The 144,179-nt window shown below is 44.9% G+C and overlaps 1 protein-coding gene across 1 annotated transcript; it reads left to right on the top strand.

Annotated features, from left to right (window-relative positions):
- Positions 1–28,744: 28,744 nt before the first annotated feature.
- Positions 28,745–133,871, top strand: LOC123744261 (extensin-like). The gene is made up of 2 exons (XM_045723114.1): positions 28,745–28,791; positions 132,977–133,871. Exons 1-2 carry the CDS (start codon positions 28,745–28,747, stop codon positions 133,869–133,871), a joined length of 942 nt encoding a protein of 313 aa, XP_045579070.1.
- The last annotated feature ends 10,308 nt before the right edge of the window (positions 133,872–144,179 follow it).

The raw sequence follows: 144,179 nt of genomic DNA, 5'->3' as shown, positions 1-144,179 counted from the left end.
AGAGAGAGCAGGTAAACATGTTGATAGTAATCAAGCATGTCACCTTCACTTTCCCCTTCTATCTCATCCCCCAATTCCTCTCTCTCTCTCTCTCTCTCTCTCTCCCTACCTCCATCCCTCTCTCTCTCTCTCTCTCTCTCTCTCGCCGTCTCTCTCCCTCCCTCTCTCACCCTCTCTCTCTCACTCTCTCGCTCTCTGTCTCTCTCTGTCTCTCTCTGTTTCTCTCTCTCTGTCTCTCCCTCTCTTTGTTTCTCTGTTTCTCTCTCCCTCTCTCACCGTTTCTGTCTTCATCTATCTATCTCTCCATTTGACCTTTTTTCCTCATCTACATAAAACAGAACATTCAGTCAGTCTAAGTGTCTAAGTAGTGACTGATGAGTGATGGAGGTAAAACACACCTGATTCCCCTCCACTCTAGGGCTGTGTATATGTGTGAGTGTGTGTGTGCATGCATGTATGTATGTGTGTATCTGCGTTCGTATGCATGAGGGTGTGTGTGTGTGTGCCAGTGTGTGCGTGGAATAAGTGATGTGTGCCGTGTTGTATTAGGAAGTGTGTGATCATTACAGTCTGACAGGTTGGAGCTCAGCCCGAGGCTAAAGCCTTGGGCCAGAACACACTTCCCCGTTTGGTCCCGTGTGGCTCAGACGGTAGAGCATGGCTGTTGCAACGCCAAGGTTGTGGGTTCGATTCCAGCTGGGGACCAATATGAATAAAGTATGACTGTAAGTCTCTCTGGATCAGTCTGCTAAATGATTTAAATGTAAAGGGTGTGATTCACACAGTTCTACCAACACGATTCTCTGTTTTTAACAACTAGATCTCACGGTTTTACTTCATTTGACTTCAGATCCTGACGTTTGTCCAAGTTTTTTTTCCAAAGATACTCTAAAAGTCAAATTTCTATGTTTTTTTTTGACACCCTGGTTGCTCCTCCTGCTCCGCATTGGTCCTTTTCTCAAAACATCACATTTTGAAGTTTCTCCAAAATGTCACAATTTGAAGTGAAGTGTTAACCTGTTATGGCTAGGGGGCAGTATTTTCACGGCTGGATAAAAAACGTACCCGATTTAATCTGGTTACTACTCCTGCCCAGTAACTAGAATATGCATATAATTATTGGCTTTGGATAGAAAACACCCTAAAGTTTCTAAAACTGTTTGAATGGTGTCTGTGAGTATAACAGAACTCATATGGCAGGCCAAAATCTGAGAAGGTTTCATTCAGGAAGTGGCCTGTCTGACAAGGTGTCGTTCTTCTTGTCTCTGTTTATTGAAGAGTGAGGATCTTAGCTGTCCCGTGACACTTCCTACGGCTGCCATAGGTTCTCAGAAGGCGGCAAAAAGCGGAATCGTGGCTTTGCAGGCTCTGGCTGAAACAAAGTAGCGCGTTTGGGTAGTGGCTGGTTACAGTACTGTGAGACTCAGGCTCGTGCCCGCGTCGACCGAAAGGTTTGTTTTCATTCCTCTGTTTAGCTAAATGGACATTCCCGGTCGGAATATTATCGCTTTTTACGAGAAAAATGGCATAAAAATGGATTTTAAACAGCGGTTGACATGCTTCAAAGTACGGTAATGGAATATTTAGATTTTTTTTGTCACGAATTGCGCCATGCGCACGACCCTTCTTTACCATTCGGATAGTGTCTGGGACGCACGAACAAAACGCCGCTATTCGGATATAACGATGGATTATTTTGGACCAAACCAACATTTGTTATTGAAGTAGCAGTCCTGGGAGTGCATTCTGACGAAGACAACAAAAGGTAACCAAACTTTTATAATAGTAAATCTGATATTGATGAGTGCTAAACTTGCCGGGTGTCTAAATAGCTAGCCCGTGATGCCTGGGCTATGTACTTAGAATATTGCAAAATGTGCTTTCACCAAAAAGCTATTTTAAAATCGGACATATCGAGTGAATAGAGGAGTTATGTATCTATAATTCTTAAAATAATTGTTATGCTTTTTGTGAACGTTTATCGTGAGTAATTTAGTAAATTGTTAGCAAATTCCCCGGAAGTTTCTCAAACATATGACTATTTTACACCATTTTAAAGACAAGACTCTCGTTAATCTAACCACATTGTCCGATTTCAAAAAGGCTTTACAGCGAAAGCAAAACATTAGATTATGTCAGGAGAGTACCCTGCCAAAAATAATCACACAGACATTTTCAAAGAAAGCATATATGTCACATAAAACCAAAACCACAGCTAAATGCAGCACTAACCTTTGATGATCTTCATCAGATGACACTCCTAGGACATTATGTTATACAATACATGCATGTTTTGTTCAATCAAGTTCATATTTATATCAAAAAACAGCTTTTTACATTAGCATGTGATGTTCAGAACTAGCATACCCACCGCAAACTTCCGGTGAATTTACTAAATTACTCACGATAAACGTTCACAAAATACATAACAATTATTTGAAGAATTATAGATACAGAACTCCTTTATGCAATCGCGGTGTCAGATTTTAAAATAGCTTTTCGGCGAAAGCACATTTTGTAATATTCTGAGTAGATAGCTCGGCCATCACAGGCTAGCTAATTTGACACCCACCAAGTTTGGTGCTCACTAAACTCAGAATTACTATTAGAAAAATTGTACCTTTGCTGTTCTTCATCAGAATGCACTCCCAGGACTTCTACTTCAACAACAAATGTTGTTTTGGTTCCAAATTATCCATAGTTATATTCAAATAGCTCCGTTTTGTTCGTGCGTTCAGGTCACTATTCGAAGGGTGACGCGCAAGATCGTTTTGTGTCAACAATTGTCAAAATATTCCATTACCGTACTTCGAAGCTTGTCAAACGCTATTTAAAATCAATTTTTATGCAATTTTTCTCGTAAAATAGCGATACTATTCCAACCGGGCGACGTTGTATTCATTCAAAGGCTGAAAGAAAAAAATTGAGATCTTCTCAGGTTTTGGCCTGCCATATGAGTTCTGTTATACTCACAGACACCATTCAAACAGTTTTAGAAACTTTAGAGTGTTTTCTATCCAAATCAACTAATTATATGCATATTCTCATTTCTGGGCAAGAGAAGTAACCAGTTTAAATCGGGTATGTTTTTTATCCGGCCGTGCAAATACTGCCCCCTAGCCCCAACAGGTTTAGGAGAGGGTTAAACAATCAAATAATAAACACATGCGTACCCACTGGGATTGAACCTGCGACCTTCGGGTTCGGAGTAATGGGATAAGGTCCATCCAAAACACAAGCCAACTTGATGGTAATAGTGCTCAATGCTGCCTCTTGTGCCAAGTTTGAAGCCATTTACCGACATCCTCAGGTAATGGACAGACGTCCAAATTTGAATTTAATCTTGAGCGATCTGGCAGTTTTTTACCCTTAATTGCTAGCGTGTGTGTGTGTGTGTGTGTGTGTTTTCGATTGACAAAGCTCTACCAACCAGTTTATTTCTCTCTCTCTCTCCCCCACTCTGTCTCACTCTGTCTCTCGCTTTCTCTCTCACTCTGTCTCTCTCTCTGTCTCACCCTGTCTCTCTCTCTCTCTATCTCACTCTCTCTGTCACTCTGTCTCTCTCCCGCTCTCTTTCTCTCTCTCCCGCTCTCTTTCTCTGTCTCATTCTCTCTATTTCTCTCTCTTTTTCTCTCTCTCTCTCTGTCTCTCTCTCTCTCTCTCTGTCTCTATCTCTGTTTCTGTCTTTCTCTTTCTTTCTATTCTGCTCTTTGTATATATTGAGTCATTTGTTGTTGCCTTACAAAACTAGTTGTACTCTCTGAGGTCAATTTCCAGGACTCTCCTAAACTTCCAAAAACAATATGTTTCCCAAATGGCACCCTATTCCCTATTTAGTGCGCTACTTTTGTCCAGGACCCATAGGTACTATTTACGATATAGGGTGACATTTGGCACACAGCCTTTGTTTGAAAAGAAAGAGTAGTATACTTTTTCTCTCTCTCTTTACAACAGGGCTATTCAGCTCAAGCACCGGACAGCCAAGACACTTCATCTTGGTGTTCATTTTCTCAGGCTCTTTCTCAATGTGTCTTTCCTCATGTCCTCTCATTGCATTCTTCTCAAAGTCTGCTGGACAGAATGATGTCCCTTCCCTCTGACTCTTTCCCCAAAATGTATTTTCAGGAAGAGACAAAGGGAAGAGATTAATTGTGAAAGAGTCTTTGGCCACGTCCCAGGCGGTGTATAGGTGGATTGGTGTTTAGGTAGATAGGTGGATAGGTGGACAGGTGTACAGGTGTTTAGGTAGATAGGTGGATAGGTGGACAGGTGGTTAGGTGGATTAGCTTTTAGGTGTAGGTGTACAGGTGTTTAGGTAGATAGGTGGATAGGTGGACAGGTGGTTAGGTGGATAGGTAGATAGCTGTTTAGGTGGATAGGTGGACAGGTGTTTAGGGAGATAGAGATAGGTGGACAGGTAGTTGGTGGATATAGCTGTTTAGGTGGATAGGTGGATAGGTGGACAGGTGTTTAGGTGGACAGGTGTTTTGGTGTTTAGGTAGATAGGTGGATAGGTGTTTAGATGGATAGGTGTTTAGGTGGATAGGTGGATAGGTGGATAGGTGTTTAGGTGGATTGGTGGACAGGTGGACAGGTGTTTAGGTAGATAGGAGGATAGGTGGACAGGTGGTTAGGTGGATAGGTGGATAGGTGGACAGGTGTTTAGGTGGACAGGTGTTTTGGTGTTTAGGTAGAAAGGTGGATAGGTAGATAGGTGTTTAGGTAGATAGGTGGATAGGTGTTTATGTAGATAGGTGGATAGGTGTTTAGGTGGATAGGTGGACAGGTGGATAGGTGGACAGGTGGATAGGTGGACAGGTGTTTAGGTAGATAGGTGGACAGGTAGAAAGGTAGATAGGTGGATAGGTGGACAGGAGTTTAGGTAGATAGGTGGATAGGTGTTTAGGTGGATACGTGGACAAGTGTTTAGGTAGATAGGTGGATAGGTGTTAAGGTGAACACGTCTTAAAGTAGATCTGGGGATAGGTGGACAGGTGGACAGGTGGATAGGTAGATAGGTGGATAGGTGTTTAGGTGGATAGGTGAATAGGTGTTTAGGTGTTTAGGTGGATAGGTGTTTAGGTGTTTAGGTGGATAGGTGTTTAGGTAGATATGGTAGATAGGTGGATAGGTGGATAGGTGTTTAGGTAGATAGGTGGATAGGTGTTAGATAGGTGGATAGGTGTTTAGGTAGATAGGTGGATAGGTGGACAGGTGGTTAGGTGTTAAGAGGATAGGTGGATAGGCTGCGTGTTTAGGTAGATAGGTGGATAGGTTTTTAGGTGGACAGGTGGATAGGTGGACAGGTGTTTAGGTAGACAGGTGGATAGGTGTTTAGGTAGATAGGGGGGTAGGTGTTTAGGTAGATAGGGGGATAGGTGTTTAGGTGGATAGGTGGATAGGTGTTTAGTTAGATAGTTAGATAGGTGGATAGGTGTTTAGATGGATAGGTGGAGAGGTAGTTGGGTAGATAGGTGGATAGGTGTTTAGGTAGATAGGTAGATAGGTGGATAGGTGGATAGGTGTTTAGATAGATAGGTGGACAGGTAGTTTAGTTGGATAGGTGTTTAGGTAGATAGGTGGATAGGTGGATAGGTGGATAGGTGGATAGGTGTTTAGGTGATATGGTTAGGTGGATAGGTGTTTAGGTGGATAGGTGGATAGGTGGATAGGTGTTTAGGTAGATAGTTGGATAGGTGTTTAGGTGGATAGGTGGATAGGTGTTTAGGTGGATAGGTGTTTAGGTGGATAGGTGGATAGGTGGATAGGTGGATAGGTGGATAGGTGTTTAGGTAGATAGGTGGATAGGTGTTTAGGTGGATAGGTGGATAGGTAGATAGGTGGATTGGTGGATAGGTGTTTAGGTGGATAGGTGTTTAGGTGGATAGGTGGATAGGTGTTTAGGTGGATAGGTGGATAGGTGTTTAGGTGTTTAGGTGGATAGGTGTTTAGGTGGATAGGTGGATAGGTGGATAGGTGTTTAGGTGGATAGGTGGATAGGTGTTTAGGTGGATAGGTGGATAGGTGGATAGGTGTTTAGGTGGATAGGTGGATAGGTGTTTAGGTGGATAGGTGGATAGGTGGATAGGTGTTTAGGTAGATAGGTGGATAGGTGTTTAGGTGGATAGGTGTTTAGGTAGATAGGTGGATAGGTGGATAGGTGTTTAGGTGGATAGGTGTTTAGGTGGATAGGTGGATAGGTGTTTAGGTAGATAGGTGGATAGGTGTTTAGGTAGATAGGTGGATAGGTGTTTAGGTGGATAGGAGGATAGGTGGATAGGTTGATAGGTGTTTAGGTAGATAGGTGGATTGGTGTTTAGGTGGATAGGTGGATAGTTGTTTAGGTAGATAGGTGGATAGGTGTTTAGGTAGATAGGTGTTTAGGTAGATAGGGGGATAGGTGTTTAGGTGGATAGGTGGATAGGTGTTTAGTTAGATAGTTAGATAGGTGGATAGGTGTTTAGATGGATAGGTGGAGAGGTAGTTGGGTAGATAGGTGGATAGGTGTTTAGGTAGATAGGTAGATAGGTGGATAGGTGTTTAGATGGATAGGTGGACAGGTAGTTAGGTGGATAGGTGTTTAGGTAGATAGTTGGATAGGAGTTCAGGTGGATAGGTGGATAGGTAGATAGGTGAATAGGTGATTAGGTGGATAAGTGTTTAGGTGGTTAGGTGGACAGGTGTTCAGGTAGATAGGTGGACAGGTATTTAGGTAGATAGTTGGATAGGTGTTTAGGTGGATAGGTGGATAGTTGTTTAGGTGGATAGGTGGATTGGTGTTTAGGTGGATAGGTAGATAGGTGGATAGATGTTTAGGTAGACAAGTGGATAGGTGGATTGGTGTTTAGGTGGATAGGTGGATAGGTAGATAGGTGGATAGATGTTTAGGTAGATAGGTGTATAGGTGTTTAGGTAGATAGGTGGATAGGTGTTTAGGTGGATAGGTGTTTAGGTGGATAGGTGTTTAGGTGGATAGGTGTTTAGGTGGATAGGTGGATAGGTGTTTAGTTGGATAGGTGTTTAGGTGGATAGGTGTTTAGGTGTTTAGTTGGATAGGTGTTTAGATGGATAGGTGGATAGGTGGATAGGTGGATAGGTGGATAGGTGTTTAGGTGGATAGGTGGATAGGTGTTTAGGTAGATAGGTGTTTAGGTGGATAGGTGGATAGGTGGATAGGTGTTTAGGTAGATAGGTGGATAGGTGTTTAGGTGGATAGGTGTTTAGGTGTTTAGGTGGATAGGTGGATAGGTGTTTAGGTAGATAGGTGGATAGGTGTTTAGGTGGATAGGTTTTTAGGTGGATAGGTGTTTAGGTAGATATGTGGATAGGTGGATAGGTGTTTAGGTAGATAGGTGGATAGGTTTTTAGGTGGATAGGTGTTTAGGTAGATATGTGGATAGGTGGATAGGTGTTTAGGTGGATAGGTGGATAGGTGTTTAGGTGGATAGGTGTATAGGTGGATAGGTGTTTAGGTGGATAGGTGTATAGGTGGATAGGTGTTTGGGTAGATAGGTGGATAGGTTGATTGGTGGATAGGTGTTTAGGTAGATAGGTGTTTAGGTAGATAGGTAGATAGGTGGATAGGTGAACAGGTGTTTAGGTGTTTAGGTGGATAGGTGTTTAGGTAGACAGATGGATAGGTTGATAGGTGGATTGGTGGATAAGTGTTTAGTTGGATAGGTAGATAAGTAGATGTTTAGGTGGATAGGTGGATAGGTGGATAGGTAGATAGGTAGTTAGGTAGGTGGATAGGTGGATAGGTAGATAGGTAGATAGGTTGATAGGTAGATAAGAAGATAGGTGGATATAGGTAGATAGGTTTGTAACACAGTAGATCAGTTGACCACATCATAAACTGATACCTGACTGCCTCACCATGGGCTAGCGCCTGACTGTCTCGCCACGTGGTAACGCCTGACTGTCTCGCCACGTGGTAACGCCTGACTGTCTCACCACGTGGTAACGCCTGACTGTCTCGCCACGTGGTAACGCCTGACTGCCTCGCCACGTGGTAACGCCTGACTGCCTCGCCACGTGGTAACGCCTGGCTGCCTCGCCACGTGGTAACACCTGACTGCCTCGCCACGTGGTAACGCCTGACTGCCTCGCCACGTGGTAGCCGCCACGTGGTAACACCTGACTGCCTCGCCACGTGGTAGCGCCTGACTGCCTCGCCACGTGGTAGCGCCTGGCTGCCTCGCCACGTGGTAGCGCCTGACTGCCTCGCCACGTGGTAACGCCTGACTGCCTCGCCACGTGGTAACGCCTGACTGCCTCGCCACGTGGTAACGCCTGACTGCCTCGCCACGTGGTAACGCTTGACTGCCTCGCCACGTGGTAACGCCTGACTGTCTCGCCACGTGGTAACGCCTGACTGTCTCGCCACGTGGTAACGCCTGACTGTCTCGCCACGTGGTAACGCCTGACTGCCTCGCCACGTGGTAACACCTGACTGTCTCGCCACGTGGTAACGCCTGACTGTCTCGCCACGTGGTAACGCCTGACTGTCTCGCCACGTGGTAACGCCTGACTGCCTCGCCACGTGGTAACACCTGACTGCCTAGCCACGTGGTAACACCTGACTGCCTCGCCACGTGGTAACGCCTGACTGTCTCGCCACGTGGTAACGCTAGACTGCCTCGCCACGTGGTAACGCCTGACTGCCTCGCCACGTGGTAACGCCTGACTGTCTCGCCACGTGGTAACGCCTGACTGTCTCGCCACGTGGTAACGCCTGACTGTCTCGCCACGTGGTAACGCCTGACTGCCTCGCCACGTGGTAACGCTAGACTGCCTCGCCACGTGGTAACACCTGACTGTCTCGCCACGTGGTAACGCCTGACTGCCCAGTTGACCACCTGTTGATGCAACGCAACAGGCTGAAATGTAGGAAGCATGGAACTTTATCTCTCTGTGGAATCAGAGATGACTCAGACCCAGGCTACTGGACTCTCAGGAATGAAAAGGAAACTGGGATATAAGCCAAATGGGCCCTTTTCCAAAATGTACCCTTGTCAAAAGTAGTGTACTATGTAGGGAATAGTGTTCCATTTGGGTTAAAGCCTAGCAGTACTCTGGTCCTCTGAGTAACCTTGCTTTATCAGCTCCAAAGGTATGGAACTCATTAGTTCACAATCTGTTTCTAATTATTATTCATTTTCATTCTTGGTGTTCTAGTTCTCCCTTTCCGTTTCCTTATCTCCCTCCCTCTGTTGATCAAGTTTTGGTTTAACTTGAAAAATAAAGTAAGGAAGTCTTCTTCCACCTCTCCTCCATCTCTGTTTTTCCTCTGCATCTCACCGTCTCCTCTGTTTCCTTCTTTCAAGTTTCAAGCCTCTCTCTTTTCTCTCACTCCCTCTCTTCCTTTCTACCCCTCCCCTCCCCTCCCCTCCCCTCCCTCTCTCTCTCTCTCTCTCTCTCTCTCTCTCTCTCTCTCCCTCCTACCTCTTTTCCTCCCTCTCTCTCTTTCTCCCTCCTCCCTCTCTTCCTTTCTCAACCTACAAATCAAATCAAAATCAAATCAAATGTATTTGTCACATACACATGGTTAGCAGGTGTTAATGCAAGTGTCGCGAAATGCTTGTGCTTCTAGTTCCGACAATGCAGTAATATCTAACAAGTAATCTATCAATTCCACAACAACTACCTTGTACACACAAGTGTAAAGGAATGAATACGAATATGTACATAAAAATATATAAATGAGTGATGGCCGAACGGCATAGGCAAGATGTAATAGATGGTATAGAGTACAGTATATACATATGAGATGAGTATTGTAGGGTATGAAAACATATAAAGCAGCATTGTTTAAGGTGGCTAGTGATACATTACATCAGGATGGCAAGATGCAGTAGATGGTATAGAGTACAGTCTATACATATGAGATGAGTAATGTAGGTTATGAAAACATTATATAAAGTGGCATTGTTTAAAGTGGCTAGTGATACATCTAATACATCAAGATGGCAAGATGCAGTAAATGGTATAGAGTACAGTATATACATATGAGATGAGTAATGTAGGTTATGAAAACATTATATAAAGTGGCATTGTTTAAAGTGGCTAGTGATAAGAATGATTTGTTGTTAGAATAAATTTGTACTTTAAACATCTAAATTAAATAATATAAAGTGGCAAGTGATAAACTGATTACATCAATTTTCCCATTATTAAAGTGGCTGAGGTTGACTCAGTATGTTGTCAGCAGCCCCTCAATGTTAGTGATGACTGTTTAACAGTCTGATGGCCTTGAGATAGAAGCTGTTTTTCAGTCTCTCGGTTGCAGCTTTGATGCACCTGTACTGACCTCGCCTTCTGGATGATAGCGGGGTGAACAGGCAGTGGCTCGAGTGGTTGCTGTCCTTGATGATCTTTTTGGCCTTCCTGTGACATCGGGTGGTGTAGGTGTCCTGGAGGGCAGGTGGTTTGCACCCGGTGATGCGTTGTGCAGACCTCACTACCCTCTGGAGAGCCTTCCGGTTATGGGCAGAGCAGCTGGCGTACCAGGCGGTGATACAGCCCGACAGGATGCTCTCGATTGTGCATCTGTAAAAGTTTGTGAGTGTTTTTGGTGACAAGCCAAATTTCTTCAGCCTCCTGAGGTTGAAGAGGCGCTGCTGCTCCTTCTTCACCACACTGTCTGTGTGGGTGGACCATTTCAGTTTGTCCGTGATGTGTACGCCGAGGAACTTAAAACTCTCCACCCTCTCCACTACTGTCCCGTCAATGTGGATGGGGGGATGTTTCCTGAAGTCCACGATCATCTCCTTTGTTTTGTTGACATTGAGTGTGAGGTTATTTTCCTGACACCACACTCCGAGGGCCCTCACCTCCTCCCTGTAGGCCATCTCATCGTTGTTGGTAATCAAGCCTACCACTGTTGTGTCGTCTGCAAACTTGATGATTGAGTTGGAGGCGTGCATGGCCACGCAGTCATGGGTGAACAGGGAGTACAGTAGAGGGCTGAGAACGCACCCTTGTAGGGACCCAGTGTTGAGGATCAGCGGGGTGGAGATGTTATTACCTACCCTCACCACCCTTCCCTCTCTCTCTCTCTCTCTCTCTCTCTCTCTCTCTCTCTCCCCTCCTACCTATCTACCCCTCTCTCTCCCTCCTTCCTCTCTACCCCTCCCTCTCTCTCTCTCTCCTACCTCTCTACCCTTCCCTCTCTCTCTCTCCCTCCCACCTCTTTTCATCCCGCTCTCTCCCTCCCTCCTCCCTCTATTCCTTTCTCAATCTACCCCTTCCTGTCTGTCTCTCTCTCTTCCTCCTACCTCTCTACCCTTCCCTCTCTCTCTCTCTCTCTCTCTCTCTCTCTCTCTCTCTCTCTCTCTCTCTCTCTCTCTCTCTCTCTCCCTCTCTCTCTCCCTCCTTTCTCTCTACCCATCCCTCTCTCTCTCCCTCCCTCCTACCTCTCTACCCTTCCCTCTCTCTCTCTCTCCCTCCTACCTCTCTACCCTTCCTGTCTCTCTCTCTCTCTCCCTCCTAGCTCTCTACCCTTCCCATCTCTCTCTCTCTCTCTCTCTCTTCCTCCTACCTCTTTTCATCCCTCTCTCTCTCTCCCTCCTCCCTCTCTTCCTTTCTCAACCTACCCCTTCCTGTCTGTCTCTCTCTCTCCCTCCTACCTCTCTACCCTTCCCATCTCTTTCTCTCTGTCTCCCTCCTACCTGTTTTCCTCCCTCTCTCTTTCAACCCCTACAAAGAGGCTATTGCTCCAAGCACCCATCTGTCATCTGTCAATCATACAAAAACAAGAATAAACAAACATGTAAAATGTATGAATAAAAATACAAATATTTGAATAAATATGTTCTCATTGACCTCTTTCTATCCCAAAAGTAAATTTAAAAACGAAGATTTTGTTCTTAATTGACTTCCTGTATAAATAGTTATAATAAAATCAGACACACATTCAGGATCTACGCAAAAATAAACTGTTCACAGTTAAAACTTCTCTCTCCCTCATTTATTTTCTTACGCTACAACAACAGCCTCCCTCTGTCAGGGTGACAAGTGAGGCAGCTGTAGCCAATTTGAATACAAATCCCTACAAATGAAATTCTGTTTAAAAAGAAGGGATATATTAGGGACGAAAATAGAAGAAGATGAGAGAGAGAGATAGAGAGAGAGAGAGAAGAGGGGGGAGGAAAGAGGGGGGGGTGGAGAGAGAGAGGGGTGGAGAAATAGAGAGGAGGGGGAGTGGAGAGAGAGAGAAAGAGAGAGAGAAGGGGTTGGAGAGAGAGAGAGAGAGAGAGAGAGAGGGGATGGAGCGAGAGAGAGCGAGAGGGGGGTGGAGAGAGCGAGAGAGAGGGGGATAAGAGAGAGAGGGTGAGAGAGAGAGAGTGAGAGAAAAGAGAGAGAGAAGAGAGAGAGAGAGGAGGAGGGAGTGTGTTTGTGATTCCTACAACGAGACACACACCTGTGACCTGCAGACCCTGACATGATTAAGATGCTAACTCTGCACAGGGATGTACACACACACACACACACACACACACACACACACACACACACACACACACACACACACACACACACACACACACACACACACACACACACACACACACACACACACACACACACACACACACACACACACACACAGCGCACACGCAGAGTCCCTCTACTGCTATTCTGCGAGTCCCTCTTAACACCTAACACTGAGTTTTACAGCATAACAGAGCGAGAGCGAGAGACAGAGAGAGAGAGAGACAGAGAGAGAGAGAGAGAGAGACAGAGAGGGATACAGAGAGGGAGAGAGAGAGATAGAGAGATAGTGAGAGAGAGAGATAGAGAGAGAGATAGAGAGAGAGAGAGAGTGAGCGAGCGACAGTGAAGATGTGAATTAATAGAATCAATGTTGTGCCAGGAGAGACGTCCTTCAACAGAATGTTGAGTGAGAAACTTTCCCCTCATCACTAACTAACTTCTGATAAAAACAACTGAAAATACATTTACACTGATTCACAGTCAGTTGATATTTATTGGGGTATTTCTCCATGTCTGCAGGACAGACAGTGTTCTTGTCTCACACTCCGCAGAGATCCTTACACCCCCTGACACACACTTCATTCCCAGAAGCATGTGTTGGTTCTCAATCAATCTGTCTCTGAGTCTGGGATCTCCCTGCCTTGCATGGAGGAACACACACGAACACATGGACACACACACACATATGCACACACGAACACATGCATAAAGGAACACATTCAGACATAAACACACACACACACACACACACACACACACACACAACATAGTCATCGTCCGTCACCTTGGTGCGAGGCAGCACACAGGGAACATCTCTGTATCGGTGTGGAGTACTCCCAGAAATTACATCAGTCTAAATTACACGCATTATCCACACCTTCTGTTACCCTCCTCTCCTCCTCTCCATCCCTCCCTCAATCCTCCTCTCCTCCCTCCATCCTCCTCTCCTCTCCTCTCCTCTCCTCTCCTCTCCTCTCCTCTCCTCTCCTCTCCTCTCCTCTCCTCTCCTCTCCTCTCCTCTCCTCTCCTCTCCTCTCCTCTCCTCTCCTCCCTCAATCCCCCTCTCTTCCCTCCTCCATCCCTCCCTCATCTCTCATTCATTATTCCCTTTTGTTCTTGTAGAAATAAGCATTTCGTCAATACACATTTACCAGGCCAGACCACACACAGCCTTCCCATTAGTTTTAACAGCAAACAGGCCCTCCGGGGGAAGAGAGAAATGAGGGGATGAGAAGGAGAAGAGAAGTGTTGCATCGATGAGTACGTTTAGGAGAGCAAATGACGCCACAGGCTACTAGGAAGGAAGGAGAGAGATGCAGCTTGAGCCCCACCCTCTTCAACATATATATCAACGAATTGGCGATGGCACTAGAACAGTCTGCAGCACCCGGCCTCTACTAGAATCTGACAACAAAAGTCTAGGCCATTCATGATGAAACGTAAAGCTGTCATTTTCTTTATCCCTTCAATTAATATATAAGATTATTATTCTAGGAGATTTCCACAAGTCCTTTTTTTGTCTCCTCCTGAATAGTCACCAGTTGAAGTATCATGTAGGGTAAGGAATGGTTTGGGATTTCAGGTACCTCAGTCGAGCCCCTGACGGTATGGTGGTGGGAGAAGTGAATCCATACCTGATCCTGTGGTGTTAACTGTGTGAACACACACACATTAAAAAGGAGAGTGGTCTGCCTACAGGGTAAGGGTGTTGTAGAGAGATTCCATTAGCTAGAGCTGCAGAGCATGACCTATGCTGCCTCATCACTATCTGTACCCCATCTACCACAAACAGACAAAGAGAGGGGGGAGGGGAGAGAGAGAGAGAGAGGGGGTGGGGGGAGAGGAGGGGGAGAGAGAGAAAGAGAGAGGGGGGGGAGAGAGTAGAAAGCCAGAGGGGGAGAAAGAAAGAAAGAGAGAGAAATGTGAATATCACTTCAGCACATTTGCCCAGCATTTCTCCATTAGTCAGCTAACATTGTCAGAGTTTGTGCAAGAGAGCGAGACCAGGATATCACTCTACCTCTGGAACGAGGGACTATATCATCAGTCACATTTTATTAACGACTTAAACAACCACTGTTTAGTAGCATATCACTGAATAGTTATCATGATTTATGTTTTAATCTTTAAATGTAAGCATCTAATTCCACAGTTATTGACCATTAAAGACTGGATGTCTCACTGTGAGTGGTGGTGGGGTCACTGCTTTTTAAATACTCCTACTTTACATACCCACTGACCATTCAGACAACATGTACAGTAACTGGATGCAAAGGGAAAGAGCCACACCGAGACACAGGTGCATACACACACACACACACACACACACACACACACACACACACACACACACACACACACACACACACACACACACACACACACACACACACACACACACACACACACACACACACACACACACACACACACACACACACACACACACACACACACACACACACACACACACACACACACACACACACACACACACACACACACACACACACACACACAAAGTCCTACTGTAAAATATTTGAGACTTAGACAGTTTGTGTCTAATCAGTGTCTGGCTGGTTTTAATTCAGCTATCCACTTTCCTCCGTTCTGTATGGAGTCCTCCAGGGAGCTTATTCCCCCTCTCTTCCCTAGTTCCTCCTCTCCTCTCTTCCCTAGTTCCTCTCCTCCTCTCTTCCCTCACTCCTCTCCTCTCTTCCCCAGTTCCTCTCCTCCTCTCTTCCCTCACTTCTCTCCTCTCTTCCCTAGTTCCTCTCCTCCTCTCTTCCCTCACTCCTCTCCTCTCTTCCCCAGTTCCTCTCCTCCTCTCTTCCCTCACTCCTCTCCTCTCTTCCCCAGTTCCTCTCCTCCTCTCTTCCCTCACTCCTCTCCTCTCTTCCCTCTCCACCTCTCCTTCTGTCAAGTTTCTGCTTCCCTCTCTTTTCCTCCTGGTTAATTGTCTGCCTCCAGAAGACAAAGGAAAGTGCTAATGTCCAATTAAACACCACTTTTCCCATGGCAAGGGAAGTCAGGAGAGGAGGGAGTGAGGGGAGGAGAGAGGGAAGGAGGGGGTTAGGGAGGGAGGGAGGGAAGGAAGGAGGGGGGTTAGGGAGGGAGGGAGGGAGGAGGAAGGGAAGGAGAGGGTTAGGGAGGGAGGGAAGAAGGGAGGGATGGAAGTAGGTACCAGAATATGTTCTGTCCAATCCCTGTCTCTGTCTCTGACCTGGACCTCAAAACAGGCAGGGAGGAAGGAAGGACAAGAAGGTTCAGGACAGATGAAGTATACCAGAATAGGTCCTGTTGAAAATAGGGACCCTTGAAGTAGCCAGGTTCACCACCCTCCACACAGTCAATACCAGATCTCCTGTGTCTGGTTCACCACCCTCCACACTGTCAATACCAGATCTCCTGGGTCTGGTTCACCACCCTCCACACTGTCGATACCAGATCTCCTGGGTCTGGTTCACCACCCTCCACACTGTCAATACCAGATCTCCTGGGTCTGGTTCACCACCCTCCACACTGTCAATACCAGATCTCCTGGGTCTGGTTCACCACCCTCCACACAGTCGATACCAGATCTCCTGGGTCTGGTTCACCACCCTCCACACAGTCAATACCAGATCTCCTGGGTCTGGTTCACCACCCTCCACACTGTCGATACCAGATCTCCTGGGTCTGGTTCACCACCCTCCACACTGTCAATACCAGATCTCCTGGGTCTGGTTCACCACCCTCCACACTGTCGATACCAGATCTCCTGGGTCTGGTTCACCACCCTCCACACTGTCGATACCAGATCTCCTGGGTCTGGTTCACCACCCTCCACACTGTCAATACCAGATCTCCTGGGTCTGGTTCACCACCCTCCACACTGTCAATACCAGATCTCCTGGGTCTGGTTCACCACCCTCCACACTGTCAATACCAGATCTCCTGGGTCTGGTTCACCACCCTCCACACTGTCAATACCAGATCTCCTGGGTCTGGTTCACCACCCTCCACACAGTCAATACCAGATCTCCTGGGTCTGGTTCACCACCCTCCACACTGTCGATACCAGATCTCCTGGGTCTGGTTCACCACCCTCCACACAGTCAATACCAGATCTCCTGGGTCTGGTTCACCACCCTCCACACTGTCAATACCAGATCTCCTGGGTCTGGTTCACCACCCTCCACACAGTCAATACCAGATCTCCTGGGTCTGGTTCACCACCCTCCACACTGTCGATACCAGATCTCCTGGGTCTGGTTCACCACCCTCCACACTGTCAATACCAGATCTCCTGGGTCTGGTTCACCACCCTCCACACTGTCAATACCAGATCTCCTGGGTCTGGTTCACCACCCTCCACACTGTCAATACCAGATCTCCTGGGTCTGGTTCACCACCCTCCACACTGTCAATACCAGATCTCCTGGGTCTGGTTCACCACCCTCCACACAGTCAATACCAGATCTCCTGGGTCTGGTTCACCACCCTCCACACTGTCGATACCAGATCTCCTGGGTCTGGTTCACCACCCTCCACACAGTCAATACCAGATCTCCTGGGTCTGGTTCACCACCCTCCACACTGTCAATACCAGATCTCCTGGGTCTGGTTCACCACCCTCCACACAGTCAATACCAGATCTCCTGGGTCTGGTTCACCACCCCTCCACACTGTCGATACCAGATCTCCTGGGTCTGGTTCACCACCCTCCACACTGTCAATACCAGATCTCCTGGGTCTGGTTCACCACCCTCCACACTGTCAATACCAGATCTCCTGGGTCTGGTTCACCACCCTCCACACTGTCAATACCAGATCTCCTGGGTCTGGTTCACCACCCTCCACACTGTCAATACCAGATCTCCTGGGTCTGGTTCACCACCCTCCACACAGTCAATACCAGATCTCCTGGGTCTGGTTCACCACCCTCCACACTGTCGATACCAGATCTCCTGGGTCTGGTTCACCACCCTCCACACTGTCAATACCAGATCTCCTGGGTCTGGTTCACCACCCTCCACACTGTCAATACCAGATCTCCTGGGTCTGGTTCACCACCCTCCACACTGTCAATACCAGATCTCCTGGGTCTGGTTCACCACCCTCCACACAGTCAATACCAGATCTCCTGGGTCTGGTTCACCACCCTCCACACTGTCGATACCAGATCTCCTGGGTCTGGTTCACCACCCTCCACACAGTCAATACCAGATCTCCTGGGTCTGGTTCACCACCCTCCACACTGTCGATACCAGATCTCCTGTGTCTGGTTCACCACCCTCCACACTGTCAATACCAGATCTCCTGGGTCTGGTTCACCACCCTCCACACTGTCAATACCAGATCTCCTGTGTCTGGTTCACCACCCTCCACACTGTCAATACCAGATCTCCTGGGTCTGGCTCACCACCCTCCACACTGTCGATACCAGATCTCCTGGGTCTGGTTCACCACCCTCCACACAGTCAATACCAGATCTCCTGGGTCTAGTTCACCACCCTCCACACTGTCAATACCAGATCTCCTGTGTCTGGTTCACCACCCTCCACACTGTCAATACCAGATCTCCTGGGTCTGGTTCACCACCCTCCACACTGTCGATACCAGATCTCCTGGGTCTGGTTCACCACCCTCCACACTGTCGATACCAGATCTCCTGGGTCTGGTTCACCACCCTCCACACTGTCAATACCAGATCTCCTGGGTCTGGTTCACCACCCTCCACACAGTCAATACCAGATCTCCTGGGTCTGGTTCACCACCCTCCACACTGTCGATACCAGATCTCCTGGGTTTGGTTCACCACCCTCCACACTGTCAATACCAGATCTCCTGGGTCTGGTTCACCACCCTCCACACTGTCGATACCAGATCTCCTGGGTCTGGTTCACCACCCTCCACACTGTCAATACCAGATCTCCTGGGTCTGGTTCACCACCCTCCACACTGTCGATACCAGATCTCCTGGGTCTGGTTCACCACCCTCCACACTGTCGATACCAGATCTCCTGGGTCTGGTTCACCACCCTCCACACAGTCAATACCAGATCTCCTGGGTCTGGTTCACCACCCTCCACACTGTCGATACCAGATCTCCTGGGTCTGGTTCACCACCCTCCACACTGTCAATACCAGATCTCCTGGGTCTGGTTCACCACCCTCCACACTGTCAATACCAGATCTCCTGGGTCTGGTTCACCACCCTCCACACTGTCAATACCAGATCTCCTGGGTCTGGTTCACCACCCTCCACACTGTCGATACCAGATCTCCTGGGTCTGGTTCACCACCCTCCACACTGTCGATACCAGATCTCCTGGGTCTGGTTCACCACCCTCCACACAGTCAATACCAGATCTCCTGGGTCTGGTTCACCACCCTCCACACTGTCGATACCAGATCTCCCTGGGTCTGGTTCACCACCCTCCACACTGTCAATACCAGATCTCCTGGGTCTGGTTCACCACCCTCCACACTGTCAATACCAGATCTCCTGGGTCTGGTTCACCACCCTCCACACTGTCAATACCAGATCTCCTGGGTCTGGTTCACCACCCTCCACACTGTCAATACCAGATCTCCTGGGTCTGGTTCACCACCCTCCACACTGTCAATACCAGATCTCCTGGGTCTGGTTCACCACCCTCCACACTGTCAATACCAGATCTCCTGGGTCTGGTTCACCACCCTCCACACTGTCAATACCAGATCTCCTGGGTCTGGTTCACCACCCTCCACACTGTCAATACCAGATCTCCTGGGTCTGGTTCACCACCCTCCACACTGTCAATACCAGATCTCCTGGGTCTGGTTCACCACCCTCCACACAGTCAATACCAGATCTCCTGGGTCTGGTTCACCACCCTCCACACTGTCAATACCAGATCTCCTGGGTCTGGTTCACCACCCTCCACACTGTCAATACCAGATCTCCTGTGTCTGGTTCACCACCCTCCACACTGTCAATACCAGATCTCCTGGGTCTGGTTCACCACCCTCCACACTGTCGATACCAGATCTCCTGGGTCTGGTTCACCACCCTCCACACTGTCAATACCAGATCTCCTGTGTCTGGTTCACCACCCTCCACACTGTCAATACCAGATCTCCTGGGTCTGGTTCACCACCCTCCACACTGTCAATACCAGATCTCCTGGGTCTGGTTCACCACCCTCCACACTGTCAATACCAGATCTCCTGGGTCTGGTTCACCACCCTCCACACTGTCAATACCAGATCTCCTGGGTCTGGTTCACCACCCTCCACACTGTCAATACCAGATCTCCTGGGTCTGGTTCACCACCCTCCACACTGTCGATACCAGATCTCCTGGGTCTGGTTCACCACCCTCCACACTGTCGATACCAGATCTCCTGGGTCTGGTTCACCACCCTCCACACTGTCAATACCAGATCTCCTGGGTCTGGTTCACCACCCTCCACACTGTCAATACCAGATCTCCTGTGTCTGGTTCACCACCCTCCACACTGTCAATACCAGATCTCCTGGGTCTGGTTCACCACCCTCCACACTGTCGATACCAGATCTCCTGGGTCTGGTTCACCACCCTCCACACTGTCAATACCAGATCTCCTGTGTCTGGTTCACCACCCTCCACACTGTCAATACCAGATCTCCTGGGTCTGGTTCACCACCCTCCACACTGTCAATACCAGATCTCCTGGGTCTGGTTCACCACCCTCCACACTGTCGATACCAGATCTCCTGGGTCTGGTTCACCACCCTCCACACTGTCAATACCAGATCTCCTGTGTCTGGTTCACCACCCTCCACACTGTCAATACCAGATCTCCTGGGTCTGGTTCACCACCCTCCACACAGTCAATACCAGATCTCCTGGGTCTGGTTCACCACCCTCCACACTGTCAATACCAGATCTCCTGGGTCTGGTTCACCACCCTCCACACTGTCAATACCAGATCTCCTGTGTCTGGTTCACCACCCTCCACACAGTCGATACCAGATCTCCTGGGTCTGGTTCACCACCCTCCACACTGTCGATACCAGATCTCCTGGGTCTGGACGGAAACTGCTTCTACGTTTCAGAGCCAGCACCAGCACACACAGCTAGATGACCATTCCATATCTCTAAAGGAAACAAAAGAGAGGGAAGGGATAAATAGCAATAAATAGCAATAAATAATAAATAAATAAAAACTATTCTAAGTTTCATTGCAGCTGTTCCTTATTAATTATCCCTCAGTTGTTTCAGAGTTTTGTTTTGTGTCAACGTGTTTTTTTATGTGCCTACTGTTTTGTCATCAGTCTTGGTGTGTAGGAGATGTATGGGCAAACAGATGGGGGTCTGTTTAAAGACTAAACACAACACTTCTAAACACACTCACCTGGGGGACTGTGGTGGCAGCCATCTTGTATAAGCTGTTGGTCGTGTTGCGGGATTCGCTGACAGAAGAAGAGTGGGCGGAGTTCAAAGAGGAGAACATCAACTCAAGTGTCTGTGTGTGTGTGTGTGTGTCAAGAACCGACAGATTTTCTCCCTGTCAGAAGGTATATTTTCTGCTGATACTGTGGCTATTAGTTGAAATGAAATATGTCATGTTAACTCCCTCAGGCCTCACTGCACTATTTCTGTGCCATAGTAGACTGTGTGCCAAATGGCACCCTATTCCCTATGTAGTGCACTACTTTTGAACCAGGGCCTAAAGGGAACTACACACAGTGCCTTGCAAAAGTATTCATCCCCCTTGGCCTTTTTCCTATTTTGTTGCATTACAACCTGTAATTTAAATTGATTTTTATTTGTATTGCATGTAATGGACATACACAAAATAGTCCAAATTGGTGAAGGAAAATGAAAAAAATACACTTGTTTCAAAATAAATATACACATTTAAAACAGAAAAGTGGTGCGTGTATATGTATTCACCCCTTTTGCTATGAAGCCCCTCAATAACACCTGGTGCAACCAATTACCTTCAGAAGTCACATAATTAGTTAAATAAAGTCCACCTGTGTGCAATCTAAGTGTCACATAAACTGTTACTTGATCTCAGTATATATACATCTGTTCTGATAGGCCCCAGAGTCTGCAACACCACTAAGCAAGGGGCACCACCAAGCAAGTGGCACCATGAAGACCAAGGAGCTCTCCAAACAGGTCAGGGACAAAGTTGTGGAGAAGTACAGATCAGGGTTGGGTTCTAAAAAAATATATGAAACTTTGAACATCCCACGGAGGTCCAATAAATCCATTATTAAAAAATGGAAAGAATATGTCACCACAACAAACCTGCCAAGAGAGGGCCACCCACCAAAACTCACGGACCAGGCAAGGATGGCATTAATCAGTGAGGCAACAAAGAGACCAAAGATAAACTTGAAGGAGCTGCAAAGCTCCATAGCGGAGATTGGAGTGTCTGTCCATTGGACCACTTTATGTCGTACACTCCAGAGCTTGGCTTTACGGAAGAGTGGCCAGAAAAAAGCCATTGCTTAAAGAAAAAAATAAGCGAACAGATTTGATGTTTGCCAAAAGGCATGTGGTAGAATCCACAAACATAGGGAAGAAGGTACTCTGGTCAGATGAGACTGAAATGTCGCTTTTTTGCCATCAAGGAAAATGCTATGTCTGGCGCAAACCCAACACCTCTCATCACCCCGAGAACAGCGTCCCCACAGTGAAGCATGGTGGTGGCAGCATCATGCTGTGTGGATGCTTTTCATTGGCAGGGACTGGGAAACTGGTCAGAGTTGAAGCAATGATGGATGGTGCTAAACACAGGGAAATTCTTGATGGAAACCTGTTTCAGTCTTCCAGAGATTTGAGACTGAGGTGTAGTTTCACCTTCCAGCAGGACAATGACCCTAAGCATACTGCTAAAGCAACACTTGAGTGGTTTAAGGGGAAACATTTAAATGTCTTGGAATGGCCTAGTCAAAGCCCAGACCTCAATCCAATTGAGAATCTGTGGTATGTCTTAAAGATTGCTGTAGACCAGCGGAACCCATCCAACTTGAAGGAGCTGGAGCAGTTTTGCCTTGAAGAATGGTAAAAAATCCCAGTGGCTAGATGTGCCAAGCTTATAGAGACATACCCCAAGAGACTTGAAGCTGTAATTGCTGCAAAAGGTTGCTCTACAAAGTGTTGCCTTTGGGGGGGTGAATAGTTATGCACGCTCAAGTTTTCTGTTTTTTGTCTTATTTCTTGTTTGTTTCACAATAAAAAATATTTTGCATCTTCAAAGTGGTAGGCATGTTGTGTAGATCAAATGATACAAACTCCCCAAAACAAAATTTTAATTCCAGGTTGTAAGGCAACAAAATAGGAAAAATGCCAAGCGGGGTGAATACTTTCGCAAGCCACTGTAGGGCCTGGTCAACAGTAGCACACTACAGAGGGAAAAGGGAGCCATTCTGGACTCACTTTAAGTCAATGGAGAATAAAATGATCTCCTCAAGCTATTTGATTTATCCATTGACTGACTGTTTATGTGTGTACATGGTAAAGGGGTTTTAATTTGATTTATCCATTGACTGACTGTTTATGTGTGTACATGGTGAAGGGGTTTAATTTGATTTATCCATTGACTGACTGTTTATGTGTGTACATGGTGAAGGGGTTTAATTTGATTTATCCATTGACTGACTGTTTATGTGTGTACAAGGTGAAGGGTTTTAATTTGATTTATCCATTGACTGACTGTTTATGTGTGTACATGGTGAAGGGGTTTAATTTGATTTATCCATTGACTGACTGTTTATGTGTGTACATGGTGAAGGGGTTTAATTTGATTTATCCATTGACTGACTGTTTATGTGTGTACATGGTGACGGGGTTTAATTTGATTTATCCATTGACTGACTGTTTATGTGTGTACATGGTGAAGGGTTTTAATTTGATTTATCCATTGACTGACTGTTTATGTGTGTACATGGTGAAGGGGTTAATTTGGTGCATAAACACTTTTGAGTGTCAGATGGGAGGTGTCTCTCTTTTTTCTGTGTCCCACACGCCACTACTACTTTTACCCTGGTCCATAGGGATCTGGTCGCAGGTAATGCACTAGGTAGGGAATAGGGTGCCATTTGGGACACAAGCTACTCTTTGGCTTGCTCTGAGGACGCTAAAAGGGAACGTTTAATCGTTTAATGAGGGTTTAAACGTGTCTCAAATCCCTTGTTTTTTAGATGTGTGCCGAGTGTTTACTGTCAAACCTGGTTTGTTTGGAGGAACCCTGAGACTAGTTGTGGTAGTTTTTCTCTGTCTGTCTCTTCTACAGAAGGGTTCCCCCAAAGTGGATGTTTATGTGTGTGTGTGTTTGTGTTCAGCTCTGTGAGTCAAAGGCAACATCAGCCATTGATTGTGTTCCATCAATATCTACCTGTGTTTACACGTGTGTGTCACACCCCCCTGCCCCACACACACCCACACAGACACAAACAAACACAGACACACAGACACACACCCACACATAAACACAAACACAGACACACGCAGAGGGTGAGATTGTACCTGAAGCCTGAGAACAGCAGAGTTTACAGATGTACTGAAGGCAGCTCAATAAGACACTGTGTTGATGTACTGAAGGTAGCTCAATAAGACACTGTGTTGATGTACTGAAGGCAGCTCAATAAGGCACTTTGTTGATGTACTGAAGGCAGCTCAATAAGGCACTGTGTTGATGTACTGAAGGTAGCTCAATAAGGCACTGTGTTGATGTACTGAAGGTAGCTCAATAAGGCACTGTGTTGATGTACTGAAGGTAGCTCAATAAGGCACTGTGTTGATGTACTGAAGGTAGCTCAATAAGGCACTGTGTTGGTGTACTGAAGGTAGCTCAATAAGACACTGTGTTGATGTACTGAAGGCAGCTCAATAAGGCACTGTGTTGATGTACTGAAGGCAGCTCAATAAGACACTGTGTTGATGTACTGAAGGCAGCTCAATAAGGCACTGTGTTGATGTACTGAAGGCAGCTCAATAAGACACTGTGTTGATGTACTGAAGGCAGCTCAATAAGGCACTGTGTTGATGTACTGAAGGTAGCTCAATAAGACACTGTGTTGATGTACTGAAGGCAGCTCAATAAGACACTGCAAATCAATCCCAGAACAACAGCAAAGGACCTTGTGAAGATGCTGGAAGAAACAAGTACAAAAGTATCTATATCCACTGTAAAACGAGTCCTATATCGACATAACCTGAAAGGCTGCTCAGCAAGGAAGGAGCCACTGCTCCAAAACCGGCATAGAATAGCCAGACTACGGTTTGCAACTGCACATGGGGACAAAGAACGTACTTTTTGGAGAAATGTCCTCTCGTCTAACGAAACAAAAAATAGGACTGTTTGGCCATAATGACCATTGTAATGTTTGGAGGAAAAAGGGGGAGGCTTGCAAGCCAAAGAACACCATCCCAACCTTGAAGCACGGGGGTGGCAGCATCATGTTGTGGGGGTGCTTTGCTGCAGGAGGGACTGGTGCACCTCACAAAATAGATGTGTCATGAGGTAGGAAAATTATGTGGATATATTGAAGCAACATCTCAAGACATCAGTCAGGAAGTTAAAGCTTGGTCGCAAATGGGTCTTCCAAATGGACAATGACCCCAAGCATACTTCAAAAGTTGTGGCAAAATGGCTTAAAGACAACAAAGTCAAGGTATTGGAGTGGCCATCACAAAGCCCTGACCTCATTCCTATAGAACATTTGTGGGCAGAACTGAAAAAGCATGTGCGAACAAGGAGGCCTACAAACCTGACTCAGTTACACCAGCTCTGTCAGGAGGAATGGGCCAAAATTCACCCAATTTATTGCGGGAAGCTTGTGGAAGGCTACGTTTCACCCAAGTTAAACAATGTAAAGGCAATGCTACCAAACACTAATTTGGTGTATGTAAACTTCTGACCCACTGGGAATGTGATGAAAGAAATTAAAGCTGAAATAAATCATTCTCTCTACTATTATTCTGACATTTCACATTCTTAAAATAAAGTGGTGATCCTAACTGACCTAAGACAGGGAATTTTCACTAGGATTAAATGTCAGGAATTGTGAAAAAGTTTAAATGTATTTGGCTATGTACACCTCCGACTTCAACTCTCCCCCCTCTCTCTCGCTCTCTGATTATCTGTCACCCCATGATAACCTTGACCACACACCATGACTGAAGAACATTATTTTGTGCCCCCCCTCTCTCTGTCTCCCCACCCTCTCTCATCACCTCTCTCTCTCTCTCTCTCTCTCTCTCTCTCTCTCTCTCTCTCTCTACTCTCTGTCTCCCCACCCTCACTCATCACCTCTCTCTCTCTCTCTCTCTCTCTCCATCCTCTCTCTCTCTCCATCCCCTCGCTCTCTCTTTCTCTCTGTTCCTTCCCTACGAGTTACCACACTAAACACAAAACATCCTCCACTTCTCCCTCTATCCTGCTTCCTCTTTCTGGTTATGTGCTTCTTCCAAGTGTGAAAGTAAAATATGGGGGGAGTTAAGAGGGAGAGAAAGAGAAAGAGAGAGAAGGGAGAGAGAGAAAGAGAGAGCGGTAGATCCTTGTCCTTGAACTTGAGTGTTTTTCGTTCTTGTGTTCCCTCATCTGACTGGCTAGTTCCATTAGGCGTTCCTTCTCTTTCTACCCCACCTGTCTGTCTCCTCACCTCCCCTCTTTCTCTCTCTCTCTCTGTGCAGAATGTCCTAACCTGTTGTCCTTGATGTTCAAAGTTCTCTGATTGTGATGAGTGTTTGATCAGTCTCAAGTGTTCCTTCCTCTTCTCCATTATCTCTCCCTCCCTTCTCTCTCCATCTCATCCCTCTCTCTCTCCCTCCCTTCTCTCTCCATCTCATCCCTTCCGCTCCTCTCTCATCCCTCTCTCTCCATCTCATCCCTCTCTCTCTCCCTCCCTTCTCTCTGCATCTCATCCCTTCAGCTCCTCTCTCATCCCTCTATCTCTCCCTCCCTTCTCTCTCCATCTTATCCCTTCCGCTCCTCTCTCATCCCTCTCTCTCTCCATCTCATCCCTCTATCTCTCCCTCCCTTCTCTCTCCATCTTATCCCTTCCGCTCCTCTCTCATCCCTCTCTCTCTCCATCTCATCCCTCTCTCTCTCCCTCCCTTCTCTCTCCATCTCATCCCTTCCGCTCCTCTCTCATCCCTCTCTCTCCTCTCCCTTCTCTCTCCATCTCATCCCTTCCGCTCCTCTCTCATCCCTCTCTCTCTCCATCTCATCCCTCTCTCTCTCCCTCCCTTCTCTCTCCATCTCATCCCTTCCGCTCTCTCTCCATCTCATCCCTCTCTCCTTCCCTCCCTTCTCTCTCCATCTCATCCCTTCCGCTCCTCTCTCATCCCTCTCTCTCTCCATCTCATCCCTCTCTCTCTCCCTCCCTTCTCTCTCCATCTCATCCCTTCCGCTCCTCTCTCATCCCTCTCTCTCCATCTCATCCCTCTCTCCTTCCCTCCCTTCTCTCTCCTCATCTCATCCCTTCCGCTCCTCTCTCATCCCTCTCTCTCTCCCTCCTCTGGTCTGTGAATGGTGTGTGTATCTCTACTGTGTGCCTAACCTTTCTCCACTGCACCCACCTCTCTCCCTCCCCAACTCTCTCCCTCCTCCCTTCAGCTCCTCCCGGTCTCCCTCCTCCCTCCCCACCTCTCTCCCTCCTCCCTCCAGCTCCTCTCTGTCTCCCAAAATCTCCTCTCTCCCTCCTCCCTCCCCACTTCTCTCCCTCCTGCCTCCAGCCCCTCTCTGTCTCCCTCCATCTCCTCTCTCCCTCCTCCCTCCCCACCTCTCTCCCTCCAGCTCCTCTCTCTCTCCCTCCATCTCCTCTCTCTCCTCCCTCCCCCACCTCTCTCCCTCCTCTCTCCAGCTCCTCTCTCTCTCCCTCCTCCCTCAATCTCCTATCTCCAACCCTCCATCTCCCACATCTCTCCCTCCTCCCTCCATCTCCTCTCTCTCCCTCCTCTCCCCCCATCTCTCTCCCGCCTCCCTCCAGCTCCTCTCTGTCTCCCTCCATCTCCTCTCTCCTTCCTCCCTCCCCACTTCTCTCCCTCCTCCCTCCTCCCTCCAGCTCCTCTTTCTCTCTCTCCCTCCATCTCCTCTCTCTCCTCCCTCCTCCCTCCCCCACCTCTCTCCCTCCTCCCTCCAGCTCCTCTTTCTCTCTCTCCCTCCATCTCCTCTCTCTCCTCCCTCCCCCACCTCTCTCCCTCCTCCCTCCAGCTCCTCTCTCGCTCCCTCCTCTCTCCCACACCTCTCTACCTCCTCCCTCCAGCTCCTCCCTCCCCTGCTCTCTCTCCCCCCACCCTTCTCTCTCTCTCTCCCCCTCTCTTTTTCCACTTCTCCAGCCAGCCCATCATTCTCCAGGCTGAGAGTGCATTATTCAGTCAACACAGACCTAGCCTGACATCACTCATCCACTCACTCAGAGGGAGAGAGAGAGAGATGGATGGAGGGAGGGATGGAGAGAGGTAGGGTGAGAGGGATGGAGGAAGGGAGTAATGGGGGGTGGAGGGAGGGATGGAGGCTGGGAGGAGATACCACATCAACACAGCGGTACAGGGAGAGAGGGAAGGAGAAAGAGGAAGAGAGGGAGAGGGGAGAGAGGGAGAGAGTGAGGGAGAGAGAGGGAGAGAGGGAGGGAGAAAGAGGGAGACAGAGGGAGAGAGAGAGAGAGAGTGAGAGAGAGAGGGAGGGAGGGAGGGAGAGAGAGAGGGAGAGAGTGAGGGAGAGAGAGAGGGAGAGAGAGAGGGAGAGAGTAAGGGAGAGAGGGAGAGAGTGAGGGAGGGAGGGAGAGAGAGAGAGAGGGAGAGAGGGAGGGAGAGAGAGAGGGAGAGAGAGGGAGAGAGTGAGGGAGAGAGTGGGAGAAAGAGAGAGGAGGAAGTGAGGATACTGTCAGAGAGGGAGGAAATAGATCAAGGTCTAAGAGCGCGAGAGCGAGAGAGAGAGAGAGTAAACTCATTACACTTTTGTAGGTTTACTGCTCTTTTTTATTGTTTATTTCACTTTTGTTTATTATCTGTTTCACTTGCTTTGGTAATGTAAACATACGTTTCCCATGCCAATAAAGCCCTTGAATGGAATGGGGAGAGAGAGAGAGAGAGAGAGAGAGAGAGAGAGAGAGAGAGAGAGAGAGAGTGAAAAAGAAGATGACACAGAGGGTGAGTCACCACATCCGTCTCTCCCTCTGCTCCTCTCTCTACCTCTCTCCTTCTCTCTCACTCTGTCTCTCCCTGGTGGTCCGCTCTCTTGGTAACAGGACAATGTTCTCTCTAACTGACCAGTGTAATATGACGGTTGCTAGGCAGTGGCTGAAGTGGTACTTCCCCTTCAGCCAGTAAGTAGTTCTCTCAGGAATAGCTATTTTTTGGCCCCTAGCACAATCACACTGAAACTCTCAGCCAATCACTGACAAGACTGAGATCCAACGAGAGACGGATGGTAAGAGGACTGGGGGTAAGGGGGGGGAACGAGAGAGAGAGAGAGAGAGAGAGAGAGAGAGAGAGAGAGAGAGAAAGAAAGAAGACTTGGGCACTGACAGTAAATCTCAGTTAGACAAAAATAATGGTGTTCCAAAAAAGGTCCAGTTGCCAGTACCACAAATACAAATTCCATCTAGACACCGTTGCCCTAGAGCACACACAAAACTATACATACCTTGGCCTAAATATCAGCACCACAGGTAACTTCCACAAAGCTGTGAACGATCTGAGAGACAAGGCAAGAGGGCCTTGAAGGAACATAAAATTCGACATAACTGTCACGTTCGTCGTAAAGATGGGACCAAGGCGCAGCGGGAATGTGTATGCTCATCTTCTTTATTGTGAAGAAACCAAAACAAACACTTAAACAAAAACAACGACGAGAAACAGTCATGTAAGGCACACAGCTACACATGGAACAACTACCCACAAAAACCCATGAAAAAACACCCCTACTAAATAGGACCTTCAATTAGAGGCAACGAGAAACAGCTGCCTCCAATTGAAGGTCAAACCAATAAACTAAGCATAGAAATAGATAAACTAGACACAGACATAGAAAAAGACTAACATAGAACATTGCCCAACAAACCCCGAAACACATTAAACAAACACCCCCTGCCACGTCCTGACCAAACTACAATAACAAATAACCTCTTTACTGGTCAGGATGTGACAGTACCCCCCCCCCCAAAGGTGCAGACCCCGGATGCACCACAAACAAAAAAACACAAAAATAAACACAAAAATAAACCCCAAAACAAAAATAATCCCAAACTAAAGGGAGGGAAGGGAGGGTGGCCACCGTCACCGACGGTTCTTGTGCTACACCCCCCCCTCCCCCATCCTCCTACTATGGAGGTGGCTCAGGCTCTGGCCTTAGTCCCCAACCTAACCTGTCCACCCCCGCTGAAGGCTCAGGGCTAAGGTGCGTCGCTGGAGACCTCGGGCTGATGTGCATCGCTGGAGACCTCGGGTTGATGTGTGTCGCTGGAGACCTCGGGCTGATGTGCGTCGCTGGAGACCTCGGGCTGATGCGCGTCGCTGGAGACCTCAGGCTGATGCACGTCGCTGGGAGCTCCGGACTGAAGGGCGACTCTGGGAGCTCCGGACTGAAGGGCGACTCTGGGAGCTCCGGACTGAAGGGCGTCTCTGCAGGCTCCGGACTGTGGGCCGTCTCTGCAGGCTCCGGACTGTGGGCCGTCTCTGCAGGCTCCGGACTGTGGGCCGTCTCTGCAGGCTCCGGACTGTGGGCCGTCTCTGCAGGCTCCGGACTGTGGGCCGTCTCTGCAGGCTCCGGACTGTGGGCCGTCTCTGGAGGCTCCGGACTGTGGGCCGTCTCTGCAGGCTCCGGACTGAGGGCCGTCTCTGCAGGCTCCGGACTGAGGGCCGTCTCTGGCGGTTCCGGACTGAGGGCCGTCTCTGTTGGTTCCGGACTGTGGGCCGTCTTTGCAGGCTCCGGACTGGGGAACTGTCGCCGGAAGCTCTAGAAGGGGAACTGTCGCCGGAAGCTCTGGACGGGGAACTGTCGCCGGAAGCTCTGGACGGGAAATGTCGCCGGAAGCTCTGGACGGGGAACTGTCGCCGGAAGCTCTAGACGGGGAACTGTTGCCGGAAGCTCTGGACGGTTTCCCCCAAAAAGAAACCAAAACAAACACATAAACAAAAACAACGACGAGAAATAGATAAACTAGACACAGACATAGAAATAGACTAACATAGAACATTGCCCAACAAACCCCGAAACACATTAAACAAACACCCCCTGCCACGTCTTGACCAAACTACAATAACAAATAACCTCTTTACTGGTCAGGACGTGACAATAACGATTAGGATCTGGCTAAAAGTACTTGAATCAGTTACAGAACCCATTGCCCTTTATGGTTGTGAGGTCTGTAGTCCGCTCACCAACCAATAATTCACAAAATGGGACAAACACCAAATTGAGACTCTGCATGCAGAATTCTGCAAAAATATCCCCTGTGTATAATGTAAACACCAAATAATGCATACAGAGCAGAATTAGGCCGATACCTGCTAATTATCAAAAACCAGAAAAGAGCCGTTAAATTCTACAACCACCTAAAAGGAAGCGATTCCCAAACCTTCCATAACAAAGCCATCACCTACAGAGAGATGAACCTGGAGAAGAGCCCCCTAAGCAAGCTGGTCCTGGGGCTCTGTTCACAAACACACCCCACAGGGCCCCAGGACAGCAACACAGTTAGACCCATCCAAATCATGAGAAAACAAAAAGATAATTACTTCACACATTAGAAAGAATTTACCAAAAAATCAGAGCGAACTAGAATGCTATTTGGCCCTAAACAGAGAGTACACAGTGGCAGAATACCTGACCACTGGTACTGACCCAAAATTAAGGACATCTTTGACTATGTACAGACTCAGTGAGCATAGCCTTGCTATTGAGAAAGTCAGCTGTAGGCAGACCTGACTCTCAAGACAAGGCAGGCTATGTGCACACTGCCCATAAAATGAGGTGGAAACTGAGCTGCACTTCCTAACCTCCTGCCCAATGTATGACAATATTAGAGAAAAATATTTCCCTCAGACTACACAGATCCACAAAGAATTTGAAAATAAATCCAATTTTGATAGACTCCCATATCTACTGGGTGAAATAGATATGGGGCACGTAGCCTATGTTTAGAGAGTTGGGCCGGTAACCAAAAGGTTGCTGGATCGAATCCCCGAGCTGACAAGGTAAAAATATGTCTCTCTGCCCCTGAACAAGGCAGTTAACCCACTGTTCCCTGGTTGGCCGTCATTGTAAAATAAAACATTTTTCTTAACTGACTTGCATAGTTAAATAAAAGTTACATTAAAAAAAATACCACAGTGTGACATCACAGCAGCAAGATGTGTGACCTGTTGCCACAAGAAAAGGTCAACCAGTGAAGAACAAACACCATTATAAATACATACCATGTTTATTTATTTGGTGTGATGTTTACAGTACATTTATTTATTGTTTATTATCTATTTCACTTGCTTTGGAAATGTAAACATAGGTTTACCATGCCAATAAAGCCTTTAAATTGAAATTTAATTTAATTGGGAGAGCAAGCCAGAGAGAGAGCCAGAGATAGAGAGAGACACAGATAGAGAGAGAGAGAGAGAGAGAGAGAGACAGAGCGAGCCAGAGAGAGAGAGAGTGAGCCAGAGAGAGAGAGAGAGAGACAGAGGAAGAGAGCCAGAGAAAGAGAGAGAGAGAGACAGAAAGAGAGAGGGAGAGAGAGACAGAGCGAGCCAGAGAGAGAGAAAGAGAGAGAGAGAGAGACAGAGAGAGAGGGAGAGAGAGACAGAGCGAGCCAGAGAGATTGAGAGAGAGATCCAGAGAGAGACAGAAAAAGGGACAGACAGAAAGAGAGACAGTGAGAGAGAAACAGAGAGAGAGACAGAAAGAGAGACAGGGAGAGAGAGACGCAGAAGAGTGTCTGGCCTAGTCCTGTCTGATTGGAGTTATACTGCTGGGACAACTTAGTGGAGGGACACAGACACTGACAATACACCAGCTGCTTTCTACCACCTCACATACACCTACTTCCCTCCCTCCCTCCCTCCCTCTTTAGTTTTTGCAATCTGAGGTTTCTGCCTGTCTTCTCTCCGTCTGTCTGGTGGTAATGATGCATTAATGATGCAGTAATGATGCGAGCCACAGTGAATCCTCCTCCTCCTCTTCCTCTGCCTGTTTTTGTTGTTGTTGTTCCTGTTTGTTTTGGGAGTGTCGTTGTTTTGCTAATTTCTCAGCTTGGGAAAGCACTGCCATTAAGATCTGATCTAGGATCAGGGCTGTATCCCAAACGGCACGCTATTCCCTATACACTCCACTACTTTGGTCCAACGTTGGGCACTACATATGGATTAGGGTGCACTATATAGGGAATAGGGTGCACTATATAGGGAATAGGGTGCACTATATAGCGAATAGGGTGCACTACATAGGGAATAGTGTGCACTACATAGGGAATAGGGTGCCATTAGGGATACAGATAGCTTTCCCTTCAGCAGGCCCTGACTGTCACACTGGTATGAAGGATCAGGTGACAGGTGCAGGAATGCGTAATAGGGTTTTTCATTTCACCCAAATTACTGCCTTTTAAAGGGGGCGGGGACGAAGACCAAACAAACAAGTACATAAAACACAGGATTGAAACCCAAACAAAAGAGCGAGTAGTACCTCAAATAAATACACGGGACGAGACCCGAAAACACACACGCACGATGATACAACACGGGACGAGACCCGTAATCATCTGCACAATCCACAAGGGCACAAAAGCCCAAAACACACAGCACAGGTACTCACACGTCCAACGGACATTGGAACAATAATCGACAGCCCAATGGTGAACCATAGGTCACATTTATACAATTACAATCAGTGAAATGGGGACCAGGTGTGCGTAATGACACAGTTCCCGGAAGGATCCGTGACACTGACTTTAGCCATTAGGGTCATGTGAAAAAGTGTGCCTGAGTTGGTAAAGCATGACGCTTGCAAAGCCAGGGTTGTGGGTTAGATTCCAACGGGGGACCAGTATGAAAATGTATGAACTCATTCCTGATTCCTGTAAATCTCTCTGGATTAGAGCATGTGCTAATCGACTCAAATGTAAATCTGAGTCTTAATCTTCTATCATTTTCCCTCCTAATATTCCTCTGTTTCCCTTCTATTCCTAAACCCCGATCTCTCCTCCTCCATCTTTCTCTCTCTCTCTCTCTCTCTCTCTCCATCTTGTTTTCCAGACACCACCAGACCAGGGAGACGTTACCTGTTTTAAGAGAGACGGAGAGAGGGAGAGAGAGAGAGAGAACAATAGGAGGGAGGAAGAGAGAGAGAGTGGGAGGAGGGGGAGAAAGAGAGAGTTTTAATTCAGCATACACCCCAGAATATCTGAGTGCTCCAGGAACAGCTTTTAATTGTTACCTTTCAATTTCTCACTGCACACATCCATAAAGACCTACCCACCGACCCACTGTGTGTGTGCCTGCAGAGTGAGGTGCAGTTTGTGTTGGCAGACACAGAGGGTGTAGTTATTCTCTCAACCACTTGGAGGCACTGTGGTACCAGCAGGCACTGCAGCAGAGGGTGATTCAGGGCTTTATCTAATGCAGTGATGCAGACAGAGAGAGAGAGAGAGAGAGAGAGAGAGAGAGAGAGAGACCGAAAGATTGAGCGAGAGAGGGAGGGAGAGAGAGAGAGAGAGAACGAGAGAGGGAGAAAGAGAGAGACCGAAAGATTGAGCGAGAGAGGGAGGGAGGGAGAAGGAGATGGACAGAAAGAGCGCTAGAGAGAGAAAGAGAGAGCAGATCCCTAAGAGGCTATAAGGTATGCAACTGCATCCCCAGCAAATCCAACTACATTGGCCACCTTAAAAAACTGCCGTGTGAGCGTGTGTGTGTGTGTGTGTGTGTGTGTGTGTGTGTGTGTGTGTGTGTGTGTGTGTGTGTGTGTGTGTGTGTGTGTGTGTGTGTGTGTGTGTGGATGTGTGTGTATATCTGCTTCAGCACCAGTTAAAGTTAGGAGCTGCAATGACACCATGGCGATATAATCTAACAGCACTGTATAACGGTTACATTAGAAAATGTCAGATATGGAACTGCCTTCAGCAAATCATGCCAGCTACAATACACTATATATATATACCCTATAGAACCAGTTACAATACACGATTGATATCCCCTATAGAACCAGTTACAATACACTATAGATATATCCCCTATAGAACCAGTTACAATACACTATAGATATATCCCCTATAGAACCAGCTACAATACACTATAGATATATCCCCTATAGAACCAGCTACAATACACTATAGATATATCCCCTATAGAACCAGTTACAATACACTATAGATATATCCCCTATAGAACCAGCTACAATACACTATAGATATATCCCCTATAGAACCAGCTACAATACACTATAGATATATCCCCTATAGAACCAGTTACAATACACTATAGATATATCCCCTATAGAACCAGTTACATTACACTATAGATATATCCCCTATAGAACCAGCTACAATACACTATAGATATATCCCCTATAGAACCAGCTACAATACACTATAGATATATCTCCTATAGAACCAGCTACAATACACTATAGATATATCCCCTATAGAACCAGCTACAGTACACTATAGATATATCCCCTATAGAACCAGCTACAATACACTAAGGATATATCCCCTATAGAACCAGCTACAATACACTATAGATATATCCCCTATAGAACCAGCTACAATACACTATAGATATATCCCCTATAGAACCAGTTACAATACACTATAGATATATCCCCTATAGAACCAGCTACATTACACTATAGATATATCCCCTATAGAACCAGCTACAATACACTATAGATATGTCCCCTATAGAACCAGCTACAATACACTATAGATATATCCCCTATAGAACCAGCTACAATACACTATAGATATATCTCCTATAGAACCAGCTACAATACACTATAGATATATCCCCTATAGAACCAGCTACATTACACTATAGATATATCCCCTATAGAACCAGTTACAATACACTATAGATATATCCCTTATAGAACCAGTTACAATACAGTGTGGATATATCCCCTATAGAACCAGCTACAATACACTATAGATATATCCCCTATAGAACCAGTTACAATACACTATAGATATATCCCCTATAGAACCAGCTACAATACACTATAGATATATCCCCTATAGAACCAGCTACAATACACTATAGATATATCCCCTACAGAACCAGCTACAATACACTATAGATATATCCCCTATAGAACCAGCTACAATACACTATAGATATATCCCCTATAGAACCAGCTACATTACACTATAGATATATCCCCTATAGAACCAGCTACAATACACTATAGATATATCCCCTATAGAACCAGCTACAATACACTATAGATATATCCCCTATAGAACCAGCTACAATACACTATAGATATATCCCCTATAGAACCAGCTACAATACACTATAGATATATCCCCTATAGAACCAGCTACAATACACTAAGGATATATCCCCTATAGAACCAGCTACAATACACTATAGATATATCCCCTATAGAACCAGCTACAATACACTATAGATGTATCCCCTATAGAACCAGCTACAATACACTATAGATATATCCCCTATAGAACCAGTTACAATACACTATAGATATATCCCCTATAGAACCAGCTACATTACACTATAGATATATCCCCTATAGAACCAGTTACAATACACTATAGATATATCCCCTATAGAACCAGCTACAATACACTATAGATATATCCCCTATAGAACCAGTTACAATACACTATAGATATATCCCATATAGAACCAGCTACAATACACTATAGATATATCCCCTATAGAACCAGCTACAATACACTATAGATATATCCCCTACAGAACCAGCTACAATACACTATAGATATATCCCCTATAGAACCAGCTACAATACACTATAGATATATCCCCAATAGAACCAGCTACATTACACTATAGATATATCGCCTATAGAACCAGCTACAATACACTATAGATATATCCCCTATAGAACCAGTTACAATACACTATAGATATATCCCCTATAGAACCAGCTACAATACACTATAGATATATCCCCTATAGAACCAGCTACAATACACTAAGGATATATCCCCTATAGAACCAGCTACAATACACTATAGATATATCCCCTATAGAACCAGCTACAATACACTATAGATATATCCCCTATAGAACCAGTTACAATACACTATAGATATATCCCCTATAGAACCAGCTACATTACACTATAGATATATCCCCTATAGAACCAGTTACAATACACTATAGATATATCCCCTATAGAACCAGCTACAATACACTATAGATATATCCCCTATAGAACCAGCTACAATACACTATAGATATATCTCCTATAGAACCAGCTACAATACACTATAGATATATCCCCTATAGAACCAGTTACAATACACTATAGATATATCCCCTATAGAACCAGCTACAATACACTATAGATATATCCCCTATAGAACCAGCTACAATACACTATAGATATATCCCCTATAGAACCAGCTACAATACACTAAGGATATATCCCCTATAGAACCAGCTACAATACACTATAGATATATCCCCTATAGAACCAGCTACAATACACTATAGATGTATCCCCTATAGAACCAGCTACAATACACTATAGATATATCCCCTATAGAACCAGTTACAATACACTATAGATATATCCCCTATAGAACCAGCTACATTACACTATAGATATATCCCCTATAGAACCAGTTACAATACACTATAGATATATCCCCTATAGAACCAGCTACAATACACTATAGATATATCCCCTATAGAACCAGCTACAATACACTATAGATATATCCCATATAGAACCAGCTACAATACACTATAGATATATCCCCTATAGAACCAGCTACAATACACTATAGATATATCCCCTACAGAACCAGCTACAATACACTATAGATATATCCCCTATAGAACCAGCTACAATACACTATAGATATATCCCCTATAGAACCAGCTACATTACACTATAGATATATCGCCTATAGAACCAGCTACAATACACTATAGATATATCCCCTATAGAACCAGTTACAATACACTATAGATATATCCCCTATAGAACCAGCTACAATACACTATAGATATATCCCCTATAGAACCAGCTACAATACACTATAGATATATCCCCTATAGAACCAGCTACAATACACTATAGATATATCCCTATAGAACCAGCTACAATACACTATAGATATATCCCCTATAGAACCAGCTACAATACACTAAGGATATATCCCCTATAGAACCAGCTACAATACACTATAGATATATCCCCTATAGAACCAGCTACAATACACTATAGATACATCCCCTATAGAACCAGCTACAATACACTATAGATATATCCCCTATAGAACCAGTTACAATACACTATAGATATATCCCCTATAGAACCAGCTACATTACACTATAGATATATCCCCTATAGAACCAGTTACAATACACTATAGATATATCCCCTATAGAACCAGCTACAATACACTATAGATATATCCCCTATAGAACCAGCTACAATACACTATATATATATATCTCCTATAGAACCAGCTACAATACACTATAGATATATCCCCTATAGAACCAGTTACATTACACTATAGATATATCCCCTATAGAACCAGTTACAACACACTATAGATATATCCCTTATAGAACCAGTTACAATACAGTGTGGATATATCCCCTATATAACCAGCTACAATACACTATAGATATATCCCATTTAGAACCAGTTACAATACACTATAGATATATCCCCTATAGAACCAGCTACAATACACTATAGATATATCCCCTATAGAACCAGCTACAATACACTATAGATATATCCCCTATAGAACCAGCTACAATACACTATAGATATATCCCCTATAGAACCAGCTACAATACACTATAGATATATCCCCTATAGAACCAGCTACATTACACTATAGATATATCCCCTATAGAACCAGCTACAATACACTATAGATATATCCCCTATAGAACCAGTTACAATACACTATAGATATATCCCCTATAGAACCAGCTACAATACACTATAGATATATCCCCTATAGAACCAGCTACAATACACTATAGATATATCCCCTATAGAACCAGCTACAATACACTATAGATATATCCCCTATAGAACCAGTTACAATACACTATAGATATATCCCCTATAGAACCAGCTACAATACACTATAGATATATCCCCTATAGAACCAGCTACAATACACTATAGATATATCCCCTATAGAACCAGCTACATTACACTATAGATATATCCCCTATAGAACCAGCTACAATACACTATAGATATATCCCTTATAGAACCAGCTACAATACACTATAGATATATCTCCTATAGAACCAGCTACAATACACTATAGATATATCCCCTATAGAACCAGCTACAATACACTATAGATATATCCCCTATAGAACCAGCTACAATACACTATTGATATCCCCTATAGAACCAGCTACAATACACTATAGATATATCCCCTATAGAACCAGCTACATTACACTATACATATATCCCCTATAGAACCAGCTACAATACACTATAGATATATCCCTTATAGAACCAGCTACAATACACTATAGATATATCCCCTATAGAACCAGCTACAATACACTATAGATATATCCCCTATAGAACCAGCTACAATACACTATAGATATATCCCTTATAGAACCAGCTACAATACACGATAGATATATCCCCTATAGAACCAGCTACAATACACTATAGATATATCCCCTATAGAACCAGTTACAATACACTATAGATATATCCCCTATAGAACCAGTTACATTACACTATAGATATATCCCCTATAGAACCAGTTACAATACACTATAGATATATCCCCTCTGTAATCTATATAGACTATATATATATAAATGTTTTACCTTGTCAGCTCGGTGATTCGATCTAGCAACCTGTATAAAGGGAATAGATCACTGGGTAGGGAATAGATCACTGGATAGGGAATAGAGTGACATTTGGGACACAGCTGTACAATGCCAACAACACCTACTCTGCTTACAGATGAGTAGAAAAATAACAATGATACATTTACTAGGATGAAGTTACCCTTAGGCATTTGCTGAACCCTTCTTTGTCTCCCTCCTTCCCTCCCTCTTGGGCTCGGCAGGGAAGGGGGCAGACAGAATTCGAATGAGGCCAAGACAGGACTAAAAAGTGTGTGTGTGTTTCAATCATTAATTATCGTTAAATGAATGCCACTCCACCGTGGCTGGTCACTGTGACAGCACACTGTGTTGTACCCAGCACAATTAGCAATGAATGGAGAGAGATACGATAAGCAGGTAGACAGGTAGGCAATATATGAACATCTTATGACTGGTCATGTGACTAAACACTGTTCTGCAAGACCACAGACAAATGTGGGGCCAGGCCACAGACGCAGTAGGACCAGACTACAGTAGCACCAGACTACAGATACAGTAGGACCAGACTACAGATGCAGTAGGACCAGGATACAGTAGGACCAGACAACAGATACAGTAGGATTAGGTTACAGTAGGACCAAACTACAGATACAGTAGGACCAGACCACATATACAGTAGGACTAGGTTACAGTAGTACCAGACTACAGATACAGTAGGACCAGACCACAGATACAGTAGGATCAGACTACGGATACAGTAGTACCAGACTACAGATACAGTAGGACCAGGTTACAGTAGGACTACGGTTACAGTAGAACCAGACTACAGATACAGTAGGACCAGGTTACAGTAGGACCAGACTACAGTAGGACCAGACTACAGATACAGTAGGACCAGACTACAGATACAGTAGGACAAGACTACAGATACAGTAGGACCAGACTACAGATACAGTAGGACCAGACTACAGATACAGTAGGACCAGGTTACAGACGGATCAGGTTACAGTAGGATCAGACTACAGATACAGTAGGACCAGGTTACAGTAGGATCAGTAGGACCAGACTACAGGTACAGTAGCACCAGACTACAGATACAGTAGGACCAGGTTACAGTAGGATCAGACTACAGATACAGTAGGACCAGACTACAGGTACAGTAGGACCAGACTACAGATACAGTAGGACCAGGTTACAGTAGGCCAAAACTACAGATGCAGTAGGACCAGACTACAGATACAGTAGGATCAGACTACAGATACAGTAGTGTCAGACTACTGTATGACCAGACTACAGATAAAGTAGTACCAGACTACAGATACAGCAGAACCAGACTACAGATACAGTAGGATCAGACTACAGATACAGTATTATCAGACTACAGATACAGTAGGACCAGGTTACAGTAGGACCAGACTACAGATACAGCAGAACCAGGTTACAGATACAGTAGGATCAGACTACAGATACAATAGGACCAGGTTACAGTAGGACCAGACTACAGATACAGCAGAACCAGACTACAGATACAGTAGGATCAGACTACAGAAACAGTAGGACCAGGTTACAGTAGGACCAGACTACAGATACAGCAGAACCAGACTACAGATACAGTAGGACCAGACTACAGATACAGTAGGATCAGACTACAGATACAGTAGGATAAGACTACATTAGGACCTGACTACAGATACAGTAGGACCAGACTACAGTAGGATCAGACTACAGATACAGTAGGACAAGACTACAGATACAGTAGGACCAGACTACTGATACAGTAGGATAAGACTACAGATACAGTAGGACCAGGTTACAGTAGGACCAGACTACAGTAGTACCAGACTACAGATACAGTAGGACCAGACTACAGATACAGTAGGAGCAGACTACAGATACAGTAGGACCAGACTACAGATACAGTAGGACCAGGTTACAGTAGGATCAGGCTACGATGGATACGTGTCGGTCAGATAAGACAGGTAGTGGAGGTGTATATTATGAGTGAATGACTTTTTTAATTTAGTCGGTTGGTTTTCATATTCTACACTGTAATATCTAGCCTTTATGAAAATACTATAATTTGTTGTACTTGTAACACTGATCACACAATGTGATAATTATCTCCCAATAACTGAGTACAAACTGCAGTGGTAGTAGACATTAGACTGTTATGTTACTATTTGTGTGGCAATTACGGAATCATAACTATTTCACTATTGCACTGTTATCTAAAAATACAAGTCAATTTGGCATTATGTTTATTTTGTTTACCTCCAACAGTTCTTGTTGCTTGTTGCTATGTAAAGTAGGTTGCTATGCCCATTTCATGGCCTTTCAATGTCCAGCTTTGGCCTATTAAACTGACATGACCTTTAGCTAACATGATAAAGAACATAGAAACATCAGGTGAACATATGGATACAGACATTTATATTCAACCTTGTAGTTGTTGTACAGTAAAAGATATCACTTTTCATTTAGTTATATTATACAGGAATAATCTATGTCCATATGGAATGTAAACAAGCTCTGGTCATACCTAATGCACCATATAGCCATTTGGGATTCAGAGAGATTGTGTACTGTATTGACTTGGACCAGGAGTGTTTCCTGACTACATGACCTTACCAGGAAAGACTCTGGGGATTTTCAATATCCAATATTTACACTACACAATTATAACTAAATGTACATCCACATATTTCACTATATAGAACAACTGTACATAGAGTGGGCTTATGGATTTCAATATTCATACTGCTCACTTACTTATGGATGGACATCCACCAACATGCACTATATACAGGTGTTGTACACACATACAGTATGTAGGGTAAGTGATTACATTAGGAACATGTATTTCTGGAGGTGAACATTAATCATTGATGTAGTAATCAGTTCTAATGGACGAGTTGTGTGGCAGCTTCTAAACGATCCAACTCCCTGATTCATCCATTAGTTGCTCGTCAGCACTAAGGTGTTCCGCTTCAATCACATGACTAGTCGCAGTAATTAACGTGACAAACAGCCATTATGTAGGATGTGTGAAGTGTGTGTAGTGTGTGTGTGTGTGTGTGTGCGTTTGGTCACGGGATGTGCAGAATGCTTCTCCTCCCCTCCTTCCTCATATTTATATCCTTATCCATTCCCCACCCACCCCTCTAATATAATATACTGTAGCCATGCAACGCTCCCCAGTCACCCCCTCTAATATAATATACTGTAGCCATGCAACGCTCCCCACTCACCCCCTCTAATATAATATACTGTAGCCATGCATCGCTCCCCACCCACCCCCTCTAATATAATATACTGTAGCCGTGCAACGCTCCCCACTCACCCCCTCTAATATAATATACTGTAGCCATGCAACGCTCCCCACCCACCCCCTCTAATATAATATACTGTAGCCATGCAACGCTCCCCACCCACCCCCTCTAATATAATATACTGTAGCCGTGCAACGCTCCCCACTCACCCCCTCTAATATAATATACTGTAGCCATGCAACGCTCCCCACAAACCCTCTCTAATATAATATACTGTAGCCATGCAACGCTCCCCACCCACCCCTCTATTATAATATACTGTAGCCATGCAACGCTCCCCAACCACCCCCTCTAATATAATATACTGTAGCCATGCAACGCTCCCCACCCACCCCCCTATTATAATATACTGTAGCCATGCAACGCTCCCCACCCACCCCTCTAATATAATATACTGTAGATATGCAACGCACCCCAACCACCCCCTCTAATATAATATACTGTAGCCATTTAACGCTCCCCACCTACCCCCTCTAATATAATATACTGTAGCCATGCAACACTCCCCATCCACCCCCTCTAATATAATATACTGTAGCCATGTAACGCTCCCCACCCACCCCCTCTAAAATAATATACTGTAGCCATGCAATGCTCCCCACTCACCCCCTCTAATATAATATACTGTAGCCATTTAACGCTCCCCACCCACCCCCTCTAATATAATATACTGTAGACATGCAACACTCCTCATCCACCCCCTCTAATATAATATACAATAGCCATGTAACGCTCCCCACTCACCCCCACTAACATAATATACTGTAGCCATGCAACGCTCCCCACCCACCCCCTCTAAAATAATATACTGTATCCATGCAACGCTCCCCATCCACCCCCTCTAATATAATATACTGTAGCCATGCAACGCTCCCCATATACCCCCTCTAATATAATATACTGTAGCCATGCAATGCTCCCCACTCACCCCCTCTAATATAATATACTGTAGCCATGGAACGCTCCCCATCCACCCCCTCTAATATAATATACTGTAGCCATGCACCGATCCCCATCCACCCCCTCCAATATAATATACTGTAGCCATGCAACGCTCCCCACTCACCCCCTCTAACATAATATACTATAGCCATGCAACGCTCCCCATCCACCCCCTCTAATATAATATACTGTTGCCATGCAAAGCTCCCCATCTACCCCCTCTAATATAATATACTGTAGCCATGCAACGCTCCCCACCCACCCCTCTAATATAACATACTGTAGCCATGCAACGCTCCCCACCTACCCCCTCTAATATAATATACGGTAGCCATGCAACGCTCCCCACCCACCCCCTCTAATATAATATATTGTAGCCATGCAACGCTAATAACCACCCCCTCTAATATAATATACTGTAGCCATGCAACGCTCCCCACCCACCCCTCTAATATAATATATACGGTAGCCATGCAACGCTCCCCACTCACCCCCTCCAATATAATATACTGTAGCCATGGAACGCTCCCCAATCACCCCCTCTAATATAATATACTGTAGCCATGCAACACTCCCCACCCACCCCCTCTAATATAATATACTCTAGCCATGCAACGCTCCCCACCCACCCCCTCTAAAATAATATACTGTAGCCATGCAACGCTCCCCACTCACCCCCTCTAACATAATATACTGTATCCATGCAATGCCCCCCATCAACCCCCTCTAATATAATATACTGTAGCCATGCAACGCTCCCCATCCACCCCTCTAATATAATATACTGTAGCCATGCAATGCTCCCCCACTCACCCCCTCTAAGATAATATACTGTAGCCATGGAACGCTCCCCATCCACCCCCTCTAATATAATATACTGTAGCCATGCAACGCTCCCCACTCACCCCTCTATTGTTATATACTGTTCCAATGCAACGCTCCCCACCCACCCCCTCTAATAAAATATACTGTAGTCATGCAACACTACCCAACCACCCCCTCAATTATGATATACTGTGGCCATGTAACGTTACCCACCCCCCCCCTAATATAATACAATGTAGCCATGCAACGCTCCCCAGTCACCCCCTCTAATACAATATACTGTAGCCATGCAACGCTCCCCACTCACCACCTCTAATATAATATACTGTAGCCATGCAACGCTTCCACCCACCCCCTCTAATATAATATACTGTAGCCATGCAACGCTACCCACACACCCCCTCTAATATGATATACTGTAGCCATGCAATGCTCCCCAGTTACCCCCTCTAATATAATATACTGTAACCTTTCAACGCTCCCCACCCACCCCTCAAATATAATATACTGTAGCCATGCAACGCTCCCCCACCTACCCCTCTAATATAATATACTGTAGCCGTGCAACGCTCCCCACCCACCCCTCTAATATAATATACTGTAGCCATGCAACGCTCCCCAACCACCCCATCTAATATAATATACTGTAGCCATGCAACGCTGCCCACCTACCCCCTCTAATATAATATACTGTAGTCATGCAACGCTCCCCATCCACCCCTCTAATATAATATACTGTAGCCATGCAACGCTCCCCACCCACCCCCTCTAATATAATATACTGTAGCAATGCAATACTCCCAACCCACCCCCTCTAATATAATATACTGTAGCCATGGAACGCTCCCCATTCACCCCCTCTAATATAATATACTGTAGCCATGCAACGCTCACCATCCACCCCCTCTAATATAATATACTGTAGCCATGCAACGCTCCCCACTCACCCCCTCTAATATAATATACTGTATCCATGCAACGCTCCCCACCACCCAATCTAATATTATATACTGTAGCCATGCAACGCTAATAACCAGCCCCTCTAATATAATATACTGTAGCCATGCAACGCTCCCCACCCACCCCCTCTAATATAATATACGGTAGCCATGCAACGCTCCCCACTCACCCTCTCCAATATAATATACAGTAGCCATGGAACACTCCCCAATCACCCCCTCTAATATAATATACTGTATTCATGCAACGCTCCCCACCCACCCCTCTAATATAATATACTGTAGCCATGCAACGCTCCCCCACCCACCCCCTCTAATATAATATACTGTAGCCGTGCAACGCTCCCCACTCACCCCCTCTAATATAATATACTGTAGCCATGCAACGCTCCCCACCCACCCCCTCTAATATAATATACGGTTGCCATGCAACGCTCCCCACCCACCCCCTCTAATATAATATACTGTAGCCATGCAACGCTCCCCACCCACCCCCTCTAATATAATATACTGTAGCCATGCAACGCTAATAACCACCCCCTCTAATATAATATACTGTAGCCATGCAACGCTCCCCACCCACCCCCTCTAATATAATATACGGTAGCCATGCAACGCTCCCCACTCACCCCCTCTAATATAATATACTGTAGCCATTCAACGCTCCCCACCTACCCCCTCTAATATAATATACTGTAGCCATGCAACGCTCCCCACTCACCCCCTCTAATATAATATACTGTATCAATGCAACGCTCCCCAGTCACCACTATAATATAATATACTGTAGCCATGCAACCCTCCCCACCCACCCCCTCTAATATAATATACTGTAGCCATGTAACGCTCCCCACCCACCCCCTCTAATATAATATACTGTAGCCATACAACGCTCCCCACTCACCCCCTCTAATATAATATACTCTAGACATGTTACGCTCCCCACCCACCCCCTCTGATATAATATACTGTTGCCATGCAACGCTCCCCATCCACCCCCTCTAATATAATATACTGTAGCCATGCAATGCTCCCCACTCACCCTCTCTAATATAATATACTGTAGCAATGCAATGCTCCCCACTCACCCCCTCTAATATAATATACTGTAGCCATGCAACGCTCCCCACCCACCCCCTCTAATATAATATACTGTTGCCATGCAACGCTCCCCACCCACCCCTCTAATATAATATACTGTAGCCATGCAACGCTCCCCCACTCACCCCCTCTAATATAATATACTGTAGCCATGCAACGCTACTAACCACACCCTCTAATATAATATACTGTAGCCATGCAACGCTCCCCACCCACCCCCTCTAATATAATATACGGTAGCCATGCAACGCTCCCCACTCACCCCCTCTAATATAATATACTGTAGCCATTCAACGCTCCCCACCTACCCCCTCTAATATAATATACTGTAGCCATGCAACGCTCCCCACTCACCCCCTCTAATATAATATACAGTAGCCATGCAACGCTCCCCAGTCACCACTATAATATAATATACTGTAGCCATGCAACCCTCCCCACCCACCCCCTCTAATATAATATACTGTAGCCATGTAACGCTCCCCACCCACCCCCTCTAATATAATATACTGTAGCCATGCAACGCTCCCCACTCACCCCCTCTAATATAATATACTCTAGCCATGTAACGCTCCCCCACCCACCCCCTCTGATATAATATACTGTTGCCATGCAACGCTCCCCATCCACCCCCTCTAATATAATATACTGTAGCCATGCAATGCTCCCCCACTCACCCCCTCTAATATAATATACTGTAGCAATGCAACGCTCCCCACCCACCCCCTCTAATATAATATACTGTAGCCATTTAACGCTCCCCACCCACCCCCACTAATATAATATACTGTAGCCATGCAACACTCCCCATCCACCCCCTCTAATTTTATATACTGTAGCCATGCAACGCTCCCCACTCACCCCTCTAATATAATATACTGTAGCCATGCAACGCTCCCCACCCACCCCTCTAATATAATATACTGTAGCCATGCAAAGCTCCCCATCCACCCCCTCTAATATAATATACTGTAGCCATGTAACGCTCCCCACTTACCCCCTCTAATATAATATACTGTAGCCATGCAACGCTCCCCCACCCACCCCCTCTAATATAATATACTGTAGCCATGCAACGCTCCCCACCCACCACCTCTAAAATAATATACTGTAGCCATGCAACGCTCCCCATTCACCCCCTCTAACATAATATACTGTATCCATGCAACGCTCCCCCATCCACCCCCTCTAATATAATATACTGTAGCCATGCAACACTCCCCACCCACCCCCTCTAATATAATATACTGTAGCCATGCAACGCTCCCAACTCACCCCCTCTAATATAATATACTGTAGCCATGGAACGCTCCCCATCCACCCCCTCTAATATAATATACTGTAGCCATGCAACGCTCCCCACTCACCCCCTCTATTATTATATACTGTACCAATGCAACGCTCCCCACCCACCCCCTCTAATAAAATATACTGTAGCCATGCAACGCTACCCAACCACCCCCTCTAATATGATACACTGTGGCCATGCAACGTTCCACCCACCCCCTATAATATAATACACTGTAGCCATGCAACGCTCCCCAGTAACCCCCTCTAATACAATATACTGTAGCCATGCAACGCTCCCCACTCACCCCCTCTAATATAATATACTGTAGCCATGCAACGCTCCCCACCCACCCCTCTAATATAATATACTGTAGCCATGCAACGCTACCCACACACCCCCTCTAATATGATATACTGTAGCCATGCAACGCTCCCCAGTCACCCCCTCTAATATAATATACTGTAACCTTTCAACGCTCCCCACCCACCCCCTCTAATATAATATACTGTAGCCATGCAACGCTTCCACCCACCCCCTCTAATATAATATACTGTAGCCATGCAACGCTACCCACACACCCCCTCTAATATGATATACTGTAGCCATGCAATGCTCCCCAGTCACCCCCTCTAATATAATATACTGTAACCTTTCAACGCTCCCCACCCACCCCCTCTAATATAATATACTGTAGCCATGCAATCCTCCCCATCCACCCCCTATAACATAATATACTGTAGCCACGCAACACTCCCCCACCCACCCCTCTAATATAATATACTGTAGCCATGGAACGCTCCCCATCCACCCCTCTAATATAATATACTGTAGCCATGCAAAGCTCCCCACCTACCCCCTCTAATATAATATACTGTAGCCATGCAACGCTCCCCACCCAACCCTCTAATATAACATACTGTAGCCATGCAACGCTCCCCAGTCACCCCCTCTAAATAATATAAAGTAGCCATGCAATGTTCCCCACTCACCCCCTCTAATATAATATACTGTAGCCATGCAACGCTAATAACCACCCCTCTAATATAATATACTGTAGCCATGCAACGCTCCCCACCCACCCCCTCTAATATAATATACGGTAGCCATGCAACGCTCCCCACCCACCCCTCTAATATAATATACTGTAGCCATGCAACGCTAACCCACCCCCTCTAATATAATACACTGTAGCCATGCAACGCTCCCCACCCACCCCCTCTAATATAATATACGGTAGCCATGCAACGCTCCCCCACTCACCCCTCCAATATAATATACTGTAGCCATGGAACGCTCCCCAATCACCCCCTCTAATATAATATACTGTAGCCATGCAACGCTCCCCACCCACCCCCTCTAATATAATATACTGTAGCCATGCAATGCTCCCCACCCACCCCCTCTAAAATAATATACGGTAGCCATGCAACGCTCCCCACTCACCCCCTCTAACATAGTATACTGTATCAATGCAACGCTCCCCATCCACCCCCCTCTAATATAATATACTGTAGCCATGCAATGCTCCCCATCCATCCCCCTCTAATATAATATACTGTAGCCATGCAATGCTCCCCACTCACCCCCTCTAATATAATATACTGTAGCCATGGAACGCTCCCCATCCACCCCCTCTAATATAATATACTGTAGCCATGCAACGCTCCCCACTCACCCCCTCTATTATTATATACTGTTCCAATGCAACGCTCCCCACCCACCACCTCTAATAAAATATACTGTAGTCATGCAACACTACCCAACCACCCCTCAATTATGATATACTGTGGCCATGTAACGTTACCCACCCCCCTCTAATATAATACAATGTAGCCATGCAACGCTTCCACCCACCCCCTCTAATATAATATACTGTAGCCATGCAACGCTACCCACCCACCCCCTCTAATATGATATACTGTAGCCATGCAACGCTCCCCACCCACCCCTCTAATATAATATACTGTAACCTTTCAACGCTCCCCACCCACCCCTCAAATATAATATACTGTAGCCATGCAACGCTCCCCACCTACCCCCTCTAATATAATATACTGTAGCCGTGCAACGCTCCCCACCCACCCCCTCTAATATAATATACTGTAGCCATGCAACGCTCCCCAACCACCCCATCTAATATAATATACTGTAGCCATGCAACGCTCCCCACCTACCCCTCTAATATAATATACTGTAGCCATGCAACGCTCCCCATCCACCCCCTCTAATATAATATACTGTAGCCATGCAACGCTCCCCACCCACCCCTCTAATATAATATACTGTAGCCATGCAACGCTCCCCCACCCACCCCCTCTAATATGATATACTGTAGCCATGCAACGCTCCCCAGTCACCCCCTCTAATATAATATACTCTAACCTTTCAACGCTCCCCACCCACCCCCTCAAATATAATATACTGTAGCCATGCAACGCTCCCCACCTACCCCCTATAATATAATATACTGTAGCCGTGCAACGCTCCCCCACCCACCCCCTCTAATATAATATACTGTAGCCATGCAACGCTCCCCAACCACCCCATCTAATATAATATACTGTAGCCATGCAACGCTCCCCACCTACCCCCTCTAATATAATATACTGTAGCCATGCAACGCTCCCCACCCACCCCTCTAATATAATATACTGTAGCCATGCAACGCTCCCCACCCACCCCTCTAATATAATATACTGTAGCCATGCAACGCTCCCCACCCACCCCCTCTAATATAATATACTGTAGCCATGGAACGCTCCCCATCCACCCCCTCTAATATAATATACTGTAGCCATGCAACGCTCCCCATCCACCCCTCTAATATAATATACTGTAGCCATGCAACGCTCCCCACCCACCCCCTCTAATATAATATACTGTATCCATGCAACCCTCCCCACCCACCCCTCTAATATAATATACTGTAGCCATGCAACGCTCCCCATCCACCCCCTCTAATATAATTTCCTGTAGCCATGCAACGCTCCCCACCCACCCCTCTAATATAATATACTGTAGCCATGCAACGCTCCCCACTCACCCCTCTAATATAATATACTGTAGACATGCAACGCTCTCCACCCACCCCCCTCTAATATAATATACTGTAGCCATGCAACGCTGCCCACCCACCCCCTCTAATATAATATACTGTAGCCATGCAACGCTCCCCACCCACCCCTCTAATATAACATACTGTAGCCATGCAACGCTCCCCAGTCACCCCCTCTAAATAATATAAAGTAGCCATGCAACGTTCCCCCACTCACCCCCTCTAATATAATATACTGTAGCCATGCAACGCTCCCCACCCACCCCTCTAATATAATATACTGTAGCCATGCAACGCTCCCCCACCCACCCCTCTAATATAATTTACGGTAGCCATGCAACGCTCCCCACCCACCCCCTCTAATATTATATACTGTAGCCATGCAACGCTCACCACCCACCCCTCTAATATAATATACTGTAGCCATGCAACGCTCCCCACCCACCCCCTCTAATATAATATACGGTAGCCATGCAACGCTCCCCACTCACCCCCTCTAATATAATATACTGTAGCCATGCAACGCTCCCCAATCACCCCTCTAATATAATATACTGTAGCCATGCAACGCTCCCCACCCACCCCCTCTAATATAATATACTGTAGCCATGCAACGCTCCCCACCCACCCCCTCTAATATAATATACTGTAGCCGTGCAACGCTCCCCACCCCCCCCTCTAATATAATATACTGTAGCCATGCAACGCTCCCCACCCACCCCCTCTAATATAATATACTGTTGCCATGCAACGCTCCCCACCCACCCCTCTAATATAATATACTGTAGCCATGCAACGCTCCCCACCCACCCCCTCTAATATAATATACTGTAGCCATGCAACGCTAACAACCCACCCCTCTAATATAATATACTGTAGCCATGCAACGCTCCCCACCCACCCCTCTAATATAATATACGGTAGCCATGCAAAGCTCCCCACTCACCACCTCTAATATAATATACTGTAGCCATTCAACGCTCCCCACCTACCCCCTCTAATATAATATACTGTAGCCATGCAACGCTCCCCACTCACCCCCTCTAATATAATATACTGTATCAATGCAACGCTCCCCAGTCACCACTATGATATAATATACTGTAGCCATGCAACCCTCCCCACCCACCCCTCTGATATAATATACTGTTGCCATGCAACGCTCCCCATCCACCCCTCTAATATAATATACTGTAGCCATGCAACGCTCCCCACTCACCCTCTCTAATATAATATACTGTAGCAATGCAACGCTCCTCACCCAACCCCTCTAATATAATATACTGTAGCCATTTAACGCTCCCCATCCACCCCCTCTGATATAATATACTGTAGCCATGCAACACTCCCCATCCACCCCCTCTAATTTTATATACTGTAGCCATGTAACGCTCCCCACTCACCCCCTCTAATATAATATACTGTAGCCATGCAACGCTCCCCACCCACCCCCTCTAATATAATATACTGTAGCCATGCAACACTCCCCACCCACCCCTCTAATTTAATATACTGTAGCCATGCAACGCTCCCCCACCCACCCCCTCTAATATAATATACTGTAGCCATGCAACGCTCCCCACCCACCACCTCTAAAATAATATACTGTAGCCATGCAACGCTCCCCATCCACCCCCTCTAATATAATATACTGTAGCCATGCAATGCTCCCCACCCACCACCTCTAAAATAATATACTGTAGCCATGCAATGCTCCCCATCCACCCCCTCTAATATGATATACTGTAGCCATGCAATGCTCCCCAGCCACCCCCTCTAATATAATATACTGTAACCTTTCAACGCTCCCCCACCCACCCCTCTAATATAATATACTGTAGCCATGCAATCCTCCCCATCCACCCCCTATAACATAATATACTGTAGCCACGCAACACTCCCCACCCACCCCCTCTAATATAATATACTGTAGCCATGGAACGCTCCCCATCCACCCCCTCTAATATAATATACTGTAGCCATGCAAAGCTCCCCATCTACCCCCTCTAATATAATATACTGTAGCCATGCAACGCTCCCCACCCAACCCCTCTAATATAACATACTGTAGCCATGCAACGCTCCCCAGTCACCCCCTCTAAATAATATAAAGTAGCCATGCAACGTTCCCCACTCACCCCCTCTAATATAATATACTGTAGCCATGCAACGCTACCAACCACCCCTCTAATATAATATACTGTAGCCATGCAACGCTCCCCACCTACCCCTCTAATATAATATACGGTAGCCATGCAACGCTCCCCACCCACCCCCTCTAATATAATATACTGTAGCCATGCAACGCTAATAACCACCCCCTCTAATATAATACACTGTAGCCATGCAACGCTCCCCCACCCACCCCCTCTAATATAATATACGGTAGCCATGCAACGCTCCCCACTCACCCCTCCAATATAATATACTGTAGCCATGGAACGCTCCCCAATCACCCCCTCTAATATAATATACTGTAGCCATGCAACGCTCCCCACCCACCCCTCTAATATAATATACTGTAGCCATGCAATGCTCCCCACCCACCCCCTCTAAAATAATATACGGTAGCCATGCAACGCTCCCCACTCACCCCCTCTAACATAGTATACTGTATCAATGCAACGCTCCCCATCCACCCCCTCTAATATAATATACTGTAGCCATGCAACGCTCCCCATCCATCCCTCTAATATAATATACTGTAGCCATGCAACGCTCCCCACTCACCCCCTCTAATATAATATACTGTAGCCATGGAACGCTCCCCATCCACCCCCTCTAATATAATATACTTTAGCCATGCAACGCTCCCCACTCACCCCCTCTATTATTATATACTGTTCCAATGCAACGCTCCCCACCCACCCCCTCTAATAAAATATACTGTAGTCATGCAACACTACCCAACCACCCCCTCAATTATGATATACTGTGGCCATGTAACGTTACCCACCCCCCCTCTAATATAATACAATGTAGCCATGCAACGCTTCCACCCACCCCTCTAATATAATATACTGTAGCCATGCAACGCTACCCACACACCCCTCTAATATGATATACTGTAGCCATGCAATGCTCCCCACCCACCCCTCTAATATAATATACTGTAACTTTTTCAACGCTCCCCACCCACCCCCTCAAATATAATATACTGTAGCCATGCAACGCTCCCCACCTACCCCCTCTAATATAATATACTGTAGCCGTGCAACGCTCCCCACCCACCCCTCTAATATAATATACTGTAGCCATGCAACGCTCCCCAACCACCCCATCTAATATAATATACTGTAGCCATGCAACGCTCCCCACCTACGCCCTCTAATATAATATACTGTAGCCATGCAACGCTCCCCATCCACCCCCTCTAATATAATATACTGTAGCCATGCAACGCTCCCGCCCACCCCCTCTAATATAATATACTGTAGCCATGCAACGCTACCCACACACCCCCTCTAATATGATATACTGTAGCCATGCAATGCTCCCCAGTCACCCCCTCTAATATAATATACTCTAACTTTTCAACGCTCCCCACCCACCCCCTCAAATATAATATACTGTAGCCATGCAACGCTCCCCACCTACCCCCTATAATATAATATACTGTAGCCGTGCAACGCTCCCCACCCACCCCCTCTAATATAATATACTGTAGCCATGCAACGCTCCCCAACCACCCCATCTAATATAATATACTGTAGCCATGCAACGCTCCCCACCTACCCCCTCTAATATAATATACTGTAGCCATGCAACGCTCCCCATCCACCCCCTCTAATATAATATACTGTAGCCATGCAACGCTCCCCACCCACCCCCTCTAATATAATATACTGTAGCAATGCAATACTCCCCACCCACCCCCTCTAATATAATATACTGTAGCCATGGAATGCTCCCCATTCACCCCCTCTAATATAATATACTGTAGCCATGCAACGCTCCCCATCCACCCCCTCTAATATAATATACTGTAGCCATGCAACGCTCCCCCACCCACCCCCTCTAATATAATATACTGTATCCATGCAACGCTCCCCATCCACCCCTCTAATATAATATACTGTAGCCATGCAACGCTCCCCATCCACCCCCTCTAATATAATTTCCTGTAGCCATGCAATGCTCCCCACTCACCCCCTCTAATATAATATACTGTAGCCATGCAACGCTCCCCACTCACCCCTCTAATATAATATACTGTAGACATGCAACGCTCTCCACCCACCCCCTCTAATATAATATATTGTAGCCATGCAACGCTGCCCACCCACCCCCTCTAATATAATATACTGTAGCCATGCAACGCTCCCCACCCACCACCTCTAATATAACATACTGTAGCCATGCAACGCTCCCCAGTCACCCCCTCTAAATAATATAAAGTAGCCATGCAATGTTCCCCACTCACCCCCTCTAATATAATATACTGTAGCCATGCAACGCTCATAACCACCCCCTCTAATATAATATACTGTAGCCATGCAACGCTCCCCACCCACCCCCTCTAATATAATTTACGGTAGCCATGCAACGCTCCCCACCCACCCCCTCTAATATTATATACTGTAGCCATGCAACGCTAATAACCACCCCCTCTAATATAATATACTGTAGCCATGCAACGCTCCCCACCCACCCCCTCTAATATAATATACGGTAGCCATGCAACGCTCCCCACTCACCCCTCCAATATAATATACTGTAGCCATGGAACGCTCCCCAATCACCCCCTCTAATATAATATACTGTAGCCATGCAACGCTCCCCACCCACCCCTCTAATATAATATACTGTAGCCATGCAACGCTCCCCACCCACCCCCTCTAATATAATATACTGTAGCCGTGCAACGCCTCCCCACCACCCCCCTCTAATATAATATACTGTAGCCATGCAACGCTCCCCACCCACCCCTCTAATATAATATACGGTTGCCATGCAACGCTCCCCACCCACCCCCTCTAATATAATATACTGTAGCCATGCAACGCTCCCCACCCACCCCCTCTAATATAATATACTGTAGCCATGCAACGCTAATAACCACCCCCTCTAATATAATATATTGTAGCCATGCAACGCTCCCCACCCACCCCCTCTAATATAATATACGGTAGCCATGCAACGCTCCCCACTCACCACCTCTAATATAATATACTGTAGCCATTCAACGCTCCCCACCTACCCCCTCTAATATAATATACTGTAGCCATGCAACGCTCCCCACTCACCCCTCTAATATAATATACTGTATCAATGCAACGCTCCCCAGTCACCACTATGATATAATATACTGTAGCCATGCAACCCTCCCCACCCACCCCCTCTGATATAATATACTGTTGCCATGCAACGCTCCCCATCCACCCCCTCTAATATAATATACTGTAGCCATGCAATGCTCCCCACTCACCCTCTCTAATATAATATACTGTAGCAATGCAACGCTCCCCACTCAACCCCTCTAATATAATATACTGTAGCCATTTAACGCTCCCCATCCACCTCCTCTGATATAATATACTGTAGCCATGCAACACTCCCCATCCACCCCCTCTAATTTTATATACTGTAGCCATGTAACGCTCCCCACTCACCCCCTCTAATATAATATACTGTAGCCATGCAACGCTCCCCACCCACCCCCTCTAATATAATATACTGTAGCCATGCAAAACTCCCCATCCACCCCTTCTAATTTAATATTCTGTAGCCATGTAACGCTCCCCACCCACCCCCTCTAATATAATATACTGTAGCCATGCAACGCTCCCCACCCACCACCTCTAAAATAATATACTGTAGCCATGCAACGCTCCCCATCCACCCCCTCTAATATAATATACTGTAGCCATGCAATGCTCCCAACTCACCCCCTCTAATATAATATACTGTAGCCATGGAACGCTCCCCATCCACCCCCTCTAATATAATATACTGTAGCCATGCAACGCTCCCCATCCACCCCCTCTAATATAATTTCCTGTAGCCATGCAATGCTCCCCACTCACCCCCTCTAATATAATATACTGTAGCCATGCAACGCTCCCCACCCACCCCCTCTAATATAATATACTGTAGCCATGCAACGCTCCCCACCCAACCCCTCTAATATAATATACTGTAGCCATGCAACGCTCCCCACCCACCCCTCTAATATAATATACTGTAGACATGCAACGCTCTCCACCCACCCCCTCTAATATAATATATTGTAGCCATGCAACGCTCCCCCACCCACCCCCTCTAATATAATATACTGTAGCCATGCAACGCTCCCCCACACACCCCCTCTAATATAACATACTGTAGCCATGCAACACTCCCCAGTCACCCCCTCTAAATAATATAAAGTAGCCATGCAATGTTCCCCACTCACCCCCTCTAATATAATATACTGTAGCCATGCAACGCTCACAACCACCCCTCTAATATAATATACTGTAGCCATGCAACGCTCCCCACCCACCCCTCTAATATAATTTACGGTAGCCATGCAACGCTCCCCACCCACCCCCTCTAATATTATATACTGTAGCCATGCAACGCTAATAACCACCCCTCTAATATAATATACTCTAGCCATGCAACGCTCCCCACCCACCCCCTCTAATATAATATACGGTAGCCATGCAACGCTCCCCACTCACCCCCTCCAATATAATATACTGTAGCCATGGAACGCTCCCCACCCACCCCCTCTAATATTATATACTGTAGCCATGCAACGCTACTAACCACCCCCTCTAATATAATATACTGTAGCCATGCAACGCTCCCCACCCACCCCCTCTAATATAATATACAGTAGCCATGCAACGCTCCCCCACTCACCCCCTCCAATATAATATACTGTAGCCATGGAACGCTCCCCAATCACCCCTCTAATATAATATACTGTAGCCATGCAACGCTCCCCACCCACCCCCTCTAATATAATATACTGTAGCCATGCAACGCTCCCCACCCACCCCTCTAATATAATATACTGTAGCCGTGCAACGCTCCCCACTCACCCCCTCTAATATAATATACTGTAGCCATGCAACGCTCCCCACCCACCCCTCTAATATAATATACGGTTGCCATGCAACGCTCCTCACCCACCCCTCTATTATAATATACTGTAGCCATGCAACGCTCCCCAACCACCCCCTCTAATATAATATACTGTAGCCATGCAACGCTAATAACCACCCCCTCCAATATAATATACTGTAGCCATGCAACGCTCCCCCACCCACCCCCTCTAATATAATATACGGTAGCCATGCAACGCTCCCCACTCACCACCTCTAATATAATATACTGTAGCCATGCAACGCTCCCACCCACCCCTCTAATATAATATACTGTAGCCATGCAACGCTACCCACACACCCCCTCTAATATGATATACTGTAGCCATGCAATGCTCCCCAGTTACCCCTCTAATATAATATACTGTAACCTTTCAACGCTCCCCACCCACCCCCTCAAATATAATATACTGTAGCCATGCAACGCTCCCCACCTACCCCCTCTAATATAATATACTGTAGCCGTGCAACGCTCCCCACCCACCCCCTCTAATATAATATACTGTAGCCATGCAACGCTCCCCAACCACCCCATCTAATATAATATACTGTAGCCATGCAACGCTGCCCACCTACCCCCTCTAATATAATATACTGTAGTCATGCAACGCTCCCCATCCACCCCCTCTAATATAATATACTGTAGCCATGCAACGCTCCCCACCCACCCCCTCTAATATAATATACTGTAGCAATGCAATACTCCCAACCCACCCCCTCTAATATAATATACTGTAGCCATGGAACGCTCCCCATTCACCCCCTCTAATATAATATACTGTAGCCATGCAACGCTCACCATCCACCCCTCTAATATAATATACTGTAGCCATGCAACGCTCCCCACTCACCCCCTCTAATATAATATACTGTATCCATGCAACGCTCCCCACCACCCCCTCTAATATTATATACTGTAGCCATGCAACGCTAATAACCACCCCTCTAATATAATATACTGTAGCCATGCAACGCTCCCCACCCACCCCCTCTAATATAATATACGGTAGCCATGCAACGCTCCCCACTCACCCTCTCCAATATAATATACAGTAGCCATGGCACGCTCCCCAATCACCCCCTCTAATATAATATACTGTATTCATGCAACGCTCCCCACCCACCCCCTCTAATATAATATACTGTAGCCATGCAACGCTCCCCACCCACCCCCTCTAATATAATATACTGTATCCGTGCAACGCTCCCCACTCACCCCCTCTAATATAATATACTGTAGCCATGCAACGCTCCCCACCCACCCCTCTAATATAATATACGGTTGCCATGCAACGCTCCCCACCCACCCCTCTAATATAATATACTGTAGCCATGCAACGCTCCCCACCCACCCCTCTAATATAATATACTGTAGCCATGCAACGCTAATAACCACCCCCTCTAATATAATATACTGTAGCCATGCAACGCTCCCCACCCACCCCCTCTAATATAATATACGGTAGCCATGCAACGCTCCCCACTCACCCCTCTAATATAATATACTGTAGCCATTCAACGCTCCCCCACCTACCCCCTCTAATATAATATACTGTAGCCATGCAACGCTCCCCACTCACCCCTCTAATATAATATACTGTATCAATGCAACGCTCCCCAGTCACCACTATAATATAATATACTGTAGCCATGCAACCCTCCCCACCCACCCCCTCTAATATAATATACTGTAGCCATGTAACGCTCCCCACCCACCCCTCTAATATAATATACTGTAGCCATACAACGCTCCCCACTCACCCCCTCTAATATAATATACTCTAGACATGTTACGCTCCCCACCCACCCCCTCTGATATAATATACTGTTGCCATGCAACGCTCCCCATCCACCCCCTCTAATATAATATACTGTAGCCATGCAATGCTCCCCACTCACCCTCTCTAATATAATATACTGTAGCAATGCAATGCTCCCCACTCACCCCCTCTAATATAATATACTGTAGCCATGCAACGCTCCCCACCCACCCCCTCTAATATAATATACGGTTGCCATGCAACGCTCCCCACCCACCCCCTCTAATATAATATACTGTAGCCATGCAACGCTCCCCACCCACCCCCTCTAATATAATATACTGTAGCCATGCAACGCTAATAACCACCCCTCTAATATAATATACTGTAGCCATGCAACGCTCCCCACCCACCCCTCTAATATAATATACGGTAGCCATGCAACGCTCCCCACTCACCCCTCTAATATAATATACTGTAGCCATTCAACGCTCCCCACCTACCCCTCTAATATAATATACTGTAGCCATGCAACGCTCCCCACTCACCCCCTCTAATATAATATACTGTATCAATGCAACGCTCCCCAGTCACCACTATAATATAATATACTGTAGCCATGCAACCCTCCCCACCCACCCCCTCTAATATAATATACTGTAGCCATGTAACGCTCCCCACCCACCCCCTCTAATATAATATACTGTAGCCATACAACGCTCCCCACTCACCCCCTCTAATATAATATACTCTAGACATGTTACGCTCCCCACCCACCCCCTCTGATATAATATACTGTTGCCATGCAACGCTCCCCATCCACCCCCTCTAATATAATATACTGTAGCCATGCAATGCTCCCCACTCACCCTCTCTAATATAATATACTGTAGCAATGCAATGCTCCCCACTCACCCCCTCTAATATAATATACTGTAGCCATTTAACGCTCCCCACCCACCCCCACTAATATAATATACTGTAGCCATGCAACACTCCCCATCCACCCCCTCTAATTTTATATACTGTAGCCATGTAACGCTCCCCACTCACCCCCTCTAATATAATATACTGTAGCCATGCAATGCTCCCCACCCACCCCCTCTAATATAATATACTGTAGCCATGCAAAACTCCCCATCCACCCCCTCTAATTTAATATACTGTAGCCATGTAACGCTCCCCACTTACCCCCTCTAATATAATATACTGTAGCCTTGCAACGCTCCCCCACCCACCCCCTCTAATATAATATACTGTAGCCATGCAACGCTCCCCACCCACCACCTCTAAAATAATATACTGTAGCCATGCAACGCTCCCCATTCACCCCCTCTAACATAATATACTGTATCCATGCAACGCTCCCCATCCACCCCTCTAATATAATATACTGTAGCCATGCAACACTCCCCACCCACCCCCTCTAATATAATATACTGTAGCCATGCAATGCTCCCAACTCACCCCCTCTAATATAATATACTGTAGCCATGGAACGCTCCCCATCCACCCCCTCTAATATAATATACTGTAGCCATGCAACGCTCCCCACTCACCCCCTCTATTATTATATACTGTTCCAATGCAACGCTCCCCACCCACCCCCTCTAATAAAATATACTGTAGTCATGCAACACTACCCAACCACCCCCTCTATTATGATACACTGTGGCCATGTAACGTTCCACACCCCCCCCTATAATAATACAATGTAGCCATGCAACGCTCCCCAGTAACCCCCTCTAATACAATATACTGTAGCCATGCAACGCTCCCCACTCACCCCCTGTAATATAATATACTGTAGCCATGCAACGCTTCCACCCACCCCCTCTAATATAATATACTGTAGCCATGCAACGCTACCCACACACCCCCTCTAATATGATATACTGTAGCCATGCAATGCTCCCCAGTCACCCCCTCTAATATAATATACTGTAACCTTTCAACGCTCCCCACCCACCCCCTCTAATATAATATACTGTAGCCATGCAATCCTCCCCATCCACCCCCTATAACATAATATACTGTAGCCACGCAACACTCCCCACCCACCCCCTCTAATATAATATACTGTAGCCATGGAACGCTCCCCATCCACCCCCTCTAATATAATATACTGTAGCCATGCAAAGCTCCCCATCTACCCCCTCTAATATAATATACTGTAGCCATGCAACGCTCCCCACCCAACCCCTCTAATATAACATACTGTAGCCATGCAACGCTCCCCAGTCACCCCCTCTAAATAATATAAAGTAGCCATGCAATGTTCCCCACTCACCCCCTCTAATATAATATACTGTAGCCATGCAACGCTAATAACCACCCCCTCTAATATAATATACTGTAGCCATGCAACGCTCCCCACCTACCCCCTCTAATATAATATACGGTAGCCATGCAACGCTCCCCACCCACCCCCTCTAATATAATATACTGTAGCCATGCAACGCTAATAACCACCCCCTCTAATATAATACACTGTAGCCATGCAACGCTCCCCACCCACCCCCTCTAATATAATATACGGTAGCCATGCAACGCTCCCCACTCACCCCCTCCAATATAATATACTGTAGCCATGGAACGCTCCCCAATCACCCCCTCTAATATAATATACTGTAGCCATGCAACGCTCCCCACCCACCCCCTCTAATATAATATACTGTAGCCATGCAATGCTCCCCACCCACCCCCTCTAAAATAATATACGGTAGCCATGCAACGCTCCCCACTCACCCCCTCTAACATAGTATACTGTATCAATGCAACGCTCCCCATCCACCCCCTCTAATATAATATACTGTAGCCATGCAATGCTCCCCATCCATCCCCTCTAATATAATATACTGTAGCCATGCAATGCTCCCCACTCACCCCCTCTAATATAATATACTGTAGCCATGGAACGCTCCCCATCCACCCCCTCTAATATAATATACTGTAGCCATGCAACGCTCCCCACTCACCCCCTCTATTATTATATACTGTTCCAATGCAACGCTCCCCACCCACCCCTCTAATAAAATATACTGTAGTCATGCAACACTACCCAACCACCCCCTCAATTATGATATACTGTGGCCATGTAACGTTACCCACCCCCCCTCTAATATAATACAATGTAGCCATGCAACGCTTCCACCCACCCCTCTAATATAATATACTGTAGCCATGCAACGCTACCCACACACCCCTCTAATATGATATACTGTAGCCTTGCAATGCTCCCCACCCACCCCCTCTAATATAATATACTGTAACTTTTCAACGCTCCTCACCCACCCCTCAAATATAATATACTGTAGCCATGCAACGCTCCCCACCTACCCCTCTAATATAATATACTGTAGCCGTGCAACGCTCCCCACCCACCCCCTCTAATATAATATACTGTAGCCATGCAACGCTCCCCAACCACCCCATCTAATATAATATACTGTAGCCATGCAACGCTCCCCACCTACGCCCTCTAATATAATATACTGTAGCCATGCAACGCTCCCCATCCACCCCCTCTAATATAATATACTGTAGCCATGCAACGCTCCCGCCCACCCCTCTAATATAATATACTGTAGCCATGCAACGCTACCCACACACCCCTCTAATATGATATACTGTAGCCATGCAATGCTCCCCAGTCACCCCCTCTAATATAATATACTCTAACTTTTCAACGCTCCCCACCCACCCCTCAAATATAATATACTGTAGCCATGCAACGCTCCCCACCTACCCCCTATAATATAATATACTGTAGCCGTGCAACGCTCCCACCCACCCCCTCTAATATAATATACTGTAGCCATGCAACGCTCCCCAACCACCCCATCTAATATAATATACTGTAGCCATGCAACGCTCCCCACCTACCCCTCTAATATAATATACTGTAGCCATGCAACGCTCCCCATCCACCCCCTCTAATATAATATACTGTAGCCATGCAACGCTCCCCACCCACCCCTCTAATATAATATACTGTAGCAATGCAATGCTCCCCACCCACCCCTCTAATATAATATACTGTAGCCATGGAATGCTCCCCATTCACCCCCTCTAATATAATATACTGTAGCCATGCAACGCTCCCCCATCCACCCCCCTAATATAATATACTGTAGCCATGCAACGCTCCCCACCCACCCCTCTAATATAATATACTGTATCCATGCAACGCTCCCCATCCACCCCCTCTAATATAATATACTGTAGCCATGCAACGCTCCCCATCCACCCCCTCTAATATAATTTCCTGTAGCCATGCAATGCTCCCCACACACCCCCTCTAATATAATATACTGTAGCCATGCAACGCTCCCCACTCACCCCTCTAATATAATATACTGTAGACATGCAACGCTCTCCACCCACCCCCTCTAATATAATATATTGTAGCCATGCAACGCTGCCCACCCACCCCTCTAATATAATATACTGTAGCCATGCAACGCTCCCCACCCACCCCTCTAATATAACATACTGTAGCCATGCAACGCTCCCCAGTCACCCCCTCTAAATAATATAAAGTAGCCATGCAATGTTCCCCACTCACCCCCTCTAATATAATATACTGTAGCCATGCAACGCTCATAACCACCCCTCTAATATAATATACTGTAGCCATGCAACGCTCCCCACCCACCCCTCTAATATAATTTACGGTAGCCATGCAACGCTCCCCACCCACCCCCTCTAATATTATATACTGTAGCCATGCAACGCTAATAACCACCCCTCTAATATAATATACTGTAGCCATGCAACGCTCCCCACCCACCCCCTCTAATATAATATACGGTAGCCATGCAACGCTCCCCACTCACCCCTCCAATATAATATACTGTAGCCATGGAACGCTCCCCAATCACCCCCTCTAATATAATATACTGTAGCCATGCAACGCTCCCCACCCACCCCTCTAATATAATATACTGTAGCCATGCAACGCTCCCCACCCACCCCTCTAATATAATATACTGTAGCCGTGCAACGCTCCCCACTCACCCCCTCTAATATAATATACTGTAGCCATGCAACGCTCCCCACCCACCCCCTCTAATATAATATACGGTTGCCATGCAACGCTCCCCACCCACCCCTCTAATATAATATACTGTAGCCATGCAACGCTCCCCACCCACCACCTCTAATATAATATACTGTAGCCATGCAACGCTAATAACCACCCCCTCTAATATAATATATTGTAGCCATGCAACGCTCCCCACCCACCCTCTAATATAATATACGGTAGCCATGCAACGCTCCCCACTCACCACCTCTAATATAATATACTGTAGCCATTCAACGCTCCCCACCTACCCCTCTAATATAATATACTGTAGCCATGCAACGCTCCCCACTCACCCCCTCTAATATAATATACTGTATCAATGCAACGCTCCCCAGTCACCACTATGATATAATATACTGTAGCCATGCAACCCTCCCCACCCACCCCCTCTGATATAATATACTGTTGCCATGCAACGCTCCCCATCCACCCCCTCTAATATAATATACTGTAGCCATGCAATGCTCCCCACTCACCCTCTCTAATATAATATACTGTAGCAATGCAACGCTCCCCACTCAACCCCTCTAATATAATATACTGTAGCCATTTAACGCTCCCCATCCACCCCCTCTGATATAATATACTGTAGCCATGCAACACTCCCCATCCACCCCTCTAATTTTATATACTGTAGCCATGTAACGCTCCCCACTCACCCCCTCTAATATAATATACTGTAGCCATGCAACGCTCCCCACCCACCCCCTCTAATATAATATACTGTAGCCATGCAAAACTCCCCATCCACCCCTTCTAATTTAATATACTGTAGCCATGTAACGCTCCCCACCCACCCCTCTAATATAATATACTGTAGCCATGCAACGCTCCCCACCCACCACCTCTAAAATAATATACTGTAGCCATGCAATGCTCCCCATCCACCCCCTCTAATATAATATACTGTAGCCATGCAATGCTCCCAACTCACCCCCTCTAATATAATATACTGTAGCCATGGAACGCTCCCCATCCACCCCTCTAATATAATATACTGTAGCCATGCAACGCTCCCCATCCACCCCTCTAATATAATTTCCTGTAGCCATGCAATGCTCCCCACTCACCCCCTCTAATATAATATACTGTAGCCATGCAACGCTCCCCACCCACCCCCTCTAATATAATATACTGTAGCCATGCAACGCTCCCCACCCAACCCCTCTAATATAATATACTGTAGCCATGCAACGCTCCCCCACCCACCCCTCTAATATAATATACTGTAGACATGCAACGCTCTCCACCCACCCCTCTAATATAATATATTGTAGCCATGCAACGCTCCCCACTCACCCCCTCTAATATAATATACTGTAGCCATGCAACGCTCCCCACCCACCCCCTCTAATATAACATACTGTAGCCATGCAACGCTCCCCAGTCACCCCCTCTAAATAATATAAAGTAGCCATGCAATGTTCCCCACTCACCCCCTCTAATATAATATACTGTAGCCATGCAACGCTCATAACCACCCCCTCTAATATAATATACTGTAGCCATGCAACGCTCCCCACCCACCCCTCTAATATAATTTACGGTAGCCATGCAACGCTCCCCACCCACCCCCTCTAATATTATATACTGTAGCCATGCAACGCTAATAACCACCCCTCTAATATAATATACTCTAGCCATGCAACGCTCCCCCACCCACCCCTCTAATATAATATACGGTAGCCATGCAACGCTCCCCACTCACCCCCTCCAATATAATATACTGTAGCCATGGAACGCTCCCCACCCACCCCCTCTAATATTATATACTGTAGCCATGCAACGCTAATAACCACCCCCTCTAATATAATATACTGTAGCCATGCAACGCTCCCCACCCACCCCTCTAATATAATATACGGTAGCCATGCAACGCTCCCCACTCACCCCTCCAATATAATATACTGTAGCCATGGAACGCTCCCCAATCACCCCCTCTAATATAATATACTGTAGCCATGCAACGCTCCCCACCCACCCCTCTAATATAATATACTGTAGCCATGCAACGCTCCCCACCCACCCCCTCTAATATAATATACTGTAGCCGTGCAACGCTCCCCACTCACCCCTCTAATATAATATACTGTAGCCATGCAACGCTCCCCACCCACCCCTCTAATATAATATACGGTTGCCATGCAACGCTCCCCACCCACCCCCTCTAATATAATATACTGTAGCCATGCAACGCTCCCCACCCACCCCCTCTAATATAATATACTGTAGCCATGCAACGCTAATAACCACCCCTCTAATATAATATACTGTAGCCATGCAACGCTCCCCACCCACCCCCTCTAATATAATATACGGTAGCCATGCAACGCTCCCCACTCACCCCTCTAATATAATATACTGTAGCCATTCAACGCTCCCCACTTACCCCCTCTAATATAATATACTGTAGCCATGCAACGCTCCCCACTCACCCCCTCTAATATAATATACTGTATCAATGCAACGCTCCCCATTCACCACTATAATATAATATACTGTAGCCATGCAACCCTCCCCACCCACCCCCTCTGATATAATATACTGTTGCCATGCAACGCTCCCCATCCAACCCCTCTAATATAATATACTGTAGCCATGCAATGCTCCCCACTCACCCCCTCTAATATAATATACTGTAGCCATGCAACGCTAATAACCACCCCCTCTAATATAATATACTGTAGCCATGCAACGCTCCCCACCCACCCCCTCTAATATAATATACGGTAGCCATGCAACGCTCCCCACTCACCCCTCTAATATAATATACTGTAGCCATTCAACGCTCCCCACCTACCCCCTCTAATATAATATACTGTAGCCATGCAACGCTCCCCACCCACCCCCTCTAATATAATATACTGTATCAATGCAACGCTCCCCAGTCACCACTATAATATAATATACTGTAGCCATGCAACCCTCCCCACCCACCCCCTCTGATATAATATACTGTTGCCATGCAACGCTCCCCATCCACCCCCTCTAATATAATATACTGTAGCCATGCAATGCTCCCCACTCACCCTCTCTAATATAATATACTGTAGCAATGCAACGCTCCCCACTCAACCCCTCTAATATAATATACTGTAGCCATTTAACGCTCCCCATCCACCCCCTCTGATATAATATACTGTAGCCATGCAACACTCCCCATCCACCCCCTCTAATTTTATATACTGTAGCCATGTAACGCTCCCCACTCACCCCCTCTAATATAATATACTGTAGCCATGCAACGCTCCCCACCCACCCCCTCTAATATAATATACTGTAGCCATGCAAAACTCCCCATCCACCCCTTCTAATTTAATATACTGTAGCCATATAACGCTCCCCACCCACCCCTCAAATATAATATACTGTAGCCATGCAACGCTCCCCACCCACCACCTCTAAAATAATATACTGTAGCCATGCAACGCTCCCCCATCCACCCCTCTAATATAATATACTGTAGCCATGCAATGCTCCCAACTCACCCCTCTAATATAATATACTGTAGCCATGGAACGCTCCCCATCCACCCCCTCTAATATAATATACTGTAGCCATGCAACGCTCCCCACTCACCTCCTCTATTATTATATACTGTTCCAATGCAACGCTCCCCACCCACCCCTCTAATAAAATATACTGTAGTCATGCAACACTACCCAACCACCCCCTCTATTATGATATACTGTGGCCATGTAACGTTCCCCACTCACCCCCTCTAATATAATACAATGTAGCCATGCAACGCTCCCCAGTCACCCCCTCTAATACAATATACTGTAGCCATGCAACGCTCCCCACTCACCCCCTCTAATATAATATACTGTAGCCATGGAACGCTCCCCATCCACCCCCTCTAATATAATATACTGTAGCCATGCAACGCTCCCCACTCACCCCCTCTATTATTATATACTGTTCCAATGCAACGCTCCCCACCCACCCCCTCTAATAAAATATACTGTAGTCATGCAACACTACCCAACCACCCCCTCTATTATGATATACTGTGGCCATGTTACGTTCCCCACTCACCCCCTCTAATATAATACAATGTAGCCATGCAACGCTCCCCAGTCACCCCCTCTAATACAATATACTGTAGCCATGCAACGCTGCCCACTCACCCCCTCTAATATAATATACTGTAGCCATGCAACGCTTCCACCCACCCCCACTAATATAATATACTGTAGCCATGCAACGCTACCCACACACCCCTCTAATATGATATACTGTAGCCATGCAATGCTCCCCAGTCACCCCCTCTAATATAATATACTGTAACCTTTCAACGCTCCCCACCCACCCCCTCAAATATAATATACTGTAGCCATGCAACGCTCCCCCACCTACCCCTCTCTAATATAATATACTGTAGCCGTGCAACGCTCCCCACCCACCCCTCTAATATAATATACTGTAGCCATGCAACGCTCCCCAACCACCCCATCTAATATAATATACTGTAGCCATGCAACGCTCCCCACCTACCCCTCTAATATATTATACTGTAGCCATGCAACGCTCCCCATCCACCCCTCTAATATAATATACTGTAGCCATGCAACGCTCCCCCACCCACCCAATCTAATATAATATACTGTAGCAATGCAATACTCCCCCACCCACCCCTCTAATATAATATACTGTAGACATGGAACGCTCCCCACCCACCCCTCTAATATAATATACTGTAGCCATGCAACGCTCCCCAACCACCCCCTCTAATATAATATACTGTAGCCATGCAACGCTCCCCACTCACCCCCTCTAATATAATATACTGTATCCATGCAAAGCTCCCCATCTACCCCTCTAATATAATATACTGTAGCCATGCAACGCTCCCAACTCACCCCCTATAATATAACATACTGTAGCCATGCAACGCTCCCCACCCACCCCCTCTAATATAATATACTGTAGCCATGCAACGCTCCCCACCCAACCCCTCTAATATAATATACTGTAGCCATGCAACGCTCCCCACCCACCCCCTCTAATATTATATACTGTAGCCATGCAACGCTCCCCACCCACCCCCTCTAATATAATATACTGAAGCCATGCATCGCTCCCCCACCCACACGCTCTAATATAATATACTGTAGCCATGCAACGCTCCCCACTCACCCCCTCTAATATAATATACTGTAGCCATGCAACGCTCTCCACCACCCCCTCTAATATAATATACTTTAGCCATGCAACGCTCCCCACCCACCCCTCTAATATAATATACTGTAGCCGTGCAACGCTCCCCACCCACCCCTCTAATATAATATACTGTAGCCATGCAACGCTCCCCACTCACCCCTCTAATATAATATACTGTAGCCATGCAACGCTCTCCACCCACCCCTCTAATATAATATACTGTAGCCGTGCAACGCTCCCCACCCACCCCTCTAATATAATATACTGTAGCCGTGCAACGCTCCCCACCCACCCCTCTAATATAATATACTGTAGCCATGCAACGCTCCCCACTCACCCCCTCTAATATAATATACTGTATCCATGCAACGCTCCCCATCCACCCCCTCTAATATAATATACTGTAGCCATGCAACGCTCCCCATCCACCCCCTGTAATATAATTTCCTGTAGCCATGCAATGCTCCCCACTCACCCCCTCTAATATAATATTCTGTAGCCATGCAACGCTCCCCACTCACCCCCTCTAACATAATATACTGTAGCCATGCAACGCTCCCCATCCACCCCCTCTAATATAATATACTGTAGCCATGCAAAGCTCCCCATCTACCCCCTGTAATATAATATACTGTAGCCATGCAACGCTCCCCACTCACCCCTCTAATATAATATACTGTAGCCATGCAACGCTCCCCACCCACCCCTCTAATATAATATACTGTAGCCATGCAACGCTGCCCACCCACCCCTCTAATATAATATACTGTAGCCATGCAACGCTCCCCACTCACCCCTCTAATATAATATACTGTAGCCATGCAACGCTCTCCACCCACCCCCTCTAATATATTATATTGTAGCCATGCAACGCTCCCCACCCACCCCCTCTAATATAATATACTGTAGCCATGCAACGCTCCCCAACCACCCCATCTAATATAATATACTGTAGCCATGCAACGCTCCCCATCCACCCCCTCTAATATAATATACTGTAGCCATGCAACGCTCCCCATCCACCCCCTCTAATATAATATACTGTAGCAATGCAATGCTCCCCAACCACCCCCTCTAATATAATATACTGTAGCCATGCAACGCTCCCCACCCACCCCTCTAATATAATATACTGTAGCCATGCAGCGCTGCCCACCCAACCCCTCTAATATAATATACTGTAGCCATGCAACGCTCCCACCCACCCCCTCTAATATTATATACTGAAGCCATGCATCGCTCCCTAACCACCCCCTCTAATATAATATTCTGTAGCCATGCAACGCTCCCCACTCACCCCTCTAATATAATATACTGTAGCCATGCAACGCTCTCCACCCACCCCCTCTAATATAATATACTGTATCCACGCAACGCTCCCCATCCACCCCCTCTAATATAATATACTGTAGCCATGCAACGCTCCCCATCCACCCCTGTAATATAATTTCCTGTAGCCATGCAATGCTCCCCACTCACCCCCTCTAATATAATATTCTGTAGCCATGCAACGCTCCCCACTCACCCCCTCTAACATAATATACTGTAGCCATGCAACGCTCCCCATCCACCCCTCTAATATAATATACTGTAGCCATGCAACGCTCCCAATCTACCCCCTGTAATATAATATACTGTAGCCATGTAACGCTCCCCACTCACCCCCTCTAATATAATATACTGTAGCCATGCAACGCTCCCCACCCACCCCTCTAATATAATATACTGTAGCCATGCAACGCTGCCCACCCACCCCTCTAATATAATATACTGTAGCCGTGCAACGCCTCCCCACCCACCCCCTCTAATATAATATACTGTAGCCATGCAACGCTCCCCATCTACCCCCTCTAATATAATATACTGTAGCCATGCAACGCTCCCCACTCACCCCTCTAATATAATATACTGTAGCCATGCAACGCTCCCCACCCACCCCTCTAATATAATATACTGTAGCCATGCAACGCTGCCCACCCACCCCCTCTAATATAATATACTGTAGCCATGCAACGCTCCCCACTCACCCCTCTAATATAATATACTGTAGCCATGCAACGCTCTCCACCCACCCCCTCTAATATATTATATTGTAGCCATGCAACGCTCCCCACCCACCCCTCTAATATAATATGCTGTAGCCATGCAACGCTCCCCAACCACCCCATCTAATATAATATACTGTAGCCATGCAACGCTCCCCATCCACCCCCTCTAATATAATATACTGTAGCCATGCAACGCTCCCCATCCACCCCTCTAATATAATATACTGTAGCCATGCAATGCTCCCCACCCACCCCCTCTAATATAATATACTGTAGCCATGCAACGCTCCCCACCCACCCCCTCTAATATAATATACTGTAGCCATGCAGCGCTCCCCACCCAACCCCTCTAATATAATATACTGTAGCCATGCAACGCTCCACACCCACCCCCTCTAATATTATATACTGAAGCCATGCATCGCTCCCTACCCACCCCCTCTAATATAATATACTGTAGCCATGCAACGCTCCCCACTCACCCCTCTAATATAATATACTGTAGCCATGCAACGCTCTCCACCCACCCCCTCTAATATAATATACTGTAGCCACGCAACGCTCCCCACCCACCCCTCTAATATAATATACTGTAGCCATGCAACGCTCCCCATCCACCCCCTCTAATATAATTTCCTGTAGCCATGCAATGCTCCCCACTCACCCCTCTAATATAATATTCTGTAGCCATGCAACGCTCCCCACTCACCCCTCTAACATAATATACTGTAGCCATGCAACGCTCCCCATCCACCCCCTCTAATATAATATACTGTAGCCATGCAAAGCTCCCAATCTACCCCCTGTAATATAATATACTGTAGCCATGCAACGCTCCCCACTCACCCCCTCTAATATAATATACTGTAGCCATGCAACGCTCCCCACCCACCCCCTCTAATATAATATACTGTAGCCATGCAACGCTGCCCACCCAACCCCTCTAATATAATATACTGTAGCCATGCAACGCTCCCCACCCACCCCCTCTAATATTATATACTGTAGCCATGCAACGCTCCCCCACCCACCCCCTCTAATATAATATACTAAAGCCATGCATTGCTCCCCCACCCACACGCTCTAATATAATATACTGTAGCCATGCAACGCTCCCCATTCACCCCTCTAATATAATATACTGTAGCCATGCAACGCTCTCCACCACCCCCTCTAATATAATATACTGTAGCCGTGCAACGCTCCCCACCCACCCCCTCTAATATAATATACTGTAGCCGTGCAACGCCCCCACCCACCCCCTCTAATATAATATACGGTAGCCATGCAACGCTCCCCACTCACCCCTCTAATATAATATACTGTAGCCATGCAACGCTCTCCACCCACCCCTCTAATATAATATACTGTAGCCGTGCAACGCTCACCACCCACCCCTCTAATATAATATACTGTAGCCGTGCAACGCTCCCCACCCACCCCTCTAATATAATATTCTGTAGCCATGCAACGCTCCCCACTCACCCCCTGTAATATAATATACTGTATCCATGCAACGCTCCCCATCTACCCCCTCTAATGTAATATACTGTAGCCATGCAACGCTCCCCATCCACCCCCTCTAATATAATTTCCTGTAGCCATGCAATGCTCCCCATCACCCCCTCTAATACAATATTCTGTAGCCATGCAACGCTCCCCACTCACCCCCTCTAACATAATATACTGTAGCCATGCAACGCTCCCCATCCACCCCCTCTAATATAATATACTGTAGCCATGCAAAGCTCCCCATCTACCCCCTGTAATATAATATACTGTAGCCATGCAACGCTCCCCACTCACCCCCTCTAATATAATATACTGTAGCCATGCAACGCTCCCCACCCACCCCCTCTAATATAATATACTGTAGCCATGCAACGCTGCCCACCCAACCCCTCTAATATAATATACTGTAGCCATGCAACGCTCCACACCCACCCCCTCTAATATTATATACTGAAGCCATGCATCGCTCCCTACCCACCCCCTCTAATATAATATACTGTAGCCATGCAACGCTCCCCACTCACCCCTCTAATATAATATACTGTAGCCATGCAACGCTCTCCACCCACCCCCTCTAATATAATATATTGTAGCCATGCAACGCTCCCCACCCACCCCCTCTAATATAATATACTGTAGCCATGCAACGCTCCCCAACCACCCCATCTAATATAATATACTGTAGCCATGCAACGCTCCCCATCCACCCCCTCTAATATAATATACTGTAGCCATGCAACGCTCCCCATCCACCCCCTCTAATATAATATACTGTAGCAATGCAATGCTCCCCACCCACCCCCTCTAATATAATATACTGTAGCCATGCAACGCTCCCCACCCACCCCCTCTAATATAATATACTGTAGCCATGCAACGCTGCCCACCCAACCCCTCTAATATAATATACTGTAGCCATGCAACGCTCCACACCCACCCCCTCTAATATTATATACTGAAGCCATGCATCGCTCCCTACCCACCCCCTCTAATATAATATACTGTAGCCATGCAACGCTCCCCACTCACCCCTCTAATATAATATACTGTAGCCATGCAACGCTCTCCACCCACCCCCTCTAATATAATATATTGTAGCCATGCAACGCTCCCCACCCACCCCCTCTAATATAATATACTGTAGCCATGCAACGCTCCCCAACCACCCCATCTAATATAATATACTGTAGCCATGCAACGCTCCCCATCCACCCCCTCTAATATAATATACTGTAGCCATGCAACGCTCCCCACCCACCCCCTCTAATATAATATACTGTAGCAATGCAATGCTCCCCACCCACCCCCTCTAATATAATATACTGTAGCCATGCAAAGCTCCCCACCCACCCCCTCTATTATGATATACTGTAGCCATGCAACGCTCCCCACCCACCCCCTCTAATATAATATACTGAAGCCATGCAACGCTCCCCACCCACCCCCTCTAATATAATATACTGTAGCCATGCATCGCCCCCCCACCCACCCCCTCTAATATAATATACTGTAGCCATGCAACGTTCCCCACTCACCCCCTCTAATATAATATACTGTAGCCATGCAACGCTAATATCCACCCCCTCTAATATAATATACTGTAGCCATGCAACGTTCCCCACCCACCCCCTCTAATATAATATACTGTAGCCATGCAACGCTAATAACCACCCCTCTAATATAATATACTGTAGCCATGCAACGCTACTAACCACCCCTCTAATATAATATACTGTAGCCATGCAACGCTCCCCACCCACCCCCTCTAATATAATATACTGTAGCCATGCATCGCTCCCCACTCACCCCCTCTAATATAATATACAGTAGCCATGCAACGTTCCCCACTCACCCCCTCTAATATAATATACTGTAGCCATGCAACGCTAATATCCACCCCCTCTAATATAATATACTGTAGCCATGCAACGCTCCCCACCCACCACCTCTATTATGATATACTGTAGCCATGCAACGCTCCCCACCCACCCCCTCTAATATAATATACTGTAGCCATGCAACGCTCCCCAGTCACACCCTCTAAAATAATATACTGTAGTCATGCAACGCTCGCCACCCACCCCATCTTATATAATATACTGTAGCCATGAATCGCTCCCCACTCACCCCCTCTAATATAATATACTGTAGCCATGCAACGCTCCCCACCCACCCCCTCTAAAATAATATTCTGTACCCATTCAACGTTCCCCATCCACCCCCTCTAATATAATATACTGTAGCCATGCAACGCTCCCCACTCACCCCCTCTAATTTGATATACTGAATCAATGCAACGCTCCCCTGTCACCCCTCTAATATAATATACTGTAGCCATGCAACCCTCCCCATCAACCCCCTCTAATATAATATACTGTAGCCATGTAACGCTCCCCACTCACCCCCTCTAATATAATATACTGTAGCCATGCAACGCTCCCCACTCACCCCCTCTAATATAATATACTGTAGACATGCAACGCTCCCCACTCACCCCCTCTATTATTATATACTGTTCCAATGCAACGCTCCCCACCCACCCCCTCTAATAAAATATACTGTAGCCATGCAACACTACCCACCCACCCCTCTATTATGATATACTGTGGCCATGTAACGTTCCCCAACCCCCCTCTAATATAATATACTGTAGCCATGCAACGCTCCCCCATCCACCCCCTCTAATATAATATACTGTAGCCATGCAACGCTCCCCATCCACCCCCTCTAATATAATATACTGTAGCAATGCAATGCTCCCCACCCACCCCCTCTAATATAATATACTGTAGCCATGCAACACTCCCCACCCACCCCTCTATTATGATATACTGTAGCCATGCAACGCTCCCCACTCACCCCTTCTAATATAATATACTGAAGCCATGCAACGCTCCCCACCTACCCCCTATAATATAATATACTGTAGCCATGCAACGCTCCCCATCCACCCCCTCTAATATAATATACTGTAGCCATGCAACGCTCCCCACCCACCCCCTCTAATATAATATACTGTAGCAATGCAATACTCCCCACCCACCCACTCTAATATAATATACTGTAGCCATGGAACGCTCCCCATTCACCCCCTCTAATATAGTATACTGTAGCCATGCAACGCTCCCCATCCACCCCCTCTAATATAATATACTGTAGCCATGCAACGCTCCCCACTCACCCACTCTAACATAATATACTGTATCCATGCAACGCTCCCCATCCACCCCCTCTAATATAATATACTGTAGCCATGCAACGCTCCCCATCCACCCCCTCTAATATAATATACTGTAGCCATGCAATGCTCCCCACTCACCCCTCTAATATAATATTCTGTAGCCATGCAACGCTCCCCACTCACCCCCTCTAACATAATATACTGTAGCCAAGCAACGCTCCCCATCCACCCCCTCTAATATAATATACTGTAGCCATGCAAAGCTCCCCCATCTACCCTCTCTAATATAATATACTGTAGCCATGCAACGCTCCCCACTCACCCCCTCTAATTTAATATACTGTAGCCATGCAACGCTCCCCACCCACACCCTCTAATATAATATACTGTAGCCATGCAACGCTCCCCACCCAACCCCTCTAATATAATATACTGTAGCCATGCAACGCTCCCCACCCACCCCCTCTAATATAATATACTGTAGCCATGCAATGCTCCCCACTCACCCCTCTATTATTATATATTGTTCCAATGCAACGCTCCCCACCCACCCCCCCCTCTAATATAATATTCTGTAGCCATGCAACGCTCCCCCACCCACCCCCTCTAATATACTATACTGTAGCCATGCAACGCTCCCCACTCACCCCCTGTAATATAATATACTGTAGCCATGCAACGCTCCCCACCCACCCCTCTAATATAATATACTGTAGCCATGCAACGCTCCCCACCCACCCCCTCTAATATAATATACTGTAGCCATGCAACGCTCCCCACCCACCCCCTCTAATATAATATGCTGTAGCCATGCAACGCTCCCCCACCCACCCCTCTAATATGATATACTGTAGCTATGCAACGCTCCCCAGTCACCCCCTCTAATATAATATACTGTAGCCATACAACACTCCCCACCCACCCCCTCTAATATAATATACTGTAGCCATTCAACGCTCCCCACCCACCCCTCTAATATAATATACTGTAGCCATGCAACGCTCCCCACCCACCCCCTCTAATATAATATACTGTAGCCATGCAACGCTCCCCACCCACCCCCTCTAATATAATATACTGTAGCCGTGCAACGCTCCACACTCACCCCCTCTAATATAATATACTGTAGCCATGCAACTGTCCCCACCCACCACCTCTAATATAATATACTGTAGCCATGCAACGCTCCCCACTCACCCCTCTAATATAATATACTGTAGCCATGCAACGCTCCCCACCCACCCCCTCTAATATAATATACTGTAGCCATTCAACGCTCCCCACCCACCCACCCCTCTAATATAATATACTGTAGCCATGCAACGCTCCCCACTCACCCCCTCTAATATAATATACTGTATCCATGCAACGCTCCCCAGTCACCCCTCTAATATAATATACTGTAGCCATGCAACGCTCCCCACCCACCCCCTCTAATATAATATACTGTAGCCATGCAACGCTCCCCACCCACCCCCCTCTAATATAATATACTGTAGCCATTCAACGCTCCCCACTCACCCCCTCTAATATAATATACTGTAGCCATGCAACGCTCCCCACTCACCCTCTCTAATATAATATACTGTAGCCATGCAACGCTCCCCACTCACCCCCTCTAATATAATATACTGTAGCCATGCAACGCTCCCCACTCACCCCCTCTATTATTATATACTGTTGCCATGCAACGCTCCCCACCCACCCAACCCCTCTAATATAATATTCTGTAGCCATGCAACGCTCCCCACCCACCCCCTCTAATATACTATACTGTAGCCATGCAACGCTCCCCACTCACCCCCTCTAATATAATATACTGTAGCCATGCAACGCTCCCCACCCACCCCCTCTAATATAATATACTGTAGCCATGCAACTGTCCCCACCCACCACCTCTAATATAATATACTGTAGCCATGCAACGCTCCCCCCACCCACCCCCTCTAATATGATATACTGTAGCCATGCAACGCTCCCCAGTCACCCCCCTCTAATATAATATACTGTAGCCATACAACGCTCCCCACCCACCCCTCTAATATAATATTCTGTAGCCATTCAACGCTCCCCACCCACCCCTCTAATATAATATACTGTAGCCATGCAACGCTCTCCACCCACCCCCTCTAATATAATATACTGTAGCCATGCAACGCTCCCCACCCACCCCTCTAATATAATATACTGTAGCCATGCAACGCTCCCCACTCACCCCCTCTAATATAATATACTGTAGCCATGCAACGCTCCCCACCCACCCCTCTAATATAATATACTGTAGCCATGCAACGCTCCCCACCCACCCCCTCTAATATAATATACTGTAGCCATGCAACTCTCCCCACCCACCACCTCTAATATAATATACTGTAGCCATGCAACGCTCCCCACTCACCCCTCTAATATAATATGCTGTAGCCATGCAACGCTCCCCACCCACCCCCTCTAATATGATATACTGTAGCTATGCAACGCTCCCCAGTCACCCCCTCTAATATAATATACTGTAGCCATACAACACTCCCCACCCACCCACCTCTAATATAATATACTGTAGCCATTCAACGCTCCCCCACCCACCCCCTCTAATATAATATACTGTAGCCATGCAACGTTCCTCACCCACCCCCTCTAATATAATATACTGTAGCCATGCAACGCTCCCCACCCACACCCTCTAATATAATATACTGTAGTCGTGCAACGCTCCACACTCACCCCTCTAATATAATATACTGTTGCCGTGCAACGCTCCCCACCCACCCCCTCAAGTATAATATACTGTAGCCATGCAACGCTCCCCACCCACCACCTCTATTATAATATACTGTAGCCATGCAACGCTCCCCCACTCACCCCTTCTAATATAATATACTGAAGCCATGCAACGCTCCCCACCCACCCACTCTAATATAATATACTGTAGCCATGCAACGCTCCCCACCCACCCCTCTAATATAATATACTGTAGCCATGCAACGCTCCCCACCCACCCCTCTAATATAATATACTGTAGCCATGCAACGCTCCCCACCCACCCACTCTAATATAATATACTGTAGCCATGCAACGCTCCCCATTCACCCCCTCTAATATAATATACTGTAGCCGTGCAACGCTCCCCACTCACCCCTCTAATTTGATATACTGAAGCCATGCAACGCTCCCCAGTCACCCCTCTAATATAATATACTGTAGCCATGCAACCCTCCCCATCAACCCCCTCTAATATAATATACTGTAGCCATGTAACGCTCCCCACTCACACCCTCTAATATAATATACTGTAGCCATGCAACGCTCCCCCACTCACCCCCTCTAATATAATATACTGTAGACATGCAACGCTCCCCCACTCACCCCCTCTATTATTATATACTGTTCCAATGCAACGCTCCCCCACCCACCCCCTCTAATAAAATATACTGTAGCCATGCAACACTACCCACCCACCCCTCTATTATGATATACTGTGGCCATGTAACGTTCCCCAACCCCTCTAATATAATATACTGTAGCCATGCAACGCTCCCCATCCACCCCCTCTAATATAATATACTGTAGCCATGCAACGCTCCCCATCCACCCCTCTAATATAATATACTGTAGCAATGCAATGCTCCCCACCCACCCGCTCTAATATAATATACTGTAGCCATGCAACACTCCCCACCCACCCCCTCTATTATGATATACTGTAGCCATGCAACGCTCCCCACTCACCCCTTCTAATATAATATACTGAAGCCATGCAACGCTCCCCACCCACCCCCTATAATATAATATACTGTAGCCATGCAACGCTCCCCATCCACCCCCTCTAATATAATATACTGTAGCCATGCAACGCTCCCCACCCACCCCCTCTAATATAATATACTGTAGCAATGCAATACTCCCCACCCACCCACTCTAATATAATATACTGTAGCCATGGAACGCTCCCCATTCACCCCCTCTAATATAGTATACTGTAGCCATGCAACGCTCCCCATCCACCCCCTCTAATATAATATACTGTAGCCATGCAACGCTCCCCACTCACCCACTCTAACATAATATACTGTATCCATGCAACGCTCCCCATCCACCCCCTCTAATATAATATACTGTAGCCATGCAACGCTCCCCATCCACCCCCTCTAATATAATATACTGTAGCCATGCAATGCTCCCCACTCACCCCCTCTAATATAATATTCTGTAGCCATGCAACGCTCCCCACTCACCCCTCTAACATAATATACTGTAGCCAAGCAACGCTCCCCATACACCCCCTCTAATATAATATACTGTAGCCATGCAAAGCTCCCCATCTACCCTCTCTAATATAATATACTGTAGCCATGCAACGCTCCCAACTCACCCCCTCTAATTTAATATACTGTAGCCATGCAACGCTCCCCACCCACACCCTCTAATATAATATACTGTAGCCATGCAACGCTCCCCACCCAACCCCTCTAATATAATATACTGTAGCCATGCAACGCTCCCCACCCACCCCCTCTAATATAATATACTGTAGCCATGCATCGGCCCCACTCACCCCCTCTAATATAATATACTGTAGCCATGCAACGCTCCCCCCACCCACCCCTCTAATATAATATTCTGTAGCCATGCAACGCTCCCGACCCACCCCTCTAATATAATATACTGTAGCCATGCAACACGCCCCACCCATCCCCTCTAATATAATATACTGTAGCCATGCAACGCTCCCCAGTCACCCTCTCTAATATAATATACTGTAGCCATGCAACTCTCCCCACCCACCCCCTCTAATATAATATACTGTAGCCATGCAACGCTCCCCACTCACCCCCTCTAACATAATATGCTGTAGCCATGCAACGCTCCCCCACCCACCCCCTCTAATATAATATACTGTAGCCATGCAACGCTCCCCACTCACCCCCTCTAATATAATATACTGTAGCCATGCAACACTCCCCACCCACCCCCTCTAATATAATATACTGTAGCCATGCAACGCTCCCCCACCCACCCCCTCTAATATAATATACTGTAGCCATGCAACACTCCCCACCCACCCCTCTAATATAATATACTGTAGCCATGCAACGCTCCCCACTCACCTCCTCTAATATAATATACTGTAGCCGTGCAACGCTCCCCACTCACCCCCCTCTAATATAATATACTGTAGCCATGCAACGCTCCCCCACCCACCACCTCTAATATAATATACTGTAGCCATGCAACGCTCCCCACCCACCCCTCTAATATAATATACTGTAGCCATGCAACGCTCCCCACCCACCCCTCTAATATAATATACTGTAGCCATGCAACGCTCCCCACCCACCCCCTCTAATATAATATACTGTAGCCATGCAACGCTCCCCACCCACCACCTCTAATATAATATACTGTAGCCATGCAACGCTCCCCCACACACCCCTCTAATATAATATACTGTAGCCATGCAACGCTCCCCACTCACCCTCTCTAATATGATATACTGTAGCCATGCAACGCTCCCCAGTCACCCTCTCTAATATAATATACTGTAGCCATGCAACGCTCCCCACACACCCCCTCTAATATAATATACTGTAGCCATGCAACGCTCCCCACTCACCCCTCTATTATTATATACTGTAGCCATGCAACGCTCCCCCACCCACCCACCCCCTCTAATATAATATACTGTAGCCATGCAACTCTCCCCACCCACCCCTCTAATATAATATACTGTAGCCATGCAACGCTCCCCACCCACCCCTCTAATATAATATACTGTAGCCATGCAACGCTCCCCACACACCCCTCTAATATAATATACTGTAGCCATGCAACGCTCCCCACCCACCCCCTCTATTATGATATACTGTAGCCATGCAACGCTCCCCAGTCACCCCCTCTAATATAATATACTGTAGCCATGCAACGCTCCCCACCCACCCCTCTAATATAATATACTGTAGCCATTCAACGCTCCCCACCCACCCACCCTCTAATATAATATACTGTAGCCATGCAACGCTCCCCACTCACCCCTCTAATATAATATACTGTATCAATGCAACGCTCCCCACTCACCCCTCTAATATAATATACTGTAGCCGTGCAACGCTCCCCACCCACCCCCTCTAATATAATATACTGTAGCCATGCAACGCTCCCCACCCACCACCTCTAATATAATATACTGTAGCCATTCAACGCTCCCCACTCACCCCTCTAATATAATATACTGTAGCCATGCAATGCTCCCCACTCACCCCCTCTAATATAATATACTGTAGCCATGCAACGCTCCCCACTCACCCCTCTAATATAATATACTGTAGCCATGCAACGCTCCCCACTCACCCCCTCTATTATAATATACTGTATCCAATGCAACGCTCCCCCACCCACCCACCTCTAATATAATATTCTGTAGCCATGCAACGCTCCCCACCCACCCCTCTAATATACTATACTGTAGCCATGCAACGCTCCCCACTCACCCCCTCTAATATAATATACTGTAGCCGTGCAACGCTCCCCACACACCCCCTCTAATATAATATACTGTAGCCATGCAACTGTCCCCACCCACCACCTCTAATATAATATACTGTAGCTATGCAACGCTCCCCAGTCACCCCCTCTAATATAATATACTGTAGCCATGCAACGCTCCCCACCCACCCCTCTAATATAATATACTGTAGCCATACAACGCTCCCCACCCACCCCCTCTAATATAATATACTGTAGCCATGCAACGCTCCCCACCCACCACCTCTAATATAATATACTGTAGCCATGCAACGCTCCCCACCCACCCCCTCTAATATAATATGCTGTAGCCATGCAACGCTCCCCACCCACCCCCTCTAATATAATATACTGTAGCTATGCAACGCTCCCCAGTCACCCCCTCTAATATAATATACTGTAGCCATGCAACACTCCCCCACCCACCCGCTCTAATATAATATTCTGTAGCCATTCAACGCTCCCCACCCACCCCCTCTAATATAATATACTGTAGCCATGCAACGCTCCCCACCCACCACCTCTAATATAATATACTGTAGCCATGCAACGCTCCCCACACACACCCTCTAATATAATATACTGTAGCCATGCAACGCTCCCCACTCACCCCTCTAATATAATATACTGTAGCCATGCAACGCTCCCCACACACCCCTCTAATATAATATACTGTAGCCATACAACGCTCCCCACCCACCCCTTCTATTATAATATACTGTAGCCATGCAACGCTCCCCACCCACCCCCTCTAATATAATATACTGTAGCCATGCAACGCTCCCCCACCCACCCCTCTAATATAATATACTGTAGCCATGCAACGCTCCCCACCCACCCCCTCTAATATAATATACTGTAGCCGTGCAACGCTCCACACTCACCCCTCTAATATAATATACTGTAGCCATGCAACGCTCCCCCACCCACCCCTCTATTATAATATACTGTAGCCATGCAACGCTCCCCACCCACCCCTCTAATATAATATACTGTAGCTATGCAACGCTCCCCAGACACCCCTCTAATATAATATACTGTAGCCATGCAACACTCCCCACCCACCCCTCTATTATGATATACTGTAGCCATGCAACGCTCCCCACTCACCCCTCTAATATAATATACTGTAGCCATGCAACGCTCCCCACCCACCCCCTCTAATATAATATACTGTAGCCATTCAACGCTCCCCACCCACCCACCCTCTAATATAATATACTGTAGCCATGCAACGCTCCCCACTCACCCCCTCTAATATAATATACTGTATCAATGCAACGCTCCCCACTCACCCCTCTAATATAATATACTGTAGCCATGCAACGCTCCCCCACCCACCCCTCTAATATAATATACTGTAGCCATGCATCGCTCCCCACCCACCCCCTCTAATATAATATACTGTAGCCATTCAACGCTCCCCCACTCACCCCCTCTAATATAATATACTGTAGCCATGCAACGCTCCCCACTCACCCTCTCTAATATAATATACTGTAGCCATGCAACGCTCCCCACTCACCCCCTCTAATATAATATACTGTAGCCATGCAACGCTCCCCACTCACCCCCTCTATTATAATATATTGTACCCATGCAACGCTCCCCACCCACCCACCCCTCTAATATAATATTCTGTAGCCATGCAACGCTCCCCACCCACCCCCTCTAATATACTATACTGTAGCCATGCAACGCTCCCCACTCACCCCCTCTAATATAATATACTGTAGCCATGCAACGCTCCCCACACACCCCCTCTAATATAATATACTGTAGCCATGCAACGCTCCCCACCCACCACCTCTAATATAATATACTGTAGCCATGCAACGCTCCCCCACACACCCCCTCTAATATAATATGCTTTAGCCATGCAACGCTCCCCCACCCACCCCTCTAATATGATATACCGTAGCTATGCAACGCTCCCCAGTCACCCCCTCTAATATAATATACTGTAGCCATACAACGCTCCCCACCCACCCCTCTAATATAATATACTGTAGCCATGCAACGCTCTCCACCCACCCCCTCTAATATAATATACTGTAGCCATGCAACGCTCCCCACCCACCCCTCTAATATAATATACTGTAGCCGTGCAACGCCTCCCACCCACCCCTCTAATATAATATACTGTAGCCGTGCAACGCTCCCCACCCACCCCTCTAATATAATATACTGTAGCCATGCAACGCTCTCCACCCACCCCCTCTAATATAATATATTGTAGCCATGCATCGCTCCCCACTCACCCCCTCTAATATAATATACTGTAGCCATGCAACGCTCCCCACCCACCCCCTCTAATATAATATACTGTATCCATGCAACTCTTTTTTTCTTCCTCTCGTCACACTTCTTCTATCTAGTCTCTCTCTTCCTCCCTCCCTCCTTCTACTTCCCTCCCTCCCTCTACTTCCTTCCCTCTACTTCCTTCCCTCCCTTTACTACCCTCCCTCCCTCTACTCCCCTCCCTCTACTTCCTTCCCTCCCTTTACTACCCTCCCTCCCTCTACTTCCCTCCCTCTACTTCCTTCCCTCCCTTTACTACCCTCCCTCCCTCTACTTCTCTCCCTCTACTTCCTTCCCTCCCTTTACTACCCTCCCTCCCTCTACTTCCCTCCCTCTACTTCCTTCCCTCCCTTTACTACCCTCCCTCCCTCTACTTCCCTCCCTCTACTTCCTTCCCTCCCTCTCCTACCCTCCCTCCCTCTACTTCCCTCCCTCTACTTCCCTCCCTCTACCTCCTTCCCTCTACTTCCCTCCCTCTACTTCCCTCCCTCTACCTCCTTCACTCCCTCCCTCTACTTCCTTCCCTCCCTCTACTTCCCTCCCTCCCTTCACCTCCCTCCCTTTTCCTCCCTCCCTCTACTTATCTCCCTCCCTTTACCTCCATCCCTCTACTTCCCTCCCTCCCTCTACTTCCCTCCCTCTACTTCCCTCCCTCCCTCTACTTCCTTCCCTCCCTCTACTTCTCTCCCTCTACTTCCTTCCCTCCCTTTACTACCCTCCCTCCCTCTACTTCCCTCCCTCTACTTCCCTCGCTCCCTCTACTTCCCTCCCTCTACTTCCTTCCCTCCCTCTACTTCTCTCCATCTACTTCCTTCCCTCCCTTTACTACCCTCCCTCCCTCTACTTCCCTCCCTCTACTTCCTTCCCTCCCTTTACTACCCTCTCTCCCTCTACTTCCCTCCCTCTACTTCCTTCCCTCCCTCTCCTACCCTCCCTCCCTCTACTTCCCTCCCTCTACTTCCTTCCTTCCCTCTACTTCCCTCCCTCTACTTCCCTCCCTCTACCTCCTTCCCTCTACTTCTTTCCCTCCCTCTACTTCCCTCCCTCTACTTCCTTCACTCCCTCCCTCTACTTCCTTCCCTCCCTCTACTTCCCTCCCTCCCTTCACCTCCCTCCCTTTTCCTCCCTCCCTCTACTTATCTCCCTCCCTTTACCTCCATCCCTCTACTTCCTCCCTCCCTCTACTTCCCTCCCTCTACTTCCTTCCCTCCCTCTACTTCCCTCCCTCTACTTCCCTCCCTCCCTTCACCTCCCTCCCTTCCCCTCCTTCCCTCTACTTCCCTCCCTCCCTTCACCTCCCTCCCTCTACTTCCCTCCCTGTACTTCCTTCCCTCCCTCTACTTCCCTACCTCCCTTCACCTCCCTCCCTCCCTCCCTCCCTCCCTTCACCTCCCTCCCTCTACTTCCCTCCCTGTACTTCCTTCCCTCCCGCTACCCTCCCTTTACTTCACTCCCTCTACTTCCTTCCTTCCCTCTACTTTCTTCCCTCCCTCTCCTTCCCTCCCTTATGTGAGGGTATATTCTCAGCAGATTCTCTCCCATTCCACCCAACTGACGAGCGTAATTATTCCACAATAAGTCACACACACACACACATACACACACACACACACACACACACACACACACACACACACACACACACACACACACACACACACACACACACACAGTAATTATTCCACTATAAGTCACTGGGCTAATTCACTAGCATAATTACCCCATACATTTACAATTGAAATGATTTCATGAGGCGCTCAGCAGCGCTACTTCATTATGGATCAGTCTTCCAGGACAAGGAGGAAACCAAAGCAGAGTGGAGTGTTTCAGAGTTTGTGTGTGTGAGTGTGAGAGTGTTAGTGTATGTGTGAGTTTGAGTGTGTGTGTGTGTGTGTCTGTGTCTGTGTGTATGTGCGTGTATGTGAGTGTGCGTGTGCGTGTGTGTGTGTTTCTGTGAGTGTGTGTTTCTGTGAGTGTGTGTGAGTGTGTGTGTGTTTCTGTGAGTGTGTGTTTCTGTGAGTGTGTGTTTCTGTGTGTGTGTTTCTGTGAGTGTGTGTTTCTGTGAGTGTGTGTGCGTGTGTGTGTGTTTCTGTGAGTGTGTGTTTCTGTGAGTGTGTGTGAGTGTGTGTGTGTTTCTGTGAGTGTGTGTTCCTGTGAGTGTGTATGAGTGTGTGTGAGTGTGTGTGTGTTTCTGTGAGTGTGTATGAGTGTGTGTGAGTCTGTTAGTGTGTGTTTCTGTGAGTGTGTATGAGTGTGTGTGAGTGTGTGTGTTTTTCTGTGAGTGTGTGTTTCTGTGAGGGTGTATGAGTGTGTGTGAGTGTGTGTTTCTGTGAGTGTGTGTTTCTGTGAGCGTGTATGAGTGTGTGTGTGTGTGTTTCTGTGAGTGTGTGTTCCTGTGAGTGTGTGTGAGTGTGTGTGTGTTTCTGTGAGTGTGTGTTTCTGTGAGTGTGTGTTTCTGTGAGTGTGTGTGAGTGTGTGTGTGTGTGTTTCTGTGAGTGTGTGTTTCTGTGAGTGTGTGTGAGTGTGTGTGTTTCTGTGAGTGTGTGTTCCTGTGAGTGTGTATGAGTGTGTATGAGTGTGTGTTTCTGTGAGTGTGTGTTTCTGTGAGTGTGTATGAGTGTGAGTGTGTGTTTCTGTGATTGTGTGTTCCTGTGAGTGTGTGTGAGTGTGTGTGTGTTTCTGTGAGAGTGTGTTTCTGTGAGTGTGTGTTTCTGTGAGTGTGTATGAGTGTGTGTGTGTGTTTCTGTGAGTGTGTGTTCCTGTGAGTGTGTGTGAGTGTGTGTGTGTTTCTGTGAGTGTGTGTTTCTGTGTGTATGTGTTTCTGTGAGTGTGTGTGAGTGTGTGTGTGTTTCTGTGAGTGTGTGTTTCTGTGAGTGAGTATGAGTGTGTGTGTGTTTCTGTGAGTGTGTGTTTCTGTGAGTGTGTGTTTCTGTGAGTGAGTATGAGTGTGTGTGTGTTTCTGTGAGTGTGTGTTTCTGTGAGTGTGTGTTTCTGTGAGTGTGTATGAGTGTGCAACAAGATCTCATTAATTGTTAAATTTACTTCAGAACTATACTTTTGTCCACGGGGGAAAAAAACAGATTTTGGACGGGAATAAACGTAAATGAATGAATTCTGAATGGCTAAGAGTTAAGAGTTAAGGTTTGGGAAAGGCTAAAAACAACAACATCTAAAACAAGTGCCTGGCACTGGGAAGGAACACCACAGCTACTTCTCTTAACAGGAACCTACTGGATGGCAGTAGGACTCACTGTTGCCCCTAGTGGCCGGTACTGAAGGCAATTCCCAATATCTTGGCGACCGAGTCGGACGACCAATATCTCCTTTAATTTGGTGTGAGTGTGTGTGTGCCTGCGTGCACTGTCTAAGTGTCTGTAAATGCCATCCTTCCACTAAAGTAATCACAGAGCAGAATGGAGGAATGAAGCAAATAATGAAGTGATGAAGAAAGACAGGAAGAAGAAGGAACGAAGCCAGGACTATTAATCCAATGAATCACCGCCTGCTTGACGAATATACTTCCTGATTAACTGCCATTGGCTTAAACATGTTGTCGTTGACATTTGACCTTGAGGGTCACAGCAGGGGTTAAAGATGTCCTCTGTCACATGACAGTCGTCACCTGATACCCCAGACACTTCCTGGTGACAGGCTGACAGGCTAGAGGCTCATGGGAGTTGGAGTATTGATTGGTGTGTCGATTCAGTTGCACGCATCAGAATGCAGACCCCTGGCAGACAATCCCGCTACTGTATTTCTGTCCACTGGGTCTGTGTGTGTGTGTGTGTGTGTTGCAGGCTCTGTGTCTAGTACAAGACTATCTAAAACACACACATCCTCCTTTTACACACACGCACATGCACATTCACACACACGCACATGCACGCACACACACACACACACGTCAGTACTCAAGCGTAGTGCGAGTTGAGACTGAGTGACGGTTGGTATTTTTCCTTTCTCTCCACATTGCTCTGAGGTGGGGGAGAGAGATCCCCAAAGCACAGATGCTGAATATGTGCATTTTAGCTTCTGTGAAGAACCATCACTCAAGACAAAAGGGGAAGGGAAGAATTTGAAAAGGTTTCAAGAAGAATTGGGGGCGGGTTACTATTCCCAGACAAAAACAGAAAAAGATCACATAGACAGTGGTTATTCACCAGTGGTTATTCACCAGTGGTTATTCACCAGTGGTTATTCACCAGTGGTTATTCACCAGTGGTTATTCACCAGTGGTTATTCACCAGTGGTTATTCACCAGTGGTTATTCACCAGTGGTTATTCCAGTGGTTATTCACCAGTGGTTATTCACCAGTGGTTATTCACCAGTGGTTATTCACCAGTGGTTATTCCTACCAGTGGTTATTCACCAGTGGTTATTCACCAGTGGTTATTCCAGTGGTTATTCACCAGTGGTTATTCACCAGTGGTTATTCACCAGTGGTTATTCACCAGATGTTTCAACACAGTGACACTTTAAAGGGGCAATCTGGTATTCAAACAAAAACAAACCCCTCCCAAAAAATATCCTAAAATATATGTACCAATTGCAGACTGCCCATTTAAAAAAGAGCATGTTACTGAGAGGCAGTGATTTAAAAGTAGAGAGTGAGTGAAACGCCTGAGAGGAGAGAGGAATGAGAGGAGGGTGAGAAGAGCAGCAGGAAAGGAAAAGACTGGTGTGTGGGGCCCTACGGCAGACCTAGAGGTAAAATCCATATCTGAGGTGCTGCTATAGTGACCTGTCACACACACACTCACACACACACACACACACACACACACACACACACACACACACACACACACACACACACACACACACACACACACACACACACACACACACACACACACACACACACACACACACACACGACACACACACACACACACACACTAACACACACACAAACTCACACGCACACGCACACAGACACACAGACACACGCAGACGTATACACGCATACGCACACACACGGCAGATAGGTCTGTGTGTTTGCATGATGCATGTGTGTGTGTGTGTGTCCATGTACGTGTGTCCAGTTCCTGTCACGTCTGGGACTCCAGCCAGTAGATAGCACTCTGACCGCCTCGGGCTCTGCCTCCAGTCAATCCCTTCTCAAAGCCCTCCTTCGCCGTGGCAACCACACCAGCAACTTCCTCATTCCTGTCTCCCCCGGCGACCACTTGGTATGAGTCCCAAACGGCACCTTATTACCTATGTAGTGCACTAGGGCCATAGGGCTCTAGTCAAAAGTAGTGCACTACATCAGGAACAGGATGCCATCTGGGATGAAAACCTTGACGCTCGCTTTTGAAGCATATATTTTCATGAAGGCCACATTTAGCTAAATGTTTTATCTCAACCCAGCACACACACACACACCACACACACACACACACACACACACACACACACACACACTTGCATTTCATCTCCTCCAGAGAGGCACATCTTTAGATGTAAGGGTGACATGTTTTCCTGAGGAGATTTGACCTGAAATCAAGTGTGTGTGTGTGTGTGTGTGTGTGTGTGTGTGTGTGTGTGTGTGTGTGTGTGTGTGTGTGTGTGTGTGTGTGTGTGTGTGTGTGTGTGTACCAGGATATGACTCCCCAGAGGAGATGTTCTAGTTCAGTCTAGTTGGTGTAGGGAGTGTGTCCCAAAGACCCTCCCCATTATTGATTTTATTTTATTTATTTTTATTTCACCTTTATTTAACCAGGTAGGCAAGTTGAGAACAAGTTCATTTACAATTGCGACCTTAAGATTCATATGTTTTGCTGCAGGCCTTATAATAGATACTGTTGCTATGTGTCTAAACTCTGCCACTATACGTTGCAGTAGCATCTATATTAGTCTTTGTGGTTAAGCCCTGGCTGTTGTGAGAGTGAGCTGCAGGCTGGGTCTGAGTCAGACTGAAACTAGATAAAGAGAAGTAACCACTGTCTGGTTTTAACATGTTGATCTTGTGTGACAGTGGACAATGCTAATGAATTCAGAGAAGCTACTGTACTGGGTTACTTTATAAGGTAACCTCAGCTTATTGATACACACATACACTGACGTAGGTGATCAGACCACCAGGTAGTGATCACATGTATATAATCAGCTGTGGCTTTAGGTGGGGTGCAGAACTTACTCTGAAACATACATGATGTGTTTCCATTGTTAACTTCTGTCTGCAATTACATTAATAAATGAATGATTCACTTACTCAAAGAAGATATTGTCTGATTGCTGATTTCACCAATTAGCCAATGATTGACAAGGAACAAGGAACCTACCCCGATGTTAGGAACCAGTTCAGCCTAGTTAGGAACCAGTTCAGTCTAGTTAGGAACCAGTTCAGCCTAGTTAGGAACCAGTTCAGTCTAGTTAGGAACCAGTTCAGTCTAGTTATGAACCAGTTCAGTCTAGTTATGAACCAGTTCAGTCTAGTTAGGAACCAGTTCAGTCTAATTAGAAACCAGTTCAGTCTAGTTAAGAACCAGTTCAGCCTAGTTAGGAACCAGTTCAGTCTAGTTAGGAACCAGTTCAGTCTAGTTATGAACCAGTTCAGTCTAGTTAGGAACCAGTTCAGTCTAGTTAGGAACCAGTTCAGTCTAGTTATGAACCAATTCAGCCTAGTTAGGAACCAGTTCAGCCTAGTTAGGAACCAGTTCAGTCTAGTTATGAACCAGTTCAGTCTAGTTAGGAACCAGTTCATTTACAATTGCGACCTTAAGATTCATATGTTTTGCTGCAGGCCTTATAATAGATAAGGAACCAGTTCAGTCTAATTAGAAACCAGTTCAGTCTAGTTAGGAACCAGTTCAGTCTAGTTAGGAACCAGTTCAGTCTAGTTAGAAACCAGTTCAGTCTAGTTAGAAACTAGTTCAGTCTAGTTAGGAACCAGTTCAGTCTAGTTAGGAACCAGTTCAGTCTAGTTAGGAACCAGTTCAGTCTAGTTAGGAACCAGTTCAGTCTAGTTAGAAACCAGTTCAGTCTAGTTAGGAACCAGTTCAGTCTAGTTAGGAACCAGGTCAGTGTAGTTAGGAGGAAGGAACATTGGGTACACTCCATGATTAATATTCACAGGAGAAACTGAGATGGAAGGTTGCGTGGTGAAAGAGAAGAAAGGATTGATTAGCCCACTGAGAGAGAAAGAAGTAAGAATGAAAGAGATGATGCTAATATAGATGTATTTTAAAGTCTGGACCAATAACAGACTGTAGTTATATAAAATGTATATTAGAGTCTGGACCAATAACAGACTGTAGTTATATAAAATGTATATTAGAGACTGGACCAATAACAGATTGTATGTAGTTATATAAAATGTATATTAGAGACTGGACCAATAACAGACTGTAGTTATATAAAATGTATATTAGAGTCTGGACCAATAACAGACTGTAGTTCTATAAAATGTATATTAGAGACTGGACCAATAACAGACTGTAGTTATATAAAATGTATATTAGAGACTGGACCAATAACAGACTGTAGTTCTATAAAATGTATATTAGAGACTGGACCAATAACAGACTGTAGTTCTATAAAATGTATATTAGAGACTGGACCAATAACAGACTGTAGTTCTATAAAATGTATATTAGAGACTGGACCAATAACAGACTGTAGTTCTATAAAATGTATATTAGAGACTGGACCAATAACAGACTGTAGTTATATAACATGTATATTAGAGACTGGACCAGTAACAGACTGTAGTTATATAAAATGTATATTAGAGACTGGACCAGTAACAGACTGTAGTTATATAAAATGTATATTAGAGACTGGACCAATAACAGACTGTAGTTATAAAAAGGTATATTAGAGACTGGACCAATAACAGACTGTAGTTATTTACCATATATATTAGAGACTGGACCAATAACAGACTGTAGTTATATAAAATGTATATTAGAGTCTGGACCAATAACAGACTGTAGTTCTATAAAATGTATATTAGAGACTGGACCAATAACAGACTGTATTTATATAAAATGTATATTAGAGACTGGACCAATAACAGACTGTAGTTATATAAAATGTATATTAGAGACTGGACCAATAACAGACTGTAGTTATATAAAATGTATATTAGAGACTGGACCAATAACAGACTGTAGTTATATAAAATGTATATTAGAGACTGGACCAATAACAGACTGTAGTTATATAAAATGTATATTAGAGACTGGACCAATAACAGACTGTAGTTATATAAAATGTATATTAGAGACTGGACCAATAACAGATTGTAGTTATATAAAATGTATATTAGAGACTGGACCAATAACAGACTGTAGTTATATAAAATGTATATTAGAGACTGGACCAATAACAGACTGTAGTTATATAACATGTATATTAGAGACTGGACCAATAACAGACTGTAGTTATATAACATGTATATTAGAGACTGGACCAATAACAGACTGTAGTTATATAAAATGTATATTAGAGACTGGACCAATAACAGACTGTAGTTATTTACAATGTATATTAGAGACTGGACCAATAACAGACTGTAGTTATATAAAATGTATATTAGAGACTGGACCAATAACAGACTGTAGTTATATAAAATGTATATTAGAGACTGGACCAATAACAGACTGTAGTTATTTACCATGTATATTAGAGACTGGACCAATAACAGACTGTAGTTATATAAAATGTATATTAGAGTCTGGACCAATAACAGACTGTAGTTCTATAAAATGTATATTAGAGACTGGACCAATAACAGACTGTATTTATATAAAATGTATATTAGAGACTGGACCAATAACAGACTGTAGTTATATAAAATGTATATTAGAGACTGGACCAATAACAGACTGTAGTTATATAAAATGTATATTAGAGACTGGACCAATAACAGACTGTAGTTATATAAAATGTATATTAGAGACTGGACCAATAACAGACTGTAGTTATATAAAATGTATATTAGAGACTGGACCAATAACAGACTGTAGTTATATAAAATGTATATTAGAGACTGGACCAATAACAGACTGTAGTTATATAAAATGTATATTAGAGACTGGACCAATAACAGACTGTAGTTATATAAAATGTTTTTAGAGACTGGACCAATAACAGACTGTAGTTATATAAAATGTATATTAGAGACTGGACCAATAACAGACTGTAGTTATTTACCATGTATATTAGAGACTGGACCAATAACAGACTGTAGTTATATAAAATGTATATTAAAGACTGGACCAATAACAGACTGTAGTTATATAAAATGTATATTAGAGACTGGACCAATAAAAGACTGTAGTTATATAAAATGTATAATAGAGACTGGACCAATAACAGACTGTAGTTATATAAAATGTATATTAGAGACTGGACCAATAACAGACTGTAGTTATATAAAATGTATATTAGAGACTGGACCAATAACAGACTGTAGTTATATAAAATGTATATTAGAGACTGGACCAATAACAGACTGTAGTTATATAAAATGTATATTAGAGTCTGGACCAATAACAGACTGTAGTTATATAAAATGTATATTAGAGACTGGACTAATAACAGACTGTAGTTATATAAAATGTATATTAGAGACTGGACCAATAACAGACTAGTTATATAAAATGTATATTAGAGACTGGACCAATAACAGACTGCAGTTATATAAAATGTATATTAGAGGCTGGACCAATAACAGACTGTAGTTATATAAAATGTATATTAGAGACTGGACCAATAACAGACTGTAGTTATATAAAATGTATATTAGAGACTGGACCAGTAACAGACTGTAGTTATATAAAATGTATATTAGAGTCTGGACCAGTAACAGACTGTAGTTATATAAAATGTATATTAGAGACTGGACCAATAACAGACTGTAGTTATATAAAATGTATATTAGAGACTGGACCAATAACAGACTGTAGTTCTATAAAATGTATATTAGAGACTGGACCAATAACAGACTGTAGTTCTATAAAATGTATATTAGAGACTGGACCAATAACAGACTGTAGTTATATAAAATGTATATTAGAGACTGGACCAATAACAGACTGTAGTTATATAAAATGTATATTAGAGACTGGACCAATAACAGACTGTAGTTATATAAAATGTATATTAGAGACTGGACCAATAACAGACTGTAGTTCTATAAAATGTATATTAGAGACTGGACCAATAACAGACTGTAGTTATATAAAATGTATATTAGAGACTGGACCAATAACAGACTGTAGTTATATAAAATGTATATTAGAGACTGGACCAATAACAGACTGTAGTTATATAAAATGTATATTAGAGACTGGACCAATAACAGACTGTAGTTATATAAAATGTATATTAGAGACTGGACCAATAACAGACTGTAGTTATATAAAATGTATATTAGAGACTGGACCAATAACAGACTGTAGTTATATAACATGTATATTAGAGACTGGACCAATAACAGACTGTAGTTATATAAAATGTATATTAGAGACTGGACCAATAACAGACTGTAGTTATATAAAATGTATATTAGAGACTGGACCAATAACAGACTGTAGTTATATAAAATGTATATTAGAGACTGGACCAATAACAGACTGTAGTTATATAAAATGTATATTAGAGACTGGACCAATAACAGACTGTAGTTATATAAAATGTATATTAGAGACTGGACCAATAACAGACTGTAGTTATATAAAATGTATATTAGAGACTGGACCAATAACAGACTGTAGTTATATAAAATGTATATTAGAGACTGGACCAATAACAGACTGTAGTTATATAAAATGTATATTAGAGACTGGACCAATAACAGACTGTAGTTATATAAAATGTATATTAGAGACTGGACCAATAACAGACTGTAGTTATATAAAATGTATATTAGAGACTGGACCAATAACAGACTGTAGTTATATAAAATGTATATTAGAGACTGGACCAATAACAGACTGTAGTTATATAAAATGTATATTAGAGACTGGACCAATAACAGACTGTAGTTATATAAAATGTATATTAGAGACTGGACCAATAACAGACTGTAGTTATATAAAATGTATATTAGAGACTGGACCAATAACAGACTGTAGTTATATAAAATGTATATTAGAGACTGGACCAATAACAGACTGTAGTTATATAAAATGTATATTAGAGACTGGACCAATAACAGACTGTAGTTATATAAAATGTATATTAGAGACTGGACCAATAACAGACTGTAGTTATATAAAATGTATATTAGAGACTGGACCAATAACAGACTGTAGTTATATAAAATGTATATTAGAGACTGGACCAATAACAGACTGTAGTTATATAAAATGTATATTAGAGACTGGACCAATAACAGACTGTAGTTATATAAAATGTATATTAGAGACTGGACCAATAACAGACTGTAGTTATATAAAATGTATATTAGAGACTGGACCAATAACAGACTGTAGTTATATAAAATGTATATTAGAGACTGGACCAATAACAGACTGTAGTTATATAAAATGTATATTAGAGACTGGACCAATAACAGACTGTAGTTATATAAAATGTATATTAGAGACTGGACCAATAACAGACTGTAGTTATATAAAATGTATATTAGAGACTGGACCAATAACAGACTGTAGTTATATAAAATGTATATTAGAGACTGGACCAATAACAGACTGTAGTTATATAAAATGTATATTAGAGACTGGACCAATAACAGACTGTAGTTATATAAAATGTATATTAGAGACTGGACCAATAACAGACTGTAGTTATATAAAATGTATATTAGAGACTGGACCAATAACAGACTGTAGTTATATAAAATGTATATTAGAGACTGGACCAATAACAGACTGTAGTTATATAAAATGTATATTAGAGACTGGACCAATAACAGACTGTAGTTATATAAAATGTATATTAGAGACTGGACCAATAACAGACTGTAGTTATATAAAATGTATATTAGAGACTGGACCAATAACAGACTGTAGTTATATAAAATGTATATTAGAGACTGGACCAATAACAGACTGTAGTTATATAAAATGTATATTAGAGACTGGACCAATAACAGACTGTAGTTATATAAAATGTATATTAGAGACTGGACCAATAACAGACTGTAGTTATATAAAATGTATATTAGAGACTGGACCAATAACAGACTGTAGTTATATAAAATGTATATTAGAGACTGGACCAATAACAGACTGTAGTTCTATAAAATGTATATTAGAGACTGGACCAATAACAGACTGTAGTTATATAAAATGTATATTAGAGACTGGACCAATAACAGACTGTAGTTATATAAAATGTATATTAGAGACTGGACCAATAACAGACTGTAGTTATATAAAATGTATATTAGAGACTGGACCAATAACAGACTGTAGTTATATAAAATGTATATTAGAGACTGGACCAATAACAGACTGTAGTTATATAAAATGTATATTAGAGACTGGACCAATAACAGACTGTAGTTATATAAAATGTATATTAGAGACTGGACCAATAACAGACTGTAGTTATATAAAATGTATATTAGAGACTGGACCAATAACAGACTGTAGTTATATAAAATGTATATTAGAGACTGGACCAATAACAGACTGTAGTTATATAAAATGTATATTAGAGACTGGACCAATAACAGACTGTAGTTATATAAAATGTATATTAGAGACTGGACCAATAACAGACTGTAGTTATATAAAATGTATATTAGAGACTGGACCAATAACAGACTGTAGTTATATAAAATGTATATTAGAGACTGGACCAATAACAGACTGTAGTTATATAAAATGTATATTAGAGACTGGACCAATAACAGACTGTAGTTATATAAAATGTATATTAGAGACTGGACCAATAACAGACTGTAGTTATATAAAATGTATATTAGAGACTGGACCAATAACAGACTGTAGTTATATAAAATGTATATTAGAGACTGGACCAATAACAGACTGTAGTTATATAAAATGTATATTAGAGACTGGACCAATAACAGACTGTAGTTATATAAAATGTATATTAGAGACTGGACCAATAACAGACTGTAGTTATATAAAATGTATATTAGAGACTGGACCAATAACAGACTGTAGTTATATAAAATGTATATTAGAGACTGGACCAATAACAGACTGTAGTTATATAAAATGTATATTAGAGACTGGACCAATAACAGACTGTAGTTATATAAAATGTATATTAGAGACTGGACCAATAACAGACTGTAGTTATATAAAATGTATATTAGAGACTGGACCAATAACAGACTGTAGTTATATAAAATGTATATTAGAGACTGGACCAATAACAGACTGTAGTTATATAAAATGTATATTAGAGACTGGACCAATAACAGACTGTAGTTATATAAAATGTATATTAGAGACTGGACCAATAACAGACTGTAGTTATATAAAATGTATATTAGAGACTGGACCAATAACAGACTGTAGTTATATAAAATGTATATTAGAGACTGGACCAATAACAGACTGTAGTTATATAAAATGTATATTAGAGACTGGACCAATAACAGACTGTAGTTATATAAAATGTATATTAGAGACTGGACCAATAACAGACTGTAGTTATATAAAATGTATATTAGAGACTGGACCAATAACAGACTGTAGTTATATAAAATGTATATTAGAGACTGGACCAATAACAGACTGTAGTTATATAAAATGTATATTAGAGACTGGACCAATAACAGACTGTAGTTATATAAAATGTATATTAGAGACTGGACCAATAACAGACTGTAGTTATATAAAATGTATATTAGAGACTGGACCAATAACAGACTGTAGTTATATAAAATGTATATTAGAGACTGGACCAATAACAGACTGTAGTTATATAAAATGTATATTAGAGACTGGACCAATAACAGACTGTAGTTATATAAAATGTATATTAGAGACTGGACCAATAACAGACTGTAGTTATATAAAATGTATATTAGAGACTGGACCAATAACAGACTGTAGTTATATAAAATGTATATTAGAGACTGGACCAATAACAGACTGTAGTTATATAAAATGTATATTAGAGACTGGACCAATAACAGACTGTAGTTATATAAAATGTATATTAGAGACTGGACCAATAACAGACTGTAGTTATATAAAATGTATATTAGAGACTGGACCAATAACAGACTGTAGTTATATAAAATGTATATTAGAGACTGGACCAATAACAGACTGTAGTTATATAAAATGTATATTAGAGACTGGACCAATAACAGACTGTAGTTATATAAAATGTATATTAGAGACTGGACCAATAACAGACTGTAGTTATATAAAATGTATATTAGAGACTGGACCAATAACAGACTGTAGTTATATAAAATGTATATTAGAGACTGGACCAATAACAGACTGTAGTTATATAAAATGTATATTAGAGACTGGACCAATAACAGACTGTAGTTATATAACATGTATATTAGAGACTGGACCAATAACAGACTGTAGTTATATAAAATGTATATTAGAGACTGGACCAATAACAGACTGTAGTTATATAAAATGTATATTAGAGACTGGACCAATAACAGACTGTAGTTATATAAAATGTATATTAGAGACTGGACCAATAACAGACTGTAGTTATATAAAATGTATATTAGAGACTGGACCAATAACAGACTGTAGTTATATAAAATGTATATTAGAGACTGGACCAATAACAGACTGTAGTTATATAAAATGTATATTAGAGACTGGACCAATAACAGACTGTAGTTATATAAAATGTATATTAGAGACTGGACCAATAACAGACTGTAGTTATATAAAATGTATATTAGAGACTGGACCAATAACAGACTGTAGTTATATAAAATGTATATTAGAGACTGGACCAATAACAGACTGTAGTTATATAAAATGTATATTAGAGACTGGACCAATAACAGACTGTAGTTATATAAAATGTATATTAGAGACTGGACCAATAACAGACTGTAGTTATATAAAATGTATATTAGAGACTGGACCAATAACAGACTGTAGTTATATAAAATGTATATTAGAGACTGGACCAATAACAGACTGTAGTTATATAAAATGTATATTAGAGACTGGACCAATAACAGACTGTAGTTATATAAAATGTATATTAGAGACTGGACCAATAACAGACTGTAGTTATATAAAATGTATATTAGAGACTGGACCAATAACAGACTGTAGTTATATAAAATGTATATTAGAGACTGGACCAATAACAGACTGTAGTTATATAAAATGTATATTAGAGACTGGACCAATAACAGACTGTAGTTATATAAAATGTATATTAGAGACTGGACCAATAACAGACTGTAGTTATATAAAATGTATATTAGAGACTGGACCAATAACAGACTGTAGTTATATAAAATGTATATTAGAGACTGGACCAATAACAGACTGTAGTTATATAAAATGTATATTAGAGACTGGACCAATAACAGACTGTAGTTATATAAAATGTATATTAGAGACTGGACCAATAACAGACTGTAGTTATATAAAATGTATATTAGAGACTGGACCAATAACAGACTGTAGTTATATAAAATGTATATTAGAGACTGGACCAATAACAGACTGTAGTTATATAAAATGTATATTAGAGACTGGACCAATAACAGACTGTAGTTATATAAAATGTATATTAGAGACTGGACCAATAACAGACTGTAGTTATATAAAATGTATATTAGAGACTGGACCAATAACAGACTGTAGTTATATAAAATGTATATTAGAGACTGGACCAATAACAGACTGTAGTTATATAAAATGTATATTAGAGACTGGACCAATAACAGACTGTAGTTATATAAAATGTATATTAGAGACTGGACCAATAACAGACTGTAGTTATATAAAATGTATATTAGAGACTGGACCAATAACAGACTGTAGTTATATAAAATGTATATTAGAGACTGGACCAATAACAGACTGTAGTTATATAAAATGTATATTAGAGACTGGACCAATAACAGACTGTAGTTATATAAAATGTATATTAGAGACTGGACCAATAACAGACTGTAGTTATATAAAATGTATATTAGAGACTGGACCAATAACAGACTGTAGTTATATAAAATGTATATTAGAGACTGGACCAATAACAGACTGTAGTTATATAAAATGTATATTAGAGACTGGACCAATAACAGACTGTAGTTATATAAAATGTATATTAGAGACTGGACCAATAACAGACTGTAGTTATATAAAATGTATATTAGAGACTGGACCAATAACAGACTGTAGTTATATAAAATGTATATTAGAGACTGGACCAATAACAGACTGTAGTTATATAAAATGTATATTAGAGACTGGACCAATAACAGACTGTAGTTATATAAAATGTATATTAGAGACTGGACCAATAACAGACTGTAGTTATATAAAATGTATATTAGAGACTGGACCAATAACAGACTGTAGTTATATAAAATGTATATTAGAGACTGGACCAATAACAGACTGTAGTTATATAAAATGTATATTAGAGACTGGACCAATAACAGACTGTAGTTATATAAAATGTATATTAGAGACTGGACCAATAACAGACTGTAGTTATATAAAATGTATATTAGAGACTGGACCAATAACAGACTGTAGTTATATAAAATGTATATTAGAGACTGGACCAATAACAGACTGTAGTTATATAAAATGTATATTAGAGACTGGACCAATAACAGACTGTAGTTATATAAAATGTATATTAGAGACTGGACCAATAACAGACTGTAGTTATATAAAATGTATATTAGAGACTGGACCAATAACAGACTGTAGTTATATAAAATGTATATTAGAGACTGGACCAATAACAGACTGTAGTTATATAAAATGTATATTAGAGACTGGACCAATAACAGACTGTAGTTATATAAAATGTATATTAGAGACTGGACCAATAACAGACTGTAGTTATATAAAATGTATATTAGAGACTGGACCAATAACAGACTGTAGTTATATAAAATGTATATTAGAGACTGGACCAATAACAGACTGTAGTTATATAAAATGTATATTAGAGACTGGACCAATAACAGACTGTAGTTATATAAAATGTATATTAGAGACTGGACCAATAACAGACTGTAGTTATATAAAATGTATATTAGAGACTGGACCAATAACAGACTGTAGTTATATAAAATGTATATTAGAGACTGGACCAATAACAGACTGTAGTTATATAAAATGTATATTAGAGACTGGACCAATAACAGACTGTAGTTATATAAAATGTATATTAGAGACTGGACCAATAACAGACTGTAGTTATATAAAATGTATATTAGAGACTGGACCAATAACAGACTGTAGTTATATAAAATGTATATTAGAGACTGGACCAATAACAGACTGTAGTTATATAAAATGTATATTAGAGACTGGACCAATAACAGACTGTAGTTATATAAAATGTATATTAGAGACTGGACCAATAACAGACTGTAGTTATATAAAATGTATATTAGAGACTGGACCAATAACAGACTGTAGTTATATAAAATGTATATTAGAGACTGGACCAATAACAGACTGTAGTTATATAAAATGTATATTAGAGACTGGACCAATAACAGACTGTAGTTATATAAAATGTATATTAGAGACTGGACCAATAACAGACTGTAGTTATATAAAATGTATATTAGAGACTGGACCAATAACAGACTGTAGTTATATAAAATGTATATTAGAGACTGGACCAATAACAGACTGTAGTTATATAAAATGTATATTAGAGACTGGACCAATAACAGACTGTAGTTATATAAAATGTATATTAGAGACTGGACCAATAACAGACTGTAGTTATATAAAATGTATATTAGAGACTGGACCAATAACAGACTGTAGTTATATAAAATGTATATTAGAGACTGGACCAATAACAGACTGTAGTTATATAAAATGTATATTAGAGACTGGACCAATAACAGACTGTAGTTATATAAAATGTATATTAGAGACTGGACCAATAACAGACTGTAGTTATATAAAATGTATATTAGAGACTGGACCAATAACAGACTGTAGTTATATAAAATGTATATTAGAGACTGGACCAATAACAGACTGTAGTTATATAAAATGTATATTAGAGACTGGACCAATAACAGACTGTAGTTATATAAAATGTATATTAGAGACTGGACCAATAACAGACTGTAGTTATATAAAATGTATATTAGAGACTGGACCAATAACAGACTGTAGTTATATAAAATGTATATTAGAGACTGGACCAATAACAGACTGTAGTTATATAAAATGTATATTAGAGACTGGACCAATAACAGACTGTAGTTATATAAAATGTATATTAGAGACTGGACCAATAACAGACTGTAGTTATATAAAATGTATATTAGAGACTGGACCAATAACAGACTGTAGTTATATAAAATGTATATTAGAGACTGGACCAATAACAGACTGTAGTTATATAAAATGTATATTAGAGACTGGACCAATAACAGACTGTAGTTATATAAAATGTATATTAGAGACTGGACCAATAACAGACTGTAGTTATATAAAATGTATATTAGAGACTGGACCAATAACAGACTGTAGTTATATAAAATGTATATTAGAGACTGGACCAATAACAGACTGTAGTTATATAAAATGTATATTAGAGACTGGACCAATAACAGACTGTAGTTATATAAAATGTATATTAGAGACTGGACCAATAACAGACTGTAGTTATATAAAATGTATATTAGAGACTGGACCAATAACAGACTGTAGTTATATAAAATGTATATTAGAGACTGGACCAATAACAGACTGTAGTTATATAAAATGTATATTAGAGACTGGACCAATAACAGACTGTAGTTATATAAAATGTATATTAGAGACTGGACCAATAACAGACTGTAGTTATATAAAATGTATATTAGAGACTGGACCAATAACAGACTGTAGTTATATAAAATGTATATTAGAGACTGGACCAATAACAGACTGTAGTTATATAAAATGTATATTAGAGACTGGACCAATAACAGACTGTAGTTATATAAAATGTATATTAGAGACTGGACCAATAACAGACTGTAGTTATATAAAATGTATATTAGAGACTGGACCAATAACAGACTGTAGTTATATAAAATGTATATTAGAGACTGGACCAATAACAGACTGTAGTTATATAAAATGTATATTAGAGACTGGACCAATAACAGACTGTAGTTATATAAAATGTATATTAGAGACTGGACCAATAACAGACTGTAGTTATATAAAATGTATATTAGAGACTGGACCAATAACAGACTGTAGTTATATAAAATGTATATTAGAGACTGGACCAATAACAGACTGTAGTTATATAAAATGTATATTAGAGACTGGACCAATAACAGACTGTAGTTATATAAAATGTATATTAGAGACTGGACCAATAACAGACTGTAGTTATATAAAATGTATATTAGAGACTGGACCAATAACAGACTGTAGTTATATAAAATGTATATTAGAGACTGGACCAATAACAGACTGTAGTTATATAAAATGTATATTAGAGACTGGACCAATAACAGACTGTAGTTATATAAAATGTATATTAGAGACTGGACCAATAACAGACTGTAGTTATATACAATGTATATTAGAGACTGGACCAATAACAGACTGTAGTTATATAAAATGTATATTAGAGACTGGACCAATAGCAGACTGTAGTTATATAAAATGTATATTAGAGACTGGACCAATAACAGACTGTAGTTATATAAAATGTATATTAGAGACTGGACCAATAACAGACTGTAGTTATATAAAATGTATATTAGAGACTGGACCAATAACAGACTGTAGTTATTTACCATGTATATTAGAGACTGGACCAATAACAGACTGTAGTTATATAAAATGTATATTAGAGACTGGACCAATAACAGACTGTAGTTATATAAAATGTATATTAGAGACTGGACCAATAACAGACTGTAGTTATATAAAATGTATATTAGAGACTGGTCCAATAACAGACTGTAGTTATATAAAATGTATATTAGAGACTGGTCCAATAACAGACTGTAGTTATATAAAATGTATATTAGAGACTGGACCAATAACAGACTGTAGTTATATACAATGTATATTAGAGACTGGACCAATAACAGACTGTAGTTATATAAAATGTATATTAGAGACTGGACCAATAGCAGACTGTAGTTATATAAAATGTATATTAGAGACTGGACCAATAACAGACTGTAGTTATATCAAATGTATATTAGAGACTGGACCAATAACAGACTGTATGTAGTTATATAAAATGTATATTAGAGACTGGACCAATTACAGACTGTAGTTATATAAAATGTATATTAGAGACTGGACCAATAACAGACTGTAGTTATTTACCATGTATATTAGAGACTGGACCAATAACAGACTGTAGTTATATAAAATGTATATTAGAGACTGGACCAATAACAGACTGTAGTTATATAAAATGTATATTAGAGACTGGACCAATAACAGACTGTAGTTATATAACATGTATATTAGAGACTGGACCAATAACAGACTGTAGTTATATAAAATGTATATTAGAGACTGGACCAATAACAGACTGTAGTTATATAAAATGTATATTAGAGACTGGACCAATAACAGACTGTAGTTATATAAAATGTATATTAGAGACTGGTCCAATAACAGACTGTAGTTATATAAAATGTATATTAGAGACTGGACCAATAACAGACTGTAGTTATATACAATGTATATTAGAGACTGGACCAATAACAGACTGTAGTTATATAAAATGTATATTAGAGACTGGACCAATAGCAGACTGTAGTTATATAAAATGTATATTAGAGACTGGACCAATAACAGACTGTAGTTATATAAAATGTATATTAGAGACTGGACCAATAACAGACTGTAGTTATATAAAATGTATATTAGAGACTGGTCCAATAACAGACTGTAGTTATATAAAATGTATATTAGAGACTGGACCAGTAACAGACTGTAGTTATATAAAATGTATATTAGAGACTGGACCAATAACAGACTGTAGTTATATAAAATGTATATTAGAGACTGGACCAATAACAGACTGTAGTTATATAAAATGTATATTAGAGACTGGACCAATAACAGACTGTAGTTATATAAAATGTATATTAGAGACTGGACCAATAACAGACTGTAGTTATTTACCATGTATATTAGAGACTGGACCAATAACAGACTGTAGTTATATAAAATGTATATTAGAGACTGGACCAATAACAGACTGTAGTTATATAACATGTATATTAGAGACTGGACCAGTAACAGACTGTAGTTACAGCATATGCAGTTATTTGGGACAAGACATTTGCTGTAATGATACCATGCGTTAGATTCCCAGTGTATGTGTGTTTTTGTGTCTATGTGTGTGTGTTTAATATACCATATATTAGATTGCCTGTGTGTGTGTTTGTGTGTAGGTGTGTGTGTGAAATATACTATACATTAGATTGCCAGTCTGTGTGTGTGTGTGTGTGTGTGTGTGTGTGTGTGTGTGTGTGTGTGTGTGTGTGTGTGTGTGTGTGTGTGTGTGTGTGTGTGTTTGTGTGACATTTTATGTGCAAAGTTTTAGACTGATGCAAGAACCATTGCATTTCTTTTCAATATTTTGTATCAAGACCGCCCAAAAATGTCTAATTTGTTTTTTAATAACTTTTTATGTTCAAAATGTGCACTCTCTTCATACAATAGCATGGTATTCATTCACAGTAATAGCGACTGCAAATTGGACAGTGCAGTAAGATTAACAACAATTTAAGCTTTCTGCCAATATCAGATGTGTCGATGTCATGGGAATTTTTCTTGTTACTTACAACCTCATGCTAATAGCATTAGCCAATTTTAGCTCAACCATCCCGTGGAAGGGACACCGATCCCAAAGAAGAATGTGAAATTTCAGAATAATAGTAGAGAGAATGATTTATTTCAGCTTCTATTTCTTTCATCACATTCCCAGTGGGTCAGAAGTTTACATACTCTCAATTAGTATTTGGTAGTATTGCCTTTAAATTGTTTAACTTGGGTCAAACGTTTCGGGTAGCCTTCCACAAGCTTCCCACAGTAAGTTGGATGAATTTTGGCCCATTCCTCCTGACAGAGCTGGTGTAACTGAGTCAGTTTTGTAGGCCTCCTTGCTCGCACACGCTTTTTCAGTTCTGCCCACAAATGTTCTATAGGATCGAGGTCAGGGCTTTGTGACGGCCACTCCAATACCTTGACTTTGTTGTCCTTAAGCCATGTTGCCAGAAATTTGGAAGTATGCTTGGGGTCATTGTCCATTTGGAAGGCCCATTTCCGACCAAGCTTTAACTTCCTGACTGATGTCTTGAGATAATGCTTCAATATATCCACATATTCTACCATTTTCTTGATCCCATTTATTTTGTGAAGTGCCTCCAGTCCCTCCTACAGCTAAGCACCCCCACAACATGATGCTGTCACCCCCGTGCTTCACGGTTGGGATGGTGTTCTTCGGCTTGCAAGCCTCCCCCTTTTTCCTCCAAACACAACGATGGTCATTACGGCCAAACAGTTCTATTTTTGTTTCATCAGACCAGAGGACATTTCTATAAAAAGTATGATCTTTGTCCCCATGTGTCATTGTCGTGTGTGTAGGTGGCAGGGAAGTCAGGCGCAGGAGAAACCAACTTGGTATAACTGGAGTAGTTTAATTTATATAAAACAAACTCCACAAAACCAACGTACATAAAAATAAACATGGGTAAACTAACCCGCCGCACACCAATACAAAATACACGAACACATAACCACAAACAATCTCCGACAAGGACATGAGGGGAAACAGAGGGTTAAATACACAACATGTAATGAATGGGATTGGAACCAGGTGTGTAGGAAGACAAGACAAAACCAATGGAAAATGAAAAATGGATCAATGATGGCTAGAAGACCGATGACGTCGACCGCCGAGCACCACCTGAACAAGGAGGGGCATCGACTTCGGCAGAAGTCGTGACACCATGTGCAGTTGCAAACCGTAGTCTGGCTTTTTTATGGCGGTTTTGGAGCAGTGGCTTCTTCCTTGCTGAGCAGCCTTTCCGGTTATGTCGATATAGGACTCGTTTTACTGTGGATATAGATACATTTGTACCTGTTTTCTCCAGCATCTTCACAAGGTCCTTTGCTGTTGTTCTGGGATTGATTTGCACATTTTGCTTCAAAGTACGTTCATCTCTAGGAGACAGAATGCTTCTCCTTCCTGAGCGGTATGATGGCTGCGTGGTCCCATGGTGTTTATACTTGCGTACTATTGTTTGTACAGATGAACGTGGTACCTTCAGGCGTTTGGAAAATGCTCCGAAGGATAAACCAGACTTGTGGAGGTCAACAATTTTTTTCTGAGGTCTTGGCTGATTTCTTTTGATTTTCCCATGATGTCAAGAAAAGAGGCACTGAGTTTGAAAGTAGGCCTTGAAATACATACACAGGTACACCTGCAATTAACTCAAATTATGTAAATTAGCCTATCAGAAGCTTCTAAAGCCATGACATAATTTTCTGGAATTTCCCAAGCTGTTTAAAGACACAGTCAACTTAGTGTATGTAAACTTCTGACCCACTGGAATTGTGATACAGTGAATGATAAGTGAAATAATCTGTCTGTAAACAATTCTTGTAAAGTTACTTGTGTCATGCACATAGTAGATGTCCTAACCGACTTGCCAAAACTATAGTTTGTTAATAACAAGACATTTGTGGAGTGGTTGAAAAGCCTAAATGTATGTAAACTTTTGACTTCAACTGTAATGCTTAGCAACAAACTCCCTATTGGTTATCCATAACAACACATTTGAACACACACACACACACACACACACACACACACACACACACACACACACACTGCAGCTCAACTGTGACAGCCATCTCCTGTAATGATTCCCACATTATTCATGACTACAAATGTCTATATTCACGTAACCAAAATTATTGATTCTGCAAGGAAGGTCTACAGTAGCCTCAACAGCACTCTGTAGGGTGGCACCATGGTGTAGCCGGAGGACAGCTAGTTTCCGTCCTCCTCTGGGTACATTGACTTCAATACAAAACCTAGGAGTCTCATGGTTCTCAACCCCTTCCATAGACTTACACAGTAATTATGACAACTTCCAGAGGACGTCCTCCAACCTATCAGAGCTCTTGCAGCATGAACTGACATGTTGTCCACCCAATCAAAGGATCAGATAATTAACCTAGTACTGAATGTAAAAGCTACAGCTAGCTAGCACTGCAGTGCATAACATGTGATGAATAGTTGTCTCAGAGAGAGAACGACAATAGTTTAACAGTTTTTAACAAATGAATTTCTTCCATTAATAAAGGAGAAGTGAGAGAGAGAGATTTCTTCACTTTTTTCCCCTTTCAGTTTCACTTACTTAGCAGATACAAATACACCTGGCTCAAACAGATGGATGCTATGTCAGCTAGCTGGCTATGACTATCCAAAACAACACTGGAACTCTTCCAAGTCAAGGTAAGCTTTTGGTTTTACTCATTTATTGCCACGAGGCTCGCTGAGTAAACTGCTTACTGACTACTGCTTACTTACACTGTAACGTTACTGAATGATTGTAGCGGGTTTCCTAACGCATTAGTTCTATTAGCTATGTTGACTATGACGTTACTTTAGCTGATATGGTTACAATGATGTAGGCTGTGTGTAGCGGTCCTGCAGCTGATGTGTTGTGTATTGAAGTCCACAAGCAACGAAGGGAACAGATGAGAGGAGGAGAGCGCATACAGTAGACGCGAGAAGGAATACAACATGGCTGCTATGAATGTGAACTTTTTTAAAATGGAAACGGGGATAAACATACCTGAATTTGTCCAATAGAAACTCTCGTTTGCAACTGTTTAACTATTGTTTACATCCTTGATCAGCTAGATACAGGCAATATTGTGCAAGGTGTTATTGAATGTATCACTGTCTGTCACATCAAATGTTTCTCTCGACCTGTGTGCACATACGTTGTAAATGTTCACTAACAGGCTAGGTTGTAGCAACCTCATGATGGCTATAGGAAACATTAGAGCATCATGTAGTAGCCTGAACCTATCGATGTTACATTGAACTGGGTGAATGGAATATGAATGACACTCATCCATTATGCTGTAATAGAAATAAGGCCATGCTCATTAATTAACAAAAAATTATAATAATCCTCCCTCATCTTAAACAGCACCAACCGCCACTGGTGTGTTCATATAGTAGCTTTTGCTAGGTGATATTTTTGTTGGTAGAAAGTTGTAAGTTTGAGCCAGACCTCCCTTTATTGCTAATATATATATAGTCTGTGTATGTGTGTGTGTGTGTGTGTGTGTGCGCGTACCTGCGTGCGTGTGTGTTTGATAAAGAGCCTCTCCACATCCACAGCAGAGGGATTCATTTAGGTTTAGACTTTAGAGGGACAAGATATGGAGTCTTAATTTTCAACCAGTGCAGATCTGTGGGGTTTCTTTCTGTGTGCATCCCTCTCTCCCTCTTTCCATCTCTCTTTCCCCCCTCTCTCTGTCAATCTTTCCCTTTTTCTCTCTCTCACTCTTCTTCCTAGTCTCTCTCCCCCACTAACTGTGTTCTCATCATCCTCCCTCCCTCTCCCCTTACCACCATCCCTCTGTAACTCTCCCTCTACCACCATCCCTCCCTCTCCATCCGTCCCTCTTCCCTTACCACCATCCCCCTCCCTCCCTCCCTCCCTTTCTCTTGGCAGCTGTTGTCGTTTAGAAATCTGTTCTTTACCTGACCCTGCCGCGTTGGGATATTGCCTTTCTAATCTTGCTGACAAGGAACAATATTTATGTATTGTTTTTCAATATCCATTCCTCATGTTCACGCATACAGAGAGCCTGGCAACATCACACACTTCACCGCTCTGCATCAAAACCCTGCTTTTATCATGCAAGTCCTCATTCTAATGCTCTTTCTCCTCCTCTACCTCCTCTTTCTCCTCCTCCTCCTCCTCCCATCTCTGCCCCTCCTCTTTCTCCTCCTCCTTTTCTCTTCCTCTTTCTCCTCTTTCTCCTTCTCCCCTCCTCTCCTCCTCCCTTCTCTATCCTCCTCTTTCTCCTCCTCCTCTTCCTCCTCCTGTCTCTCCTCCTCCCCCTCCTTCTCTCCCCTCTCTGTTCCTCCTCCTCCCTCCCTCCTCCTCCTCCTCCCCTCTCTCCTCCTTTTCTCCCCTCTCTCCTCCTCCTCCCCTCTCCCCTCCTTCTCTCCCCTCAATGCTCCTCCTCCCTCCCTCCTACCCTCCTACCCTCCCTCCTCCTCCTCCTCCTCCCCTCCTTCTCTCCCCTCTCTGCTCCTCCTCCCTCCCACCCTCCCTCCTCCTCCTCCCTCCCTCCCTCCTCCTCCCCTCTCTCCTCCTTCTCTCCCCTCTCTGCTCCTCCTCCCTCCCTCCTACCCTCCCTCCTCCTCCTCCTCCCTCACTCCTCCTCCCCTCTCTCCTCCTTCTCTCCCCTCTCTGCTCCTCCTCCCTTCCACCCTCCCTCCTTCTCCTCCTCTCCTTCAATAAACTAGTCCACTCCAGACAAAACTCCAGGCCAAACTTTAGATTTTAGATAGAAATCCGAATAGATAGGATAGGATTCTTGTCTGTTTGAGTGTCTGGCCTGCATACTTTAGGCTTTTATTTTTTTACCCCTGGCCTCATAAGTAGTGTTCACTTAGTAGTGTGCACTTACAGTTAACTGCCAAAATAAAGGAAACACCTTCATACAATGTCTTTAAAGGGCATTGGGCCACGCCTTGTCTCCCCCTCCTCCCTCTCCTCCCCTGGACCCTAGCTAACTGTCTGACAGATAAACAGAACATCAGCGTGACCCGTATAGAGTACTCACACACACACACACACACACACACACACACACACACACACACACACACACACACACACACACACACACACACACACACACACACACACACACACACACACCAACAAGCTTGACCTGAGGATCCTGAGAGTGGCGGAGTGTGTGTGTGTATGTGTTGTGTGTGTCTGTGTGTGTACTTGCTGGCTTTCTTGTGTGTGTGTGTGTGTGCTTGCTGGTTTTCTTGTGTGTGTGTGTGTGTGTGTGTGTGTGTGTGTGTGTGTGTGTGTGTGTGTGCTGCTTGCTGTTTCTTGTGTGTGTGTGTGTGTGCTGACTCCACTATGTTTCTGGCTGGCTGTTTTGGTCCGTGCCGTGGGCCAGAATCAGTACCTCTATGTTAACTAGTTCTCTTCCAAACTACAGCAGGCAGCTGTCTCAACCTTAACACAGATGTATCATTTCTGACAGTCCAAAGTGTTAAGAGGTGATTCAAGGCTCTCCCTTTGTAAGTGTGTGTGTTCCACTGTGTGTGTGTGTGTTTCTCTCTGTGTTTGTGTTTCTCTCTGTGTGTGTTTCACTGTGTGTAAGTGTGTGTGTGTGTGTGTGTGTGTGTGTGTGTGTGTGTGTGTGTGTGTGTGTGTGTGTGTGTGTGTGTGTGTGTGTGTGTGTGTGTGTGTGTGTGTGTGTGTGTGTGTATAACAGAAAGGATTGGGTCTGAAAGGTATTTGAGTTGGTTACATAATAACATTCGAAGCCTTTGAGACTTACCAGCCTCAGGGTTTGATAAAGGACACACACACACACACACACACACACACACACACACACACACACACACACACACACACACACACACACACACACACACACACACACACACACACACACACACACACACACACACACAGACACACTGCAGCAGTGATGGTGAATGGTGTGTAACAGTGATATATGAGTTAGAGGAGGTTGTCAGTACAGTCAGGTCGTCAAATATTCAAGGCTGATTTGATATCCAGACTAGAGTGTGTGTGTGTGTGTGTGTGTGTGTGTGTGTGTGTGTGTCTGTGTGTGTATGTATGTGTTTACGTGTGTGTGTATGTGTGTACGTGAGTATGTGTGTGCGTATGTGTCTCTGACATCTGTACAATCATGTGCAGTCTGGTTAAGCAGCCTTATGGCTTGGGGGTAGAAGCTGTTCAGGGTTCGGTTGGTCCCAGACTTGGTGCACTGTTACCGCGGTAGCAGAGAGAACAGTCTATAACTTGGGTGGCTGGAGACTTTGGCGGTGTTGTTTGGGCCTTCCTCTGACACCGCCTGGTATAGGTCACCGAATAGGGAACAGGGTGGCATTTGGGACATACATTGTACTGAAGGTTATCGTGTATCTGTTTCTTCCTCCTCTAGAGGAAACCTGCACATCTCCAATCTCAGCTCTGTAGTTGTTAGCTTTACACTTTGTTACTGAAACAACACTTGAATTGAGTTTTTGACCACTGGAATACAGAGCATCATAAAGTCATTTAGTCTTTTTTCAGTTGTTATTAACAATATACACTTGAATATAAAACAGATTTTTCAAATCATATCCCTTCAACATATCCTAAACAACTGTTTATTGAATTACAATGTATGTGTAGGTTTCCTCTAGAGGAGGAAGAAACAGATACACGATAACTTTCAGTACAAAACCAGAGGAAACTTTTGGACCAAAGTATCTTTTGGTTGTGTATTGGCTGGTTTTTGGGGCTGGTGGGATATGTTTTTCTGACATAAAAAAGGGGTTAGGTCGGGGTGTGGTTTGTAGGTATGTGGAACAAGAGACTAAAGCGAGCAGAGCAGCCTGTGCTGTTGTGGCTCGGCCTTTTAATATGATGTACAGAACAGGTTACAGTGTTAGAATAAAACTATAATATCTGAATTAAAATCCCAAACACTTCATTTGTATCTCTTTAGGTAACTTGTTTGTGGTAGTGTGACGGCCCACAGCGTGTAGCAGCATTGCTTCATTCCTATCTGTGTACCCTGTCCACACATCATGTCAGACCCAAGCACACAGGAACACCTGCATGACAACGTACCAGCCAGTTGTACCACAGTAAAGCTCTACTCTACAGTAACATGACAACGTACCAGCCAGTTGTACCACAGTAAAGCTCTACTCTACAGTAACATGACAACGTACCAGCCAGTTGTACCACAGTAAAGCTCTACTCTGCTACAGTAACATGACAACATACCAGCCAGTTGTACCACAGTAAAGCTCTACTCTGCTACAGTAACATGACAACGTACCAGCCAGTTGTACCACAGTAAAGCTCTACTCTACAGTAATATGACAACATACCAGCCAGTTGTACCACAGTAAAGCTCTACTCTACAGTAACATGACAACGTACCAGCCAGTTGTACCACAGTAAAGCTCTACTCTACAGTAACATGACAATGTACCAGCCAGTTGTACCACAGTAAAGCTCTACTCTGCTACAGTAACATGACAACGTACCAGCCAGTTGTACCACAGTAAAGCTCTACTCTACAGTAACATGACAACATACCAGCCAGTTGTACCACAGTAAAGCTCTACTCTACAGTAACATGACAACGTACCAGCCAGTTGTACCACAGTAAAGCTCTACTCTACAGTAACATGACAACGTACCAGCCAGTTGTACCACAGTAAAGCTCTACTCTACAGTAACATGACAACGTACCAGCCAGTTGTACCACAGTAAAGCTCTACTCTACAGTGACATGACAACATACCAGCCAGTTGTACCACAGTAAAGCTCTACTCTACAGTAACATGACAACGTACCAGCCAGTTGTACCACAGTAAAGCTCTACTCTACAGTAACATGACAACATACCAGCCAGTTGTACCACAGTAAAGCTCTACTCTGCTACAGTAACATGACAACGTACCAGCCAGTTGTACCACAGTAAAGCTCTACTCTACAGTAACATGACAACATACCTGCCAGTTGTACCACAGTAAAGCTCTACTCTGCTACAGTAACATGACAACGTACCAGCCAGTTGTACCACAGTAAAGCTCTACTCTACAGTGACATGACAACGTACCAGCCAGTTGTACCACAGTAAAGCTCTACTCTACAGTAACATGACAACGTACCAGCCAGTTGTACCACAGTAAAGCTCTACTCTGCTACAGTGACATGACAATGTGTTGAGACCGAGACATTAGACACGCACACGTCACCGTGAGCAACCTTTACTGACTGAAGGGACCAGCAGGACCTCCCTCAGACAGACATGTGAACACGCTGCCCATTTCACGCCTGCCTTCTCCCACCATCCCTCCACCCCTTCTCTCCTCTCTCATCCCACTATCCCTCCCACAGATACATTTCATTGTCAGCATTTGTGAATAATTAAAAAAGCTAGCAGCAATCCCATCCCTCCCTCTATCCCTCCACCCCGTCCCACCTTCCATCCCTCCCTCTATCCCTCCACCCCGTCCCACCTTCCATCCCTCCCTATCCTCCCCCCGTCCCACCTTCCATCCCTCCTCTCCCTCCCTCTATCCCTCCACCCCGTCCCACCTTCCATCCCCCCCATCCCTCCCTCTATCCCTCTACCCCGTCCCACCTTCCATCCCTCCCTCTATCCCTCCACCCCGTCCCACCTTCCATCCCCCCATCCCTCCCTCTATCCCTCCACCCCGTCCCACCTTCCATCCCTCCATCCCTCCATCCCTCCCTCTATCCCTCCACCCCGTCCCACCTTCCATCCCTCCATCCCTCCATCCCTCCACCCCGTCCCACCTTCCATCCCTCCATCCCCCCTCTAGCCCTACACACCGTCCCACCTTCCATCCCTCCCTCTATCCCTCCATCCCTCCCTCTATCCCTTCACCCTGTCTTACCATCCTTCCCTTCATCCCTCCCTCTATCCCACCACCCCGTCCCACCTTCCATCCCTCCATCCCTCCCTCTATCCCTCCACCCCGTCCCACCTTCCATCCCTCCATCCCTCCCTCTATCCCACCACCCCGTCCCAGCTCATCCCCTGTACTAGCTTTTCTAGACAGACAACAACATGACATTTAAAGTCAGTCCATTGGGATGTACAGTGTTATAGTAATTAAGTTAGTGAATGTACAGGACTGACCAGTGTCCAATTTTAACACACACACACACACACACACACACACACACACACACACACACACACACACACACACACACACACACACACATCCTCTCCTCATCACTCCTCTCCTCACCACTCCTCCTCTCCTTTCCTCTACTCTCCTCATCACTCCTCCTCTCCTCACCACTCCTCCTCTCCTCTCCTCACCACTCCTCATCTCCTCTCCTCATCACTCCTCTCCTCACCACTCCTCCTCTCCTTTCCTCTACTCTCCTCATCACTCCTCCTCTCCTCACCATTCCTCCTCTCCTCTCCTCACCACTCCTCATCACTCCTCTCCTCACCACTCCTCCTCTCCTCTCCTCCACCACTCCTCATCTCCTCTACTCATCACTCCTCCTCCTCCTCACCACTCCTCCTCTCCTTTCCTCTACTCTCCTCATCACTCCTCTCCTCACCACTCCTCCTCTCCTCTCCTCTCCTCTCCTCTCCTCTCCTCTCCCTCTCCTCTCCTCTCCTCTCCTCTCCTCTCCCTCTCCTCTCCTCTCCTCTCCTCCTCTCCTCTCCTCTCCTCTCCTCTCCTCTCCTCTCCCTCTCCTCTCCTCTCCTCTCCTCTCCTCTCCTCTCCTCTCTCAGTCCTCCTCTCCTCATCACTCCTCCTTTCCTCTCCTCTCTCAGTCCTCCTCTCCTCATCACTCCTCCTTTCCTCTCCTCTCTCAGTCCTCCTCTCCTCTCCTCATCACACCTTCTCTCATCTCCTGTCTCACTCCTCCTCTCCTCACTCTAGCCAAACCTTCTACTTAGTCGAGTTTCACTTAATCTCTCTCTACCCTCCCTGTCTCTCTCTCTACTCCCTCTCCACTCTCTCTCTCCTCTCTCTCTCCATCTATGTTTCTCTCTTTCTCTCTCTCTCTCTCTGAGTCAGTTACAAATTGAAGACTGGTGTTAAATCTTGGAGCAGAGAGAGAGAGAAAGAGAGAGAGACACTGTGAAATTAACAGAGAGAGAGGGAGAAAGGAAGAAAGAAAGAGGAAGAAAGAAAGAATGAGAGAGTTAGGAAGAGAGAGAGAGAGAGAGAGAGAGAGAGAGAGAGAGAGAGAGAGAGAGAGAGAGAGAGAGAAAGAGGAGAAAGAAAAAGAGAGAGAGAGAGCGGTGAGGGTAGGCCTTCATAGCAGCCAGGAGAGGGGAGCAGATGTCAATGACAGCAGCGTCTCATTGCAAACAGACAAAACCATCCACCCACCACTGATACACACACACACACACACACAAACACACAGTGAATTAGTCTTTCTCATATTAGCCTGTTTTTGGCAGAGAGAGGAGCTGAGCTATCAGGAGAGCAATTTCTTTGTGTGTGTGTGTGTGTGTGTGTGTGTGTGTGTGTGTGTGTGTGTGTGTGTGTGTGTGTGTGTGTGTGTGTGTGTGTGTGTGTGTGTGTGTGTGTGCTTGCGTGTGTGTGTGTGTGCGCGTGTGTGTGGTGCGTGTGTGCGTAACACCACGTGCCAGATGGAGCCAAAACTAATGGGTGTGAGATCAATAGAGGGAGCAGGAAGCAGAGTGACCCAGGGTAGGGCTTCAGCTCCTGGGCTTGGCACACTACCACCACTGGGCCCTTCTGGTGTGCTCTGGCTGGGACAGCCACACTCTACCAGCTCTCACCGTCTCACGGCACAGTTAGATCTTCATCCATACTCCTCAAACTTCAAATGTCAAAGTTGTTTCAAGCCTCACATTCCTAAATCTTTAGGTTCAAGGGTAGGCATTACCTCAGCATTCTTAAGGGCAGGCATTACCTCAGCATTCTTAAGGGTAGGCACTACCTCAGCATTCTTAAGGGCAGGCATTACCTCAGCATTCTTAATTGTAGGCATTACCTCAGCATTCTTAAGGGCAGGCATTACCTCAGCATTCTTAAGGGCAGGCATTACCTCAGCATTCTTAAGGGTAGGCATTACCTCAGCATTCTTAAGGGCAGGCATTACCTCAGCATTCTTAAGGGTAGGCATTAACTACAAATCTTTAAGGTAAAGGTTCATGTTCTGGGATAGGCTTATTAAAAAACAAAAACATCAGAAACGTTCTATAGCTTGATTTGAACATGCAGCCTTTTGAACCAGAGACAGCTGCTTACGCCCATCCACCATCCCCGTTCCCATCCACCATCCACCATCCCCGTTCCCATCCACCATCCACCATCCCCGTTCCCATCCACCATCCACCATCCACCATCCACCATCCCCGTTCCCATCCACCATCCACCATCCCCGTTCCCATCCACCATCCACCATCCACCATCCCCGTTCCCATCCACCATCCACCATCCCCGTTCCCATCCACCTTCCACCATCCACCATCCCCGTTCCCATCCACCATCCACCATCCCTGTTCCCATCCACCATCCACCATCCACCATCCCCGTTCCCATCCACCATCCACCATCCACCATCCCCGTTCCCATCCACCATCCACCATCCCCGTTCCCATCCACCTTCCACCATCCACCATCCCCGTTCCCATCCACCATCCACCATCCCCGTTCCCATCCACCATCCACCATCCCCGTTCCCATCCACCTTCCACCATCCACCATCCCCGTTCCCATCCACCTTCCACCATCCACCATCCCCGTTCCCATCCACCATCCACCATCCACCATCCCCGTTCCCATCCACCATCCACCATCCACCATCCCCGTTCCCATCCACCATCCACCATCCACCATCCACCATGCACCATCCACCATCCACCATGCACCATCCACCTTCCACCATCCACCATCCCCGTTCCCATCCACCATCCACCATCCCTGTTCCCATCCACCATCCACCATCCACCATCCCCGTTCCCATCCACCATCCACCATCCCCGTTCCCATCCACCATCCACCATCCCCGTTCCCATCCACCTTCCACCATCCATCATCCCCGTTCCCATCCACCATCCACCATCCCCGTTCCCATCCACCATCCACCATCCCCGTTCCCATCCACCTTCCACCATCCACCATCCCGTTCCCATCCACCTTCCACCATCCACCATCCCCGTTCCCATCCACCATCCACCATCCACCATCCCCGTTCCCATCCACCATCCACCATCCACCATCCCCGTTCCCATCCACCATCCACCATCCACCATCCACCATGCACCATCCACCATCCACCATCCACCTTCCACCATCCACCATCCCCGTTCCCATCCACCATCCACCATCCACCATCCCCGTTCCCATCCACCATCCACCATCCACCATCCACCATGCACCATCCACCATCCACCATGCACCATCCACCATCCACCATCCACCATCCCCGTTCCCATCCACCATCCACCATCCCCGTGCACCATCCACCATCCCCGTTCCCATCCACCATCCACCATCCACCATCCCCGTCCTCATCCACCATCCACCATCCACCATCCACCATCCCCGTCCTCATCCACCATCCACCATCCCCGTCCCCATCCACCATCCACCATCCCCGTACCCATCCACCATCCACCATCCCCGTCCCCATCCACCATCGCCGTCCCCATCCATCATCCATCATCTCCGTACCCATCCACCATCCCCGTGCACCATCCACCATCCCCGTCCCCATCCCCGATCCACCATCCCCGTCCCCATCCACCATCCACCATGCACCATCCACCATCCCCGTCCCCATCCACCATCCCCGTCCCCATCCCCGATCCACCATCCCCATCACCATCCACCATCCACCTTCCCCATCCATTATGCCTTAGCACAACCCAAACCTAATTAAAGGTAACAGCGCTCACTGTTTCCCCTAGTGGCCGGTTTACACGTCATCTCCCGACGTCCTCAGACATGGATGGATGTCGAGTATAGAATTATATCACGGGTGACCTGCCTAGCCACATGTTCCCTATGGGTAAAAAAGTGCTCTTTATAGAGAATAGGGTACCATCCCTCCATCCCTTCATCCCTCCACCCTCCACCCCTCCATCCCTCCACACCCCATCCCTCCACCCCTCCACCCCCATCCCTCCAGCCCTCCACCCCCTCCACCCCTCCAGCCCTCCACCCCCTCCACCCTCCACCGCTTCACCTCTCCACCCCCCCCCTCCACACCCCATCCCTCCACCCCTCCACCCCATCCCTCCATCCCTCCATCCCTCCACCCCTCCACCCCTCCAGCTTTCCGCCCCACCCCTCCACCCCTCCATCCCTCCACCTCTCCACCTCTCCAACCTCCACCCTCCACCTCTCCACCCTCCACCGCTCCATCCCCCATCCCTCCACCTCTCCAGCCCTTCACCCCATCCCTCCACCTCGCCATCCCTCCATCCCTCCATCTCCAGCCCTCCACCCTTCCAGCCCTCCACCCCTCCACCTCTCCACCCCTCCACCCCTCCATCTCTCCACCCCTCCATCTCTCCACCCTCCACCCCTCCATCTCTCCACCCTTCCATCCCTCCATACCTCCACCCATCCATTTCTCCACCCATCCACCCCTCCAACCCTCCATCTCTTCACCCCTCCACCCCTCCATCCCTCCACCCCTCCATCCCTCCACACTCCAGAGAAGCAGTTAAATGAGACAAGAGAAGAGCATGAATACAGAGCAGTGGGTGGCTCGGTGGCTCACAATCTCATTCGTTTTTTGTTTTGTTTTGTTTTTTGTTTTGTTGTCATGCCAGATTGTCTGGGAGCACTAATTGTAGTGGCAAGAGAAAGCGGGTGTTGTGTGTGTGTGTGTGTGTGTGTGTGTGTGTGTGTGTGTGTGTGTGTGTGTGTGTGTGTGTGTGTGTGTGTGTGTGTGTGTGTGTGTGTGTGTGTGTGTGTGTGTGTGTGTGTGACAGAGCGAGCGTGACTGTGTCTTTATGTGTGTGTTTGCGTGACTTGGCCCATCTGGACATATTGATGTTTGGGGAAAGCATTGTTTAGTTTTTTGTTGACATCCCCCCCACACACACACACACACGCTTTCTCTTGCAGTACACAATGGTTAACATAGTATGTCCGTCAGAACCATGACCATGTGAATTATTTAACGCTGGCATTTTGGTGTTCCTATTCCTGTCCCAGCTGGGGGTTCTGTATGTGTGTGTGTGCGTGAGTGTGCGCACGTGTGTATTTGTGTGTGTGTGTGTATGTTTGTGTGTATATGTGTGTGTGTGTTTATGTTTGTGTGTATATGTGTGTGTGTGTTTATGTTTGTGTGTATATGTGTGTGTGTGTTTATGTTTGTGTGTATATGTGTGTGTGTGTGTTTATGTTTGTGTGTATATGTGTGTGTGTGTTTATGTTTGTGTGTATATGTGTGTGTGTGTTTATGTTTGTGTGTATATGTGTGTGTGTGTTTATGTTTGTGTGTATATGTGTGTGTGTGTTTATGTTTGTGTGTATATGTGTGTGTGTGTTTATGTTTGTGTGTATATGTGTGTGTGTGTTTGTGTGTGTATTGTGTGTGTGTTTATGTTTGTGTGTATATGTGTGTGTGTGTTTATGTTTGTGTGTATATGTGTGTGTGTTTATGTTTGTGTGTATATATGTGTGTGTGTGCATGTGAGTGTTGTATTATTTGATGGTGTGTCCAGTGTAAACATACATTATTAATGCCAAGTAGAAGGGCAACGTTGTAACCAAACCTCTGATTATCTCTTCACTCCACTGACTGTGTGTGTGTGTGTGTGTGTGTGTGTGTGTGTGTGTGTGTGTGTGTGTGTGTGTCTGTGTGTGTGTGTGTGTGTGTGTGCGTGCGTGCGTGCGTGCGTGTGTGTGTGTGTGTGTGTGTGGTGTAACTCTTCTCCTCCTTAATTTCAATAACATTGTATTTATTGTATTCCTTTGTACAGAAATCAATGGTCTCCATGTTCCCTTGCATTCCTGTAGTACGTGCAGCATATCTACCTGTCTCACAAGGCCTCATTACCCAGTTTTCCCTCGACAGGAGTCATGTTAACCACTGTTCTCTATCCATTATTACGTTCCATCTCTCTGTCTACACCTCTAATGTACTCTTTCATTGCTTGCTTTTCTCTGTCCATCGCCGCAAAGACATGAGAACGCTTTGTTCAAAGAGAGAGAGACAAAGGCAGACAGAGAGAGAGAGACCCAGAGACAGAGTGATGAGAGAGAAAGAGAGAGAGAGAGAGAGAGAGAGAGAGAGAGAGAGAGAGAGAGAGAGTTAGCAGCTCTGGGCTAGGCAAACATACCATTATTTTGCTAATAAGACAATGTCAACACAGAGCAATACCTTAAACTCTACCATAACCCTCCAGTCGACTGCAGGGGAAGTGTTCTGTTGTATTACAAGAAAGCCAGATGCTGCTTCCCAAATGGCACCCTACTCCCTTTGTCGTGCACTACTTTAGACAGGGGCCCGTGGTGTTCTGTAGGATAGGGAACCAATTATGGCTGCAAACAAAGAGAGACAGAACATTGGCTTGATCCACAGACTCATTGCAATGTTGTAGCCTGTCCATGTGTTTGCTGCTCAACAACATGATATGTTTCTAGTGAGAAAACACAGTGGAAATGTACGGCTACGGCTAGCTCAGTGTTTCTCAATCCAAGTCCTGGGGACCTAAAGGAGTCCCCTTGTTTTTACTCTGTACACTAACACACCTGATTAAAGGAATCAACTTGAAGTTGAATCAGGTGTGTTAGAGCCAGAGTAAAAACAAGGGACTAAGAGGTCTGGACTAAGAGGTCTGAATCTGGATCTGGATCCTCTATCCTATAGCTTTGGATTGTTGTTTTTCCATATCCTACCATTTTCAACATAATGGATTGGATTGGATGACAGTCTGTAGTAGAAAGTAAAGGGATGTCTATATAGAGCATTATGGGGTGTCTCCATCGAGCATTATGGGATGTCTCTATAGAGCATTATGGGATGTCTCTATAAAGTATTATGGGATGACTCTATAGAGCATTATGGGATGTCTCTATGGAGCATTATGGGATGTCTCTATAAAGTATTATGGGATGACTCTATAGAGCATTATGGGATGTCTCTATATAGCATTATGGGATGTCTCTATAGAGCATTATGGGATGTCTCAACAGAGCATTATGGGATGTCTCTATAGAGCATTATGGGATGTCTCTATAAAGTATTATGGGATGACTCTATAGAGCGTTATGGGATGTCTCTATATAGCATTATGGGATGTCTCTATAGATTATTATTGGATGTCTCTATAGAGTATTATTGGATGTCTCTATAGAGTATTATTGGATGTCTCTATAATAGCATTATGGGATGTCTCTACAGAGTATTATTGGATGTCTCTATATAGCATTATGGGATGACTCTATAGAGCATTATGGGATGTTTCTATAGAGTATTATGGGATGTCTCTATAGAGTATTATGGGATGTCTCTACAGAGTATTATTGGATGTCTCTATATAGCATTATGGGATGTCTCTATAGAGTATTATTGGATGTCTCTATATAGCATTATGGGATGTCTCTATAGAGCATTATGGGATGTCTCTATATAGCATTATGGGATGTCTCTATAGAGTATTATTGGATGTCTCTATAGAGCATTATGGGATGCCTCAATAGAGCATTATGGGATGTCTCTATATATAGCTTTATTATAGGGTGCAATTTGGGACACATTAGTGCCCTGTATAGGAGTTAGGGCCCATTAGTGCCCTGTATAGGAGTTAGGGCCCATTAGTGCCCTGTATAGGAGTTAGGGTCCATTAGTGCCCTGTATAGGAGTTAGGGTCCATTAGTCCCCTGTATAGGAGTTAGGGTCCATTAGTGCCCTGTATAGGAGTTAGGGTCCATTTGGGACAGAACCTCTGTCTACAGTACACTCTTAGAGTGTCGTTATAATGCATGACCACTGGAAAGATATGCTAGTAAGCATGTTATAGCTGTTTCAGCATTATCATATAGCACCCACCTCGAGCCAACCAGATCACATCAACAAATCGTTGCACACACACAACTGCAAGCACACATTCACACATACTGTACACACACACACACACACACACACACACACACACACACACACACACACACACACACACACACACACACACACACACACACACACACACACACACACACACACACACTTTGGGTGTGTCAGCAGAAACAGGCCTACGACAGACAGGAGACATCTGTAGCTAGCAGCCTAAGTCGCACCATCTGACACACACACACACACACACACACACACACACACACACACACACACACACACACACACACACACACACACACACACACACACACACACACACACACACACACACACACACACACACACACCCAACCCACACATCCTTAGAGGGCCATTTAAATGAATCTGCCCAGCTGAAATGGAAAGCTGTTACTGCACAAATGTGAATACCAATCTGTTTTACACAGCAGGACCATGGCGGAGTGTGTGTGTGTGTGTGTGTGTGTGTGTGTCAGTAGGACACAGAGAGAATGAATGTGGTTCAGTCAGATCAGGGAAATGATGTACTGAACAGCTGAACATGAAAACATGAAGATTCTGCAGATATGATCAGTATGAAATAAAACTGTGAAGGACCTCGGCGTTACTCTGGACCCTGATCTCTCTTTTGAAGAACATATCAAGACTGTTTCAAGGACAGCTTTTTTCCATCTACATAACATGGCAAAAATCAGAAATGTTCTGTCCAAAAATGATGCAGAAAAATTAATCCATGCTTTTGTTACTTCTAGGTTAAAGTACTGCAATGCTCTACTTTCCGGCTACCCGGATAAAGCACAAAATAAACGTCAATTAGTGCTAAATACGGCTGCTAGAATCCTGACTAGAACCATTTGATCATATTACTCCAGTGCTAGCCTCCCTACACTGGCTTCCTGTTAAGGCAAGGGCTGATTTCAAGGTTTTACTGCTAACCTACAAAGCTCCTACCTATCTTTCCGATTTGGTCCTGCCGTACATACCTACACGTACACTACGGTCACAAGACGCGGGCCTCCTAATTGTCCCTAGAATTTCTAAGCAAACAGCTGGAGGCAGGGCTTTCTCCTATAGAGCTCCATTTTTATGGAATGGTCTGCCTACCCATGTGAGAGACGCAGACTCGATCTCAACCTTAAAGTCTTTACTGAAGACACATCTCTTCAGTAGGTCATATGATTGAGTGTAGTCTGGCCCATGAGTGTGAAGGTGAACGGAAAGGCACTGGAGCAATGAACCGCCCTTGCTGTCTCTGCCTGGCCGGCTCCCCTCTCTCCACTGGGATTCTCTGCCTCTAACCCTGTTACAGGGGCTGAGTCACTGGCTTACTGGTACTCTTCCATGCCGTCCCTAGGAGGGGTGCATCACTTGAGTGGGTTGAGTCACTGACGTGGTCCTCCTGTCTGGGTTGTGCCGTGGCGGAGATCTTTGTGGGCTATACTCGGCCTTGTCTCAGGATGGCAAGTTGGTGGTTGAAGATATCCCTCTAGTGGTGTGGGGGCTGTGCTTTGGCAAAGTGGATGGGGTTATATCCTGCCTGTTTGGCCCTGTCCGGGGGTGTCATCGGATGGGGCCACAGTGTCTCCTGACCCCTCCTGTCTCAGCCTCCAGTATTTATGCTGCAGTAGTTTATGTGTCGGGGGGCTAGGGTCAGTATTTTATATCTGGAGTATTTCTCCTCTCTTATCCGGTGTCCTGTGTGAATTTAAGTATGCTCTCTCTAATTCTCTCTCTCTCTCTCTTTCTTTCTTTCTTTCTCTCGGAGGACCTGAGCCCTAGGACCATGCCTCAGGACTACCTGGCATGATGACTCCTTGTTGTCCCCAGTCCACCTGGCCGTGTTGCTGCTCCAGTTTCAACTGTTCTGCCTGCGGCTATGGAACCCTGACCTGTTCACTGTGATTACTATTATTTGACCATGCTGGTCATTTATGAACATTTGAACATCTTGGCCATGTACTGTTATAATCTCCACCTGGCACAGCCAGAAGAGGACTGGCCACCCCTCATAGCCTGGTTCCTCTCTAGGTTTCTTCCTAGGTTTTGGCCTTTCTAGGGAGTTTTTCCTAGCCACCGTGCTTCTACACCTGCATTGCTTGCTGTTTGGGGTTTTAGGCTGGGTTTCTGTACAGCACTTTGATATATCAGCTGATGAAAGAAGGGCTATATAAATACATTTGATTTGATTTGGTGGAGAATGGAAGATGATTTGTGACGGATTTGGATATCAGCTAGCGGGTTACAATAGTAAGAAAGGGATTGTTTCAAGTATTCAAAATTCCTAGCCCTGCAGTCAGTGTCTTCAATCACAACCCTTTACCTTCACCGTCCTACTATCAGCCTTTAAATATAAATCTATTCTATACCTTCACCGTCCTACTATCAGCCTTTAACTATAAATATATTCTATACCTTCACCGTCCTACTATCAGCCATTAAACATAAATCTATTCTATACCTTCACCGTCCTACAATCAGCCTTTAACTATAATTCTATTCTATACCTTCACCGTCCTACTATCAGCCTTTAACTATAATTCTATTCTATACCTTCACCGTCCTACTATCAGCCTTTAACTATAAATCTATTCTATACCTTCACCATCCTACTATCAGCCTTTAAGAATAAACCTACCTATCTCAACCTACATGTCACATGACCATCCCAGACTGATCTATAGACATGTAGCCACAGGCCTCTAACCTGACAGCCCAGCTCATCTTAACTAGACCTGACTAACCTGACAGCCCAGCTCATCTTAACTAGACCTGACTAACCTGACAGCCCAGCTCATCTTAACTAGACCTGACTAACCTGACAGCCCAGCTCATCTTAACTACAGACCTGACTCTAACCTGACAGCCCAGCTCATCTTAACTAGACCTGACTAACCTGACAGCCCAGCTCATCTTAACTACAGACCTGACTCTAACCTGACAGCCCAGCTCATCTTAACTAGACCTGACTAACCTGACAGCCCAGCTCATCTTAACTACAGACCTGACTCTAACCTGACAGCCCAGCTCATCTTAACTACAGACCTGACTAACCTGACAGCCCAGCTCATCTTAACTACAGACCTGACTAACCTGACAGCCCAGCTCATCTTAACTAGACCTGACTAACCTGACAGCCCAGCTCATCTTCACTACAGACCTGACTCTAACCTGACAGCCCAGCTCATCTTAACTAGACCTGACTAACCTGACAGCCCAGCTCATCTTAACTACAGACCTGACTCTAACCTGACAGCCCAGCTCATCTTAACTAGACCTGACTAACCTGACAGCCCAGCTCATCTTAACTACAGACCTGACTCTAACCTGACAGCCCAGCTCATCTTAACGAGAGACCTGACTAACCTGACAGCCCAGCTCATCTTCACTACAGACCTGACTCTAACCTGACAGCCCAGCTCATCTTAACGAGAGACCTGACTAACCTGACAGCCCAGCTCATCTCATCATAAACGTTTTCAGTCACATATCCACTCTTGCTGTACAGATTTGACATTTCTAAGTAACATTTTGAATTGAATAAGATTGAGCTTTTGAAACTTCAGAGCTGTAACAATTTGACACTTTGGCTTTGGTTAAAGACAAGTAGTGGTGCAGTGGTCTAAAGCACTGCATCTCAGTGCTAGAGTCATCACTACAGACCCTGGTTTGATCCCGGGCTGTATCACAACCGGCCGTGATCGGGAGTCCCATAGGGCTACGTACAATTAGCCCAGCGTCCTCTGGGTTAGGGGAGGGTTTGACCGTCATTGCAAAATAAGAATTTGTTCTTAACTGACTTGCCAAGTTAAATAAAAGTTTAATTTAAAAAAATGAAGTACAAATGCATAGAAGTATTCATCACTCCTGCTCGAGAGTCTACACTGATGCAAAATAACGTAATCAGCTCACTTCTTCTCTGACTAACCCTCATTGGCTATTGCTGATCACCGCTGTCGTTGCACATCTCACAGTACAAGAGTGTTGCAGATTTTGTGCCAATAAAATAGAATTTTTGAAAATATTGGGACATCTGGGAAAGCTGAAAGAAGGAGATCGGTAACCCTGACACTGAGTTTCTGATCCTCTCACGTCAAACAAGCTTCGGCCGTGCGCCCCGAGAAGGAAACGACTTCGGGATTTTGTCTCCGTTCTTCAAAACTTGTCTGGGACAGCAACATCTGGGCTAAAATCTTGTAGTGTACACTAACCTGACAGCCCAGCTCATCTTAACGAGAGAGACCGTCTAATCCACATGTGTTCTCCAGCAGGGCTCTAAACTGACATGACAGTGTCTCGTTCCCTTGCTATTTACATACCTCTCTGGAGCTCTTCTGCTCATGTGGACACTGACACACACTGACATGGACGTGAAATAATTCATACACACACACACACACACACACACACACACACACACACACACACACACACACACACACACACACACACACACACACACACACACACACACACACACACACACACACACCCGGAGACATGACATATAAGAGATGTGAACGGTGTTAAATGTTTAACTGCTCAGCCTTCAGGGGTCTCTTTCATATTTCATAGCAACGATAGACCACACGGGCTGGTGTGTGTGTGTCAATGTGTGTTTGTGAAGGGGGGAGTTGTTGGTTTTGGCTGAGGCACCCACTGTGGGACCTATGCCAGGGTTGTGAGGAGGGGGATGGAGGGATGCAAGAGTGAAAGGGCATTTTGCTTCAGTGCCCAAAAAGATGTCAATTATTCAATAGAAACACCACAGTGCCACATCACCTTCTCCCAGATATTACTTTTCTTCTCAAACTGAAGGTTCATTTTCTTTTCTTTTCCACCCCTCCATCCCTCCACCCCTCCATCCTTCCATCCTTCCATCCCTCCACCCCTCCATCCCTCCACCCCTCCATCCCTCCATCCTTCCATCCCTCCATCCTTCCATCCCTCCACCCCTCCATCCCTCCATCCTTCCATCCCTCCACCCCTCCATCCCTCCACCCCTCCATCCCTCCATCCTTCCATCCTTCCATCCTTCCATCCTTCCATCCCTCCACCCCTCCACCCCTCCATCCCTCCATCCTTCCATCCTTCCATCCCTCCACCCCTCCATCCCTCCATCCCTCCACCCCTCCATCCCTCCATCCCTCCACCCATCTACCTCTCCACCCCTCCACCTCTTTTCATCCGTTATTCCTACCAGTTGTTCAATAATGGATTCAATGAGAGCAGTAATTAAGGTGGTTATGTCACAAATTGCACCCTATTCCTTACATAGTGCCCTACTTTTGACTAGAGCCCTGTGGCCCTAGTGCCCTACTTTTGACAAGATCTCTATGGCAAGTTGAGGTAGGCAAGTTGAGAACAAGTTCTCATTTACAATTGCAACCTGGCCAAGATAAAGCAAGCAGTTCGACAACATACAACAACACAGAGTTACATATGGAGTAAAACAAACATACAGTAGAAAAATAAGTCTATATACAATGTGAGCAAATGAGGTGAGATAAGGGAGGTAAAGGCAAAAAAAGGCCATGGTGGCAAAGTAAATACAATATAGCAAGTAAAACACTGGAATGGTAGATTTGTAGTAGAAGAAAGTGCAAAGTAGAAATAGAAATAATGGGGTGCAACGGAGCAAAATAAATAAATAAATAAATAAATACAGTAGGGGAAGAGGTAGTAGTTTGGGGTAAATTATAGATGGGCTATGTACAGGTGCAGTGATCTGTGAGCTGCTCTGACAGCTGGTGCTTAAAGCTAGTGAGGGAGATAAGTGTTTCTAGTTTCAGAGATTTTTGTAGTTCGTTCCAGTCATTGGCAGCAGAGAACTGGAAGGAGAGACGACCAAAGGAGGAGTTGGCTTTAGGGGTGACCAGAGAGATATACCTGCTGGAGCGCGTGCTACAGGTGGGTGCTGCTATAGTGACCAGTGAGCGGAGATAAGGGGGGACTTTACCTAGCAGGGTCTTGTAGATGACCTGGAGCCAGTGGGTTTGGCGACGATTATGAAGCGAGGGCCAGCCAACGAGAGCGTACTGGTCGCAGTGGTGGGTAGTATATGGGGCTTTGGTGACAAAACGGATGGCACTGTGATAGACTGCATCCAGTTTGTTGAGTAGGGTATTGGAGGCTATTTTGTAAATGACATCGCCGAAGTCGAGGATCGGTAGGATGGTCAGTTTTACGAGGGTATGTTTGGCAGCATGAGTGAAGGATGCTTTGTTGCAAAATAGGAAGCCAATTCTAGATTTAACTTTGGATTGGAGATGTTTGATGTGAGTCTGGAAGGAGAGTTTACAGTCTAACCAGACACCTAGGTATTTGTAGTTGTCCACATATTCTAAGTCAGAACCGTCCAGAGTAGCTTTCCTTTCAGCGCCAGCGTTGTCTGTTAGCCTGACTGCTCTCCTTTCCTTTCAGCGCCAGCGTTGTCTGTTAGCCTGACTGCTCTCCTTTCCTTTCAGCGTCAGCGTTGAGTCTGTTAGCCTGACTGCTCTCCTTTCCTTTCAGCGTCAGCGTTGAGTCTGTTAGCCTGACTGCTCTCCTTTCCTTTCAGCGTCATCGTTGAGTCTGTTAGCCTGACTGCTCTCCTTTCCTTTCAGCGTCAGCGTTGAGTCTGTTAGCCTGACTGCTCTCCTTTCCTTTCAGCGTCAGCGTTGAGTCTGTTAGCCTGACTGCTCTCCTTTCCTTTCAGCGTCAGCGTTGAGTCTGTTAGCCTGACTGCTCTCCTTTCCTTTCAGCGTCAGCGTTGAGTCTGTTAGCCTGACTGCTCTCCTTTCCTTTCAGCGTCATCGTTGAGTCTGTTAGCCTGACTGCTCTCCTTTCCTTTCAGCGTCAGCGTTGAGTCTGTTAGCCTGACTGCTCTCCTTTCCTTTCAGCGTCAGCGTTGAGTCTGTTAGCCTGACTGCTCTCCTTTCCTTTCAGCGTCAGCGTTGAGTCTGTTAGCCTGACTGCTCTCCTTTCCTTTCAGCGCCAGCGTTGAGTCTGTTAGCCTGACTGCTCTCCTTTCCTTTCAGCGTCAGCGTTGAGTCTGTTAGCCTGACTGCTCTCCTTTCCTTTCAGCGTCAGCGTTGAGTCTGTTAGCCTGACTGCTCTCCTTTCCTTTCAGCGTCAGCGTTGAGTCTGTTAGCCTGACTGCTCTCCTTTCCTTTCAGCGTCAGCGTTGAGTCTGTTAGCCTGACTGCTCTCCTTTCCTTTCAGCGTCAGCGTTGAGTCTGTTAGCCTGACTGCTCTCCTTTCCTTTCAGCGTCAGCGTTGAGTCTGTTAGCCTGACTGCTCTCCTTTCCTTTCAGCGTCAGCGTTGAGTCTGTTAGCCTGACTGCTCTCCTTTCCTTTCAGCGTCATCGTTGAGTCTGTTAGCCTGACTGCTCTCCTTTCCTTTCAGCGTCAGCGTTGAGTCTGTTAGCCTGACTGCTCTCCTTTCCTTTCAGCGCCAGCGTTGAGTCTGTTAGCCTGACTGCTCTCCTTTCCTTTCAGCGTCAGCGTTGAGTCTGTTAGCCTGACTGCTCTCCTTTCCTTTCAGCGTCAGCGTTGAGTCTGTTAGCCTGACTGCTCTCCTTTCCTTTCAGCGTCAGCGTTGAGTCTGTTAGCCTGACTGCTCTCCTTTCCTTTCAGCGTCAGCGTTGAGTCTGTTAGCCTGACTGGTAACACATGCTAGGTGTCCATGTCATTCTGAGCATCTTGCCAACATCTCATCCTCTGAGTGTGTTTGTCTGTGTGTGTTACATCTCATCCTCTGAGTGTCCTCTGTGTGTGTGTGTGTGTGTGTGTGTGTGTGTGTGTGTGTGTGTGTGTGTGTGTGTGTGTGTGTGTGTACCCTTCATTGAATCATTCACATTCAATCATACAGTCTACTGCCCAGGATGACATCTGTCACTGGCACATGTTTTGACAGTGACTGTATGCGTTGGCATGAACACATTATCGTTGGCAGGGACATTCCAGCTGGCACTGACTTGACATGTAGGACACAGACCTAAAACAGATAGTGTAGAGAGAGGACAAGATGTAACACACACACACATAAGTACACACATACACAGTCAAGCACACACACCATTAGACTGCATGGTTGACTTTGAACGACTCTGTAACTGTTGATTGGTTGTACAGATGAATCATTGCAAGGGGCTCAGAAGGGATTTGCATCACTGTTGTGCAGTGGTCAAAGACACATGAATATTTCACCATCTGAAGTAGAGTTTAGTTACTCCGCTTGTCTTCACTCATAACTGGGACGTCTACCTAACAGTTGTGACACGGAAAAACACTGAGAGGTAATTAAGAAACTCTCAAAACGCAAGACAACTACTGCCCCTCCCTACACCACCCTACTGCCCCCTCCCCTCCCACACCACCCTACTGCCCCACCCTACTACCCCCTCCCCACACCACCCTACTGCCCCCACAATACTGCCCCCTCCCTACACCACCCTATTGCCCCTCCCCACACCACCCTACTGCCCCTCCCTACTGCCCTCCTGCCCCTCCCCACCTACTGCCCCTCCCTACCCCACACCACCCTACTGCCCTCCCCACCCCCTATTGCCCCTCACCACCCTACTGCCCCTCCCCACACCACCCTACTGCCCCCCCCCTCCCCACACCACCCTACTGCCCCACCCCACACCACCCTACTGCCCCTCCCCACACCACCCTACTGCCCCCTCCCCACACCACCCTAATGCCCCTTCCCAACACCACCCTACTGCCCCTCCCCACACCATCCTAATGCCCCTTCCCAACACCACCCTACTGCCCCCTACCCACACCACCCTACTGCCCCTCCCCACACCACCCTACTGCCCCACCCTACTGCCCCTCCCCACACCCCCCTACTGCCCCTCCCTACTGCCCCTCCCCACACCAGCCTACTGCCCCTCCCCACACCACCCTACTGCCCCTCCCTACTACCCTCTCCCCACACCACCCTACTGCCCTCCCCACACCACCCTATTGCCCCTCCCCACACCACCCTACTGCCCCTCCCTACTGCCCCTCCCCACACCACCCTACTGCCCCACCCCACACCACCCTACTGCCCCTCCCCACACCACCCTACTGCCCCCTCCCCTCACCACCCTACTGCCCCTCCCCACACCACCCTACTCCCTCCCCACACCACCCTACTGCCCCACCACACCACCCCTACTGCCCCTTCCCCACACCACCCTACTGCCCCTCCCCACACCACCCTAATGCCCCTTCCCAACACCACCCTACTGCCCCTCCTCACACCACCCTAATGCCCCTTCCCAACACCACCCTACTGCCCCCCTACCCACACCACCCGACTGCACCTCCCCACACCACCCTACTGCCCCACCCTACTGCCCATCCCCACACCCCCCTACTGCCCCTCCCTACTGCCCCTCCCCACACCACACATACTGCCCCTCCCCACACCACCCTGCTACCCTCTCCCCACACCACCCTACTGCCCCTCCCCTCCCCACACCACCCTACTGCCCCACCCCACACCATCCTACTGCCCCTCCCCACACCTACTGCCCCCTCCCCACACCACCCTACTGCCCTCCCCACACCACCCTACTGCCCCCTTCCCACACCACCCTACTGCCCCTCCCCACACCACTCTACTGCCCCTCCCCACACCACACTACTGCCCCTCCCCACACCTATTGCCCCTCCCCACACCACCCTACTCCCTACAGCCAATCCACACACCATCCTGCTACTCCCCCCTCCACACACCACCCTACTCCACTATAAAAGCTGTGATTTGAGCATGGACATAAGTGAGTCCTCTGTAAATATGAATTAATATGTTCTTCTGTAAATATTTAACATCACTTAAACTCCCAGACTCCCGCTGTGCCGCTCCCTGGAGACTGGTGGAAGAAGGAGAGTAAGTAGGGGTGGAACAAAAGTGTCTGGAGACTGGTGGAAGGAGGAGAGAATGGAGTGGCGGAACAAAAGTGTCTGGAGACTGGTGGAAGGAGGAGAGAAGGGAGGGGTGGAACAAAAGTGTCTGGAGACTGGTGGAAGGAGGAGAGAATGGAGTGGCGGAACAAAAGTGTCTGGAGACTGGTGGAAGGAGGAGAGAAGGGAGGGGTGGAACAAAAGTGTCTGTAGACTGGTGGAAGGAGGAGAGAATGGAGTGGCGGAACAAAAGTGTCTGGAGACTGGTGGAAGGAGGAGAGAATGGAGGGGCGGGAAAAAAGTGTCTGGAGACTGGTGGAAGGAGGAGAGAAGGGAGGGGTGGAACAGAAGGGGAACGTCGGGCGGAGTCCCAAGGAAAAAGCTTTGGATTAAGCCGAGATTCAATTAACTTAAAGCCAGAGCGTCTGGAGTGCCTAGGGAGTGTGTGTGTGTGTGTGTGTCGAGGGAAATCATTGTGAGTGAATAAACACATCAGTCTAGACGTCTCTATGCTCCTGATTCGGTAAACAACGGAGAAGGTAAAGAACTCGCAAAGAAAAAAGCTCTGAATTTTCTAAAAAAAGTCCCCCGTTGGGAAATTTGGTGATGAGCTTTGGGGCGAGATGTGATTTTGAACGTCGTTCACGGGTCGAGGCCTTTCTCTCCTCCTCTCTCTTTCCTCCCATCCCTCATTATTTGATAATGTTAATTAAGGGGAGAAGAGAGGGAAGCGAGGGAGAGAGGGAAGCGAGAGGAGAGAGAGAGAGAGAGAGAGAGAGAGAGAGAGAGAGAAAGAGAGAGAGAGAGAGAGAGAGAGAGAGAGAGAGAGAGAGAGAACAGGTTGGGGTTGACAGAAAGAAAGTGAAGTGGATTTCAGAGTGATTGCTTGATTATTCATGAGTCATTTTCAGTGTTTTTCTCTCACTACGCTCTTATAAGCCTTGTATATTACACAGACCTTCATGTTAGTCTGATTGTAGTTTTGTCTTGGGGTGTAGTAACATACTGTATGTAATCTTATCTCAACTTATGAGTTTGCTGCTGAAACAATGCTAGAATACGATAAGGGCATTTTACATTTTGAGATCACATTAACATTTTGAGATCACATTTAAATTTTCTGATCACATTTACATTTTGAGAGATCACATTTATATCTCAAATGTACATCTTCGTATTCAAATTGATATGCAAGCAGACACAAAAATGAACTAGAGACGTGATTGCCTGTCATGATTGCTGTAAATCAGAGACTTGCTGAAACATAATGTGACATTTACTGATCATTCTGATATATGGGGAAGGAAGGCAAGATGAAACCCTTCTGAAATATACATGTATTCTCCCGTAACACACCAAACCCCAAAACACTATGGCTGCGTTTACACTGGCATCCCTATTCTGATATATTTTCCATTAATTGTTCTTTTGACCAATCGCATCAGATCTTTTTAGACAAAAGACCAATTAGTGAAGAAAATGAAATGATCAGAATGGGTCTGCCTGTGTAAACACAGCCATGGTGTTTTGGTGTTTGGTGTGTCTGTGTCATGGTGAAAGCTTAGGGGTAGATTTACTCCTCCCTAATGCCTAGTACGAAGGGCAATCTCTGAGGTCTCATTGTACACGTCTCCTTAATGCCTAGGATATGTACCTGTTGGTGTCTCCTTAATGCCTAGGATATGTACCTGTTGGTGTCTCCTTAATGCCTAGGATATGTACCTGTTGGTGTCTCCTTAATGCCTAGGATATGTACCTGTTGGTGTCTCCTTAATGCCTAGGATATGTACCTGTTGGTGTCTCCTTAATGCCTAGGATATGTACCTGTTGGTGTCTCCTTAATGCCTAGGATATGTACCTGTTGGTGTCTCGTTAATGCCTAGGTTATGTACCTGTTGGTGTCTCCTTAATGCCTAGGATAGGTACCTGTTGGTGTCTCCTTAATGCCTAGGATATGTACCTGTTGGTGTCTCCTTAATGCCTAGGATATGTACCTGTTGGTGTGTTTGTAGCTGATGTGGGGAGGGACGAGCATGTGTGTGTGTGTGTGTGTGTGTGTGTGTGTGTGTGTGTGTGTGTGTGTGTGTGTGTGTGTGTGTGTGTGTGTGTGTGTGTGTGTGTGTGTGTGTGTGTGTGTGTTAGATCGTTAGGGTCATCCACAGGTTAACACCAACAGGAAGATGTGACTCTGGGCACAGTAAGCCAGTTAGAGGTTCTACAGGACAGCTTTTAATCTCATTCCCTTATTAACCCCTACTTCACTTCCTCCTTTCCTCCTTCCTCTCCTCCTTCCCTCGTCTGAATCATCACTTCATACCCCATGACCCCCCTATTCCAGAGGAAGCAAGCATCAACAGCATTCCCTGATTGACTTCATCATAATGACAGGGGATGTGTTTACCTCTTATAGCAGTAGTTGTAGATGGGGCGAAGTACAGGTTCATTGTGTCAGCTGACAGGAAACACACAGATGTCCCACTTCATTGTGTCAGCTGACAAGAAACACACGTATGTCCCATTTCGTGGACAAGCCTACAAGATATCCTTTGTCCATTCCCTGGTTTTGTAAACACACATACCTACAATGTTCCTGGTGTAATTGTGTTCTCTTCTCTGTTACGGCCTGTGATGAATCCCTCTGTGATGAATCCCTCTGTGATGAATCCCCCTGTGATGAATCCCTCTGTGATGAATCCCTCTGTGACGAATCCCCCTGTGACGAATCCCTCTGTGACGAATCCCCCTGTGATGAATCCCCCTGTGATGAATCCCTCTGTGATGAATCCCCCTGTGATGAATCCCCCTGTGATGAATCCCTCTGTGATGAATCCCTCTGTGATGAATCCCCCTGTGATGAATCCCTCTGTGATGAATCCCTCTGTGACGAATCCCCCTGTGATGAATCCCTCTGTGATGAATCCCCCTGTGATGAATCCCTCTGTGATGAATCCCCCTGTGATGAATCCCCCTGTGATGAATCCCTCTGTGATGAATCCCTCTGTGATGAATCCCCCTGTGATGAATCCCTCTGTGATGAATCCCTCTGTGACGAATCCCCCTGTGATGAATCCCCTGTGATGAATCCCTCTGTGATGAATCCCCCTGTGATGAATCCCCCTGTGATGAATCCCTCTGTGATGAATCCCCCTGTGATGAATCCCTCTGTGATGAATCCCTCTGTAATGGATCCCCCTGTGATGGATCCCTCTGTGATGAATCCCTCTGTGATGAATCCCCTGTGATGAATCCCTCTGTGATGAATCCCCTGATGAATCCCCTGTGATGAATCCCTCTGTGATGAATCCCTCTGTGATGAATCCCCCAGTGATGAATCCCTCTGTGATGAATCCCCCTGTGATGAATCCCCCAGTGATGAATCCCTCTGTGATGAATCCCTCTGTGATGAATCCCTCTGTGATGAATCCCTCTGTGGAATCCCTCTGTGATGAATCCCTCTGTGATGAATCCCTGTCCTAACATATAGCCTGTGTTTTGTACGTCTCTCTGTCATTGCTCAACACTTGTATGCAGTTGGTCCAACTGATAAGTATTCCAGTTTCCCTCCAGGCACCACCGACAACTCAGCAAGAACAGAAATAAAACAACACGCAGGGCTAGTCGTCAATGCCATACTATTCACTATATAGTACAGTACTTCTGACCAGGGCCCATAGCGATCTGGTCAAAAGTAGTGCACTATATAGGGAATAGGGTGCCATGTTGGGATTCACTCAGAAATAAAGAGAAAACATCTCCTCCGAGGTATTCAGTTGAAGTGGAACTCCAAAACATCCTATTGCTCCTGACACTGTTTTGGTCGTGTTGAAAAGATCCCCTCATCTCTAAAATCAATACTTCGTTTTTCATCTGTCCTCAGGCCTATTCTGTGTTGTAAGGGTGGTTAACCAAAGGCCACATCTCTTTAATGTGTGTGTGTGTGTGTGTGTGTGTGTGTGTGTGTGTGTGCGTGCGTGCGTGCACGTGTGTGTGTGTGTGTGTGTGTGTGTGAGGGGTCAACTTGAAAACATTAAAGTCAATCCTGTTGCAGATCTATCCAGGCTACATCTCAAATGCCACCCTGTTCCCTAGTGCACTTATTTTGACCATGGCCCATAGGGGATTAGTGCACTATATAGGGAATAGGGTGCATTTGAGACTTTACCCCATGTCCTTTACCAGGAGATTTGTGTAGTGTTTTGATGATGAGAAAATCGCCAGACATCAATGGTGTTTGGAGTGGAGTGGGTAGCCTATCAACATCAATTGGATGTGGTATTGGTATTGACTTCTTCTTAGTCTCTTCAAGCAAGGCTTTAAGCTCTCACAAGCTTGTTTTCTTCCCTCCTTCTCACATCATCAATCTTCCCTCTGATGTCAAACAGAGTTCACGAGGAAATATCATTAACTAGAATGTGTCCATCCAAAATGGCACCCTATTCAATACATAATAGTAGTGCACTACTTTGACCAGAACCCTATGGGATACACTAGGGCTGCCCCTGGTCAAAAGTAATGCACAATGAAGGGAATAAGCAGCCATTTGCAACCCAGATAAAGGCTTGTTGTCTTCTTTCTTTGGTGTAATTAGCCGTCAGTCATCAACGCTCTCTCCTTTCATCTACTGAAGACTCTACAACATTATGAACATTCTCCCCTCTAATCTACTGAAGACTCTAGAACATTATGAACACTCTCCCCTCTCATCTACTGAATACTCTAGAACATTATGAACACTCTCCCCTCTCATCTACTGAAGACTCTAGAACATTATGAACACTCTCCCCTCTCATCTACTGAATACTCTAGAACATTATGAACACTCTCCCCTCTCATCTACTGAAGACTCTAGAACATTATGAACACTCTCCACTCTCATCTACTGAAGACTCTAGAACATTATGAACACTCTCCCCTCTCATCTACTGAAGACTCTAGAACATTATGATAACTCATCTACTGAAGACTCTAGAACATTATGAACACTCTCCCCTCTCATCTACTGAATACTCTAGAACATTATGAACACTCTCCCCTCTCATCTACTGAAGACTCTAGAACATTATGAGCACTCTCCCCTCTCATCTACTGAAGACTCTAGAACATTATGAGCACTCTCCCCTCTCATCTACTGAAGACTCTAGAACATTATGAACACTCTCCCCTCTCATCTACTGAAGACTCTAGAACATTATGAACACTCTCATCTACTGAAGACTCTAGAACATTATGAACACTCTCCCCTCTCATCTACTGAAGACTCTAGAACATTATGAACACTCTCCCCTCATCTACTGAAGACTCTAGAACATTATGAACACTCTCCCCTTCATCTACTGAAGACTCTAGAACATTATGAACACTCTCCCCTCTTCTACTGAATACTCTAGAACATTATCAACACACCCCTCTCATCTACTGAAGACTCTAGAACATTATGAACACTCTCCCCTCTCATATACTGAAGACTATAGAACATTATGAACACTCTCCCCTCTCATCTACTGAAGACTCTAGAACATTATGAACACTCTCCTCTCATCTACTGAAGACTCTAGAACATTATGAACACTCTCCCCTCTCATCCACTGAAAACTAGAACATTATGAGCACTCTCCCCTCTCATCTACTGAAGACTCTAGAACATTATGAGCACTCTCCCCTCTCATCTACTGAAGACTCTAGAACATTATGAACACTCTCCCCTCTCATCTACTGAAGACTCTAGAACATTATGAGCACTCTCCCCTCTCATCTACTGAAGACTCTAGAACATTATGAACACTCTCCCCTCTCATCTACTGAAAACTCTAGAACATTATGAACACTCTCCCCTCTCATCTACTGAAGACTCTAGAACATTATGAGCACTCTCCCCTCTCATCTACTGAAGACTCTAGAACATTATGAGCACTCTCCCCTCTCATCTACTGAAGACACTAGAACATTATGAACACTCTCATCTACTGAAGACTCTAGAACATTATGAACACTCTCCCCTCTCATATACTGAAGACTCTAGAACATTATGAACACTCTCCCCTCTCATCTACTGAAGACTCTAGAACATTATGAACACTCTCCCCTCTCATCTACTGAAAACTCTAGAACATTATGAGCACTCTCCCCTCTCATCTACTGAAGACTCTAGAACATTATGAGCGCTCTCCCCTCTCATCTACTGAAGACTCTAGAACATTATGAGCACTCTCCCCTCTCATCTTCTGAAGACTCTAGAACATTATGAACACTCTCCCCTCTCATCTACTGAATACTCTAAAACATTATGAACACTCTCTTCTACTGAAGACTATAGAACATTATGAACACTCTCCCCTCTCATCTACTGAAGACTCTAGAACATTATGAACACTCTCATCTACTGAAGACTCTAGAACATTATGAACACTCTCATCTACTGAAGACTCTAAAACATTATGAACACTCTCTTCTACTGAAGACTAGAACATTATGAACACTCTACCCTCTCATCTACTGAAGACTCTAGAACATTATCAACACACCCCTCTCATATACTGAAGATTCTAGAACATTATCAACACACCCCTCTCATCTACTGAAGACTCTAGAACATTATGAACACTCTCCCCTCTCATCTACTGAAGACTCTAGAACATTATGAGCACTCTCCCCTCTCATCTACTGAATACTCTAAAACATTATGAACACTCTCCCCTCTCATCTACTGAAGACTCTAGAACATTATGAACACTCTCATCTACTGAAGACTCTAAAACATTATGAACACTCTCATCTACTGAAGACTCTAGAACATTATCAACACACCCCTCTCATCTACTGAAGACTATAGAACATTATGAACACTCTCCCCTCTCATCTACTGAATACTCTAAAACATTATGAACACTCTCCCCTCTCATCTACTGAAGACTCTAGAACATTATGAACACTCTCCCCTCTCATCTACTGAAGACTCTAAAACATTATCAACACACCCCTCTCATCTACTGAAGACTCTAGAACATTATGAACACTCTCCCCTCTCATCTACTGAATACTCTAAAACATTATGAACACTCTCCCCTCTCATCTACTGAAGACTCTAGAACATTATGAACACTCTCCCCTCTCATCTACTGAAGACTCTAGAACATTATCAACACACCCCTCTCATCTACTGAAGACTCTAGAACATTATGAACACTCTCCCCTCTCATCTACTGAAGACTCTAGAACATTATGAACACTCTCTCTCTCTACTGAAGACTCTAGAACATTATGAACACTCATCTACTGAAGACTCTAGAACATTATGAACACTCTCCTCTCCTACTGAAGACTCTAGAACATTATGAACACTCTCCTCTCTCATCTACTGAAGACTCTAGAACATTATCAACACACCCCCTCTCATCTACTGAAGACTCTAGAACATTATCAACACTCTCCCCTCTCATCTACTGAAGACTCTAAAACATTATGAACACTCTCCCTCTCTTCTACTGAAGACTCTAGAACATTATGAACACTCTCTTCTACTGAAGACTCTAGAACATTATGAACACTCTCTTCTACTGAAGACTCTAGAACATTATGAACACTCTCATCCACTGAAGACCATAGAAGAGAACATTGCAGGGTTTCCATCTGCATCCTTCACTAATGATACAGCCCAGCCACATAGAAACCCTGGAATCGCAATGCTCTGAATAAATCTCTGCCTACACGGCTTGACACACACACACACACACACACACACACACACACACACACACACACACACACACACACACACACACACACACACACACACACACACACACACACACACAGCTGGACACATTCCAGAATCTTCTTCTTCTCTGCATTCTAAATGACTCTGTGATATTCTGAGGCTGCTGCGTTTCTTCATTGATTGGCTGAAGATAAATATCAATCGTTGTCTTCCTTTCCAGTTGGCAGCAGAGTGTGTGTGTGTGTGTGTGTGTGTGTGTGTGTGTGTGTGTGTGTGTGTGTGTGTGTGTTGTGTGTGTGTGTGTGTGTGTGTGTGTGTGTGTGTGAAAAGAGTCAAGGAGAGTTCAGGGTGTTTTGTATGTCTCTCATCGTCTCTCCGTATCCCTCGGCGACCTGGTCGATAGAGCCATTGGCCAGGCCGTCACCTCTGACATCATCATTATGCGACAGACGTGCAGCTTGGGTTTCTCTGAGCACAGGGTCCAGAACTAGCAATTAGGTGTTATTTTACTTAATAATATTATTTATTTTAAAAATTGTACGTATACATATTGTTTTATGTTTTCACTTACATTCTTTATGAATCATTCATTCGATGGAAGGATATTGCCTGCTTGTATTTCGATAAAGATTCATCATATTTTGAATGTATTTTCACCATGCCTTTATACAACATATGTCTGATTCATTTATGCAAATGTATTTTACCAACGTTTCTTTGTAGTATGGGTGGAGTTGGTCTCTGATACCTTTATCCAACATAAAGAGCTGGCTGTGGTGTAGTTATGGTGACAGTAATGATAACATCTGCACTTTAAATCAGCTAACCTCCTCACTGCTAAACACATTCCCCCTATTGTGGTGATTCAGTTAGCCAGCGCCCCTCGTATGGTCATGGACTCTCTCTCTCTCTCACACACACACACACACACACACACACACACACACACACACACACACACACACACACACACACACACACACACACACACAGTACCAGGATCCTATTGACAGGCACTCAGTTTGGGTTTCACCAAAAACACAGAGAGAGAGAGAGAGAGAGGGAGGAAAAGAGAAAGAGATAGAGATGGAGAGAGAGAGAGCATGCAGGTTTGTTGTGTGTGTGTGTGTGTGTGTGTGTGTGTGTGTGTGTGTGTGTGTGTGTGTGTGTGTGTGTGTGTGTGTGTGTGTGTGTGTGTGTGTGTGTGTGTGTAGACATCAGTGTGTGATTTGTGTCCTGGTTTATTGGGTTGATTCTCGGTGCGACCCTGATTCAACCCAGCTATGATAGCTAGTGACAGAGAGGAGATGTATGGGCTGGCTTGTCCAAACATGGATTAACTCTGGCCTTTCATATAGACTCAGTCAATACCACTTACCCTTACGCACACACACAAGCACAACAGAAGCAGGCACACACACACACACAGACACGAAGATGGATGGGCACAGTAGTGAAGTTTAGGGTTGCACTGATGACTTTTGGGACGGGGGGACGAGGGGGAGGAGGGAAAGCGGGAGGGGTGAAGGAGTCTATAATGGTACAGAAAGACTAGAGAGAGGAGTAAAATGAGTGATGAAGAAGGAAGAGGGAGGGATGAGAGGAAAACAAAAAGATAGATTTGGAAGAGGAAGAGAAGAAGGGAGTGGTGTGGGAAGGAGAGAACAAAGGGAGGGGGAAGGGAAGGAGAGAAGGAATGGAGGAAGGGAGGGGTGAGGGAAGGAGAGTATGAAGGGAGGGAGGGAGGCAAGGAGATAAGGAAGGGAGGAAGGGAGGAGGAAGGGAAGGAGAGAAGCAAGGGGAAGGGAGGGGTGAAGTATGGAGAGAAGAAGAGAAGGAAGGGGGGAAGGCAGGGGTGAAGGAAGGAGAGATGGAAGGGAGGAAAAAGGGAGAGAGCTGGATGGAAGTAG

This window comes from Salmo salar, chromosome ssa08 (assembly GCF_905237065.1).
Source record: "Salmo salar chromosome ssa08, Ssal_v3.1, whole genome shotgun sequence".
In the NCBI taxonomy this organism is placed as follows: Eukaryota; Metazoa; Chordata; class Actinopteri; order Salmoniformes; family Salmonidae; genus Salmo; species Salmo salar.
The sequence above is the reverse complement of the archived record's forward strand: the minus strand, read 5'-3'. Positions and strand labels throughout refer to the sequence as shown.

Coding starts and splice junctions, on each gene's coding strand:
- LOC123744261 (XM_045723114.1), top strand. CDS start 28,745: ATGACGGTTGCTAGGCAGTGGCTGAAGTGGTACTTCCCCTTCAGCCA. Junction 28,792..132,976: donor TGGTACTTCCCCTTCAGCCA/GTAAGTAGTTCT, acceptor TCAAAACGCAAG/ACAACTACTGCCCCTCCCTA.